This window comes from Dendrobates tinctorius, unplaced genomic scaffold (genome assembly GCF_039654945.1).
Source record: "Dendrobates tinctorius isolate UK_male_01 unplaced genomic scaffold, ASM3965494v1 ptg000025l, whole genome shotgun sequence".
In the NCBI taxonomy this organism is placed as follows: domain Eukaryota; kingdom Metazoa; phylum Chordata; class Amphibia; order Anura; family Dendrobatidae; genus Dendrobates; species Dendrobates tinctorius.
In genome coordinates this window covers 4,995,826-5,140,004 of record NW_027361693.1, presented here as the reverse complement: position 1 = coordinate 5,140,004, position 144,179 = coordinate 4,995,826, and positions in this window count along the sequence as shown.

Sequence of the window (144,179 nt, the reverse complement as noted above, 5' to 3'; positions counted from 1 at the left end):
TGCTCGTTCACATGCTGTTGAACCAAAGATCCCCACACCTGATGTATTTTTTGGGGATCGATCTAAATTTTTGAGTTTCAAAAATAATTGTAAATTATTTTTTGCTTTGAAGCCTAACTCGTCAGGGAGCCCCGCGCAGCAGGTTAAAATTGTCATCTCTTTGCTGCGCGGCGATCCTCAGGATTGGGCGTTTTCTATTCTGACTAATGTGAACGCATTTTTCAAGCCTTGGGGTTGCTGTACGACGAACCTAATGCTATTGATCAGGCTAAAAAGACCCTGTTAGCATTGAACCAGGGTCGAGAATCTGCAGAGTTGTACTGTCAAAAGTTCCAAAAGTGGGCGGTCCTTACTACCTGGAATGATAGTGCCTTGGCTGCTCTCTTTCGGAAGGGTTTGTCAGAAGCCGTAAAAGATACTATGGTAGGATTTCCTGTTCCCTCTGGTCTGGACGATTCTATGTCTTTAGCAATTCAGGTTGATCGGCGTTTATGTGAACGCAGGATTACACGAGAGGTGTTGCCACCGGTTGAACAGACGTCTGAACCTATGCAATGTGATAGAGTTTCGTCTCAGGCGCAACTTCAGGAATTCAGAAGGCGCAATAAGCTGTGTTTTTTCTGTGAAGATGCCTCACATATTATTTCTGTTTGTCCTAAACGTGAGAAACGCTTTGCACACACGTTTTCTGTTGGTGGGGTTCAGCCTAAGTTTCTTTTGGCGATTACTCTGATCTGTTCCCTGTCCACATTTTCCGCCAAGGCTTTTGTGGATTCGGGAGCAGCGCTAAACCTAATGGACTTGGATTTTGCTAAACGTTGTGGATTTCCGATGACACCTCTGCAGACGCCTATCCCTTTGAGGGGGATTGATGCTACCCCTCTGGCTAAAAATAAACCTCAGTTTTGGACCCAGTTGGTCATGCGGGTCGCCCCAGACCACCAAGAAAATTGCAGATTTTTGGTGTTGCATGGTCTGCATGATGCCGTTGTTCTGGGGTTTCCCTGGTTGCAGATTCATAATCCAGTTTTGGATTGGAAGTCTGTGTCTGTGGTGAGTTGGGGTTGCCGGTGTACCTTTAGTGAGGCTCTGGTTTTTTCCACCTCTCCTCAGTCGAATGAGGTTCCTGACTATTTGGCGGACTTCTATGATGTATTTAGTGAGAATGAGTCTGCGTCCTTGCCTCCTCATAGAAGTTATGACTGTGCAATTGAACTAAGCCCGGGGTGTAAATTTCCTAAGGGTCGGCTCTTCAATTTATCTGTACCCGAGCACGAGGCTATGCGATCCTATATTAAGGAGGCGTTGGAGAAGGGTCATCTTAGACCATCCTCTTCACCCTTAGGTGCCGTTTTTTTTGTGGCCAAGAAGGATGGTTCTTTAAGGCCTTGTATTGATTATCGTGCCCTCAATAAATTTACTATTAAATATCAGTATCCGTTACCCCTGATTTCGGATCTATTCTCTAGAGTCAGAGGTGATTGCTGGTTTACCAAGCTTGACCTCAGGGGGGCGTATAATCTTATCCGCATTAAGCAGGGGATGAATGGAAGACGGCGTTTAATACTCCGGAGGGACATTTTGAGTACCTGGTGATGCCTTTTGGGCTCACTAATGCCCCTTCTGTCTTCCAGTGCTTCATGAACGATATTTTCCGAGACTTTGGCGATAAATTTTTGATTATCTATCTGGACGATATTTTGATCTTCTCCAAGGATTGGGATGCTCATGTGGAACATATTCGGACTGTGTTCCGGATCTTGAAAGAGAATTCTCTGTATGTCAAAGGATCAAAATGCCTTTTTGGAGTCCAGAGGATTTCTTTTTTGGGATTTATTTTGTCTCCGTCAACTATTGAAATGGACCCGGCCAAGGTACAGGCCATTTATGATTGGGTTCAGCCCACTTCTTTGAAGGCCCTCCAGAAGTTTTTGGGTTTTGCTAATTTTTATCGGAAATTTATAGCAAAATTTTCTAGTATTGCCAAACCATTGACTGACCTGACCAGGAAGGGTGCGGATGTGTTGAATTGGTCTCCGGAGGCGGTTGCTTCCTTTCAGGAGCTGAAGCGTAGATTTACCTCCGCCCCGGTTCTGCGGCAACCTGATGTCTCACTCCCGTTTCAGGTAGAGGTGGATGCTTCTGAGATTGGTGCAGGAGCAGTGTTGTCCCAAAAGGATCCGGTAACATCTAAAATGAATCCCTGTGCTTTCTTTTCCCGAAAGTTCTCTTCATCTGAACGTAACTATGATGTGGGGAATCGGGAACTGTTGGCCATGAAATGGGCATTTGAGGAGTGGAGACATTGGTTGGAGGGAGCCAAACATCAAGTTGTGGTCCTCACTGACCACAAAAATTTGATTTACCTAGAGTCGGCTAAACGCTTGAACCCTAGACAGGCTAGATGGGCCTTGTTTTTTACACGTTTTGATTTTGTGGTCTCTTTCCTTCCTGGAACTAAGAATGTCAAGGCAGACGCCCTCTCTAGGAGTTTCTTTGCTGATTCTCCTGTGGTGACCAAGCCTGCTACCATCTTAGGCGAAGGGGTAGTTCTTTCTGCCATCTCGCCCGATTTGAGACTTGCTCTGCAAGAGTTCCAGGAGGACAAACCTGAGCGTTGCCCCAGTGGAAAGTTGTATGTTCCTGACCAGTGGAAGAAGAGAGTGATGTCTGAAGTTCATTGCTCTGCATTGGCTGGTCATCCGGGTATTTTTGGTACTAGAGATCTGGTGAGTCGCTCTTTTTGGTGGCCCACCTTGTCTCATGATGTCAGGTATTTTGTGCAGTCTTGTGGGACTTGCTCCCGGTCTAAATCTTGTTCTCGCTCTAGTGGGTTGTTGATGCCTTTGCCGGTCCCCAGGAGGCCATGGACCCATATTTCAATGGATTTCATCTCTGATATGCCGGTCTCTCAAAGAATGACTGTTATTTGTGTGATTTGTGATAGGTTCTCTAAGATGGTTCATCTCGTACCACTCCCTAAGTTGCCATCTTCCTCTGAGTTGGTGCCCCTGTTTTTGCAACAGGTGGTTCGCTTGCACGGGATTCCTGAGAACATTGTATCTGACAGAGGAGTTCAATTTGTGTCTAAATTTTGGAGGACGTTCTGTTCCAAGTTGGGAATTCAGTTGTCCTTCTCCTCTGCTTTTCACCCTCAGACCAATGGGCAGACAGAGAGAACAAACCAGACCTTGGAGTCGTATTTGAGATGTTTTATTTCCGCTGATCAGGATGATTGGGTTTCATTTTTGCCCTTGGCCGAATTTGCTTTAAATAATAGAGCTAGTTCTGCCACTTTGATGTCACCTTTTTTTTGTAACTTTGGGTTTCATCCTCGATTTTCTTCAGGGCAGGTGGAGCCCTCTGCCTGCCCAGGTGTTGACACTGTAGTGGAGAGAATGCACCAGATCTGGGACCAAGTGGTGGATAAGTTATCTCTCTCCCAGGAAAAGGCCCAGCGGTTTTCCAATCGACATAGGACCATTGGTCCCCAGTTTAAGTCCTTGTTGAAGAGGTTTGTTGAGCCAGTTGTGCCTGAAGTGGCACCTCCGGACCCTGTATTGGTTGAAGGTAACTTGGAATATGAGGTAGAGAAAATTCTGGATTCCCGTCTGGCTAGACGGAGACTCCAGTATTTGGTTAAGTGGAAGGGTTATGGTCAGGAGGATAATTCCTGGGTTTCTGCCTCTGATATTCATGCCAAAAGATTGGTGCGTGCCTTTCATCTGGCTCACCCTGATCGCCCTGGTAGCGTTGTTGAGGGTTTGGTGACCCCTCCTCAAGGGGGGGGGTACTGTTGTGAGTTCATTTTCCCCTCCGTCACTGAGGCCTGGTGAACTCCCTATTCTAGTGAAGGAAGGTAGTGAGCCTGATTATCAGGCACCTGGGACTAATGAAGACGATTGGCTGAGTGGAGTCACTGACTGGATTTAAGGCAGCCTACGCCCTTTCTGCCCTGCGGGTGATTTCTCTGTGGACTCTTGGACACCAGTCTGATTCCTGCTCTCCTAAAGCTAAGTTTTCTGTTTTGCCTTTTTGAATTTAAGATTTGATTTTGTTTTTCTTGCTTTTTGGATTCTGCCACTCCCTGCTGGAGTGTGCAGTGTTCCGTTAGCTCTGTCTTCTGAAAGTTCCTGAGTGCTGATTTAGTTTTTGAAGCTTAGTTGCTTCAGGGCAATTTTTATATCAGCTTGTTGGCTTTTGTCTCTGATAGGGTTTTGGCAGATTGCAGACAGCAGCCTTCCTATCCGTTCCTATCTAGGTAGTTTTTGGGCCCCGTCTTTGCTCGGCCTGTCTTTCTGTCTGTGTAAGTGTTTTCATCTTGCTTCACCATCATTATATGTGGGGGGCTGCCTATTGCTTTGGGGTCTGCTCTGGGGCAGTTAGATTTCCCCTTTCCTTCTTTAGGCCTATGTATCTCTCCGGCTGTGATCGAGGGGTCTAGGTCATCGTAGGAACCCCCCATGGTTACTGCTAGTTGTGTTGATAGGTTCAGGGGTCTGAAATCTGATAGTTGCCAACTTCTCTGGTTTTCTGGACTTAGCTAGCATTTCTATTTTTGCCTCCTACGGTGACTCAATCATAACAGCAGTGGGTTTAATCGGTACCGGGCCGGCGTCTCACAGGGATGTGTCACGGTGGTGGTGACCCGTTCCGTGGCCCTGGGCGTCTATGCAAAGGGGTGAATTACGTTTATAGGTGAATGATTAAATGATACGTGATGCCACCTGTTGTTTCTGATTAGATTGACCAGCGCTGCAGTGTCGCTTCTCTGGGATAGATGTTGTGGTGCCTGGGTTATCAAGTCAAATCGTGAATTCCCAAGTCCAAGATGAATCTGACATGGAGTGTGGGTGGCCAGCCAGGGCAGTGGGGTTAATTGGTACCAGGCCGGTGTCTCACAGGGATGTGTCACGGTGGTGGTGACCCGTTGTGTGGCCCTGGGCGTCCATGCAAAGAGGTGAATTACATTTATAGGTGAATGATACGTGACACCACCTGTGGTTTCTGATTAGATTGACCAGCGCTGCAGTGTCGCTTCTCTGGGACAGATGTTGTGGTGCAGCTAAGATGTAGAAGCCCTGCACAGGTAGGGCCATAGTCGCAGGGCAAATGAAAGAGTTGGTAGATGGTGTGCAGTGCAGGATGTAGCAGAGCCGTGCGCCAGGCGCAGGAGAAAGATGACAGACACAGTCGTGCAGTTCCTTTACCTGTACTTGGTAAGTGCCGTCCAGGACCCAGAGTACAGATGGAGAAGGAGTTGGTCAGCCTGGAAGCCAATTTCGAATTCTCTCTCTGCAGATAGGTAGTGTGGCCTCAGTTCTAGCTTATCTGAGGTACTCGCAGTGCTGAGTTCAATGAAGTTCCCACTGTTGACTCTCTTTTGGAACTTTCTTGTATGGCAGGCAGCCGTAGCCTTTTCATTCTGGCTCCCACACGTCGATGCTGGGGCCTCCGAGCCTTAGTTGGGTACAGAGCATTTACAGCTGCTACTTCCTCTGGTTTCTGCTGCAGGAACGTCAGTGTCCCTACAAACTCGGAGACCGGAATCTGGACCATGCGCTCCAGCTAGGAGTGAGCCATAACTCTGCTCATCTTCCAGCTCCCCTTCTCACATGCACACACTTCCCCTTCCCTGCACAGAGTGCCCTAACTTACCTCCTCCCGACCACAGAGAGCAGCTCCTCAGCAGTCAGGTTCAGAGGTCTCCCTGCTGGCCTGGAGTGGGAAATGTGTTGTGTGTTGGTTGAACTGCTAGAGAGATCCTTCGTTGCTCCCAATCATGACATCACACTCCCTAGGAGGAAGGTAATGCCACTGTGGCGACCGTACTCCTGGGGACGCCACAAGTGCACTGATGCCCAGCCACTGCTAGATGATTCTGCTGGTACATTGACCTAGACCACTACATTCCCCTCACACTCTACACAGCCAGAATCTGACCCTGAGGAAACGCAGGTTCCCCTTCCCGCATACTATACCACCTTACAAGGTGACAGAGGAAGGTGCAGATGAAAGTGCAGGTTCCTTGAGCAGGTGGGGGGCATACTCATGGGTGACGGCACTGGCACAGGGCCCCTCATAGTATGCAAAAGTGTCTCTGCCGGTGGGAGGGGCCACCCGCCATCCCACCCGCCGTCAGACACACCGCCACACACCGCCTGTAATACTAGAGGGAAAACTAAGTTAGAGAGTGGACCCTCTGGATCGCGGATCCGGAGCCCCTGGGCCGAGCACACCAGGTGAAGACCGACCCCTATACAGGGATCGTTTGGGGCAGGACCACAGAGGACGGAGGCGCGACAGCCGGAACCAAGAGGGACGGCTCCACGGACAGAAGGACAGGGGAGGCAACGGTGCGAAAAACGAGCAGGGACCAGTGGCGCAGGACAGAAACAATACGGAAGACAGGCAGTGGAAGACCAAGGCGGACTGGAGACAGAGGACGGCACCGGGGATGGAAGGCAGCGCCCAGGCAGACTGGAAGGGAAGGGAGACACGAGAAAGGGGGCGACAGGGCGAGTCAGGCGGAAAGCGGTTGAGCTACAGGAGAACTGTAGAGGCCAGAGGGTGCAGAAAAACTACACAATCATCAGGCGTCCTCCTAACAGCGAGGACGCCTGAAGTACAGCAACCCCCGGAAGTGCGTCACCCAAGCCCGCCCCTCAGCGCCGCCCACCGCAGGAGAGAGAGCGCGGAAGGCGGCGAGCGCGAACCAGGGGGCGGGAGCCAGGATCCGTCGTAAGGACGAGTGGACGGCGGGCGCGTGACCGGGCGGGAGCGCGCACGTGAGGAAACGCTGCAGCGCGCGCCGCAGCAGAAGGGGCATCGGCGGGCATAACCGCCGATGTCACAGTACCCCTCCCCTTACGCCCTCCCTTACTGAGATTGGCCAAAAACTTTTTCAGAATGCGAGGGGCGTTGATATTTTCCCGAGGCTCCCAGGACCTCTCCTCGGGACCAAAACCCACCCAATCGATAAGAAAAAGGGTCTTACCCCGGGCTTTTTTCATAGCCAAGATGTCCTTGACCTCGAAGACGTTATCCGAGATAGCAGGTGAGGGAGGGACGATGGAAACTGGTTGGAACCGATTCAGGACTACGGGTTTCAGGAGCGAGACATGGAAAGCGTTGGGCACCCAGAGCGAAGCAGGCAACCTCAGTTTGTAAGCCACGGCATTAATACGTCCAATCACTTCAAACGGTCCAATGTACCGAGGACTCAGCTTATAAGAGGGAACTCTCAGACGGATATGTCGAGTAGAAAGCCAGACCTTGTCACCTGGATGGTACGGGGGCACATCCTTCCGTCTCTTGTCTGCATGTTTCTTGATTCGGTCGTTGGCACCTTTGAGCGCATCCCTGGTCTCTCTCCAAATCTGCGAGAATTCTTTAGCAAGAGAATCGGCTGCGGGTACCCCTGTAGAGGTGGAAAAAGGCAACGGAATACCTGGGTTTTGACCGGTTACCACAAAAAAAGGTGACCTGGTGGTAGATTCACTGGGATGATTATTGTGCGAGAATTCAGCCCAAGGTAAGAGCGCAACCCAGTCGTCCTGATGAGCGTTGGTGAAGTGACGTAGGAAGGTGGTTAACCCCTGATTAATTCGCTCCACTTGCCCGTTGGTCTGAGGATGATATGCGGAGGAAAAGTCGAGAGATGTACCCATAAGCCGGCAGAGTGCCCTCCAGAAGCGGGAGGTGAACTGGACCCCCCGATCCGACAGAATCCGCTGAGGAAGACCATGCAGCCTGAAGACCTGGTGGATGAAGATCTCAGCTAACTTCGGGGCGGACGGTAGTCCCGGTAAGGGAATGAAATGGGCCATCTTGGAAAAGCGATCTGCCACGACTAAGATGGTGGTACATCCGGCTGAACGGGGTAAGTCAGTCACAAAGTCCATGGCGATCTGCTGCCAGGGGGCCTCAGGAACTGGCAACGGGTGAAGAAGACCGGCGGGCAAAGTCCTAGCCACCTTATTCTGGGCACAGATTGTGCAAGAGGCCACGTAGTCCATCACATCCTGGCGAAGCGTGGGCCACCAATAATACCGGGAAAGCAGTAAGAGAGTCTTCTTGGTCCCAACGTGTCCAGCAATTTTGGAGGAATGTCCCCAGCCCAACACCTCTATACGTTTGCCTGGAGGGACGAAGGTCTTACCGGGCGGAGGGATAGCAAAATTCACAGGAGCCACGGTGATCATCCTAGTAGGCTCGATGATATAGGATGGGACTTCCTCCCTCTCTGAAGACTGCAACGACCTGGAAAGGGCATCGGCCTTGATGTTCCTATTACCCGGTCGGAAGTGAAGTTGGAAATCAAAGCGGGAGAAAAACAGGGCCCACCTGGCTTGCCGGGCATTGAGCCTTTGGGCAGACTGCAGATAGGCCAGGTTCTTGTGGTCCGTGAGGATGGTAAAGGGATGTACAGCTCCTTCGAGTAAATACCGCCATTCAGCCAAGGCCATCTTAATGGCCAGTAATTCACGGTCTCCAATGGAGTAGTTGCACTCCACCGGTGAAAAGACTTTAGAAAAGAAGTCGCAAGGAACCAGCCGTCCGGACGAAGCCTGCTGGGACAGGACCGCCCCCGCTCCAGTGGAGGAGGCATCCACTTCCAGGACAAAGGGTCTGCTGGTCACAGGCCGATGCAAAATGGGTGCTGACGCAAAAGAACGTTTCAGAGTTTGGAAAGCGTTTTCCGCTTCAGGGGACCAGCTGTTGGGCTTCGTTCCCTTACGGGTCAGGTCCGTGATGGGTTTGGTAACCGTAGAAAAGTGAGGCACAAACTGACGGTAGTAGTTTGCGAACCCAAGAAACCGCTGGATGGCCTTAATCCCCACTGGACGGGGCCACTTGAGTACCGCACCGAGTTTTTCGGGATCCATCCTTAGACCTGAGTCGGTGACGACATATCCCAAGAAGGGTAGTGACGACTGCTCAAAAAGGCATTTCTCGATCTTGGCGTAGAGTTGGTTCTCTCGAAGGCGGTGCAAGACCAAGCGTACACTTTTGCGATGAGAGGGCAGATCGGGGGAGAAAACGAGAATGTCGTCCAGGTAGATGACAACACAAGAATAGAGTAGATCCCGGAATACCTCATTGATAAATTCTTGGAACACAGCGGGGGCATTGCAAAGGCCGAATGGCATGACTAGGTATTCATAATGCCCGTCACGGGTATTGAAGGCCGTCTTCCACTCGTCCCCAGCACGGATTCGGACCAAATTGTAGGCTCCCCGCAGATCTAACTTCGTGAAGATCCGGGCTCCTCTCAGCCGGTCAAAAAGCTCCGGAATCAACGGAAGGGGGTAACGATTTTTGATGGTGATTTTGTTCAGACCCCGGTAATCAATGCAAGGCCGCAGTGATCCATCTTTCTTCCGGACGAAGAAAAAACCCGCGCCTGCGGGAGAGGAGGACTTTCGGATAAACCCCTTGGACAGATTTTCGTGGATATATTCCGTCATGGCAGCGGTCTCGGCTGGAGAGAGAGGGTATGTTCTACCTCTGGGAGGAACCGCTCCAGGAATCAGGTCGATGGGGCAGTCATAAGGCCGGTGCGGAGGCAGGGAATCCGCCTCTTTCTTGCAGAAAACATCAGCATAGGCGTGGTATGGCACAGGAAGACCAGGGAGGTCTGTAGGCTTGAGCTGAGGATGGGAACGGACCAGGGTACGTAAACAGCTTACATGGCAGGCGTGCCCCCAGCGCAGGATCTCTCCGGAGCGCCAGTCGATAACTGGCTCATGCCGCCTAAGCCAAGGTAGCCCCAAGAGAATGGCGTGGGATAACTGAGGCAGGACATAAAAGGCAATCTTTTCAGAATGAAGTGCGCCAACTTGCAGGTTTACTTCAGTGGTTACCGTGGTGATGAGCCCAGGAAGAGGTTTGCCATCAACGGAGGTGATTGCTCGAGGGTTACTTAGGACGACCACGGGAATCTGGAGTCTGTCAACCTCCTCCTGGTGGATGAAGTTGCCTGCCGCGCCCGAGTCCACATACGCCTCCACAGAGCTACGCCCCCGACCTGAAATAAGTAGAGCTGAAACAGTAAGTGGAAGAGAGGGGGTCGGATCACCTAGGGGGCCCTCTCCTACTTGGCCTAGGCGGATGCGTTTCCCGGTCTCTCAGGACAAGTGCGTATGAAGTGATTGGCCCCTCCACAATAGAGACAGAGTCCCTTGGTCATCCTCTCCTTACGCCGTTGTTCAGACAGCTTGATGCGATCTACTTGCATGGGCTCAGGGGCGGTGTTACTAGGGAGAGCAACGGTGCGCGGAATGGGAGCTTGGTATAACCTAAAGGGCCTCCTCTCCCTGGCTGACTCTCTGGCGCGTTCCTGAAAACGCAGGTCAATACGAGTAGCCAGGGAGATGAGATCTTCCAGGGTGGTGGGAAGGTCACGCCCGGCCAACTCGTCTTTGATTTTACCAGAAAGTCCTCTCCAAAACGCACCAACCAGGGCTTCGTTATTCCACCCCAGCTCCGAGGACAAGGTCCGAAAACGGATGGCGTATTGCCCTACCGTAAGGGACCCCTGGCTGAGGTTAAAAAGGGCCTCTGTGGAGGAAGCAAGGCGTCCAGGTTCATCAAAAACCTTACGGAATGTCTCCAAAAAACACTGGATGTTGGTCACCACCGGGTCATCCCTCTCCCATAATGGATTCACCCAAGCCAACGCCTCCCCCTCTAGATGGGAGATTATAAAGGCCACTTTAGCACGGTCCGTAGGATACTGTTGGGGCGACAGATCAAAGTGCAATCTGCACTGATTTAAAAATCCCCTACACAATTTTGGGTCCCCACAGTACCTGGGCGGTTTACCGAGACGGGGGGGAGGAAAAGAGACGGTGTCCCGGGCTTGGGTGGGAGCGGCCGCAGAGGACTGCAAAGAAAGCAGCCGATCATCCACGGACGCCATATACCCCAAAATGTGAGACTGAGCATCGCGCTGTTGTGCGAGCTCCTGCTGGAGACTGACTAAGAGAGGTGCGTGTGCTGGGTCTGCGGTTTGAAGAGCGGAGAGCCGGGTGTCCATGGACTTCATGAATGACATGATACGGGTCTGATTTTCTCTAAGGAAGAGCAGTTCCTTTTGAGTGGCAGCCGCGGCACCGGCGGGGTCCATGGCCTGATGATACTGTAATACTAGAGGGAAAACTAAGTTAGAGAGTGGACCCTCTGGATCGCGGATCCGGAGCCCCTGGGCTGAGCACACCAGGTGAAGACCGACCCCTATACAGGGATCGTTTGGGGCAGGACCACAGAGGACGGAGGCGCGACAGCCGGAACCAAGAGGGACGGCTCCACGGACAGAAGGACAGGGGAGGCAACGGTGCGAAAAACGAGCAGGGACCAGTGGCGCAGGACAGAAACAATACGGAAGACAGGCAGTGGAAGACCAAGGCGGACTGGAGACAGAGGACGGCACCGGGGATGGAAGGCAGCGCCCAGGCAGACTGGAAGGGAAGGGAGACACGAGAAAGGGGGCGACAGGGCGAGTCAGGCGGAAAGCGGTTGAGCTACAGGAGAACTGTAGAGGCCAGAGGGTGCAGAAAAACTACACAATCATCAGGCGTCCTCCTAACAGCGAGGACGCCTGAAGTACAGCAACCCCCGGAAGTGCGTCACCCAAGCCCGCCCCTCAGCGCTGCCCACCGCAGGAGAGAGAGCGCGGAAGGCGGCGAGCGCGAACCAGGGGGCGGGAGCCAGGAGCCGTCGTAAGGACGAGTGGACGGCGGGCGCGTGACCGGGCGGGAGCGCGCAGGTGAGGAAACGCTGCAGCGCGCGCCGCAGCAGAAGGGGCATCGGCGGGCATAACCGCCGATGTCACACCGCCGTACTATGAGGGCCCCTGTGCCAGTGCTGTCGCCAACGAGTGGGCCCCCCCGCTTGCTAGGATCACAGCACTTGCAAAGTTGAAATACTTACCTCTCCCTGCTCCACCGCCATGATGTCTTCCACGTGTTCTGACAGTAATATTCTTCTGATCAGAGAGCGCTATGACGTCACGTCTGTACGCCCTCTGCCTAAACAGCCAAGTGCAGTGAGATGAAAGATGGGGACGACGAGGAGTCCAGACTAGTACAGGGATTCCCTAGTGAGGAGACTTATTTAATTGTTTTCAATGTTGGGACAGCAATTTTTGGGGAGCACTACACTCTGGAGAATGATATATGGGACCCACCATACACTGGAGCATTCCAAAGGTGGACATCAGACACTGGAGCAGCATTTACAGGGCCCATTATACACTGGAGCATTAGAAATGGGGCCCATTATATATGGAGCATTATTTGGGCCCATAAGACAGTGGAGCTTCATCCATGGGGACCAACATATACCGTAGCATTATGTAGAGCTCATCATATACTGTTTCAAACATTATATGGGACCAATGATTCTGTATGGAGAAATATATGGGCCTCATTACTCTGTATAGCGCACTATGTGGTGCCCATAATACTGTATGGAGTAATATACTGTCCGTTTTTGGAGCTATTGGAGAATTTAAAATCGATATCAGTCATGAGATGTAAAAAGTCAAGTATTTTTCATTGTACTATACCGCTATTTCTCTATCGTATCGGAGCATCAAGAGTTGTGGTATGTGTTGAAGGGGTGCTCTTTGGCCCAGGACACATGACAACCTGGAGCCAGCCCTACCCCTCCACAACTTTAGCCAAATAACCCCCAGTTTTCAGTGCGTAACTATTATTATGAAGTAAATTAAGGTTGACAAGCTTCAGTAATAAAAATTGATGCTTTTGCCATTCAAATGGGCACTGTAGGTGTGTTTAATGTCCTCCACTCCCTGCCGACTTTGCTTCCCCATTGACTTGTATTGGGTTTCGTGTTTCAGTCGGCCTTTGACTTTTCACGATAATCGGCCGATTTCGTTCGACCCGACTTTTGAGAACGTCGGGTTTCATGAAACCCGACTCGACCGAAAAAAGGCAAAGTCGCTCATCTCTACTCCTAACATAAATGAAAATATGAGAATTGGTCAGTATCACAAAAAAAAATTCACATCCAGGTGAAGGATGTTGTTTCTGGAGTCATTCTCTTTCTTTTCTTCTTCATTTTGTCCAGATGCCATGATGACTATTCTCATCCACAGTTCGTCTCTGCAGACTTCCATTTTCTCTGATCTTCTGCAGCACATCTCCACACATTCCCACATGATGTAATAAAGATAGCACTGTAATTATAATGCTCCTGAATAAAAATAGTTGCCATATGCTGAGCCCCTGAATAAATAATTGTCACTTACTATATTCCCTGCACAAACATGACCACCACACTGTCCCTCTTATGGTACATACTTCCACACTGCAATCTCCTTTCCATACTGGGTTCCTTCTTCACACTGTCCTCTCACACTGTGTCCAGCATCTATACTATGCCCCCTCACCAAACTCACCCTCCTTGGCTTACTATCCCTTCCTGGCTGTGACCTTATTCTGTTCCTCCATGCTACCCACACACTACTCAATCTTTATTCTGTGCCCACTCACATTTTTCTCCCCCATACTGTCTCCTACTCGTACTGTCTCACACTTTTCCCCTTAATAGTCTCCTCACACATTTACCCTATCACTTTCCATACTGCTTCCTCACAATGCCCCCGGCTCTCCTTACTATGACCCATCAACCTCGCTCCTCATACTGTATCCTGATACATTTTCCCCTCGCTCCTCATACTCTGACTGCTCCCATACCCTCATATTGTGTCCGCATACATGACCCCCATCTCCCTCCTTTCTCCTGATAATGTGTCTTTGAATTTTTCCTGCTCCCCATTTTGTGTCTGCACCTGTATGCTCCTTGCTCCACAAACTTGTGTGCTCCAATCATCCCCTATACTTAATCTCCCCAACACACACAGTAAATCTCCCCCAGCCCCCCAACACTAAATTTTCCCCATACAGTAAATACCCTCACACATATTAAATACCCCCAAACACAGTAAATTCCCCCATATACAGTAATTATCCCTACACACAGTAGATACCCCTATACACACTAAATCTCCCTCCACACACAGTAAATACACCCATTCACAGTAAATCTCCCCCTACACTGTTACACTAGATCTTCCACACACAGTAAATCTCCTTCACACAGTAAATTCCCACACACACAGTAAACACCCCCATATACACAGTAAATACCCCCACACACACAGTTAATACCCTCATACACAGTATATCTCCCTCAACACACAGTAAACACCCCCATACACAGTAAATCTACCTTCACACACAGTAAATACTCCCACACACAGTAAATCTCCCCTTGCCCCGTTACGCTAAATCACCCCCACACACACAGTAAATACCCCCATACACAGTAGATCTCCATCCACACACAGTATACACGCCCACACATAGTAAACACCCCCATATACAGTAAATCTCCCCCCACACTCACACAGTAAATATTCTAACACTAAATCACAATCTCCTCCCATTACATTCAATCGTCGGTGTCTTCAGCTCCTCTGGAGCACTTACGACCAATGTGCGCCTCTGCAGTGCTGGCAAGTGATGTCAGCAGCATGATCACATTACCTGATCAGGCTCCTGATGTCACTATGATCCAGCAGCCAGAGCTTCAATTGAATTGTACTTGCATCTGAAAGTTGGGGGAACAAATGGTCACTGGGAGCTTGCGAGCTGCAGCTTCTCTGAGCCTGACAGCCGGCACAGAAAATGGCTGACTCCCAGTCCGGGGGGTGGGGCAAAATGCAGCCAATGGGAGAGACACTTTGGATCACTGCGCCAGGGTGTCAGACTCAAGACAGTTGACCACGGCCACCACCCCAGGTCCCGTTTCACACCTATAACACAAAGATGTGCACAGCTTATTGACTAACGCTCACATTGCTAAATTATTCACACCTGGCACTTCTAAAATGGAATTCCTTTTTTCTTCAGAGATGCATCTGCACATGTCCAGATTTCAGAGTTGAGAGATGAATCATACTCCTACCCAGCAGGATACATTTTTTCTCCCGTGTAACAGGTAGCAACAGCAACTGAACTCTCTCCTGTGATGTCATAATGCCGTGTCATTCATGTAGTTGCTTTTCCTGCTATTACATCAGTGCAACTGTTCAAGTACTGATGCTCAGCTGTTCTACATTACATCCAAGTCTCCAATAATTCAGTTCTACTGCTCAGTTTTGCTACATTCAAGTATTTACTACTCCTCTTTATAAGTCTTCTTCTGCAATATTAATTTTTCTGCTCTGTTACACCAATGACATCATAATCATCATCTGGACCAAAGGCTTCATGGATCCATCTTACCAGATAAGCTATCAAAGCACGATGATCCTATCTTCTCTTCTAATCCAGCATCTCAACACAGTTGTACCCTGATGCAGACAAGGAGGCTATCCACTCCTCTAACAGCAGTGGCTTCCACAAACCTCAGGTGAGTCTTTTCCTCAGTAGCATTCAAACAAAAAAGAAAGCACACTGTAGCACCATAACATGCAAACATGAAATATGAAAAATGAATTGCATTACTGCATTAGAAGTATGAAAAATTGAGAAAGTTTAGCGCATAAAATGGCCAATTTATGTGTACCTGGAAGCCACGGTAAGGCATTTCTCTTTTTCCAGGATGCTAACATAATGCCAATCCTCACTTAGACTAAAGTCTTCATCTGAATGGGAACCTATGTAAATCCTCTCCTTAGACTGAAATCTATATCTCTGTGGAGGGGTGGTGGCCTTGCTTTGATTAAAAATGCCTGCGGCTAACAGGTGGAGTGCTCAGTCAGAAGGTTAATGAATACAAATTTCAAAAAACTGACATTCAAGCATAAACATAGTGTGAACGGGTGCTTAACCTTGAGTCACCAACTCATATACATTGAAACAAAAAAGGAATCACACTGTAGCACCATAACATGCAAACATGAAATATGAAAAATGAATTGCATTACTGCAGTAGAGAACGTTTACGTAGACTAAAGTCTTCATCTGAAAGGGAACCTAAGTAAGGAATGGCATAGGTTAGGGTCCTGGAAAACGATAAATGCCTTACCTTCGCTTCCAGGTACACATAAATTGGCCATTTTATGTGCTAAACTTTCTCAATTAAGTCTCCTTCAGTCTTCTTTCTTGCAAGCTTAACATTCCCAAATCCTGTAACCGTTCCTCATAGGACATGGTTTGCAGACCAGTCACCATTCTGGTCACTCTTATCTGAACTTGCTCCAGTTTGTTGATGTCTTTTTTGAAATATGGTGTCCAAAACTGGACACAGTATTCTAGATGAGGTCTGACCAAAGAGGAGTACAGGGCAATAATGACTTTGATCTAGACTGTATGCTTCCATTAATACATCCCAGAATTGTATTTGCTTTTTTTGCTGCTGCATCACACTGTTGACTCATGTTCAGTCTGTGATCAACTAATAATATACCCAAGTCTTTTTCACATGTGCTGTTGCTTAGCCCTATTCCTCCCATTCTGTGTTATGAATAGGTCACCGAGGAGGATGGCAGGAATAGGCTAGACCACCAGGAAACCACAAAGGTTGGTAACTTAGCGGATTGCAGACCCCTAATCCCAACAACATAACCAGCAGTAGCCATGGAGTGTACCTACGATGCCTTAGATGCCTCGGCACAGCCGGAGAACTAACTAAGCCTAAAGCAAGAAAGGTGAAATCTAAACTGCCCCGGAGTAGAACCCCAAAGAAATAGATAGCCCCCAAACATATATTGTCGGTGAGACAAGATGAGTCACAAACACAGACAGAAAATAGTCTGAGCAAATAATTGGGCCCACACTATCTAGATAGGATAGGAAAGGAAAGACAGTGTCTGCTATCACGCATAAACCCTAAAAAATCCAACACGTCTGATGTACAAAAAACATTGAGATCTCACGACCTCTCCCCCACTATATCAGCATTCTGGTATGAACTGGCGGCAAAGCAAAAAAGACTAATATAACAGGGGACTGAACAAACTGACACAAGCTGCAACATATGAAGCGGGGTCAGGCACAGTCCCAGAAGGGAGCACGCTGAACCCTCAAAGCAAAGCAGAAAGAGGCAAAACCAGATCAGATGCAAAGGATTAGCAAATGAACAACTTTACTGAAAAATGCAGGCTCAGGCAGGAGACAGCAGACCTCAGAATGCACAGGAAGAAACTAATCACCAGCAACAATTGAGGGAAGCCTGCTCACTTATATCCTCCCAATCAGTAACCCCTGATTTCCAATCATCATCGTCAGGTGGCAGACTTCTATCAACCTGGCCAGCTCCACTACCCGCAATAACCACCAGAGGGAGCCCCGACTCAGAAGTCCGATCAAGAGAATTCACAACAATTCTGTATATGTTTTTTTCATTTTTATTGCCCAGATGTAGCACTTTGAATTTTTCCCTGTTAAAAACCATTCTGTTAGTTGCTGCACTCTGCTACAGTTTATTTTTGAATCCTTTCTTTCTCTCCTCTAGTATTAGCTATCCCTCCTAGCTTTGTGTCATCAGCAAATTTAATCAGTTTACCCTCAATTCCTTCATCTAAATCATTGATAAAGATGTTGAAATATACAGGGCCCAGGACAGAGCCCTGTGGTACCCCACCTGAGACATTCTTCCAACTGGATGTGCAACCATTTACGACCAGTTTTTAGGTCCAATCATTAAGTCAGTTATGAATCCACCTAACAATTGCCTTGTCCATTCCATACTGTGAGATACTTTGTCAAATGCTTTGCTGAAGTCAAAATAAACTATATCTACAGCATTTCCCTGATCCACCCAGTCAGTGATTCAGTCATAGAAGAAAATTAAGTTTGTCTGACATGACTTATTAGTTACAAACCCATGCTTACTCTGGTTAATTACTTCATTCTTATCCAGATACTTACACACATGTTGTTTAATAATTCGTTCAAAGATCTTTCCTGGTATACAAGTCAGAATCACTGGCCTATAGTTCCCTGGGTCCAGCTTTTTGAAGATAGGGACGACATTTGCTCTTCTCCAGTCTTCTTGGACTTCTCCTGTTCTCCAAGAATTTCCAAAGATTATAGAGAGTGGTTCAAAAATTTCTTCTGCTATCTCCTTCAGCACTCTGAGGTGTAATTCATCTGGACCTGGAGACTTGAATTCATTTATGTTAGCTAAGTATTCCTTCACTATCTTTCTGTTTATAGATAGCCTGGATTCTTCTATTCCTTTAATAGGACAGTGAAGATCAATTGATGTTACATTTCCTTTCTGAGAGAAAACAGATGCAAAAGAGGAATTTAAAAGTTCGGTCTTCTCAACATCCTTTCTTACCATTTCATAATTTTCATCCTGTAAAAATCCATCTTTGACTTTTCCTTTACTTTTGACATATCCCCTAAATCTTTTTTAATTGCTTTGACATCTCTTACAAGCTTTAATTCATTGTCAGCTTTAGATATCTGATTTGTGCCCTGCACGTTCTACAGACTGTATTATAATCTTCTTTAGATAGGCCTCCCTCTTTCATTTCATAAACATTTCTTTCTTACTTTTTAGCATGTGTTTAAGTTCTGTGTTCATCCACCTGGGTTTTCTTAAATGCTTCCTATTCTTCGGTCTTTTCAGAATTGTTAATGATTGTCCTTTGAGAATCTCATTTTTCAAAATCTCCCATCCTTCCTGGACATTTTTGTTGTTAAGAATATCCAGCCATTGGATCCCTCTGATTCTCTCTATTATAATCCAAGATACAATCTGGTTTTGAGACTTGTGCAATGGTACCTCGGAAAGTGACCATGGAGTTGCTCTCATAGTGTATGATAGTCAAGATAAGGACATCCATCTTGTCCTTATACTTGACCACCAGCATTTTGTCACTGCATTGGGCTCTGCTGTCGCCCTTTCTCATCAGTTGCCCAATTATCGGCTTAGGGAGTCTTCTCTAATTTTTTTCACATGGTCTTGCATGCAACTGTGCCTCTGACAGAGAGGGTCTTGAAGAGTGAGATGCTGGAGTAAAAGTTATCTATGTAGAAGTGATAACCTTTATCCAGCAGTGGGTGGAGCAATTCCCACACAATTTTCCCACTCACCCCCAGGACAGGGGGGGTTAATCTGGGTGTCCCTCCCTTCCTTGACCCTAAATCTGTGGGTGTACCGTGACGTACTCTCACACAGCTTGTACAGTATTACTTCTGTACCTGGCCCTCTTAGGCTACTTTCACACATCAGGTTTTCGGCGTCAGGCGCGATCCGGCGTCGTGCCGGAATGCCGGATCCGGCAAATGTTTTGTAAAACCTGATGTGCCGGATCCGGTTTTCTGCCGGATCCGTCTTGTTCTTGACAGACAAAACCGGATCCGTCTCATCCGGTTCATCCGTTTTTCTATCCGTTTTTCGACGGATTACGCCAGATCCAGTTTTTAAAATTGACCCTTGTGGCCTTCCGAACGGGATTGGCTACTGGAAAACTATATATAGCATGTTCCTACAGCCCTTCTTTGACAGGTTGTAGAGAAGAAAGTGCAGGTTGGAGAGAAGAGCAAGTTACTGGCGAAGATGGATGTTGTCATTGGAAATATTACCACTAGAAGTTCTGTGACGGTTTCAGGGACAATTTTCCACTATACTTTATGTCACCTCAAGGCAGAGTACACTGGGATGACAGAGTGTGAAAGATTTGTGCCCTAACCAAACTTGTGTACCTTCTGGACCAACAGTATATACCTTTGCCAACCAAAGTTGGCTATCTTGTCATGGTCTTACTATTTTTACCTTTAGGCCACAGGTGTGTACCTGGTTGTGTTTTATGCAAAGTATTTCACCTTTTAACAAAAGTTGTGTACATTGGTAGGAAATCACCAACAATAAACACAACTTTTTAGGTGAAATACTTTGCTTCAAACACAACCAGGAACACAACTGTGGCAAAAAGCTAAAATTTACCCACAGTTATATACCTGGTTTTGAATACCTTTTTACCTTTGAAATACCCTGTATTTAACCTTTTTTTTAAACATAGTTCGCCGCAGAAAGAAATGACAGACAACCATTGTGAAACGATAATTTAACTTTTATTTAAATTTTTTTTTTTTTTGTAAAATGTTTTTAAAGTGCAAAAAACTTTTTTAATAAAGGTTTTAAACCCAATGGGCATTTTTATTACAAAAAACACACATTACAAATCTGTGTACTGTGGGGTGGAAATACTGCTGGAGGGGCTGCGGGACACTTCGACACTGGGTGTGTGGAGAGAGGACTGGGATCGTGGTGGGGAAGGAACAGTTAGAGGTGAAGGTGTGGAAAAAGCTACAAAATGGGTGGACATGTGGGAGGCAGAAGAGGTGATGGGCGGTGGAGTGGAGGGTTGGGCAGGGACTGTAGGAGCAGATGATGTTGATGGAAAGTTGTATGGGGAAGGAGTTTGGTACGGGGAAGGAGTTTGGTACGGGGAAGGAGTTTGGTACGGGGCAGGTTGCTGGAAGTGGGGAGATGTCTGGTACTGGGGAGGTTGCTGGTACTGGTGAGGTTGCTGGTATGTAATAGGAGGGGGAGGATGGAAAGTGGCTGGAGGGGGTGCAGATGTAATAGGAGGGGGCGGATGGAAAGTGGCTGGAGGGGGTGCAGATGTAATAGGAGGGGGAGGATGGAAAGTGGCTGGAGGGGGTGCAGGTGGAGGAACTACAGTGGTGGGAGGTGGAGGTTGGGAGGTAACCTGCTGTAGAGCACCGTGGCACGAATGCATTACATGCATCTGCTGGGTAGGAGATAGTGTTGCCATGCGCTCCACAACAGACCTGAAAAAGGTGTGGTTTGGCGAAGATCTTGCTTCTGAATGCATGGTTTGCAGAAGTGTCTTCACCTCCAGAATGCTGGAGTTGATCTGCTGAAAGCCTGCGGAGATTTGCTCTGACAAGACTTTTAGACAGTTCTGGAAAGATGCATTCAGATGCAAGAACTCTTGCGCATAACTCTTTTCCTGACCCCTCTGCCGCTGCCGCCCAGTACCCGCAGGTGTACTAGAGGTGGCAGAGGCAGAAGGGTGGGGTAAAGGGAAAGCGATCTCCTCACCAGCAGCTTCATGTAATGTAGGCGGCCACGATGCTCCTGTGCTGGTGGATGGGACAGATGGGTCGAATGTGTGGGAAGGCTGAGAAGGTGCAGATGTACCGGGGCGGTCGAAGTGTCCCTCGGTGCCGGTCTCCTCAGGGATCGCCTCAGAAGGGTCCAATCGTGCAGGCTCCCGAGTGCTGCTCACCGTGCTGTGGAATAAAGAGAAAAAAAAACAATTAAAATACTGACATGGTATGGCCCTGGCTGAAAAAAAAAAGTTACATCTAACATTTTTTTCACATGTGGTGTGTAATATTTACCTTCTGGTGAGCATTGTTTCCCGGAGGAACGACAGGGCTTCTGCGTACTTGTACTTGCTCCTGCGTCCTCCAGATCCACTCGGGGCCCGCATCTCTTTATTGAACTCCTTCTTGAAACGATCCCTCACAGACCGCCACCGATTCACAATTCTGTTCCCTGAAACGAGAAAGGACAAAGTGGTTAGTATACAACATCAGTGTTTCCCAAACTCCAGTCCTCATGGTCCCCAGGGGTCATGTTTTCAGGATTTCCATAGTAAATAGAAATCCTGAACACATGATCCGTGGGGACCACGAGGACTGGAGTTCGGGAAACACTGGTTTACATCAAGCAACCGGTACTGTATATACTTACGCTCTTTAATCTGGGCCCGAACATCGAGGTCCTCCCAGCGGCCCACAAGGAGCGAACAGATTTCCTCCCAGAGTCGTCGGGTAACGATCAGGTCAGCGTGGCGGCGGTCAGCCATATTCCAGAGCGGCTCCCTTTCTCTGACGAGATCGATGAGGCGGTCCACATCAATCCCTCCATCCTCACCGTCAGAGTCGGGAGCACGCTGTGAAGGCTGTTAAAGAAAAAGACAAAAATAACATAATTAGCCTCCACAAAAGAAATGAAATAAAAAGTGCAAAAAAACAAAGCAAAAATATTTATACTTACACGCTGGTGACCGCCGCGTTGCTGTCGCCGACGACCCTGGGAGGCACTGCGAGGACCTCTTGGCCGAGCACCAGATTGGGAAGACTAGAGAAGAAAACAAAAAATGTTATGTCTTTGGATGTAGGCATTTGTTTGCTGTGTGTGGTCTGCAGAACATTGTTTTCTATGTGTTGTGTGTAGTGTGATGTTGTGTTTCTGCGTTTGATGCAAAAAACTTACCAATTGTGATCCCACTCCAGGTGTCTGTCCACCCCTTCCTTCTTCTTCTGGGAGCTCCTCTTCATCTTGTGATTCCTGTTTTGAAATAAAAGGCAATGAATAGACATATATTACAGAGATGATGGATTTTGGAAATAAAAACTTACCGTCAAACGCTGACGATGCGAGGGAGGGCTCCCAGAAGAAGATGTGCTGTCCTGTTGATGGCCAGACTCCATGGCTGTGGGTATTGCTGCTGCTGTTGCTGCTGCCAGTGATGCCATTTCTGCTGCTGCTGCTGCTGCATCTCTTTGGCGGCTGTTGAATAAAGAGAAACAAAGGGCCAATGAATATCTTGATATTCCATGGCCCTAGTTTGGAGGAATGGGGGATTTGATAATTACCGTCTCTCATCTGCTGCTGGACTCCCCTCCTCAGCATGTTCCATTTGCTGCTCCATTTGGGGTGGTGCTGATGGTGCTGCTGCTGCAGATGTCTGCTGCCTTCTCCTGCTCCTGGTTCTTGGCTTGGGTGGCATGTTGGGTGTGGCTGAGGGTCCCATTGTCTTGCTTTTATATATCTCCTGTGGGCAGAGCTACTGAGCATGCTCAGACCAAAAAACCGGATCCGGCCGCCGGATCCGGCTTTCGCCAGATCCGGCGCATTGCGGCGCTCATAGGCTTTCATTGTGTGAAAAAGCCGGACGCGCCGGATCCGGCGTGTCCGGCTTTTTCGCCGGAGACAAAAAACGTTACAGTAGCCGTTTTTTCCAGACGCCGGATCGCGACACATTGCCGGATCCGGCGAAAACCGGATGAAACGCATGGCCATCCGGCGCGATCCGGCGCAAATACAAGTCAATGGGGGGGAAACCGGATCCGGCATTGCATTTCGCCGGATCCGGTTTCTGTCAAAAGCGCCGGATCGCGCCTGACGGCGAAAAACTGATGTGTGAAAGAGGCCTTACTGAGCAGGTATTGTCAGAATTTTAGCATATTTTCTGCTGACATGGTCAATGACTCGACGAATTTTATATAAGCAAAGTTAGAATAGTCTCTGGGAGGACATTGCGCATTATCACTAAAATGCAAACATTTTTGAATCTCTTCAAATAATGTTTTTGTCATAGCCATACGGAGTACTGGTGTGTTGTAGAATATATCAGTATTTCAGTATTGCCAAAGCACAATTCCCATGTGCAGCACAATGCCCCAAAATATCATTTCTGCTGCATATACCAGGGTCCATCTAGTGTATGATGATGCAGTATTTTGGGTGAATAATTGATGAACATACAAATTTGTCTGGGCCACCATGTCACGGCCCTCACCGCGCGCCATGCCACGGCCCCCACTGCGCACCCTGCCGCGCGCTCTCATACTCACCTGCCAGCACCGCAGCCCCTCTCACTCCAGCGTCAGCGGCGGCGTCCTTCTCTGACCGGCCTGCGGCCTGTGACGTCATTGCAACTCCTGCGCATGCGCCCTAGGCCACGGCCGGCCTCCCTGCTGGATCTTATACTCCGGTGGTGCCCTAACCTGGTAGCACCGTGGACCAATGGGGGCAGATCCTCGCCTATATCAGGCCGCCCTCCCTTAGTGGAGGCGCCTGATCGTTGATGTTATATCAGCACTCTGGGTCCCCGTGGTTTGCCCTGTATATGGTTTCCATCCTCACTCTGCCTTGTGCTTCCTTGCAGTCCTGCTCCAGCCCTGCCTAACCATGTCTGTTCCTGCAGTCCTGCTCCAGCCCTGCCTAACCGTGTCTGTTCCTGCTCCGGTCCTGCCTACCCGTGTTTGTTCCTGCAGTCCTACTCCAGTCCTGCCTAACCGTGTCTGTTCCTGCCTACCCGTGTCTGTTCCTGCTCCGGTCCTGCCTACCCGTGTCTGTTCCTGCAGTCCTACTCCAGTCCTGCCTAACCGTGTCTGTTCCTGCTCCGGTCCTGCCTACCTGTGTCTGTTCCTGCTCCGGTCCTGCCTACCCGTGTCTGTTCCTGCAGTCCTACTCCAGTCCTGCCTAACCGTGTCTGTTCCTGCTCCGGTCTTGCCTACCCGTGTTTGTTCCTGCAGTCCTACTCCAGTCCTGCCTAACCGTGTCTGTTCCTGCCTACCCGTGTCTGTTCCTGCTCCGGTCCTGCCTACCCGTGTCTGTTCCTGCAGTCCTACTCCAGTCCTGCCTAACCGTGTCTGTTCCTGCTCCGGTCCTGCCTACCTGTGTCTGTTCCTGCTCCGGTCCTGCCTACCCGTGTCTGTTCCTGCAGTTCCACTCCAGTCCTGTCTAACCGTGCCTGGTCCCGCTTCGTTCCCTCTCCTCGCCTTGCCAAATCACCCCGATACAGTGGCGATCCCAAGCAGTGTAGAGGGTTCTTAAACCAATGTAGCCTGCACTTCGAGCTTCTGCCTCACCAGTATCTTTCCGATAGGGCCAAGGTGGCCTTTATCATGTCCCATCTGGAGGGAGAGGCCCTGTCTTGGGTCAATCCTCTCTGGGAGAGGGATGATCCCATGGTTTTAAATATCCAGGCCTTTTTGGATACCTTTCGTAAGGTATTTGATGAGCCAGGATGGGTAGCCTCTCTTACCGAGTCACTTTTTAACCTCCACCAGGGCGCCCTGACGGTCGTTCAGTATGCCATCCGGTTCCGCACATTGTCTTCTGAATTGGGTTGGAATAATGCGGCATTGGTGGGAGCCTTTTGGCGTGGGCTGTCGGGCAGGATAAAGGATGAATTTACGGGTCGGGATACTCCTTCCACTCTCGAAGACCTCATCTCTCTGGCTACTCGCATAGACCTCTGGTTCCAGGAGCGCGCGCGGGAGTATGCTAGGGATAGGAGACCCACCAGGCCAGCCCCATCCACTGATCGGTCCTTTAGTCCCAGACCAGCAGGTTCTGCCCACACTCCTCCTCCTGAGCCCATGCAGGTAGACCGGGTCCGGATGGCTGACACGTCAGAGAGAGAGACGGGCACAGGGTTTATGTCTTTATTGTGGAGGAGCATCGAATTTCATCCGTTCTTGCCCTGAGAGACCGGGAAACTCTTCCACCTAGGCCAGATAAGAGAGGCCTCCCTAGGTGATAATGATTCCTCTCAAGCCCTCACGTTATCTGTTCTTTTGCTTTCAGGGGAGAGGCGTGGGTCCGAGGTGGCCTACGTGGATTCGGGCTCTGCAGGCAACTTCATCCGGCTTGAAGTGGTGGATAAATATCGGATTCCCATGGTTGCTCTAAAGAATGCTCGGTGGATTGCTTCCGTTGACGGCAGACCACTACAGGAACCCATTTCCATGGTCACAGAGGAGGTTGTTTTGCAAGTCGGTGCTCTCCACCGGGAAAAGGTGGCCTTCTACGTGTTGCCCGATTTGTCTCACGCTATTCTGCTCGGCCTTCCGTGGCTACGGACTCATCAGCCGGTCCTCAACTGGTCGTCCGGGGAGGTTTTGCGCTGGGGTGACCCGTGTCAAGGCCGGTGTCTGAGCTCTATTCATCCTGTTGTCTCCGCACGCCCACCTCTAGAACTCTCGGGGCTTCCTTTGGTCTATTGGTCCTATGCGGACGTCTTTGACAAAAAGGAGGCGGAGATCCTTCCACCGCATCGGTCTTTCGATTGTCCAATCGAGTTAATCCCTGGTTCCACCCCTCATAGGGGTAGGATTTACCCACTGTCTCCCGCAGAGACCGCAGCTATGTCCGAGTACGTCCAGGAGAATCTCGCCAAAGGTTTTATTCAGAAGTCTTCCTCTCCGGCAGGAGCCGGTTTCTTCTTCGTTAAGAAGAAGGACGGTTCGCTGCGCCCATGCATCGACTACAGGGGCTTAAACAACATCACTATCAAAAATCGGTACCCTCTTCCTCTCATCCCGGAGCTGTTTGACCGCCTCAGAGGGGCACAGATCTTCTCCAAGTTGGATCTCAGGGGAGCTTACAATCTTATCCGCATCTGGGCCAGGGATGAATGGAAGACCGCCTTTAACACCCGTGACGGTCACTATGAGTACCTGGTTATGCCCTTTGGTCTGTGCAATGCTCCGGCTCGTTAAGACACTCGTTAATGAGGTCTTCCGGGACCTTCTGTACTCCAGTGTCATGGTGTACTTGGATGACATCCTTGTCTTCTCCTCAGATCTTCCGTCTCATAGGAGGACTGTCCGCCTGGTTCTTCAGCGTCTCCGGGAGAATCGTTTGTATGCCAAGATGGAGAAATGCCTGTTCGAGCAGACCTCACTACTATTTCTGGGCTACATGGTCTCCGACGCTGGGCTGCAGATGGATCCCGAGAAACTGTCCGCCATTCTTAAATGGCCCCGCCCCGTTGGCAAAAAGGCTATCCAGCGATTCCTCGGATTCGCCAACTATTACAGGCAGTTTATTCCGCACTTCTCGTCACTCTCCAAACCGATCTCTGCCCTTACCTGTAAGGGGGTCAGTTTTAACTCCTGGCCACCAGAGGCTGAGGAGGCCTTCCAGCCGCTAAAACGGGCTTTTTCCACGGATCCAGTGTTGTCTCATCCTGAGAGCAGCAAACCCTTCGTGTTGGAAGTGGACGCATCTTCGACAGGTGCCGGGGCTGTTTTGTCTCAAAAAAACCCTTCTGGTCGCTTACGCCCTTGTGGATTCTTTTCCAAAGCCTTCTCCGCATCTGAGTGCAATTACTCGATTGGCGACCGTGAGCTCTTGGCCATCAAGTTGGCATTGGAGGAGTGGCGTCATCTTCTGGAGGGAGCTGTCCACCCATTTGTTATTTACTCGGACCACAAGAACCTGGCTTACCTACAGACCGCTCAGAGACTTAATCCCCGACAGGCCAGGTGGTCCTTATTCTTCGCTCGCTTTGACCTTGAGCTCCATTTTCGCCCTGGAGACAGAAACACCAAAGCCGATGCCCTGTCCCGAGCCTTTCAACTGCCCGAGGCTAGGGAGGAACCGTCTCACATCGAGCCCACGAAGATGATCACCGTGGCTCCGTTGAGTTTGCTTTCTCCACCGCCGGGCAAGACTCTCGTGCCAGAGAGTGCTTAAAGAAGAGTTCTGCTGTGGGGGCATTCCTCCAAATTGGCTGGCCATGCCGGAATTCAGAAGACCCTTGCTCTCATATCTCGGCACTATTGGTGGCCAACTCTCCGCCAAGATGTAGCAGACTTCGTTGCCTCCTGTTCCTCCTGCGCTAGGAATAAAATACCACGTCGGCCTCCGCTTGGTCTGCTGCTTCCTTTGCCGACACCAACATCTCCTTGGGAAAGTATTGCCATGGACTTTATCACCGATTTGCCCTGCTCTTCCGGCTGTACGGTGATTCTAGTGGTAGTGGACTGCTTTTCCAAAATGGCACATTTTAGACCTTCCCTCTGCGCCCGAATTAGCCAAGATCTTTGTCCATCAAATTTTTAGGCTTCACGGCCTACCCCGTCGCATTGTGTCTGACCGCGGAGTCCAGTTTACGTCCAAGTTTTGGAGAGCGCTGTGCAGGCTCCTGGATATATCCCTGGACTTCTCTTCGGCCTACCATCCGCAGACCAATGGACAAGTAGAGCGAACTAACCAGATGTTGATTGCATTTCTTCGTCATTTCTCCAACGCCCACCAGAATGACTGGGTGGATCTGCTTCCCTGGGCGGAGTTCGCCTACAACAATCATGCCGGTGAATCCTCAACCAAGTCGCTGTTTTTTGTGGTGTTTGGCAAACATCCTAGCATGCCTCTTCCAGTAGTCCCGGTTTCCAAGGTACCTGCAGCCAACTTCTTGTCCCAAGAATTTTCTGAAATCTGGTCCGAGACCAACACGGCCCTCAAAAGGGCCAGTGAGCAGATGAAGAGACACGCAGACAAGAGGAGGTTAGATCCCCCACCATTTCACATCGGGGACAAGGTCTGGCTCTTATCCAGGTATATCCGGTTAAAATTACCCTCTTACAAGCTAGGTCCCCGGTACATCGGTCCTTTTGAGATTCTGGAACGTATCAATGAAGTCGCCTACAAGCTGAGGTTGCCTACTTCGCTCCATATCCCGAACACCTTCCACGTCTCTCTCCTAAAACCTGTGGTGCTAAATCAGTTCCATCCCTCACCATGTTCTGCTCCTCGGCCGGTGGGTTCTGACAACACCTTCGAGGTAAGAGATATTCTCGCCATGCGAAAAGTTAGAGGAAGGACCTTTTTCCTTATTGACTGGAGGGGTTTTGGTCCTGAGGAGAGATCCTGGGAGCCCCGGGAGAACATTAACGCTCCCCACATTCTCAGGAGATTTTTTTGCCAATCGCAGTAGGGGGCGGCTTAAGGGAGAGGGTACTGTCACGGCCCCCACTGCGCGCCATTCCACGGCCCCCACCGCGCACCCTGCCGCGCTTTCTCATACTTACCTGCCAGCACCGCAGCTCTTCTCACTCCAGCGTCGGCGGCATCCTTCTCTGACCGGCCCGCGGCCTGTGACGTCACTGCGACTCCTGCGCATGCGCCCTAGGCCGCGGCCGGCTCTCCCTGCTGGATCTTATACTCCGGCGGTGCCCTAACCCGGTTGCACCACCGGACCAATGGGGGCAGATCCTTGCCTATATCAGGCCGCCCTCCCTTAGTGGAGGCACCTGATCGTTGATGTTATATCAGCACTCTGGGTCCCCGTGGTTTGCCCTGTATACGGCTTCCATCCTCACTCTGCCTTGTGCTTCCTTGCAGTCCTGCTCCAGCCCTGCCTAACCATGTCTGTTCCTGCAGTCCTGCTCCAGCCCTGCCTAACCGTGTCTGTTCCTGCTCCCGTCCTGCCTACCCATGTCTGTTCCTGCAGTCCCACTCCAGTCCTGCCTAACCGTGCCTGGTCCTGCTCCAGTCCTGCCTAACCGTCTCGGTTACTGTAGTTCACTCCGATCCGCCTCTCTTGGTTCCGGCTACCGTGGCATTCGAACCCCTGGACCTGCTCCTAACGGTCCCTGTATAGGTGTCGGTTCCACCAGGTTGCTTGTCCGGGGCCCCTCGGTGCCACGGTCCGGAGGGTCCACTCCGGGATTCCCACCTTGCCTAGCGTGTCGCTAACACACCATAAGATTTATTATTTTCTCGCTGAAAAAGAATTTGAAAAAGTCAATTTCAGCGAGACCTTTAACATCAAATTGGATTCCTGAGCTGCCCATGAAATCCGGAATAACAGGCTGATAATTTTTTGGGGCGAGTCCATATTGGATCGACTGCTGTAGGGGTTGCCTGGGTCATAAGGTGCCTTGCTGGGGGTCCCTCCTCACTAGATGAATGTGGGATCTTCCTCACTGGCTGAATGCGTGTCAGACGCAAGGAAAGCATATTCCTCCTCTGGTGAATAGTGTCTTCTTGACAAATGGGGATGTGTGTGTAAGTGGTGCTGCTACACTTGCATTGTGTAGGGATTGCGTAAATGGTACTATTTATTATAAAAGTAAAGAAGAAAGAAGAAGAGAAAAAAGTAAAAAATGAAAAAAGGATTACACTTAGAAAAAAAAATGAAAAGAAAAATCAGTAGATGTAAAAAAAAAAAAGTTTTTATAAAAAGTTTACAGAGACGTTCATTACACTAAGACCCTCCCTGTAAAATTAATTGGCACTAACAAGTCTTTTCTTTTTTTTTCAAAAGAAAAAAGGACGTCATTCATAATGTGACACACAGTGAAGGAAATAATTATTTGATCCCTTGCTGATTTTGTAAGTTTGCCCACTGACAAAGACATGAAAAGTCTATAATTTTAAGGGTAGGTTAATTTTAACATTGAGAGATAGAATATCAAAAATAAAATCCAGAAAATCACATTGTATAAATTGTATAAATTTACTTGCATTTTGCAGGGAGAAATAAGTATTTGATCTCTCTGGCAAACAAGACTTAATACTTGGTGTCAAACCCTTGTCAGCAGTCAGATGTTTTTTGTAGCTGATGATGAGGTTTGCGTACGTCAGGAGGAATTTTTGATATTCTACCTCTCAATGTTAACATTAACCTACCCTTAAAATTATAGACTGTTCATGTTTTTGTCAGTGGGCAAACTTACAAAACCAGCAAGCGATCAAATAATTATTTCCTTCACTATATGCTCCCCTAATGCACTAGCTAAAAATTTACTTAGTGTAAACAGGAAAGATGTACTGTATATCTTTGTACCGTGTTAGCCAGTAGATAGAAAAATATTCAGAATTGAGAGTCCTCAGTGGGTGATACCTTTCTCTTATTGTGTGATGATGAGCATTCATCCTTGTTCTAAGCTTTTGCCCTGTCTCCCCCACATACAGACCCCCAGTTGGACATTTAGTACAAATAATTAAGTACACCACATTAGATGTAATGCAGCTGAAAGTACCTGGGATCTTGTAGTCCTGATGTGAATTGGTGATCTTTATCTTGTCTGTAGTCATTATAGATGGACAGGTTTTACATTTTTTCTGGTTGCAAGGAAAGGTTCCTGCTGCGGTTGGAGAAAACAGGGCGTTTCTGACAATGATGCTTCTTAGATTTGGGGGCTGCCTAAAGCACAGTAGTGGGGGATCTGGAAAAATGGATCGTAATCGGGCATCTTTTTGTAGTAAAGGTTGTAATTTCCGTGCAGCTCCCCTTAGCACTTCCAGATTTGGGTTGTAGGTGACTACTAGAGGCACCCAGTTATTTTCTTCTTTAGCTTTGTAATGTAGCAGGTGATTCCTTGACATTCTGGTGGCTCTTGTAATTTGGTTTTCAATTGTTCTTGGATGGTAGCCCTGATTCAAAAAGGTCTTTTTGAGGCGACCAAGGTGTTTGTCTCTATCCATGGGGTTGGAACATATACGACTGTATCTGATGGCTTGGCTATAGATAATAGAGTTCTTTATGTGTTTTGGATGGAAACTGTCCCATTTAAGGTATGTTGGATGGTCGATTGGCTTCTGATACAGGGATGTCTCTATTTCATTGTTTTTTAGCTTAATGATGGTGTCCAAAAAGTTAATCTCAGTGCTGGAGTAGTTGAGTGTTAAATTGATGGTGGGATGAAATTGATTAAACTGTTCGTGGAACGTCTTTAGCTGTTGCTCAGACTCCGTCCAGATGATTAAAATATCATCAGTGAAGCGGTAGTAGGCCAGGAGCCTGATGGGGCATAAGGACAAAATGTCGCTTTCAAGCTTGGCCATGAAAAGATTTGCATACTGTGGAGCCATTTTACTTCCCATAGTTGTGCCAGTCTCCTGTAGATAGATCTTGTTGCCAAATTCAAAGTAATTGTGAGGATGAATTTTATAAGTTTCACCACAGCATCAGCATCAGTCCCTGTGTTTTCCATGAAGCATTTGCAGGCATTTAATCCATCTTGGTGTGGGATATTAGAGTACACAGATTCCACATCCATGGTGGCCAGGATGGTTCCTTCAGGTAGAGGACCTATTGCTGCTAGTTTATTCAATAGGTCAGTTGTGTCCTGAATGTAGCTAGGTGTATCCTTCACCAGTGGTTTAAGAATACCCTCTACCCATCCAGATACCTGCTCAGTGAGGGTGCCCACACATGAAATAATTGGTTTTCCTGGATTTTCAGATTTGTGGATTTTGGGAAGCATGTAGAATGTCCCTATTCTTGGACTCTCTGGTATCAGGTCATCACCGGCTCTTATGGACTGGTCAGGCAGACAAGATACCAACTTGTTTAGTTCCTTGTAATAGTACTGTGTAGGATCCGACTCCAATTTTCTATAGTAGCATGTGTCCATAAGTTGCCTGTTTGCTTCCTTCATGTAGTCTGACATATTCATCATGACTATTGCACCTCCCTTTTCAGCAGGTTTAATGATGATTTCTTTGTTGGTTTTTAAAAACCGTATGGCCTTTCTCTCCTGGGCACTGATGTTGGATGCTTGTCTCCTGTTAGTGTCTATGATTTTGGATTTTATCAAATGTCTGAAGGAGTCTATATATTTATCCAAATGAGGGATGTGTCCAGGTGGAGGTGTCCAGTCTGACCTTTTCCTAGTTGTTAGGAGCCCTTTTCCTTCGGTCTGAATGTTTTCTAAATCTTCTGTATCATTGAAATATTCCCTCAGGTGCAGTCTCCTGAAATAATGTTCCATATCACTGCAGAGTTCAGTTTTATCTAGGGCCTTAGTGGGACAAACTGAGAGTCCTCTAGAAAGCACGGCCAGTTCCACTTTGTTGGGTTTATAATCTGAGAGATTGGTGACACAGTTAGATGCTTTTGTGTCTGGAATGGAGTGGTTGTCCAAGTTGTCAGGTTATGTATTTGCTTTGTATCTGTTTGTATAGAGTCCTGAATTGAGGCGCAATCTGTGTAGTTTCTTTTCCTTGTTATGAACCAGAAAGGTCGGTAGTTTGCTGTAGTATTGTTGAAATTTTTGCTCTGTACTTTCTATAAGTGTTTTCCTCAGAGTTTCAAATTGCCCCTGGACTTTACTCCTTATGCTGTAGCAGACATGTAAAAGGTGGTTCCTTAGGCTACTTTCACACATCAGATTTTCGGCGTCAGGCGCGATCCGGCGGAACGCCGGATCCGGCAAATGTTTCGTAAAACCGGATGTGACGGATCCGGTTTTCTGCCGGATCCGTCTTTTTCTTGACAGACAAAACCGGATCCGTCTCATCCGGTTCATCCGGTTTTCTATCCGTTTTTCGACGGATTACGCCGGATCCGGTTTTTAAAATTGACCCTTGTGGCCTTCCGAACGGGATTGGCTACTGGAAAACTATATATAGCATGTTCCTACAGCCCTTCTTTGACAGGTTGTAGAGGAGAAAGTGCAGGTTGGAGAGAAGAGCAAGTTACTGGCGAAGATGGATGTTGTGATTGGAAATATTTTGAAGAATTTGGCGGATTTTACAGCGGAGGCGAATCGTTTGAGGGTGATTGTTCTGGAGAAGGAGAGAGCGAGACAGCAGCGCATCAGGCATCGTAGACGACGTTTGTGGATCCACCCCATCACAGCCAAGAGAATGACGCGTGGGGTCTATTCTACACTCTGCATGGACCTTCGACGAAACCCGGATAAATTTTTTGGATATGTTAGGATGAAAATGGAGAATTTTGATTACTTGGTGGAGCGCATTGCACACCTCATAAGAAAAGCGGACACCTATTGCCGCTTCTCTGTTTCACCCGCAGAGCGTCTGATGGTGACTTTAAGGTAAGCCACATTTATTGGATATGCTCGCATCAGAGCACACTTTCACTGCAATCTTGTTGGTGGTAGTTTGTATCTCCAAGTGTTATAGGTCAGTTTTGATATGTAATGCTGTGATTTAAAACTAATTTATTGTTTTTTAATTCCCCACAGATTTCTTGCAACTGGAGAATCCCTTTCGTCACTGCATTTCCAGTACAGACTCGGGATTTCCACCATATCTGGAATTGTGAAGTACACATGCCGTGCACTGTGGGACTCCTTAGCTGAAGAGTTTTTACCAGAGCCCACAACAGAGAGGTGGATTGAAATTGCTGACAAGTTTCAACAGATATGTCAGTTTCCAAACTGCTTGGGCGCTGTGGACGGGAAACATATCCGCATTGTAAAGCCAGCTGGATCGGGATCGGAATATTTCAATTACAATAAATATTTTTCAATTGTCCTCATGGCCATCGCTGACGCGGAATACAAATTTATTGCGGTTGATATTGGGGCCTATGGCCACTCCAACGACTCTCAAGTTTTCAAACTGTCTGCCATGGGGCATAAACTGTATGGAAACACCTTCCAGTTCCCACCACCTAGACCGCTGCCGCAAACATCTGGTCCACCTATGTCATTTGTCTGTGTAGGGGATGAAGCCTTCCAGCTGTCAGAACACCTTTTGAAACCGTACTCTAGCAGAGGATTGACAAGACCAAAACGCATTTTTAATTACCGCCTCACAAGAGCAAGAAGAATGGTTGAATGTACCTTTGGTATTCTGACAGCCAAATGGCGGGTCCTATTGACTGCGATCAACCTCAAGACAGAAACTGTGGACGAGGTGATCAAAGCGTGCGTGGTACTCCACAATTTTGTTATCTGCAAGGAACCCATTTCCATTGAGGACACCTCTGAAGAAACCACCTTGCAAGATTACCATGACATTACCACTAGAAGTTCTGTGACGGTTTCAGTAATGAGGGACAATTTTGCACTATACTTTATGTCACCTCAAGGCAGAGTACACTGGCAGGATGACAGAGTGTGAAAGATTTGTGCCCAACCAAACTTGTGTACCTTCTGTACCAACAGTATATACCTTTGCCAACCAAAGTTGGCTATCTTGTCATGGTCTTACTATTTTTACCTTTAGGCCACAGGTGTGTACCTGGTTGTGTTTTATGCAAAGTATTTCACCTTTTAACAAAAGTTGTGTACATTGTTAGGAAATCACCAAATATAAACACAACTTTTTAGGTGAAATACTTTGCTTCAAACACAACCAGGAACACAACTGTGGCAAAAAGCTAAAATTTACCCACAGTTATATACCTAGTTTTGAATACCATTTCACCTTTTAAATACCCTTTTCAATAATTTAACTTTTATTGAAAAATGTTTTTTTTAGTAAACTTTTTTAAAATTTTAATAAACTTGTTTAATAAAGCTTTGAAACTATAAAACTGAAACCATAAAACTGGTCATTTTTATTTAAATACACACATTATAAATCTGTGTAGTGTGTGGTGGAAATACTGCTGTAGGGGCTGCGGGACACTTCGACACTGGGAGTGTGGAGAGAGGACTGGGATCGTGGTGGGGAAGGAACAGTTAGAGGTGAAGGTGTGGAAAAAACTACAGAATGGGTGGACATGTGGGAAGCAGAAGAGGTGGTGGGTGGTGGAGTGGAGGGTTGGGCAGGGACTGTAGGAGCAGATGATGTTGATGGCAAGTTGTATGGGGAAGGAGTTTGGTACGGGGCAGGTTGCTGGAAGTGGGGAGATGTCTGGTACGGGGCAGGTTGCTGGAAGTGGGGAGATGTCTGGTACGGGGCAGGTTGCTGGAAGTGGGGAGATGTCTGGTACGGGGCAGGTTGCTGGAAGTGGGGAGATGTCTGGTACTGGGGAGGTTGCTGGTACTGGGGAGTTTGCAGGTACTGGGGAGGTTGCTGGTACTGGGGAGGTTGCTGGTACTGGGGAGGTTGCTGGTACTGGGGAGGTTGCTGGTGCTGGGGAGGTTGCTGGTGCTGGGGAGGTTGCTGGTGCTGGGGAGGTGGATGGTGCTGGGGAGGTGGATGGTGCTGGGGAGGTGGATGGTATGTAATAGGAGGGGGAGGATGGAAAGTGGCTGGAGGGGGTGTAGATGTAATAGGAGGGGGAGGATGAAAAGTGGCTGGAGGGGGTGTAGATGTAATAGGAGGGGGAGGATGGAAAGTGGCTGGAGGGGGTGCAGGTGGAGGAACTACTGTGGTGGGAGGAGGAGGTTGGGAGGTAACTTGCTGGAGAGCAGCGTGGCATGAATGCATTACATGCATCTGCTGGGCAGGAGAGAGCGTTTCCATGCGCTCCACAACAGACCTGAAAAAGGTGTGGTTTGGCGAAGATCTTGCTTCTGAATGCATGGTTTGCAGAAGTGTCTTCACCTCCAGAATGCTGGAGTTGATCTGCTGATAGCCTGCGGAGATTTGCTCTGACAAGACTTTTAGACAGTTCTGGAAAGATGCATTCAGATGCAAGAACTCTGGCGCATAAGTCTTTTCCTGACCCCTCTGCCGCTGCCGCCCAGTACCCGCAGGTGTACTAGAGGTGGCAGGGGCAGAAGGGTGGGGTAAAGGGAAAGCGATCTCCTCACCAGCAGCTTCATGTAATGTAGGCGGCCACGATGCTCCTGTGCTGGTGGATGGGACAGATGGGTCGAATGTGTGGGAAGGCTGGGAAGGTGCAGATGTACCGGGGCGGTCGAAGTGTCCCTCGGTGCCGGTCTCCTCAGGGATCGCCTCAGAAGGGTCCAATCGTGCAGGCTCCCGAGTGCTGCTCACCGTGCTGTGGAATAAAGAGAAAAAAAAACAATTAAAATACTGACATGGTATGGCCCTGGCTGAAAAAAAAAATTTACATCTAACATTTTTTTTCACATGTGGTATGTAATATTTACCTTCTAGTGACCATTGTTTCCCGGAGGAACGACAGGGCTTCTGCGTACTTGTACTTGCTCCTGCGTCCTCCAGATCCACTCGGGGCCCGCATCTCTTTATTGAACTCCTTCTTGAAACGATCCCTCACAGACCGCCACCGATTCACAATTCTGTTCCCTGAAACGAGAAAGGACAAAGTGGTTAGTATACAACATCAGTGTTTCCCAAACTCCAGTCCTCATGGTCCCCAGGGGTCATGTTTTCAGGATTTCCATAGTAAATAGAAATCCTGAACACATGATCCGTGGGGACCACGAGGACTGGAGTTCGGGAAACACTGGTTTACATCAAGCAACCGGTACTGTATATACTTACGCTCTTTAATCTGGGCCCGAACATCGAGGTCCTCCCAGCGGCCCACAAGGAGCGAACAGATTTCCTCCCAGAGTCGTCGGGTAACGATAAGGTCAGCGTGGCGGCGGTCAGCCATATTCCAGAGCGGTTCCCTTTCTCTGACGAGATCGATGAGGTGGTCCACATCGAGTCCTCCATCCTCACCGTCAGAGTCGGGAGCACGCTGTGAAGGCTGTTAAAGAAAAAGACAAAAATAACATAATTAGCCTCCACAAAAGAAATGAAATAAAAAGTGCAAAAAAACAAAGCAAAAATATTTATACTTACACGCTGGTGACCGCCGCGTTGCTGTCGCCGACGACCCTGGGAGGCACTGCGAGGACCTCTTGGCCGAGCACCAGATTGGGAAGACTAGAGAAGAAAACAAAAAATGTTATGTCATTGGATGTAGGCATTTGTTTGCTGTGTGTGGTCTGCAGAACATTGTTTTCTATGTGTTGTGTGTAGTGTGATGTTGTGTTTCTGCGTTTGATGCAAAAAACTTACCAATTGTGAGCCCACTCCAGGTGTCTGTCCACCCCTTCCTTCTTCTTCTGGGAGCTCCTCTTCATCTTGTGAATCCTGTTTTGAAATAAAAGGCAATAAATAGACATATATTACAGAGATGATGGATTTTGGAAATAAAAACTTACCGTCAAACGCTGACGATGCGAGGGAGGGCTCCCAGAAGATGATGTGCTGTCTTCCTGGTGGCCACACTCCATGCCTGTGGGTGGTGTTCCAGCTGCTGCCATTGCTGCTGCTGCTGCTGCATCTATTGGGCGGCTGTTGAATAAAGAGAAACAAAGGGCCAATGAATATCTTGATATTCAATAGCCCTAGTTTGGAGGAATGGGGGATTTGATAATTACCGTCTCTCATCTGCTGCTGGCCTCCCCTCCTCAGCATGTTCCATTTGCTGCTCCATTTGGGGTGGTGGTGGTGCTGATGGTGCTGCAGTGGTCTCCTGCCTTCTCCTGCTTTGCTTGGTTGCTTTCTTGGGTGGCATGTTGGGTGTGGCTGTGGGTCCCACTGTCTTGCTTTTATATATGTCTTGTGGGCAGAGCTACTGAGCATGCTCAGACCAAAAAAAACGGATCCGGCCACCGGATCCGGCTTTCGCCGGATCAGGCGCATTGCGGCGCTCATATGCTTTCATTGTGTGAAAAAGCCGGACGTGCCGGATCCGGCGTGTCCGGCTTTTTCGCCGGAGACAAAAAACGTTACAGTAGCCGTTTTTTCCAGACGCCGGATCGCGACACATTGCCGGATCCGGCGAAAACCGGATGAAACGCATGGCCATACGGCGCGATCCGGCGCAAATGCAAGTCAATGGGGGGGGAACCGGATCCGGCATTGCATTTCGCCGGATCCGGTTTCTGTCAAAAGCGCCGGATCGCGCCTGACGGCGAAAACCTGATGTGTGAAAGAGGCCTTAGTCTCTCAGAAGTCCTGTGACAAAGGTTTTGTGCATAATGGGTATTGTAGGTATGAATAATTGGGTTTGTAATCCAGAGTCCTTTGGGAATTAGATTCTCCTTTTTGCATTTAGATAAGAAAAAAATGTCGCTGTCCATTTGTGCACATTTCTTCAGAAGTGGTTTTAGTTCCATAAAGATGTGGTACATTCTGGTATCTTCCATTTTGATACAGGAAAGATGTATATCTTTGTACCGTGTTAGCCAGTAGATAGAAAAATATTCAGAATTGAGAGTCCTCAGTGGACTAAGAAGCATCATTGTCAGAAGCTCCCTGTCCTCTCCAACAGCTGCAGGAACCTTTCCTTGCAACCAGAAAAAATGTAAAACCTGTCCATCTATAATGACCACGGACAAGATAAAGCTCCCCAATTCACATCAGGACTACAAGATCCCAGGTACTTTCAGCTGCATTACATCTAATGTGGTGTACTTAATTATTTGTACTAAATGTCCAACTGGGGGTCTGTATGTGGGGGAAACAGGGCAAAAGCTTAGAACAAGGATAAATGCTCATCGTCACACAATAAGAGAAAAAAGAATGGATCTACCTGTGGCAAAACATTTTTGTATGCTGGACCACAACACCAGGGACATGAAATTACTGGTATTGAAAGGTAACTTCACATCTCAGAGAGAGAGAAGAGTCTGTGAGTATAAATTTATGACCGCCTTTGACACGCTCAATGCTGGAATGAATGTGTCGCATGGATTTATGTCTTTTTACATCAATTAAGGAATTTGCTCCTAAGACCTTGTGGGGGCATTACAACACATTAGGAGACCCCAATCAGAGGACAATAAAACATCCAGACTCCTTATCTATGAACTGGTCCAATATTTATGCTTCTCCCTCTCCCATAATCATAATTCTGCTTCACGTCATTTGTCTTATCTATTGCATTTTTTTCTGTGCTGTATTGTGCATAAATATGTGACTCTTCAGATTTTGTATTAGTCTATGCCTGATGAAGAGACCTGAGTAGTCTCGAAAGCTTGCAATGTGTTACCATCTTTTCGGTTAGTCATTAAAAGGTATCAACCACTGAGGACTCTCAATTCTGAATATTTTTCTTAGCGTAAACAATAATTTATTTTTTCAAAAAGAAAAATGGACATCACTAACAATGCCATGTATTCTCTCCTAATACACTACCTAAAATTTAATTGGTGCAAACATTTCATTTTTTTGCAAAGAAAACACAGACGTCCATAACAATGCGACGTTCACTCCGCTAATGCACCAACGATAAATTTACTCGGCACTAACAATTTTTTTCTTTTCCAAAAGGGAAACATTAACTTCCTACCTATAAAGCTACTCTGTACTAATGAATATTTTTTTACTAAAAGAAAATCAGATGTCACTAACTGTGTGACCTCCGGTACTCTAATACGCTACCTCGGTATCTATGAAACTAGTCTGTACTAGCTTCTATATTTTTTTTTTAAATCAGGTGTCACTTACACTGTGACGCCAGCTACTTTAAGTAAAAAAAGAAAAAGTCCCTTGGTGCTGTCTCTGATCAGCAGCGATACTGATCAGAGCCCTGTGGCCACAGGAAGAGCATGAATGCTCAGCACAGGACGCCACACACAAAAAAGTGCCCAAAAAATACAACTGGGAGTGTGGGGATTGTGATAAGGGAGGTGAGGGATAGTGGGGGGGGGGCAGGGATTGGGGAACTGTTGCTTCTTTTGCTGTGATCACAAATAAGTCAAATAGCAGCTAGCACTCAGCACAGCAGGAGACTACAGCAGAGGAGATCGCAGGAGCAGGAGGCACACATCACAGAAGGATCGCACTAGCCACTAATGATTCTCTCAGGGTAACACAGGGATCTCTTAACCACCTGCATGCCATCTCTGAGGTAAAGATGGTGATCAGAGTGGGCATCGCTATTTTGGATTAACCTCTTTGGTCAAGAACTATTGTTCAGCCAACCAGCGCCAAAAAGTTTAATCAGGCCAGGTGACATCGCGATCACTTCACTCATTGTGACTGGTGCTGTCTAGTGATGGGCAAACCCAAACAGAAAAGTCAGAGTACCAGTACTACTTCATTCAGCCAATGCCTGCTTCTGCTAATAGCAGCAAGTGCAGGTGCTGCTGATGGGAATATTCATCAGCCAGCGCCTGTGCTATAAATAAATAGTAAAAAAATGATGTGGGGTCTTTCTATTTTGACAACCAACATGGCAAAACTGACAGCTGTGGGCTACAAACTTCAGATGTCAGGTTTGTCATGGCTGTTTATCAGCAATAGAGGGGTCCCACGACATTTTTTAAATTATTTAAATAAATAATCCCCCACAATTTTAACAACCAAGCAAGCTAAAGCAGTCAGCTGGAGGCTGGTATTCTCAGGCTGTTAAGGGGCCATGAATAGCCATCCCAGAAAAAGACGCCTCTCCATTACTAACTCCACACTCATATTGTCAATAACAAAAGAAGCCCAGAATAAAGTTATTTGAAAGAAAAATACATACCATTTTACAAATCTATTTAAAAATAACAAACACAGTTATACTCACCTTACACCTATTCAATTTAAGCCCTGGTCTTGTTTAAAAAAAAATAAATAAACAACAAAAGTACTCACCTAATGCCCAGTCCATTGAAGCCTTGGTCTTCTGTAAATGAACAAAAATAGAAATTAACCATATCCTTCACCTGTCCAACATACTGTCCCATGCTATAATCCATGCTTGCGATAATTGGACGGTGTGATCATCCAGCCTGAAAACCACGGGAGAATGAGATGCTCTGAGTGTAGAGTCAGTAAGTAGCAATGACGTCATCAATGTTACCACAGGTCATTGAGGCTGCATTCTCACCTCAATTTAGTGTGAGCTGGGCTGATGAACTGTGGTGACCTCCATGAGATCACTGCTAGCACTGTGATAAAAAGTCTCAAACTGCATCGCTAAGCTCAGCGAATTCACCTCACTTCACTGTAAGAAATTTCTCAAGGTGAAGCACTGATCACAATTTGTCACATTTTTTTTTCTTTTTAACTTTATTGACATATCTCTGTCAGAATTGAACAGCCAATAATAGCGATCACAGACACAGGGGGATGGTACAGACTCACGGGGCGACATGCAGGGATGGCCTACTGTCAGCAGCCATCTTAACTCAGTCACAGCACGATGCAGAGCAGTGACCAGAAATAGCGGTGGCTTATATACTGTATACAGTGCTTTGTGGGAATGCAGCTCCCGCTGCGCCGTATACAGTATATATGGCTCATGTCAAGATGAGGTGAAAGAGATGCATCCCATGTGTTATGTAAAACAGAGTCCATCGAGAAATAATACAAAAAATATTCCTAGTGATTTATAATACATTTTCAGATATAATGGATACAGCAGAAAATGAAAAAAAAAATAAAACAAATAAATGAGGCAGCAAATTATAACTATCTGGAGTAGTTAACTACTCTGATATCATTTGGGAGAGGAATCCAGTAGATCCAACAAAGGAAAAAAGATTTTTGACAAAACACAAGAACAATGGCTTTTACAACTGTGCAGGATCCAATAAGTACCCAATAAAAAAGGACAGGAACTTTTAGAGATAATTTTAACCACTAGCCTTGATAAGAGGATAGTGACCACAACATAAGCCTGTGTTCTCACTTCAGTTGGAGACTCTATTGCCTATTATTAGAGATGAGCGAATATTTCAATGTTCGGTTTGGATTACGTTGCTGAATTTGCAATATTCGCAAATTAATTTGTCGAATATTCGCCGAACATAACGGAACGCCATTCATGTCAATAGGAAGCAAAAATAAAACGCATGCACAACACCTTATAACTGCCCAAAATGCTGCCAAAACACATCAAATTAGGGGCAGACACCATAAAAGTGGCCTCAATTTACCCAGAGTACTAATTGTAGCATGGCACTGCAGCTATCAGCCAAGCAAGAGGTTTCGGGGTCTTTGACAGCATTTACTGCTCTCAATTGAATGTCACAGTAAGACGAGGTGGGTGAGGGATCGGTGTAGGCCCCCTTTACTGGGAGCCCAGATACCACATGCAACACCTCTACCTGCTTTCATGCTGAGCCACACTCAGGTGGCACAAATATCAGTTTCGTAGATTACCATTGTCAAAAAAATGTAAGTATAGTAACACGGGAAGTTGAGTCAAAGGAAATGGAGGTCTGATGGTCTTGGAGGCCTACCACTACAGGCAGCACGAATGAAGGAGACCCAACCAGGAGTGCTCACTTTTCCAATAAATATTGGCAGACACCACCAAAGTGGCATCAATTTCATCACAGTAGAAATAGTATAATAGGGACCGACAGGTCTTCCACTACACTCAATCCAGCAGATGTACACCCAAACAGGAGTGCTCACATTTAAACAAATGAGGGCCTTACACCACAGAAGTGGCATCAATTTCACCACAGTAGAAATACTATAACAGGGACTGTCAGGTCTTCCACTACACCCAATCCAGCAGATGGACACCCAAACAGGAGTCTTCACATTTCCAAAAATTACTGGCAGACACCACAAAAGTGTCATCAATTTCACAACAGTATCTATTTATATAATTGCCTTGTAATGTGTTTATTTCCTGTTCTGTCCAGATGTCACCATATCCCAGAATTCCAAGTGGAGAAAGTTCACCGACCGCCATATTGGGACACCCAATTGATGGGTGTCTCAATATGGAAACTGCTGCTAGTACCAATCTATTGCGCAGCACTACCAGCAGAACACCGTCGCAACCCCACAGACGCACACACTCTATATGCCGTATGCACCACTCACACACACACTCACATACTCACACAGCCTCTTGCACGGTACCATCAGCGGAACACCGTTGTACTTCGCCTGCGTGAATTATGCGCAGGTGCATTGAATCATTCGGCTGATCCCGGCAGCAGATGCACGACGTATCTACAGACAGAGGAAGCCGGTCACATTAAAGGGGCTTTTCCATGAATAAAAGTTCATTTTAAAAATTCTCTGTGTCTGACCGTGTATGGAGCATACCACATCTCCTGGTCAGGGGAGGAAGCAAAAGACAATACTGACAATACATCAGGGAATCACAGAGGATTCATTTTGTGAGGTAAAATATTTCACTAACTGTTTTTAAACAATATTTTACCTCACAAAATGTACAGTATCCTCTGTGATCTCCTGCTGTAATGTCAGTATTGTCTTTTGCTTCCTCCCCTGCCCAGGAGCTGTGGTATGTTCTATACACAGTCAGACACAGGGGTGAGAGAGACAGAGCACAGGGGGGGAGACAGCTCAAATGGAACAGCACATGAGGGGAGAACACAGCACAGAAGGAGAGAGACAGACAAGGGGGATAGCACATGGGGTAGACAGGTCAAAGAAGAGAGCACAAATGGGAGAAGTCAGCACATGGGGAAAGAGAGAGTGGATAGGTGGGTGAGCACATGGGGGGAGAGATTCTCAATGCTGCAAAGCCTGCCTTCATCGCGACATTATTGCCCTCCCAATGCAATAGCATCGGACCTCCATCTAGTAGATAGTATAATAGGGACCCACAGGTCTTCCGCTACGCCCAATCCAGCAGATGGACACCCAACCAGGAGTGTTCACATTTAAACAAATGAGGGCCTTACACCACAGAAGTGGCATCAATTTAACCACAGTAGAAATAGCATAATAGGGACTGACAGGCCTTCCACTATGCCCAATCCAACAGATGGACACCCAACCAGGAGTGTTCACATTTCCACTACTTTGTGGTAATAGCAGCAACAGCAGGCACAGAAGCCACACTAAAGATATCACAGAGCACAGTTATGTGACATTAATGCATCACACTAAAAAATGCAATATCACCTAGTCTGTACAGTCTGCGTTTGGGATGCAAATGTCATTGTAGATTCATGACTTGTTCATCTTGTCTACACTTTCAGGGGACAGCCAGCTACGCTTACCCATCAGGACCCCATCAGCAGTGCTTAAGACACGTTCTGAGAGAGCGCTGGCTGCTGGGCACGATAAAACCTCCAAGGCGATTGGCACTCATCCAATTTGGAAGAGCAAAATGTGAAAGGGTACAAACCCTTCCTGATGGTATTGATATTCAGTTCTAGATACTCCTGCACCATCCTCTCCATTCATTCACCACACGGTGCATGAGTTGGTCTAAAAAAAAGTGTCAAAGGACTCACAGAAGTTGCTTCTTCCACTTACACCATGGCTGCTGCTAATGTTTTGGCGTTGACGAATTGATGTGCCGATGGTTGTCAAGAGCTGTGATGCGAGCTGTGTGCTTCACTGCTGTCTTAAGGTTGTGTAAAATCGTGTTTCAATACTCAAGCAATCGCGGGTCCCTTTCCAGGGCAGGAAGCATCTTGCAAAATTTTGTTTTATAACATTCATCTAACAGAGTGGCAGCCCAGCCCAGTAGTCAGCAGTATTCCTAATCATAACTATATGGGGATCATGTTGCAGATAGTGCAGCAAGAATGCACTCTACCATGAGGTCCAAGCACATGTTGTGTTGGTGGCTAGGTAATAATGAGGCTCATTTCTTCTGTCCTCTCCTGCCAATCACCAACAACAGATAGGGGAGGATTATCCTCTTCATTTGACAGCTGCTCACCCTCCTCCATTTGTTCCTCGGATCTTGCACCTTCCATAACAGTTTGGGGAAATGCACCCTAGCAGACAGAGATTTAGTCAAGGAACAAGTGATGTTGTATATGACATGCTGGTGTAGCGTAGGCACAGCTTTCTTAGAAAAGTAATGGCGACAAGGCAATTGGTACTGGGAGACTGCAACTGCCATCTGTATCTACCAGGCGGAAAAGAAGCATTTCCGTGGCCAACAGATTAGAGATGGTGGAGTTCAACCTCTTAATTTTGTCATGCGTAGGAGGAAACAGTCTTTTACGTGACCACAACTGCGATACCGTGGGCTGGCTGCAGTGCTGAGAGAGGGCGGAGTACAGTGTACTGGACAAACTTCTAGACTGTGAGAGAGGTGCAGGCATAGATGTTACGGTGGATTTCGAAAGTTGTGGTTTGCTAAAACAGCAGTCATGTCCGCATCCGTTACAGCTGATAACAACAGGCTTTCATTCAGAGTGACTAGAGCGGGTAAAGAATCCATGGTTCTGCGGTCGAAGACCTGCGTCTCAATAGTTGGCACGGTAACAGAGGAGGAGGAAGAAGTAGTAGATGCAATTGATGGGGCGGCTGATGGATGTTGAGTTCTGCTGGTCCGCATTAATGCGCAGTGGGATACCCACAGTAACGTATGATAATTGCGCATGTGAAGGTTCATACATGTAGTAGTCAAATTATTGCACTTTTTACCTCGACTCAGTTTTTTTTGCAAAGTTATGCAGAGAGAAGATAGGAGACACAAAAGCGCAATAGGGTCTTATCTCAAGTTACATAGGGTACACCCACCAAGAGAACTACTTACCTGGTGAGGATGATAAAAAGACATGCAATAATGGCGACTGCTGCAGATCCACAGGTCAGTGCAAGACCTGGTATAAGTATACACTTAGTAGAAGGAGAGGATCATCACCGCGCTGCCGCAAAAAGAATTACAGGAAAAGTTCAACGTGGTTTATTCAACGCATTTCAGGGTTTAGCTGACCCCTTCATCAGGACATACCGCTTACAATATACCATATATTTATGTTCTGTAATGCTGTAGATAAGCCCCGATGTAACCTGAAAGATAAGAAAAACGAGTTAGATTATACTTCCCCGGGGTCCGGTCCAATGGGTGTCGAGGTCCGGTCTGCCGCCTCCCATCTTCTAGCGATGATGTCCTCCTCCCTACTTCTGCTGTGGCTCCTGCACAGGCGTACTTTATCTGACCTGTTGAGGGCAGAGTAAAGTACTGCAGTACGCAGGCGTTGGACCTCTCTGACCTTTCCAGGCGCGTGTGCACTGCAGTACTTTACTCTGCCCTCAACAGGGCAGATAAAGTATGCCTGCGCAGGAACCATGGCAGAAGTAAGGAGGAGGACGTCATCGCTAGAAGATGGGAGGCGCCGGACCGGACCGCAACACCCACCACACCCGACCGCGCCCCCTGGTGAGTATAATCTAACTTGCTTTTCTTATCTTTCAGGTTACATCGGAGGCTTATCTGCAGCATTACAGAATGCTGTAGATAAGCCCCTGATGGCAGTGGCCGCAGCTCATAGCCCAAAAATGAGGTGACAGATTCCCTTTAATGAGACCCTGAGCTTTGTCCCGTTTCTGTGATCACTGTCCTGCTGTGTTTCTCATCTCACTTAGGCATTCAAGTTCATTATTTTATATTTTTTATTTTATTTGCATTTTTTTATTTTAATTTTGTGTGTCTGTTATCCCACTTTAGGTGTTTATCACTAGAGTTGAGCGATTTTTGGTTTTTTAGGGTCGCGTTTCGTTTCGTGAAACCCGACTTTTCCAAAAGTCGGGTGGAGCAAGATCGTCCGATTATAGGGAAAAGTCGGGGTCGTCCCGAAACACGAAACCCAATGTAAGTCAATGGGGAATAAAAGTCGGCAGTGAGAGGAGGACAGGAAACACACCTACAGTGCCCATTTGAATGCCAAAAGCATCAATTCTTCTTACTTAAGCTTGTCAACCTTAATTAACTTCATAATACAAGTTACGCACTGAAAAATGGAGGTTATTTGGCTAAAGTTGTGGGGGGGGGGGGGGGGCTGGCTGCAGGTTTTCATGTGCCCTGGGCGAAAGAGCGCCCCTTTAACACATACCACAACTCAACATGCTCCGATACGGCAGATAAATAGCGGTATAGTACAACGAAAAATACCTCACTTTTTACATCTCATGACGAGGCCCATCTATTTCTCCATACAGAATCATTGGTCCCATATAATGTTTGAAACAGTATATGATGAGCTCCACATAATGCTACAGTATATGTTGGTCCCCATGGATGAAGCTCCACTGTCTTATGGGCCCAAATAATGCTCCAAACATAATGGGCCCCATTTCTAATGCTCTAGTGTATAATGGGCCCTGTAAATGCTGCTCCAGTGTCTGATGTCCACCTTTGGAATGTTCCAGTGTATGGTGGGCTCCATCTATCATTATCCAGAGTATAGTGCTCCCCAAAAATTGCTGTCCCAACATTGAAAACAATCAAATAAGTCTCCTCGCTAGGGAATCCCTGTACTTGTCTGGACAGGTGCTGTAGCTTGCTTAACAGCTCGCCAGCCGTTCTCACGCCCAGTATGGATTGCACGTGATTGCACAAAGGTTAGAAAGGGTACCGTATCCCTGGATAACATGTATGGATAGCGTACACATTCAAAATATATGTCTCAGGAGGCAGGCTCAGACGGTGTCAGGCCCAGTATGGATTGCACGTGATTGCACAAAGGTTAGAAAGGGTACCGTATCCCTGGATAACATGTATGGATAGCGTACACATTCAAAATATATGTCTCAGGAGGCAGGCTCAGACGGTGTCAGGCACAGTATGGATTGCACGTGATTGCACAAAGGTTAGAAAGGGTACCGTATCCCCGGATAACATGTATGGATAGCGTACACATTCAAAATATATGTCTCAGGAGGCAGGCTCAGACGGTGTTAGGCCCAGTATGGATTGCACGTGATTGCACAAAGGTTAGAAAGGGTACCGTATCCCCGGATAACATGTATGGATAGCGTACACATTCAAAATATATGTCTCAGGAGGCAGGCTCAGATGGTGTTAGGCCCAGTATGGATTGCACGTGATTGCACAAAGGTTAGAAAGGGTACCGTATCCCCGGATAACATGTATGGATAGCGTACACATTCAAAATATATGTCTATACAGCATGAGGCAGGCTCAGACGGTGTTAGGCCCAGTATGGATTGCACGTGATTGCACAAAGGTTAGAAAGGGTACCGTATCCCCGGATAACATGTATGGATAGCGTACACATTCAAAATATATGTCTCAGGAGGCAGGCTCAGACGGTGTTAGGCCCAGTATGGATCGCACGTGATTGCACAAAGGTTAGAAAGGGTACCGTATCCCCGGATAACATGTATGGATAGCGTACACATTCAAAATATATGTCTATACAGCATGAGGCAGGCTCAGACGGTGTTAGGCCCAGTATGGATTGTACGTGATTGCACAAAGGTTAGAAAGGGTACCGTATCCCCGGATAACATGTATGGATAGCGTACACATTCAAAATATATGTCTCAGGAGGCAGGCTCAGACGGTGTTAGGCCCAGTATGGATTGCACGTGATTGCACAAAGGTTAGAAAGGGTACCGTATCCCCGGATAACATGTATGGATAGCGTACACATTCAAAATATATGTCTATACAGCATGAGGCAGGCTCAGACGGTGTTAGGCCCAGTATGGATTGCACGTGATTGCACAAAGGTTAGAAAGGGTACCGTATCCCCGGATAACATGTATGGATAGCGTACACATTCAAAATATATGTCTATACAGCATGAGGCAGGCTCAGACAGTGTTAGGCCCAGTATGGATTGCACGTGATTGCACAAAGGTTAGAAAGGGTACCGTATCCCTGGATAACATGTATGGATAGCGTACACATTCAAAATATATGTCTATACAGCATGAGGCAGGCTCAGATGGTGTTAGGCCCAGTATGGATTGCACGTGATTGCACAAAGGTTAGAAAGGGTATCGTATCCCCGGATAACATGTATGGATAGCGTACACATTCAAAATATATGTCTATACAGCATGAGGCAGGCTCAGACGGTGTTAGGCCCAGTATGGATTGCACGTGATTGCACAAAGGTTAGAAAGGGTACCGTATCCCTGGATAACATGTATGGATAGCGTACACATTCAAAATATATGTCTATACAGCATGAGGCAGGCTCAGACGGTGTTAGGCCCAGTATGGATTGCACGTGATTGCACAAAGGTTAGAAAGGGTACCGTATCCCTGGATAACATGTATGGATAGCGTACACATTCAAAATATATGTCTATACAGCATGAGGCAGGCTCAGATGGTGTTAGGCCCAGTATGGATTGCACGTGATTGCACAAAGGTTTGAAAGGGTACCGTATCCCTGGATAACATGTATGGATAGCGTACACATTCAAAATATATGTCTATACAGCATGAGGCAGGCTCAGACGGTGTTAGGCCCAGTATGGATTGCACGTGATTGCACAAAGGTTAGAAAGCATACCGTATCCCTGGATAACATGTATGGATAGCGTACACATTCAAAATATATGTCTCAGGAGGCAGGCTCAGACGGTGTCAGGCACAGTATGGAATTGACGGCCCAGATTACACAGCGGAGGAGCAGGGAGAGGTAAAGATTGCAAATGCTGGGGCCCTGCCCAAGCAAGGGGGGCCCACTCGTGGGCGTCGGTACTGGCACTGGGCCCCTCATAGTACAGCGGTGTGTCTGACGGCGGGTGTGCACCACCACCGTCAGAGACACTTGATTGCACTATGAGGGACCCTGTGCCAGTGCCCGCGCCCAAGAGTCGGCCTACCCACCTGTCCAGGGCAACGGCACTTGCACGGTGTCGTGCGGTAGGTGGTGACCCCGGCCATGGGGGGGAGGCAGCACAGTTAGGGAGTTTTAGAAAGTGGCATATGTTGATGTTGGACATTCAGCTGATGCAAAAGGCGAAATAGGTGAAGTACCAGGAAGAGGTGGACCAAAGCAAGCCATTTTTCTGTCACCCTATGTGTCATCAGGGGAAGGTGGGACAAAATCCTTGGAAACCCATGCGTGGTTCATTTTAATGAAGGTTAGAACATCCACATTTTGGGTTGACAGACGGGTCCTTTTTTCTGTCAGGATTGATCCAGCTGCACTGAAGACTCTTTCCGATAGCACACTTGCAGCTGGGCAAGCGAGCTCCTGTAAGGCATATTGGGCCAATTCAGGCCAGGTGTCCAGTTTAGCGGCCCAATAGTCAAAGGGGAATGACCTGTGTGGGAGAACATCGATATGGGAGGAAAAGTAGTTTGTAACCATAGTTGACAACTGCTGTCTCCTGTCACTTTCCATCGATGCAGTATTACCAGTTGTGTGAGCGGTATTTGAAAAATCAGTCCACAACATTGTCATGAAACCCCTGTCTCCAACGCCACTTCTGCTGTGTGCACCACGAACACCTCTGCCAAGCTGCCCCCGGCCCGTACGGCTCGTGTGAGAACCATCACCGCTGCTGTGTGCTGGGAATGCCTCAAGCAACCGATTTACCAGAGTTGCTTGTTTATTAGCCAATATTAGGTCAAGGTTCTCCTGTGGCATGATGTTTTGTAATTTGCCTTTATAGCGTGGATCCAGGATGCTGGCCAACCAGTAGTCATCATCGTTCATCATTTTGGCAATGCGGGGGTCCCTTTTTAGGATCCGCAAGGCATAATCTGACATGTGGGCCAATGTTCCCCGTGTCAATGATGCACTGCGAGTGCTGGGTGGAGGAGCACTTTCTGGCAAATCCACATCCCTCCAGTCACGCACAAACCCTGTACCAGACCTTGCCACGCCAACATTTTCACTTGCCCCACGAGATGCATCCTCCTCCCCTAAGTAATCATCCCCATCATCCTCCTCCTCCTCCTCTTCTTCCTCCACCTCGTCCAGGAGAGGTCCCTGAGCAGACAATGGCTGAATGTCATCAAGGATTCCCTCCTCCTCTTCCTCCTCATCAACATTGGCTGCAGACGCCTGCTCCTTAAGGTGCGTCAAAGTTTGCATGAGCAGACGCATAAGTGGGATGCTCATGCTTAGGATGGCGTCGTCTGCGCTTACCAGCCGTGTGCATTCCTCAAAACACTGAAGGACTTTACAAAGGTCTTTCAGCTTCGACCACTGCACGCCTGTCAACTCCATGTCTGCTCTCAAAGTGCCTGGCCGTGTATCCTCCCACAAATGCATTATGGCCTGCCTCTGCTCGCACAGCCGCTCCACCATGTGCAGGGTGGAGTTCCACCTTGTTGCAATGTCGATAATGAGGCGGTGGTTGGGAAGGTGGAGCAATCGCTGCAGCTTCTGCATACGAACGGAGTGTACAGGCGACCGGAGGATGTGCGCGCACAGTCTTCGCACCTTCTGGAGCAGGGCTGTTAACTCCGGATAATTTTTGAGGAAGCACTGCACCACCAGGTTCAAGGTGTGAGCCAAGCAAGGTATGTGGCTGAGTTTTGAAAGGGCTATGGCTGCCACAAAATTACGGCCGTTATCACTAACTACCTTGCCTGCCTCAAGATGTACACTGCCCAGCCATGACTCAGTTTGTCGCTTCAAGTACTCGGCCAGCACCTCGGCGGTGTGTCTGTCGCCCAAACACATCATCTGCAACACAGCCTGCTGACGCTTTCCACTAGCTGCTCGATAGGGGGACACATCGTGTGCAACAGTGGCAGCTGCAGATGGAGTGCTCGTACGACTGCGCTCTGTGGACGAGCTTTCGCTTCTGGAGGAGGAGGAGGGTCGAACGCCTACAGCCAACTGTTTCCTATACCGTGGGCTAGGCAGCACTGTCCCACCACCGCTGTCCCCTGTGGACCCTGCATCCACCACATTAACCCAGTGCGCAGTGATGGACACGTAACGGCCCTGGCCATGCCGACTGGACTATGCATCAGTTGTGAGGTGCACCTTTCCGCTCACTGACTGCTTGAGTGCATGGACAATGCGGTCTTTCACATGATGGTGGAGGGCTGGGATGGCTTTGCGAGAGAAGAAGTGGCGACTGGGTAGGTCATAGCGTGGTACTGCATAGGCCATGAGTTCGCGGAAAGCTGTGCTTTCCACCAACCGAAAGGGCATCATCTCAAACGAGATTAGTTTGGCAATGTGGGCGTTCAAACCCAGTGTACGCGGATGAGAGACTGAGTACTTTCTTGACCTACTCATAGTGTCTGGGAGGGTGAGCTGGACTTGAGAGCTGCATATGGTGGAAGTAGCGGTGGACAGGGCGGACTGAGAGAGGGTTGATGATGGTGATGGAGTTGGTGTTCTTTCTGATGGCCTAGAATCAGTCTTTCGTTGATATAACAGTGGGATTCCCTGACTGCTGTGGTCTTGCAACGACACCTCAACATTTGCTGCTGTGCTAACTGGTGGGCTTACAGTGGGGGAAACAATGTAGCGTTGCTGACTACCTTCGTTGTGATCAGTTGCACATGTGGCACTTGAGGTTTGGTGTTGTGTCCACGCTTTTTCCCTCGGCTAAAGGTCTTTGCGCACTTCTTACAGATAACCTTGGCCTGATCATGAGGATTTTGTTCAAAAAAGTGCCACACTGCACTCTTCATACTTTGGCAGACATTTTGCGGCCTAGCACGCTGTGATCTTTTGACCCTCTGGACAAGCTGTCCAGCAACTCTTTTGATGTTTGGAACCTGTCTTTGGAGTGCTCCGGGCCTGCCAGATAACAGCTGTTGCGATGTCGATGTCTGCTGTGGATGCTCCTCATCTGAGCTATTGGAAGCAGCACCCTCTTCCCCCAATGGATGCCAATCTGGGTCAACAACTGGGTCATCCATCACCTCCTCTTCTATGTCATGTGCACCTTACTCTGTGTCACCGTGTATGGTGGTATAGTGTGCGGGAAGGGGCACCTGAGTCTCATCAGGGTCAAAATCTGGCTCTGTACACTGCGAGGACAATGTAGTGCTCTGAGTGAATGTACCAGCAGAATCATCCATCAGCGGCTGTGCATCAGTGCACTCCATGTCAGATTCATCTTGGCCTGGGTAATTCACCATTTCACTTGATAATCCAGGCATGGTATGTGAAAACAGCTTCATGGAGTCATCAGTAGTATGGCCTGCGTCATCCTTCAATCTTGGTTGGGGTGAAGGACACAAGGAAAGGTGTGGTTCATGAACATGAGCCTCCAATGACGACTCAGTGCTTTTACTTTTTACAACTGAAGAAGAGGAGGCGATAGAGCTGGAGGCTGAGTCAGCAATGTAAGACAAAACTTTTTCCTGATGCTCTGCCTTTAAAAGCGGTTTTCCAACTCCTAGAAAACAGCGTTCGAGGCCTTATGTAGCCAGATGATGACGCAGGGTCAGCACCTCCTGCATTCGGTCCTATTTTGCTCTTACCACTACCATCATATCCACCACCAACACCATCATTACCAGCTGCCAACCCCCGCCCAATTCCACGGCCTCTTCCACCAGCCTTCCTCATTTTTGGTAGAAATGTAGACAAAATCCAACAAACTATATAGTAATGTAAAACAAGGTGCAAGGTGTCTATAGGACAGGGGAGATTTAGAATTTCTGCACACACTTGTGGACAGTGGACACTTTTGGATTGTGTGAGGCCCACTGATATCTGAGCGCTATGTGACAGGCTCGATGGCACAGCTGCCTGTGACCAAAGTAATGAGAGGATAATGGAGATTTTGAATCTCTGCGCACACTTTTGGACACTGGACACTTGTGGATTGTGTGAGGCCCACTGATATCTGAGCGCTATGTGACAGGCTCGATGGCACAGCTGCCTGTGAACAAAGTGACGAGAGGATAATGGAGATTTTGAATCTCTGCGCACACTTTTGGACACTGGACACTTGTGGATTGTGTGAGGCCCACTGATATCTGAGCGCTATGTGACACGCTCGATGGCACAGCTGCCTGTTACCAAAGTGACGAGAGGATAATGGAGATTTTGAATCTCTGCGCACACTTTTGGACACTGGACACTTGTGGATTGTGTGAGGCCCACTGATATCTGAGCGCTATGTGACACGCTCGATGGCACAGCTGCCTGTGACCAAAGTGACGAGAGGATAATGGAGAGTTTGAATCTCTGCGCATACTTTTGGACACTGGACACTTGTGGATTGTGTGAGGCCCACTGATATCTGAGCGCTATGTGACACGCTCGATGGCACAGCTGCCTGTGACCAAAGTGACGAGAGGATAATGGAGATTTTGAATCTCTGCGCACACTTTTGGACACTGGACACTTGTGGATTGTGTGAGGCCCACTGATATCTGAGTGCTATGTGACACGCTTGATGGCACAGCTGCCTGTGACCAAAGTGACGAGAGGATAATGGAGATTTTGAATCTCTGCGCACACTTTTGGACACTGGACACTTGTGGATTGTGTGAGGCCCACTGATATCTGAGCGCTATGTGACAGGCTCGATGGCACAGCTGCCTGTGACCAAAGTGATGAGAGGATAATGGAGATTTTGAATCTCTGCGCACACTTTTGGACACTGGACACTTGTGGATTGTGTGAGGCCCACTGATATCTGAGCGCTATGTGACTGTAAAATAATGCTTATCCTGTAAAATACTCAGGACTAGTTACCAGATAAAAATATAGTGGTTTATTTGGATTCTTCCATCAAAGAAAGGTTATTACAGAAAAACAGGTGAATAAAAATAAGTGAAAGAGAGATTGTCCATTGTTCATAGCAAAGCAGCATGTATTCTTCTTCTCTCCGAGATCCTGAATAGCAAATGGCTGCTGTCTCTCAGTTCGGCTTCTCACATCGCCGTCAAGTAATATACCAGCTGTTATGTCATGTCATGGCCCAACACAGGCGACATCTTCGTGTCTGTCTTTCATGATGGTGAGGGAAGAAGACAGCGACCTCTACAGTTAGCCATGAATTATATACGTCTCTTGAAACACGTGATCTCGGTATATATGGAGTTTGACATTTACCTCAAGGCTAAACTTAAATATGTAGTGAGCTGACATTTCTACCATGAGCCAAGCTTAAAAATAGCCTATGTCATATAAGCTAAAGCAATCTACAGAACTGGGTGTAATAAGAAATATTTAACGAATTATTAATATTTAACAATTCCCCCTTTTGAGGGAGACAGACATTAATTGGAACCCTCAAATATAACAAGATCTTTTTCTTCTTTTCTTCTTCTTTGACAAAATAATTTAATATCAATAACAATAATAATATCAGATTACCGTTATAAGTACTCAATGACATAATTGATGTGAATTCATGTTATGGTAAGCCGTGAACAATATTCATATAAAATATGTATAATTATACTTCCCTAAGTCTAAATTGAAGCATCTCAGGTCCAGTCATTATCATCTGGTGTCATCTGGTCTTCATTTTGATGTCTTCTGTCTTCTTCTTGGTTCTTTTAAAAACACAGTTTTTCTATAGCATATAGATGTTGTAGAAATCGTGTTGTGTATAAAATCAAAGTTTATAAACTCAAATTTTGATAAGAAGCAAAGTCTATAGATGAAATGCAGCTTTAATATCTGTGCAGTGTCATCTTTAAAAACCTGGGCTTACATTGGCTCGCCTTGGATATTCTGGAATCCTCCATCGGTACTGGTCTTTGAACAGGTGTGACGTCTTTGGTCAGCAAAGCAAGGGTTAAAATGACTCTTCCTTGCTAAACATAGCACCATAACCAGTCCTTGTCCTAATGCACAGGACATATGTCAGGGTTAATTACCTTCATTGTTCACCAGCTTTACATTGAAGCTTTACAGGTGATTGAAAACCTCTGGAACTTGATAAGAACGTGATAACACAGTTCATCTCAGCATCATAGGATCATCATCCTCTGGTTGTCAGGTTAGACACTTTAATTGTGACTGTCGGTGGTGGATACTGCACTTGTGACTGTCAGTGGTGGATACTGCACTTGTGACTGTCAGTGGTGGATACTGCACTTGTGATTAACGCAGTTCATTTCTCAGAAGTTATAGCTTTGTTACCTTCTGGGACTTCTGGATAGCGACATTCTTCTTCTTGCAACTGATAAGAATCAATAAAGTTTAGAAATATAAAAAGTCTTTATTAACGTAATTTCAGTATCTTGCTTGAAGTCTTCATTCCCTATTCTATACCAAATCTGGTAATTTTCCTATCCTATAATATCACAGCGTACCATAGCAATCAGTAATATCCATATAATTATTATCAGAATTTGTACTGTATATGGATTTCAATGTTTGAAATAATAAACCAATAATAAGTGATAATACATTATTATCCATATTTTTTCATGTGATAGAACATTTTTATGTCATAGGTGTAATTACCTTTTTCAACCCATAGGTGTCACTGTGTTTTTTGTAACCAGTGTTATCATCTTTATTAATAAGGAATATATTTATTATACTAATAATATGTAGGAATGTATAGCCATGAACCAAAATAAGAATATATGAGTGAGCGAATGAATGAATAAAAGAATTGTTGCATATAACTCAGAAGTGAAACATTTTCCTTAGTAATAGAACCATATAATTGCTATATTTAATGAAGCAATATTCTCAGTAGACATTACCCCACTAAATATTGGTGAAAGAATTAAAAATAATGAAAAATAAGAATAAAAATAAAAATAAGAATAAGGCCTTTATGTTGATGCAGAGTAGTTATGTCTTCAGTAACATATACCCTTAATATTTCCATGATCTGGATTATTTCATAATTGTCATAAACTTGTGTTACCAAAATATTCAAATTATGCAACTTTGCATGTAATTCCTCTTAGTGTAAAGAAATGACTCTTTATAATACTTATTATTATACCCAATACTTATACCATTGTACCTTATTAATATTTTTTTCCTATTAAAATGTGTGAAGAAGAGGTATTAATCAAATGTGATGATGTAGTCAGGATCAAAAACATATTTTCCCCCTTAATACCAAAAAAAAATATTGTTCTATGAAATAATTCATTTATCAAAACCAAAATTAAAAAGAATTAATTTATAAATTGTGTAAATATTATACTTGCTTATACCATTATTTGTCTGAAGATGTGTAACCATTAAAATTAATTTGAATATCAAAAAATTATCCTTTGGAAAAATTAATTTGCATAAACCATTTTGATGTACGATTGCACTTTGCACTTATCCACAATTAACTAAATCAAGAAATAATTACTCTAGAAATACAGAAATATATGTTGTATAGATAATATTTCATTATATATCCTAATATTCTAATAATTTAACTGATCTGCATATTTCTCCTAAAGATAAAGGCTTTTGGGGTTTTTTTTTTCCTTTTTTTTTTCTCTCTCATTCAGAATCCTGAGGCCTCTTACAAACGTATCACATCACTCGCTCAGCAGCTGCTCATACACTCAGTCACTGTCATTCAGACTGTGTCACATATTTAAGTTTAAACCAAATACCTCACATACGAAGGTGTGATGAATACACGTATTTTAACCCAAATTATCCTAATTATCAATGCATTGTAAACTATTTCAATTTAGTCTTAATATTTCTTTGAATATTCCCCACATGACATAAATATATGTATATGTATAGCTATACTTGACATTTAGGCCTGAAAAAAATTCCATTGCTTTGCAAAAGTTGAGACCCCCTTAAAAATTCTTTTCCTAAAGAACAGGGACCTAGTATACTGGTATACTTGTATTATTAGAACAAGGTTCAAATTTCACCTGCTGTGGTTGTCATTCAAGCCATGCAGCAGAAAAGCACACACACAGAACATATTTTAAAATGCAGTTAGTTATTTTCTTTTAAGTGTTAAATATATGAAATCATGCAATTATTGCAACTTCCTGTGTAAATAAAGGCATAAATCCTTGGAAGAGAATTTTTCCCGATTAAGTCCTGCTTTGAAATGAAAATTCTAAGGAAACATAAAAGATAAGGTTAATATCATATTCAGAATTCTAAATATTATTACTGATGTAGATTTTAATTTTCATTAAAAAATACAGTTCTACTATTTCTACTTCTACAAACACTCTATATATACTGTATGAATATGTATATATCCACAAACCATAAAACTACAGGATTATACTCTATAAAATAATTACATATAACTCACTAATTGTATAACACTGTTACACAAAATATATATATATAATTACTTTTTCTAGCCAATTCCTAAACCCATACTTATTTCTCTGCAAAAAATATCCTGAAAGGTTCTTGCCATTTTAAAGTTGATAGATTCTTGGAGCAGAGTATTCAGTTTACAGGCCATGATGTCACTCACCACCTGTTTCTGTCTGTCAAATTCGGCCATCTTGGTTACAGAAAGAAGATCAAAACTCATCATTTTTCTTAATTCAATTTGTGTCTTTTCAGTGATACTTTGCATCATTCCGTAGGGCTTAAAGCAAACATGTGATTTCCTTTGTTCTTCATAAATTTGATTTTGGGGAAAACTCATTTTAGAAGGTTTTGCTAATACAGGCTTCTGATAAGATTTTACTCCGCCTGTCTTCACAAAATTAGCACGGTTTACTGTCCTTTCACGATTCTCGTGTTTCCTGGCAAAATCAAGGGATTGCGCACATTCAAACAATGAATCTTTTTGTGACGCAATAACACGAGATGCAGGATTTAGAAACCAAAATTTGCTTACAAAACTCCTTATGAGGGACGGTGTTTTGACATTCTCACTCAGCATTCTATACAAACGTTCATATATGGACATGAACGTAAAAATACATTCCTTCCGACCAATCCTTAATTTTTGAAGAATATCAATATCTGGATGATTTTCATTTGATGAACAAAAAATGAGAATTTTTAATCTGTCTTTATCAGTTAAATTCTCATGTGTTTCACCAGATAACTTTAAAGATAACCTCCTGGAAAAGGTTACAGGGATCCACATTTTGAACAACTGATTCTTCTCCTCGTTAGATAAATCAAATTTGTCAACACAACTTTCAAAAACCTCAGAGTTTCTACAAACATGCATTTTGTTGTCATATGCAGGTATTATTTTACATATCGTTAGCAAACTTTTCCTTACTTTCCTTCGGATTTGGGCCTGTGAGTCGTCTATTTTTAGTGGTACGTCTTTCCCTTGTACGTCCTCTACGTCAGTTCTGAAGTCTCCTCCTACTTCTCCATCTTGTTCCACGTCTGCAAGGTCACCTTCAATAGCTGCTGCTACTTGTAACTGTTTCTCCACATTACAGTGAATCTCGGGAATATCACTATCCTCTACACAATCATTTTTAGATTTCTCTGACACAGATCTATGAAATATATCTACCATCTGTAGAATATTTTTTAATCTCTCTCTTTCTCTATTGAAAAACTTAGAATCTAACCTTTGATTCTCGAGTTCACACTCGGCATATAAACTTAACCATAAAACTTCTGAATTAGAATTGTCTACAGACTTAAATTTCAATTTACTCTGCTTAGCAAGACAATTAATGACATCCATTTCTCTTACCTTGAAATGTCTCAGCTTGTTCCTTTGATGGACAATGCTGGGCTCTTGTCTTCACACGTCTTGGCTTCAGCACGTCTGGCACTTTGGCACTTGTAGTACTTCTCAATCTATCTGGCACTTCTTAGTCCTCACGTCTAGGTTCCATCTGATTCTTGTGAATAGTGGAATTCCTGACAACTTGCACATATGAGCAAAGTTCAATCCCCCTTGTGGGCAAGTTGAGGGAAATCCGCAAAAAAGTACAAAAATTTAGATCTGGCTGGCTCTCCAATGTAAAATAATGCTTATCCTGTAAAATACTCAGGACTAGTTACCAGATAAAAATATAGTGGTTTATTTGTTTTCTTCCATCAAAGAAAGGTTATTACAGAAAAACAGGTGAATAAAAATAAGTGAAAGAGAGATTGTCCATTGTTCATAGCAAAGCAGCATGTATTCTTCTTCTCTCCGAGATCCTGAATAGCAAATGGCTGCTGTCTCTCAGTTCGGCTTCTCACATCGCCGTCAAGTAATATACCAGCTGTTATGTCATGTCATGGCCCAACACAGGCGACATCTTCGTGTCTGTCTTTCATGATGGTGAGGGAAGAAGACAGCGACCTCTACAGTTAGCCATGAATTATATACGTCTCTTGAAACACGTGATCTCGGTATATATGGAGTTTGACATTTACCTCAAGGCTAAACTTAAATATGTAGTGAGCTGACATTTCTACCATGAGCCAAGCTTAAAAATAGCCTATGTCATATAAGCTAAAGCAATCTACAGAACTGGGTGTAATAAGAAATATTTAACGAATTATTAATATTTAACAGTGACACGCTCGATGGCACAGCTGCCTGTGACCAAAGTGACGAGAGGATAATGGAGATTTTGAATCTCTGCGCACACTTTTGGACACTGGACACTTGTGGATTGTGTGAGGCCCACTGATATTTGAGCGCTATGTGACACGCTCGATGGCACAGCTGCCTGTGACCAAAGTGACGAGAGGATAATGGAGATTTTGAATCTCTGCGCACACTTTTGGACACTGGACACTTGTGGATTGTGTGAGGCCCACTGATATCTGAGCGCAATGTGACAGGCTCGATGGCACAGCTGTGACAAAAGTGACTAGAGGATAAGGGAGATTGGATTGCTTTTAAAAAAGCAGTTTGCGGAGCAGTGGGTAAACAGCAATGCCAGCGTGTCAGGAAGCCTTAAAAGGCAGCCCAACAACCAACACCACTGATACACCACAATATAGCCTCCCCTTGCACTGCACACACAGTGACTTGTGTGTTGTGCAGGCCAAATCGCTAGCAGCAGAAGCAGTTTTTTTGTCTTCTTCCCTGCCTAACGCTCTCCCTACAGAATCAGCAGCAACCTCTCCCTATACTAAGATCGGCAGAAGTAAGATGGCGGTCGGCGTGCACGCCCTTTTATACCCCCTGTGACGCCCACCAAAGCAAGCCAATCACTTGCATGCCCTTCTGAAAGATGGTGGTGACCCGTGCCTAGGTCGTCACGTTGCCCACAGTGTCCGTGGATCCTGATTGGCTGAAAAAGAGCGCAAAACAAACTTTTGAAACGCGACTTTGGCGCGTAAGTCGCCGACCTCGTGGCCGACCTCATCCTAGGGTCGGGTTTCGTTTCATGAAACCCGACTTTGCCAAAAGTCGGCGACTTTTGAATTTTTTCGACCCGTTTCGCTCAACTCTATTTATCACCTCTACCGCCGTTGCATACATTGTGCCTTTGTGGTGCTTTCTGAATTGCTGCATATATGGATACTTCACATGGTCGCTATTAAGAATACACATCAATAATTGTATTATGCAATGTTTTTTGATTGATGTTTTATCATTTTTTCATAATTTCTTGTCTGTTATAATACTAATGCTGCCATGCATGATGTTTTCGTTATACAGATTATTGATATATAAATAGCAAAAATATTTGTGATCATTATATATCAACTCACGCTATGTTGGCGATTGCCATGTGTATGGTTATTATTGTTATCCATGCGTACTTTGGGCTGCTCCACGTTTTAATGATTGTTACTATCCATATACCTAATTTGGACATGTCCGTGTGTCTGTGCACAATGAGTCATTCACAGCTCAAACATCTGTCTGTGCGCAATGAGTCATCCACAGCTCAACAGTAACTTAGGTATCCATAGTTACTACCACTAGCAGCTAACCGACTATATGCGTGGACATAATCATGGATACCTAAGTACTGTAAGGCCTTGTATAGGAGTTAAGTGACATATCTAATAAGGAGAGGAGCTCTCCCTGGTGATGAGTTAAGGCATAAGCCTTTTTTGCAATATCGGGTATCGGCCAATATTCGCGGTATCATAGTTCCGATACTGACTTCCGATACATTTAAAATATCGAATACCGGAATCAGAAGCTCCCATAATGCAATGAGCCAGTTTGATTCTATTCAGCCAATGAGGAATCCTAAGAAGTGTGGGCACATCCTGTTATGCATGTTAGGCATGTTAACTAATGGCATGGCTGTGATTGGCTGCTGAAATGATGTCATGATGCACTATAAAAGCCACCGCCGCCATTTTGGGTTCACTCTGCTGTGAATTTACTTAGGGACTAGGACACTGCTGTTCTGACTGAGGGACAGTTTGAGCTAGCGATTTGCTTTATTGTGCTTTACCCAGGCTACTTTAGCAACCGCTGTGTGAGAAGCTTTCTTTTGCCTTGCAGCGCTGTTCACGGCTGTCTGCGAGGTCTCTGTGTGTGAGTGCAGCTCACGCTGTAGTGTGTTCTGCAGCCACCTCCGGTTGTAGTCCACTCAACGTGCATCACTGCCTCATACATTGTCCTTTTTTGCATTAGTGCTGCTCATTTTTCCAGATTTCTCCTATTAGTGTGGTTCCATCTGTATCCAGCTAGAATATTTGCAAACACTATATAGGAGTAGATAGAGGAGCCTTTCTGCTGGCTTGTGCCCTGCAGCCCCAGCCAGATTAGTATTAGCCTATTTTTTGGAGCCTCATCTATTGCATTGTAGGTTACCTTCCTGCATAGTAAAAGCTACAAAAAGTTTGTGATACTATCGGTTTTACATGTTTGGGCACATCCAGTGTCTTTTGTGAAAAAAAAAAAGTTAATAAAGTTCACCAAACACTCCACTTTACAGTTGTGTAGGCCACATTAGCTCATATTAAAGTCTAGTCCACACTTTATAAAATTAGTGTTTCTTATACCTGTTAGCAGCTGTTCAGGAATAAGCACACTAAGCCCTTAGTACTTTTCTGCCTATCTTTATCAGTCTACCAAGATGAAGAAGGCAGTGAGTAAGGCATGTGGTCGTGGGCGTGGAGTTTCTGCAGGGAGAGGACGTGGGGATTCTGTGCCTGTTGCAGGCACCAGTGACTCAGCATCCCCCAGTTTTACCAGGGAACAGTCCTTTATGCGCAGCTTTGTAGGAGCTCGCCGTACCCCACTGCTGCGGGATGAACAAATTGAAGCCGTTGTCAGATGGATGGCAGCTAACACATTGACTTCAATTAGTTCCAGATCCTCTCAGGTCCAGAGCACTGAAGAGCATCCATCTGTCTCTTCACCACCTGCCAAATTGCCCAGGCAGTCAGAGAGCCCTAGACAGGAGCCATCTCTACTTCTGTTCTCTGAATCTGTTGGCTTGGAAAGAGGGGGCCAGGCAAGCAGCATTCGAGAATTTGAAGAAGAGGTAGTATGCAGTGTTGCGCAACAGCTTTGTCTCTCTGAATCTGAGGAGGCGGGTGGGCCAGTGCCTATGGTCAGCACACCTCTGTACGCATCTGATGATGAGACTCAGGTGCCACTTTCTGGTGCGTACTGTGCTGTCGAGACTACCCAGAAGAAGCAGTCGTTTGAAGAGGGTAGTGTAGATGATGAGGTCCTTGACCCATCATGGCTTGAGGTTCAGGAAGGTGGTGGGAGCAGCTCTGAGGAAGAGATTCCCCGAACGGCCAAAAAAGGAGGGAGAGGGAGGGGGCAGACTCGGTTGTCTGTAGCCTCCACTTCGGCACCCGTTAGGAGCATGCCTCTTCCAAAACCCAAAACGGGCGCTCCCAAGACTTGCAGTGCCTGGTCTTTTTTTGACACAGTTGCAGATGACATTTGCTTTGTCAAATGCAAGCTGTGTAATCAGAAAGTGAAAAGAGGGAAAAGTGTCAGCAACCTCAATACCACAAATATGTGGAAACATGTGTGGACCAAGCACGTGGTGGAGTTACAAAGACACACTGAAGACCTAGGCCAACCTACAGCACCACCTACCACCTCTTCAGCTCGTGTTGTAGCCTCTTCCTCCAGCTCACACACAGCTGGTTCGGCTTCCTCACAGGATCACCATGGAAGAACCTCTGGCACTGTTGTACAGAGACACAGTGTCATTCCACCCACAGCACCACGTTCCCTGTCATCCTCACACTCCCAGGCCAGTCTACAGCCATCGGTAGCACAGGCATGGGAGAAAAGGCGGCCATACTCGGCAAACCACCCCTGAGCACAGGTTCTGAATGCTGGCACTGCAAAACTACAGTCCCTTGAAAAGCTCTCATTCAGGCTGGTGGAGACTGACACCTTCCGTAACTTCATGGCATTGGTAGTCCCACAATACAACGTGCCCAGCCACTTTTATTTCAGCAGGCAAGCCGTCCCTGCCCTGCAGAAGCATGTGGAGGGAAAAATTAAACATGCGCTACTAAATGCAGTCAGTAGCAAGGTCCACCTGACCACAGACGCGTGGACCAGTAACCATGGACAGGGATGATATCTTTCCCTCACTGCCCATTGGGTAAACGTTGTGGAGCCGGGTACAGATCTTGAGAGTGGCACTGTACATGTTCTGCCAACTCCAAGGATTGCAGGAATCCAGTCTATACACATTAACTCCTCCTCATACTCCAGTTCCTCTGAATCAGCGCTGCATGAGCCGTCACAGTCTACCTCCACATGGACCCTTGAACGCTTACCTGTTACGACCGATATGAGCACAGCCATGGCCAAACGTCAACAGGCCATATTGAGATTAATTTCTTTGGGGAATCGAAGCCACACAGCGCAGGAGCTCTGGAATGCCATCAAGCAGGAGAGCGACGTGTGGTTTGTGCGAGCGAATCTCCAGTCAGGTATGGTAGTGTGTGACAATGGCCGAAATCTGGTTGCAGCTCGGGGCCTAGGCAACCTCACTCACATCCAATGTCTGGCACATGTGCTCAACTTGGTCGTGCAGAGTTTTTTGAGGGACTATCCGGATCTTGATGCACTGCTGCACAAGGTCCGCATAGAGTGCGCTCACTTGCGGCGTTCCAGCATGGCAAGATCGTGCATTGCAGCTCTGCAGCGCCGATTACGCCTTCCGGAACATCGCATCATATGTGACCTACCCACCAGGTGGAATTCAACATTACATATGTTGGAGAGGTTGTGTGAGCAGCAGGCAGCAGTAATGGAGTACCAGCTGCATCAGGCGCAAACAAGTCGCACTGCGCGCCGTTCACACTTCACCACCACTGAGTGGGCCTCTATGAAGGACATCTGCCACGTTTTGCATGCCTTCGATGATTCCACGCGGATGGCGAGTGCAGATGATGCACTAGTCAGCATGACTATCCCCCTTATCTGCCTGCTTGAAAAAACACTGCAAGCACTAAGGGAGGAGGTTGTGGAAGAGGTGGAGGATGAGGAGTCACAAATGCCATCTGCTTCTGGACAGTCTGCGCAAGGAACACTTTGTGAGGAGGATGAGGAGGAGTCAATGGAGGAGGAAGACATCTGTCCAGAGGAGGGAGGTACACAATGCTCTAGTAGTCAGTATGTAGAGCGAGGGTGGGGTGATGCAGAGCAGGCAGAGATGACGCCTCAAGCAGGGGACAGTGTTTCTTGGCGAGTTGGCAATCTGCAGCACATGGTTGATTTCAAACAAAGCAAACAAGTACTCACGCTAAAGAAGGCAGACAGCATGAATATTACTGATCAAATATGCACATAATAAATACCTTGATATTTTTCAGAGATATATAATTCTGGGTGAAAATAGGATAGACGTCTTCAGACACAATAAATGTACTAAAATAAAGTAAAATAAAAATATGATATAATAATCCTAAAAATAATAATATAAAAAATAATATTATCTTTCTAGCAATATTATTTACGTACAATGTACCGTGCTGCAGATGAATTGCTATATCACCCAGTTAGGCATTAGATGCGAAAAAAGCTACATAAAAATCGGCTTGAATAAAAAACTCTCATTAGCTTGCAATAGACTAATCTGTGTAATGAAAAGCAACAATCAGAAAAGTGGGAAAAAATTGCTAGTTAATAATATTAAAAAGTATCAAAATATAAACTTCACCAGATAAACAGGAGCCGTTTAGTAGAAATGGGTCAAAAACTGATAAAAAATGCAGAAAAAAGGTGTTCATATTAAGATACCTTCATTTTTCTGAAGCTTGAACACCTTTTTTCGAGCCGATTTTTATGTAGCTTTTTTCGCATCTAATGCCTAACTGAGTGATATAGCAATTCTTCTGCAGCACGGTACATTGTACGTAAATAATATTGCTAGAAAGATAATATTTTTTATATTATTATCTTTAGGATTATTATATTATATTTTTATTTTACTTTATTTTAGTACGTTTATTGTGTCTGAAGACGTTTATCCCATTTTCACCCAGAATTATATATCTCTTTGAAAAATATCAAGGTATTTATTATGTGCATATTTGATCAGTAATATTCATGCTGTCTGCCTTCTTTAGCGCGAGTACTTGTTGCTTTGTTTGTTATTCAATATTTTTACTCCATTGTGGTAGGAGTTTTTGTAGTACTTGCAGCAGAGGCAGCCTTCTATACTAGCGCCGCTGATAAACAATTTATTTATTATTACATGGTTGATTTCATGCCGCTGTGCCTGAGAAACGACCGCCGCATCGCCCACATTCTCAACACGGCTGATTATTGGGTGTACACCCTCCTAGATCCTCGCTACCGGGACAACTTACAAAGCCTCATAACACCGTTGAACCAGGAGCGTAAAATGCGGGAATACCAAGAGACACTGGTGCATTTCATCATGTTCTCCATTCCACCCGAAAGCAGTGCTGCTAGTGCTTTACAAAGCAGCTCAGTGCGTCAAGGCAGTGGAGAAAGCTCTGCACAAAGAGGGAGCAGAAGCAGCGCCTCAGCACAAGGCAAGACCAGTATGGCCCAAATGTGGCAAAGTTTTGTGTCCCCGCCACAAATGTCTACACCATCACAGACAGCTCCAGTCAGCAGAAGGCAACATTTCCGTCAGATGGTGACAGATTACATGTATTGCCCTCTCAGTGTTCTCCCACACTGCTCTTCCCCCTTCAAATTTTGGGTCTCTAAGCTGGATACATGGCCAGTGCTTAGCCAGTATGCATTGGAGGTGCTGGCTTGCCCTGCTGCTAGTGTATTATAGGAACGCGTCTTTAGTGCCGCAGGTGGTGTACTAACAGACCGTCCCATGCGACTATCCTCCGATAACGTTGACCAGCTTACTTTTCTGAAAATGAACAAGGCCTGGATCTCGCAGGAATTTGCCAGTCCTCTTCCAGATTAAATTATTGGTTGGCAACAGTATCCAGGTCTCCTGTTGTGTTCATGATTCTACCACCTGAACTGTAATCCCTGGGCTCCAACACCGCCAGTTGCTGCTCAGAAGTGCCGTCTGCACAGTCAACACTTGCTCCTGTGTTATTGGGGTTCAGTAGCGTCAGCTGATCCCCTGCTGTGTGTCCAGCAATTTCTCCTGCTCCAACCACACTCACACTACTACAGATATTAAACTTGCTCCAATTAGGCCTCTGGCTACACTCTGTTTCTACAGTAATCCCTGGGCTCCAACACCGCCAGTTGCTGCTCAGAAGTGTCTTTGGCACGGGTACTCCCTCCTGCCCAGCCTGGTTCCAGCATGCCAGCTGTTTCCGGGTAGTGTCAATGTCACTTTGCCTCCAATACGTTGTCCTGTCGTGTTGAGGTCGGGTTAGCCGACTCTATGGTGCCTGCAGTTTAGGTGCTTCCTGTGTGGGCTGCGGGATCTGGCAATGAAGGTTGGTTCCGTAGTGCCAATAGGACAAGCTCCCCATGTAGGACTGTGGGTTTCGGTAACTCCGGCCGGCTCACAGCCTTGCAACTTTTTTTTTCATGTGTACCTTCTGCTGCCTATCTGAGTTTCAGTACCATTAGCTGTTTCTTTGGAAGTCAATCTTGAATATGTCCCCCTGGGTTCCAGTAACGTCAGCTGGTTCCAGGCAGAGCCTTTGGCTTAGGTGCCTCCTTCTCGGTATCCGAGTTCCACCAACGTCTGCTGGTCCTTGGTAGTGCTTTGTGGCACAGGTACCTCCTGCTTAGAAACTGGGTTCCAGTACCATCAGCTGGTCCTCGGTAGTTCCATTGGCTCTTGTACCTTCGGCTACCCATCCAGGTTCCAGTACCGTCAGCTGGTTCTCAGCAGTTCCTCAGCCTTCTTGTACCTTCTGCTACATTTCCAAGTTCAAGCTTTTTGAAATGGTTTTTGGTAATCACTCTGGATCTCCCTGACGACGACCCTGAAGACCACCCCGAAGAAGATGACGAAACGTCTTAAAAAAAAAATAATTCCTGCTATTCCATTTGATTGGGCTAAACCTCTATGCCTTTAATGTCTCCTCCACCTCCCCCAATACATTCTACATTATTCTTAGTTGCGTTCCTTCATGTAGAATTAACCTACAAGGAAAGTAAGGGTTTATTTTCATTCCGATATTTGTGTCCCAATGACTTGCTGTCAGAGACACCGCACTACACTTGCTCACAGAGCCAGTGTGCGTGTCCTGAGTACAGAAGCAGTGCTAAGAGTTACCTGGGGAGCAGGGCAGCAGAGGTGACAATGCGTGCTACAAGCTAATAGCGTCAGGGTCCAGTCAGCGCTGGAAAGTAAGGAGGCACGGGACCTGCGGACACTGACAATGAACAAGCTTGCACGGGACCTATGGTCATGTGACTGCAAGGGGGGTGGCTTAGCGTCCTGCTTTCAGATATGACAGTACAACTCAGAGTCAGGCAAAACGGAGGTCACAACAGTACGGGCAAACGGAGTACAGGAGGGACAAACAGACGGGAGGTCAGACAAAGCCAAAGGTCATACACAGGATCACAGTACAGTACCAGGCATGAGACAGAGCGGATAGTCAGGGCCAAGCAGAGATCAAAACCAAACAGACATAGAAGGTACCAGGCAGAATCCAAAGCGATATCCAGGGAACAGACTGAGTCATACACATAGAATCAAGTAACCAGAACACAGCACAAACACACTCAGGGGTCACCACACAATGCCAAGGGCAAGAGTATAACTGACAGGGATGAGAGCGTCCTGAAGCTATAAGAAGCCTCCCCAAAACCAGGGAGAGGCCACAATCATAGCCCCAGGTGTGCAGGTAAGCCTGCATCAGGATCACAACCTTTAACCCCAGAAATGCCAGTCATCAGCACTGGTTCCAAACATTAACCCCACGTGTGCGAGTCAAACCCGCACTGAGATCATGACAGTACCCCCCTCTCAACGGGGGGCCTCTGGACCCCCAGGCTTGCCCGGGTACTTAGCATGGAAAGCCCGTACCAGGCGATCAGCATGCATCAACCGGGCCGGTACCCAGGACCTGTCCTCCGGTCCATACCCCTTCCAATGAACCAGGTACTGTACCGACCGCCGTACCAACCTGGAATCTACGATATGACCAACCTCGTACTCCACCTGCCCCTCGACCAAAACAGGAGAAGCAGCAGACTCTGAGTCTCCCCGGACTGCTTCAAAAGGTTTCAGTAGAGATTTGTGGAAGACGTTAGGGATCTTGAAAGAGGGTGGAAGGCACAGCCTATACGCCACTGGATTGATTTTTTCCACAATCTTGTACGGGCCAATGAATTTGGGTCCTAACTTGGCTGACGGAATCTTTAACTTAATGTTTCGCATGGAGAGCCAAACTTTCTCTCCAACCTGAAACGTGGGACCAGGTGTTCGTTTCCTGTCCGCGAAAAACTTATACCTGCCTTGAGACCTGGATATACGCCTCTGGACTTCTGCCCATGTATCTTTTAACCTCTGAACAGAGTCCTCAGCCCCGGGGCACCCCGAATCCAGACGACAAAACTCACCAAAATGAGCACTGAACCCATAGTTAATCAAGAAAGGGGACCTACCAGTGGATTGACTCACCCGACTATTGAAGGCAAATTCAGCCAACGGCAGTGCATCGCACCAGTCACTCTGTCTAGCAGAGGTTAGGCACCTGAGGATCTGTTCCAGGGACTGGTTAGTGCGCTCCGTCTGCCCATTGCTCTCAGGATGGTATGCAGACGAAAAGGACAGAGACATACCTAATTTTTTGCAGAAAGCACGCCAAAACTTAGCCACAAACTGCACACCACGATCAGACACCACATTCAGGGGTACCCCATGCAACCGGATCACATGCTGCACAAACAACCTGGACAAAGTCTCAGCTGACGGTAGTGCGGACAGGGGTACGAAATGAGCCTGCTTAGAAAACCTGTCCACCACTACCCATACCACTGTATTACCCTTAGATGGAGGGAGATTGGTAACAAAATCCATGGACAAGTGAGTCCATGGCCTCTCGGGCACTGCCAAGGGTATCAGCTCCCCTGCCGGCCGGCTATGAGAGCTTTTAGAACGAGCGCAGACCCCACAACCAGCAATTAATTTTTTTATGTCCGAACCAAGGGTAGGCCACTAAAGATCCTAGCCACCGCCAGACGTGTGGCTGAAATACCAGGGTGAGCACTCAGCTTGGATTCATGGAACTCCTGCAAGAGTTTCAGGCGAAGTTGCTCTGGGACAAACAACTTCCCCTCTGGCTTGGCCGCCGAGGCCTGCGACTGGGCCCCCTGAATCTCCCGTTCCAATTCAGATGAGACCTCTGCTATCACAACCCCAGGGTGAAGAATGGAGGACGGTGGCTCAGGGGGCGACACCGGCTGAAAACTGCGTGATAAGGCGTCAGCCTTGACATTCTTAGACCCTGGACGAAATGTAATCGTAAACTGAAAACGGGAAAAAAAAAGTGACCAACGGGCTTGTCTGGGCGTTAGTCTTTTAGCAGATTCAATGTACGACAAATTTTTGTGATCCGTGATCACCGTAACCGGGTGACTGGCCCCCTCCAAAAAGTGCCTCCATTCTTCAAACGCCAATTTGACCGCAAGAAGCTCTCTATTGCCTACGTCGTAATTTCTTTCCGCAGCAGAGAACTTCTTGGAAAATGTCAGAGACACCGCACTGCACTTGCTCATAGAGCCAGTGCGCGTGTCCTGAGAACAGAAGCAGTGCTAAAAGATACCTGGGGAGCAGGGCAGCAGAGGTGACCATGCGTGCTTCAGGCTATTAGTGTCAGGGTCCAATCAGTGCTGGAAGGTAAAGAGGCATAGGACCTGCGGACACTGAAACTGAATAATGTGCACGGGACCTATGGTCATGTGACTGCAAGGGGGCGGGGCTTAGCGTCCTGTATTCAGATAGGACAGGACACCATACAACAACTCAGAGTCAGGCAAAACAGAGGTCACAGCAGTACGGGCAAATGAGGTACAGGAGGGACGAACAGACGGGTAGTCAGACAGAGCCAAAGGTCATACACAAGAGGGCAATGTGGTACCAAGGGAACGAGCAGAGAGAAGTCGGGTCACAAGCAAAGAGTCATACACGAGAGGTAGCGCAGTACAAGAGGGTCAGGCAGAACTCGTAACAGGGGCAGAACCAGATCACAACCAAACAAGCAAGATATCAGGCACAAGGCACACGTATACAAGAGGTCACTTAACTCAGCCGAGGGCAAGAGTATAACTGACACCGGACCCAGGTCCAGTGAGCACTAAATAGCCTCCTGCTGCCAGAGAGAGGCAGCACAATTAACCCATAGTCTAACCAGGATGGGTCAAAGCAAAATCCCGTCCTGGATCATGACAGAAAAGAAAGCACATGGCCTGAGGTTGGTTAGAGTGGCAGGCCCTTGGGACAACACCGCCCCCACCCCCACCTCAGAGGCGTCCACTTCCACGACGAATGGTTTGGACGGATCTGGCTGCACTAACACAGGAGCAGACATAAAACATTTTTTCAGCGTCGCAAAGGCCTCTTTTGCGAGCGAGGACCAATTTCTCACATCCGCACCTTTGCGTGTTAGATCCGTGAGAGGTTTGACCACTTGCGAAAACCCCCGAATAAATTTGCGGTAAAAATTGGCGAACCCCAAGAAGCGCTGAAGACCCTTAAGATCTCGGGGTTGCACCCAATCCGCAATGGCCTGCACCTTCTTGGGGTCCATGCGAAAACCCTCACCGGATACAATTAACCCCAAAAAGGACAACTCTTGTACACAAAATACACATTTTTCCAATTTGGCATACAAATGATTTTCTCTCAGCCTTTGGAGCACAGTTCGTACATGTTCCAAATGAGAATACTTGTCGGGGAATATATCAAAATATCATCTAAGTAGATAACGACAAAACGACCAATGAGATCCAAGAATACCACGTTGATGAAATTCTGAAATATGGCAGGGGCGTTGGTAAGACCCAACGGCATGACTAAATTTTCAAATAGTCCCTCGGTCGTGAGGAACGCGGTTTTCCATTCATCCCCCTCACGGTCCAGTTTAGAAAACCACTTTGCCCCTGATAGTTGGTTACATAAATCGGGAATCAACGGAAGGGGGTACGTATTCCGTACAGTAATTTGATTAAGCTCCCGGAAGTCGAGACAGGGACGTAACCCGCCATCTTTTTTCTTTACAAAAAAGAAACCTGCCGCCACAGGTGAGACTGAAGGACGTATGTTTCCTTTGCGCAGACTTTCAGTAATGTACTCCTTCATAGCCAAGCGCTCAGGACCGGACAAATTAAACAGACGGGCTTTGGGTAATTTAGCCCCCGGGACCAGCTCAATAGCGCAGTCAAAGGGTCTATGTGGCGGTAACGTCTCGGCCTCGCTTTTGGAGAATACATCTTCGAAGTCCTTCAGGCATTCCGGAATACCTTCCAGCTCGACAGATGATACAGACACAGATTTAACAGGTTCAACCAGCAGTGCGGATTTATCATACAACTCAAAATCATTAAACCCCCATTGTACAATCTCCCCCGTTTTCCAGTTAATAACTGGGTTATGGTGTTGTAACCAGGACATGCCCAACACCAACCCTGCAGGTAGATTGTCCAGCACAAAACAACTTATGTTTTCCACATGAGTAGCGCCCACTCTGAGCGAAAACACATCAGACATAAAGCGAATTCCCTCCTTAGTGAGGGGAGATGAGTCAATGGCCATCACCTTGATCGGAACCTTGAGCCTAACTGTCCCTATCTTGCAGTGTGTGACCAATTGGGAGTCAATAAGATTAATAGATGATCCGCAGTCCACGAAGGCTGTAGAGGAAAAAGAACTACCATCCACAAACAGTTCCACAGGCAGTACTACTTTAGAAAACGAGGAAAATGGCACCTGAGGGTCTGAGCAGCCTCCCCGTTGACTACCCAGACCTAGTCGTTTCCCGCCGACCGGGTTTGAAGACGGGCAATTCGGGCACTCCCTTTTCCAATGTCCCGTTTTACCGCAGTAAAAGCATAACTGCATGTCCTTCTGGCGTTTCCTCTCCGTATCCTTCAGGGAGAGGGCGCCTACATCCATGGGCTCAGGGGCAGTCTCTTTTCCACTGGGGAATAATGGAGTATCCACCTGCATAACCCCTCTGGCCCGCAGCCTGCGGTCCATCCGGACGGCCTGGGTCATGGCGTCCTCGAGAGAGTTAGGTGGGGGATGTAACGCCAAGGCATCCTGCAGCCGCTCGGACAAGCCTCTGCGAAAGAGTCCTTGGAGTACGTTGCCGCTCCAAGAGACCTCTGCCGCCCAGCGGCGGAACTCGGAACAAAACCACTCAGCTGAGTGTTTCCCCTGACAGACACTCATCAACATGTCCTCTGCCAATCGCACTCGGTCAGGTTCATCATAAATGTGCCCGAGGGCCTCAAAGAATGCGTTCACTGACATACGTTCAGGAGCAGAGGAAGACAGAGAGAAAGCCCATGCTTGCGGAGCCCCCTGAAGTAGGGAAATAATGACCCCCACCCTCTGGAACTCATCCCCGGAGGAGCGGGGCCTTAGAGAAAAAAAAAGCTTGCATCCTTCTTTGAAAGACCTGAACTCCTTTTTATCCCCTGGGAAAAGGTCTGGTAATTTGACCGGAGATTCGGGGGACGCTAATGACACATCCCTACCCCCAGAACCAGAAGCCCCTGCATCGACAGCCCCCTGCACAGTAACCACCAACTGTTGCTGGGTCTGGGCCATCATGCGTTGTTCCACATTGAGCTTATGGAACATTTGGGTCAGGTGCTTGACCTGATCAGACAAGGCTTGTATGGGATCCATGAGGATAACACACTTTTTTTTTTTTTTTTTTTTCTTCAGAAAAAAACCAAAAACTGAAATGGTCAGTTATAATGTCAGAGACACCGCACTACACTTGCTCATAGAGCCAGTGCGCGTGTCCTGAGTACAGAAGCAGTGCTAAGAGTTACCTGGGGAGCAGGGCAGCAGAGGTGACAATGCGTGCTACAAGCTAATAGTGTCAGGGTCCAGTCAGCGCTGGAAAGTAAGGAGGCACGGGACCTGCGGACACTGACAATGAACAAGCTTGCACGGGACCTATGGTCATGTGACTGCAAGGGGGCGTGGCTTAGCGTCCTGCTTTCAGATATGACAGTACAACTCAGAGTCAGGCAAAATGGAGGTCACAACAGTACGAGCAAATGGAGTACAGGAGGGACAAACAGACGGGAGGTCAGACAAAGCCAAAGGTCATACACAGGATCACAGTACAGTACCAGGGATGAGACAGAGCGGATAATCAGGGCCAAGCAGAGATCAAAACCAAACAGACATAGGAAGTAGCAGGCAGAATCCAAAGCGATATCCAGGGAACAGACCGAGTCATACACAGAGAATCAAGCAACCAGAACACAGCACAAACACACTCAGGGGTCACCACACAATGCCAAGGGCAAGAGTATAACTGACAGGGATGGGAGCGTCCTGAAGCTATAAGAAGCCTCCCCAGAACCAGGGAGAGGCCACAATCATAGCCCCAGGTGTGCAGGTAAGCCTGCATCAGGATCACAACCTTTAACCCCAGAAATGCCAGTCATCAGCACTGGTTCCAAACATTAACCCCATGTGTGCGAGTCAAACCCGCACTGAGATCATGACACTTGCATTGGTGTCCGTTATCGGAATCAGCGATATCCGATATTTGTGGGGTATCGGTCCGATCCAATCCGATCTGATATTTCCCGATATCGAAAGGTATCGCTCAACACTCTTCAGTACGCTTTTGTCATAAAATGTGACCACTTCTCTATCCATCGCCTCCTGTGCCCCTTTTTGGCTATTTTTTGCCTTTTGTGTACCCATCCCCTCCCTTACCTGTAACTATTTGTAATTTTATCATCTTTTAGATACTAAATAAAATTTGTATACTTTTCTTAGACTATGTGATCGTCTTTTTGTTTTCTTTTTGCCTTAAACTATTTTAAAGTTAGGATCCCTACTGTATGACGCTAGGAGCAGAAAATTTTTTGTTGCCTCTGGATCAGGCCTCTATAACACACTAGATGCTACAGACTATTTTAAAGTCAAGACCCATACTGTATGACGTTAGGAACACAAGACTTTTTGGGTGACCTTTGGATCAGGCCTCTACAGCTTAATTTCAACCCATCAACGTGGCAAAGTGTGATACTTCGTGCTGTTTAAATTTTTGCAACTGAAAAATTGTAATTTTTTTTAATGTGCTTAGGTCTGCAGTTTCATATCACCACAGCACTAAATGACAAGGTGGGATACCGCAGGCTGTTTCACCTTTAGCAAGTGATAAAATATTATTTAAAATGCTATACTCATGCATGGAGCACAATAGAAGCAGTGCACAACACACTTGTGGGACACGTGCCCTGCTGGCTTTGTCTGTGAATCTCAGTAATGGCAAAAAAAAATGATGGAAGGTAAATTTAACAGCCACACTGAACACTAGCTAACTACACTATCTGACTGATATACAACCGCCTAGCTAACTAGCTAAAATCTTGTTACTTACAGTGCCATCATCAGGAGCAGCCTCTCTGCACTGTTACAGTGTCAAAATGGTGCTAAAACAAACAAGATGTCCGCTCTTTATATGGAGAGGGACATGTGATTTCAGCAGCCAATGACACAAGCTGTTTGTGTTGGAACATTTTGGTTGTTTCCCTGATTGGCTAGCCGCAATTTGCACACAAAAAGTTAGGAAAGAAAATGTACTGTTTACAAGAACCCCGTGCCTCTGAGCTCTGCAAACCCCCTCCCCTCATCAAACACATTCCAAACACTTATGATACACCACCATTAGTGTTGCTAAAGTGCTGAGAATACTTTTGTGGCAATGCAAATATTTTCCCGCAATTTTTACCGAATGTTACCAATTTTTTCTGATTTTATAACATTTTGCTCGTGTTCCCGATCACAAATCTGAATGTGCCATATTCATGCCACATTTATGTCTGGCGATTGTTTTTCAAACAAATTCACTCATCACTACCAATTACATCATATTAACCTGATCAAATAGCATAGCGTGCTGCACTATTGTTTTTTAGGAAAAATGACAGAAACCGGACAAATCATCTTTTTAATTATTTTGGTCAGTCTGACACATATGGGGTCGTATAACAGAATTCAAAAACCTGGTGTGAACATTGTCTAAAATGTCTTACATTATCCTTTAAAAAGAGGAGCTACAAAAGGTACAAAGGTGCAAAGCAAGTATTGGCCAAGACAAAATTAAAATGTCATAAACGGTGACAAAGTCCTAAAACGTAAAAGATCACAAACTACATGATGTGACATTTCTAAATGCATCTTTTGCATCCTCTTTAATCCATTCCCGACATTGGCCACACTGGTACATTTTATGATGGCTCACCTTGTATGAAGGTGACAACCAGCATCTGTCTCTAATAGTCTGTTGCTATTAGCCCATTAAATGCTGTTGCGAATCTCTGACAGCAGCATTTAAAATACACAGTCCATGGGGTGAGCCATTACACTCAACAATCGCCCTTCCGATCTCTTCACAATCGTGTGGTGCCAATGAGTTGCCTTGTGGCATCATAGCAGACCATGATTTTTAATGTATACTGAAATGCGTTGATATATACTGCAATACTATGCTATGGCAATGAATAGTGGGGCAGATATAGTTTTCCACAATACTTAGTCTTAGGCTGCGGCCACACTATCAGTATATAGTCAATATTTCACATCAGCATTTGTAAGTCAAAACCGCAGTGGGTCAAACATGCAGAATTGGTGCACTTGTTTCCATTATACATTGTTGTTATGAGTTCATTTTCCCCTTCAGCATTGAGGTCTGATGAACTCCCTCTTCTGGTGAAGGAAGGTAGTGAGGCTGATTACCAAGCACCTGAGCTGGGAGAGGATGACTGGGCGACGGGGATCTCTGACTGGATATAAGGCAGCCGACGCCCTTCTGGCTTGCTGGTGACTTCTCTGTGGAATTCTAGGAGACCAGTCTGATTCCTGCTCCTCAAAAGCTAAGTTTTCTGCTTTGCCTTTTTGCATTTGTGTTTTGGTTTTAGTTTGCCTTGCTTTTCTGGATTCTGCCATTCCCTGCTGGGGTGAGATGAATTCCTTTTTGCCTTTTTGCTCTGTCTTCAGAAAATGCCTGAGTACTGACATAGTCTTTTTGAAGTCTAGCGTCTTCAGGGCCTTTTTCCCTGTCAGTCTGTTGGCTCTTATTTTGATAGGGTTTTTCGCGGATTGCAGACAGCAGCTTTCCTATCCTGTCCTATCTAGTTAACTTGGGCCCCATCATTTGCTCTGTCTATCTTTCTATCTGTGTTAGTGTTTTTTCTTCTTGCTTCACCGTCATTATATGTTGGGGGCTGCCTATTGCTTTGGGGTCTGCTCTGGGGCAGTTTAGATTTCCCTTTTTGTCTTTAGGCTATTTAGCTCTCCGGCTGTGATAGAGGGGTCTAGGGCACCGTAGGAACCCCCCATGGCTACTGCTAGTTGTTGTTGATAGGTTCAGGGGTCTGCAATCCGATAGCTGCCAACTTCTCTGGTTTTCTGGACTTAGCTAGCATTTCTGTTTTTGCCTCCTACGGTGACTCATTCATAACAGAATCACCAGCCATACCGCAGATCCTAGGGTACTCAATAGCAGGAAAGAATTTAAAAAAAAAAAGTGTGTATATTTTTTCCTCTATATCTCTGAGGCCGTAGGGGGAATTTTTTTTTTTTCTCTCAATGGAGATAAAGCAATTTTCTGATCGTGTGGAGCAGCTCGCTGCGGAAGTGCGGGGAATTTCCGCCTACCTTGCTCATTCACATGCTGCTGAACCAAAGATCCCTACTCCTGATGTGTTTTTTGGGGATCGGTCTAAATTTTTGAATTTCAAAAATAATTGCAAATTATTTTTTGCCTTGAAGCCTAACTCGTCAGGGAGCTCCGCACAGCAGGTTAAAATTGTCATCTCTTTGCTGCGTGGCGATCCCCAGGATTGGGTGTTTTCTTTGAAACCAGATGATCCTAGTCTGACTAATGTGAACGCATTTTTTCAAGCCTTGGGGTAGTTGTATGGCGAACCTAATGCTATTGATCAGGCTGAAAAGACCCTGTTGGCATTGAGCCAGGGTCGAGATTCTGCAGAATTGTACTGTCAAAAATTCCGAAAGTGGGCGGTCCTTACTGCCTGGAATGATAATGCCTTGGCAGCTCTCTTTCGGAAGGGTTTGTCAGAAGCCGTAAAAGATACTATGGTGGGATTTCCTGTTCCCTCTGGTCTGGACGATTCTATGTCATTAGCCATTCAGGTTGATCGGCGTTTACGTGAACGCAGGACTGCACGAGAGGTGTTGCCACCTGTTGAACAAATGTCTGAACCTATGCAATGTGAGTTTTGTCCAGGGAGCAACGTCAGGAGTTCAGAAAGTGTAATAAGCTGTGTTTTATTTGTGGAGATTCCTCGCATATTATTTCTGTCTGTCCTAAACGAGAGAAACGTTTTGCACACAAGTTTTCTGTGGGTGGTGTTCAACCTAAGTTTCTTCTGGCAATTACTCTGATCTGCTCCCTGTCCACATTTTCCGCCAAGGCTTTTGTGGATTCGGGAGCAGCCCTGAACCTAATGGACTTGGATTTTGCTAAACGTTGTGGATTTCCTATGACACCTCTGCGGACGCCTATCCCTTTGAGGGGGATTGATGCTACTCCTTTGGCGAAAAATAAACCTCAGTTTTGGACCCAGGTGGTAATGCGGGTTGCCCCAAACCATCAAGAAAATTGCAGATTTTTGGTGTTGCATAATTTGCATGATACCATTGTTCTGGGGTTTCCCTGGTTGCAAATTCATAATCCAGTTTTGGATTGGAAATCTGTGTCTGTGGTGAGTTGGGGTTGTCGGTGTGCCCTTAGTGAGGCTCCGTTTTTTTCCACCTCTCCTCAGTCGCATGATGTTCCTGACTATTTGGCGGACTTTTATGATGTATTTAGTGAGAATGAGTCTGCGTCTTTGCCTCCTCATAGGAGTTATGACTGTGCAATTGAACTGAGCCCGGGGTGTAAATTTCCCAAGGGTCAGCTCTTCAATTTATCTGTACCCGAGCAAGAGGCTATGCGATCCTATATTAAGGAGGCGTTGGAGAAGGGTCATATTAGACCATCCTCTTCACCATTAGGTGCTGGGGTTTTTTTCGTGGCCAAAAAAGGATGGTTCATTAAGGCCTTGTATTGATTATCGTGCCCTCAACAAAATTACTATTAAATATCAGTATCCGTTACCCCTGATTTCGGATCTATTCTCCAGAGTTAAAGGTGCTTGCTGGTTTACCAAGCTTGACCTCAGGGGGGCGTATTATCTTATCCGCATTAAGCATGGGGATGAATGGATGACGGCGTTTAATACTCCAGAGGGACATTTTGAGTACCTGGTGATGCCTTTTGGGCTCACTAATGCCCCTTCTGTCTTCCAGTGCTTCATGAACGACATTTTCCGAGACTTTGTGGATAAATTTTTGATTATCTATCTGGATGATATTTTGATCTTCTCCAAGGATTGGGATAATCATGTGGAACATGTTCGGACGGTGTTCCGGATCTTGAGGGAGAATTCCCTGTATGTCAAAGGATCGAAATGCCTTTTTGGGTACAGAGGATTTCATTTTTGGGATTTATTTTGTCTCCGTCAACTATTGAAATGGATCCGGCCAAGGTACAGGCCATTTATGATTGGGTTCAGCCCACTTTTTTGAAGGCCCTTCAGAAGTTTTTGGGCTTTGCTAATTTTTATCGGAAATTTATAGCAAAATTTTCTAGTATTTCCAAGCCATTGACTGATCTGACTAAGAAGGGTGCTGATGTGTTGAATTGGTCTCCGGAGGCTGTTTCTTCCTTTCAGGAGCTGAAGCGAAGATTCACTTCTGCCCCGGTTTTGCGGCAACCTGATGTCTCACTCCCGAACCAGGTAGAGGTGGACGCTTCTGAGATTGGTGCAGGAGCTGTTTTGTCCCAAAAGGATCCTGTAACATCTAAAATGAATCCCTGTGCTTTCTTTTCCCGAAAGTTCTCCCCATCTGAACGTAACTATGATGTGGGGAATCGGGAACTGTTGGCCATGAAATGGGCATTTGAGGAGTGGAGACATTGGTTAGAGGGAGCTAAACATCAAGTCGTGGTCCTCACTGACCACAAGAATTTGATTTACCTGGAGTTGGCCAAACGCTTGAACCCTAGACAGGCTAGATGGGCCTTGTTTTTTACACGTTTTGATTTTGTGGTCTCTTTTCTTCCTGGCACTAAGAATGTCAAGGCTGACGCTGTTTCTAGGAGCTTCTTTGCTGATTCTCCTGTGGTGACCAAGCCTGCTACCATCTGAGTTGGTGCCCCTGTTTTTGCAACAGGTGGTTCGCTTGCACGGGATTCCTGAGAACATTGTATCTGACAGAGGAGTTCAGTTTGTGTCTAGATTTTGGAGGACGTTCTGTTCCAAGCTGGGAATTCAGTTGTCCTTCTCCTCTGCGTTTCACCCTCAGACCAATGGGCAGACAGAGAGAACAAACCAGACCTTGGAGTCGTATTTGAGATGTTTTATTTCCGCTGATCAGGATGATTGGGTTTCATTTTTGCCCTTGGCCGAATTTGCTTTAAATAATAGAGCTAGTTCTGCCACTTTGATGTCACCTTTTTTTTGTAACTTTGGGTTTCATCCTCGATTTTCTTCAGGGCAGGTGGAGCCTTCTGCCTGCCCAGGTGTTGACAATGTGGTGGAGAGAATGCACCAGATCTGGCACCAAGTGGTGGATAAGTTATCTCTCTCCCAGGAAAAGGCCCAGCGGTTTTCCAACCAACATAGGACCGTTGGTCCCCAGTTTAAGGTGGGTGATATGGTTTGGTTATCATCAAAAAATATCGCTATGAAGGTAGCTTCTCCTAAGTTTAAGCCTAGATTTATTGGGCCTTACAAGATTTTGGAGATCGTTAATCCGGTCTCTTTTCGGTTGGCTCTTCCTGTCACATTTAAAATCCATAATGTGTTTCATAAGTCCTTGTTGAAGAGGTTTGTTGAACCAGTAGTTCCTGGGGTGGCACCTCCGGAACCTGTATTGGTTGAAGGTAACATGGAATATGAGGTAGAGAAGATACTGGATTCCCGTCTGGCTAAACGGAGAATCTAGTATTTGGTTAAGTGGAAGGGTTATGGTCAGGAGGATAATTCCTGGGTCTCTGCCTCTGATATTCATGCCAAAAGATTGGTGTGTGCCTTTCATCGGGCTCACCCTGATCGCCCTGGTGGCGTGGATGAGGGTTCGGTGACCCCTCCTCAAGGGGGAGGTACTGTTATGAGTTCATTTTCCCCTTCACCATTGAGGTCTGATGAACTCCCTCTTCTGGTGAAGGAAGGTAGTGAGGCTGATTACCAAGCACCTGAGCTGGGAGAGGATGACTGGGCGACGGGGATCTCTGACTGGATATAAGGCAGCCGACGCCCTTCTGGCTTGGTGGTGACTTCTCTGTGGAATTCTAGGAGACCAGTCTGATTCCTGCTCCTCAAAAGCTAAGTTTTCTGCTTTGCCTTTTTGCATTTGTGTTTTGGTTTTAGTTTGTTTTGCTTTTCTGGATTCTGCCATTCCCTGCTGGGGTGAGCTGAATTCCTTTTTGCCTTTTTGCTCTGTCTTCAGAAAATACCTGAGTACTGACATAGTCTTTTTGAAGCCTAGCGTCTTCAGGGCCTTTTTCCCTGTCAGTCTGTTGGCTCTTATTTTGATAGGGCTTTTCGCGGATTGCAGACAGCAGCTTTCCTATCCTGTCCTATCTAGTTAGCTTGGGCCCCATCATTTGCTCAGTCTATCTTTCTATCTGTGTTAGTGTTTTTTCTTCTTGCTTCACCGTCATTATATGTTGGGGGCTGCCTATTGCTTTGGGGTCTGCTCTGGGGCAGTTTATATTTCCCTTTTTGTCTTTAGGCTATTTAGCTCTCCGGCTGTGATCGACGGGTCTAGGGCACCGTAGGAACCCCCCACAGCTACTGCTAGTTGTTGTTGATAGGTTCAGGGGTCTGCAATCTGATAGCTGCCAACTTCTCTGGTTTTCTGGACTTAGCTAGCATTTCTGTTTTTGCCTCCTACGGTGACTCATTCATAACACATTGTCCTCTATTTGTTCCTCACCTGGTTTTGGCTTACAAATGCTGATAAAAAATACTGAACAAATACTGATAGTGTGGCCATAGCCTTAGGCCAGCGTCACACTTAACGTATGGAAAATCGGTCCGAGTCTCCCTGCCGAGAGTCGCACGAGTGTAATGCGAGTGTCATGCAAGTACAATCCGATTTTTCACATCTAGCATCCAATTTACCTCCTAATGCAGTGCGATTGCTATCCGATTGCAATCCGATTTTAACCCCTTTAGGCTAGCTTCACACTAGCGTTTTGGGCCGCAGCGCACGACTGCCGCTAAGCCCTGCCCCCCTGCACACCCCCTCCGGTCATCTCAGCCTAGTATCGCACACGGCTGCATGCGATCTGCACACCCTATCTTTAGCATAGGGTGCACAGACCGTGCGCTGGCCGTGCGCTAGTAGAATTTTGCGTGCGCTGCGCCATTTTGACGGTGAGCCGGTGTGCGCCGAATTGCACCATGTTGCATTGTGGTGCTCTCGGAGCACCGTCAAAAGGGCGCAGTGCATGCAAAATTCTACTAGCGCACAGTCGGCGCACGGTCTGCGCACCCTATGCTATAGATAGGGTGTGCAGATCGCATGCAGCCGTGTGCGATACTAGGTGGAGATGACCGGAGGGGGTGGGCAGGGGGCGGGTCTTAGCGGCGGCTGTGCACTGCGGCCCAAAACGCTAGTGTGAAACTAGCCTTACCAACAAGGGTGGTATGCATGTTAATGACCAGGCCAATTTTTACAATTCTGACCACTGGCCCTTTATGAGGTAATAACTCTGGAATGCTTCCATGGATCCTGGTGATTCTGACAATGTTGTCTTGTGACATATTGTACTTCATGTTAGTGTTAAAATTTATTTGATATGACTTGCGTTTATTTGTGAAAAAAAACGGAAATTTGGCAAACATTTTGAAAATTTCGCAATTTTTCAACTTTGGATTTTTATGCCCTTAAACCACAGAGATATGGCACACAAAATACGTAATATATAACATTTCCACATGTCTACTTTACATAAGCACAATTTTGGAACCAAATTTTTTTTTTGTGAGGAAGTCATAAGGGTTAAAAGTTGACCAGCGATTTCTCATCTTTACAGCACCATTTTTTTTTAGGGACCACATCACATTTGAAGTAACTTTGAGGGGTCTTTGTGATAGAAAATACCCAAAAGTGACACCATTCTAAAAACTGCACCACTCAAGGTGCTCAAAACCACATTCAAGGAGTTTATTAACGCTTTAGGTGCTTCACAGGAATTTTTGGAATGTTTAACAAAAAGAACATTTAACTTTTTTTCACAAAAAAATTACTTCAGGTCCATTTTTTTTTATTTTTCCAAGGGTAGCAGGAGAAATTGGACCGTAAATGTTATTGTGCAATTTGTCCTGAGTACGCTGATGGGTACATGGCAGACCACAGAAGGGAAGGAGCGCTGTTTGACTTTTTCAATGCAAAATTGGCTGGAATTGAGATCGGAAGCCATGTCACCTTTGGAGAGCCCCTGATGTGCTTAAACAGTGGAAACCCCCCAATTCTCACTCCAACCCTAACCCCAACACACCCCTATCCCTAATCCCAACCCTAACCCTAACCCTAGCCCTAACACTAATGGGAAAATGGAAACAAATACATACATTTTTTTATTTTATTATTTTTCCCTAAGGGGTGATAAAGGGCATTTGATTTCCTATTTATAGCGGGTTTTTATTTTTGGCAGCTGTCAAACGCTAAAAGATGCTTTTTATTGCAAAAAATTGTTTTTGCATCACCACATTTTCAGAGCTGTAATTTTTCCATATTTTGGCCCACAGAGTCCTGTAAGGTCTTATTTTTTGCAAGACGAGTTGACAATTTTATTGGTACCATTTTCGGGCACATGACTTTTTGGTCGCCTTTTATGACACTATATATAGTGTCAGATCGCTGATCTGACACTTTGCAGAGCACTGTGTCAGATCATCGATCTGACAGGCAGTGTAAGCTTCTCAGTGCCTGCTCTCAGCAGGCACTGACAAGCCACCTCTCTGCAGGATCCGGAAGGACCCTGCATCCATCTTGGATCCAGGGGCCTGCAGGGAGGAGGCCCTCAGAGCAATGCGATCGAATGGAAGCGGAGGCACAGGTGATGAAGTTCACATTCGTTTTTTATTTTTTGCGTGGAACCTCGGGACCACGGTCCAGGTGACTCTGAAGGGGACGTGACTAGTGAACCCCAGGTATCCGTAGTAAGATCCCTCAAACAGGACCAGAGTGGATTACCTGAGGGACACAGGTGCTACCTCCAGTTAGACCCCAGACACATGGCAACTGTCCTAGCAGGGCAAACAGGTAAACAGATATTACAGATTAGGTCGAGCTGACCAGCGGACACCGGGTATACGAGATGAAGCTGGTACGGGCAAAAATTGTCAGGTTCTGGGTAGTTAGGAGGAAGCTGGCTCCAGAAACTTTAGCTTTGTGCAGGGGTTCGGATGGCGGAGTGGCGGAATGGGGCGGAACTTGAGACAAACAGTACAGATGTCATCTAGGATAGTCAGACAACAGGTCACTGATATTATGCAGAAACAAACAGTGTAAGCAGAGTGCTAAACGGAATACTATACAGCGCAGGCAGAACAGAGACAGAACCAGGCTTAGGAAGAGTAGATACTTGTTGCTCTGGCACACTTCCTATGGCGGAGGGGCTAGAAATAGTAATCAGTGTGCTGCCTTTGGTTAACTGACATTTTCAAAAAATGCGTGCTGTCTCTTTAAGAGACCGGAGGCCTACTGGAAGTGCGCCAGATAGCAGAGGAGAGAGAGGCAGCAGCAGGATGCCGAGGGACAGACAGAGAACGAGGATCCTGTAGGGATCTCGTAGAGGTACAGGGGCAACCTCGGGAGCAGGAGCGGGTGAGGGACCAGAACTGGGACCAGCGCCTGAACCGGGTGACGGACCAGAACCGGGTGTAACACAGAGCACTTTTCCTTATTCTATGGTAGTTTGACGCTGGCCTTTAACCACAATAGCTTTGGAGTTTAGAAAGTCACTAGTATAAGCGATCACTTTCTCAATTGACTTCTATGGGGAGCATGTCTAACGTGGTAATATCTCTTATGATGGCAATACACCTTTCAGTTTTGGAAGCCTCTTCATTGGATGGATCAGGCTTTGGCTACCAGCTTAAGATAAGTAGGGAGAACAATCTTCTTCTTTGTAATACCAGATTATTTGAGCCGGTGCATGACATCATTCTTTCTGATGACAATTATCTAAATTTATTGTAGGAAATAAACGTCATTATTTGTCTTTTATCTTTGTCTTTGCCAAACTGATGGAGTATTTCACATCCACGACATGGGCTCAAAATGAAATTATCTGGAAACACATGTCTGCTGGAGAATGCTGGCAGAAGGACTGAACCCTGCTGATCCCTACACATAGAACATATGTAGTACTATTCAGTGTTGCTTTTTTACTTTTAATGTCTTGTACAAAATACGCTGCATAATTCTGCAAAAGAGCAATTGACTAAATTGCTTCCTTATGAGTATAATAGAAACACTTTAGAACTGCTGACAAAGCAAAAACGCCTAGCAACAGTTGAGATCAACATATCATTCAGGACAGGGGAAAGCAACACTCGGTTTGGTATGGGATTATTTTGAAATTATAACTGTTTAAATTATAAAAGTTTCCATCCTTTGAATTAATAAAAAATGGAATAATTACATACAGAATGTGCTGGATATAATTATCACAAAACAATTACTGACCTCAGGGAGATCAGTCAAAGAAAACACTGTGGCAGCCGGCAAAAGCGCTCAATGAGACTCTTAAATGAGGCTCCACGGACTTTATTTGCATATTCGTATTCTGGATATAATTATAACACAGCAATGGTCACTTATGCATAACCTCTTCTTTTTATTACTATTAGGCCTGGGCTCGGTGTAATTTTTTGTAGTGTAACCAATTACACCACAACAAGTTTCCTAGGCCTAATGGTGGTCTATAATATGAATCTCCCCCCACAGGGGGTTCTACCATTTGGAGAGATAGGTCACACTTAATGATTAATCCATCTATCTTCCTAGGAAAATTTGTTTCCAGTTTCAAGGTGTAAGATCCTTCCTGATGTTAATATGTAAAATTTCAAACCTTCTGACATAAACTAATTATGTAGCCTTATAAGGGGATATGTTGTGAATTCCCTTGCTCGGACTTCTGAGCCTGAGCTCCCTCTGGTGGTCACTGGGAGTAGTGGAGCTGGCCAGGTTGATGGAAGTTTGCCACCTGACGACGATAATTGGAAATCTGGGATTACTGGCTGGGAGCATATGATTGAGCAAGCTTCCCTAGGTGGTTGCTGGTGATTTCCTCCTTGTGCATTTGGAGTTCTTTTGTCTCCTGCCTGATCTGCATGGTTCAGTTAAGTGATTCTTTTGCTAATCTTTTGCATCTAATCTGGTTGTGCCTTTTTTTGCTTTCTGCTTTGTTGCTAGGATTCAGCATACTCCCTGCTGGGGGCAGCACTGGACCCCGCTCATATGTTACAGCTTATGTCAGTTTGTTCAGTCCCCTGTTATGTTAGTATCTTTTGCTTTGCTTCCAGTTCATACCAGAGTGCTGATCTAGCGTGGGTGAGGTCGTGTGGCCTCAGGTTTTTTGTATATCAGATGTGTTGGATTTTTTTAGGGTTTTGTGCGTGATTGTAGACAGTATCTTTTCTGTCCTGTCCTGTCTAGTAGACAGCTTGGGCCTCACCGCTTGCTCAGTCTGTTCTCTTCTTGTGTTTGCGTCTCATCTTGTCTCACCGACAATATATGTTTGGGGGCTGTCTATTCCTTTTGGGATCTGCTCCGGGGCAGTTTAGATTTCACCTTTCTATAGTTAGGACCTATGGATTTATTGTTTGCACGTTCATTCACAGTCATAGCAGCTAGAACCTTCTCATCTTTATGTAGCGTCACTATTTAATACCTTGTTTTTTGTGTCTACACATTGCAGAAATAGTGTTTTTTGTTTTCTGAAGGTGTCAGCACTAAACTATGCAATAACAATCTTCTCAGGTTATTGCATATTTGTTGCTTTTTTTAGGCCTTTGCCCCCTTATTCGATGCGTTTTTGGTGTAGATGTGAAGCCACATTTTTAAGGTGTTTTTTACAGTACATAAAACCTTTGATTCTGAACTTAAGGCTATGTTCTCACAATGAGATTTGGTGCATTTTTGACACTGTGTTTTTGCTGCATAGAAGAACTAAAGTAAACACGCAATAATTAGAGAAAATTGAATTGTATGGTAAAGATTAGAGTTGAGCGATACCAGCCGATACTTGAAAATATCGGATCGGAATGGATCGGCCGATCTTAAAAAAAAGTATCGGTATCGCCGATTCCGATACCGGGAACCAATGCAAGTCAATGGGGCCAAAATATCGGAATTAAAAAAAACCCTTTCTTTCCTTGTAGGTTAATTCTACATGAAGAAAAACAACTAAGAATAATGTAGAATGTATTGTGGGAGGTGGAGGAGACATTAAAGCCATAGAGGTTTAGCCCAATCAAATGGAATAGCAGGAATTAAACTTTTTTTTTAAAGACGTTAGAAGTTACAAAGATATTGACTATGTTAGCCTCATTTATATTTTGCCAGACATGTATGTCTTCTTCTTCTTTCTTCTTTCTTCTTCTTTCTTATTCTTCTTCCTTTTTTTACCTTCTTCTTCTTCTTCTTCTTCTTCCTTTTTTTACATTCTTCTTCTTCTTCCTTTTTTTACATTCTTCTACTTCCTTTTTTTACATTCTTCTTCTTATTCCTTTTTTTACATTCTTCTTCTTCTTCCTTTTTTTAAATTCTTCTTCTTCTTCCTTATCTTACATTCTTCATATTCTTCTTATTCAACAATTATTATTCTACATATTCAACTTCTTCATCTTCTTCCTATTCTTCTTCATCATATTCTTGTTTGTGTCAGGCATTCCTGTAGTTGTTATCTAGAAAAGTTAGAAGTTTACACCTTCCGTTCTGCCTGTCACAAAAGATTTACAACAGGATTTGTCTGCGTTCAGTTTGGCCTGCAGCAGCAGGCCTTTTCCAGGGGCACCACGAGGAGGAACGGACTCACCCCCATACACTGCTTAGTCTTCTTCTGCTTATAAATAAGATAATATCATTTGCTCAGAGTATTAGTCTTATGCTTAATGTTCTTCTGCTTTGTTTTTTTATGCTTCTTTGTCTTCTCTCTCTTGTTGTTCTGCATCTTGGTGGTTGTCTTCCTGTTCTTTGTCCTCTTGAACCAGCTGACGGTACTGGCACCCGGAGGGGCAGCAGAAGGAACAAGAGCCAATGGCACTACCGAGGACCAGCTGACGGTGCTGGAACCCGGTTACTAAGCAGGAGATACCTGTGCTACAAAGCACTACCAAGGACCAGCAGACGTTGCCGGAACTCGGATACCGAGATGGAGGCACCTAAGCCAAAGGCTCTGACGAGAACCAGCTGACGGTGCTGGAACCCGGAGGGGTAGCAGAAGCTGCAAGAGCAAATGGAAATAGCGAGGACCAGCTGACAGTGCTGGCACTCGGAGGGGCAGCAGAAGGAATAAGAGCCAATGGCACAACCGAGGACCAGCTGACGGTGCTGGAACCCGGTTACTAAGCAGGAGGTACCTGTGCTACAAAGCACTACCAAGGACCAGCAGACGTTGCCGGAACTCGGATACCGAGATGGAGGCACCTAGGCCAAAGGCTCTGACGAGAACCAGCTGACGGTGCTGGAACCCAGAGGGGTAGCAGAAGCTGCAAGAGCAAATGGAAAGCAGCAGAAGGAATAAGAGCCAATGGCACAACCGAGGACCAGCTGACGGTGCTGGAACCAGGTTACTAAGCAGGAGGTACCTGTGCTACAAAGCACTACCAAGGACCAGCAGATGTTGCCGGAACTCGGATACCGAGATGGAGGCACCTAGGCCAAAGGCTCTGACGAGAACCAGCTGACAGTGCTGGAACCCGGAGGGGTAGCAGAAGTTACCCCTGAAAAGCAAAGTTGGCATGCCGCAAGCTGGCCGCAGTTACCGAATCACACAGTCCTACAGGGGGTGCTTGTCCTACTGGCACTACGGAACAAGCCTTTCTTACCAGAACCCGCAGTCCACATAGGAAGCACCTAAACTGCTGGCACCCTAGCCTCGGCTAACCCAACCGCAACACGACATGGCAACTTGGGGTGGCAAACTGACATTGACACTTCCCGGAAACAGCAGGCAGGGCTGGAACCAAGCTGGGCAGGAGGGAGTACCCGTGCCAAAGTCAGTTATGAGCAGCAACTGGCGATGTTGGATCCCAGGGACAAGCACTTAGCAGGCTGAGGCCTGATGTGCTGTCAATTGGGAGGCAGCAGGACAGATTGCCATCAAAACAGCAGGGGAACAGCTGACGTTACTGAACCCCACAAACACTGGAGCTAGTGTTTTACTCTGTGAAGACGGCACTTCCGAGCAACAACTGGCTGTGTTGAAGCCCAGGGACAAGCATGGAGCAGGCTGAGGCTGCATTGAAGAAATTTTAAGATCGGTTGTAGACTTCAACTAATTTTAACCAAGCTCCACTTAGGCCTGTGGCTTCACTGATTTTCGTATTTCCCCTGTCCTCCAACCCCGCCAGTTACAGCTCCGAAGTGGCGTCTGCACAATCCACACTTGTTCCTGTGTTACAGGTGTTCAGTCCGGTCAGTTAATCCCCTGATGTGTGTCCGGCAATGTCGCCTGCTCTGTCCACATTCCCATAACTAGTTAACAAGTGTGGATTGTGCAGACGCCACTTCGGAGCTGTAACTGGCAGGGTTGGAGGACAGGGGAAATACGAGAGACAGTGGAGCCACAGGCCTAATTGGAGCACGGTTAAAAATCAGTAGTGGTACGACTGTGTAGGCAGCAGGAGACTTTGCCATCCAAACAGCAGGGGATCAGCTGACGTTACTGAACCCCACTGAGACACGGGAGCAAGTGTCTCTTTCAGTGTGGACGGCACTTCCGAGCTACAACTGGCTGTGTTGAAGCCCAGGAAATAGGAGGGTGTAGGCAGAGGCCTACTGTCTTTGGAATGAGGAGACAGCAGGAGAGACTGCCATCCACACAGCAGGGGATCAGCTGACGTTACTGAACCCCACTGAGACACGGGAGCAAGTATCTCTTTCCGTGTGGACGGCACTTCCGAGCTACAACTGGCTGTGTTGAAGCCCAGGAAATAGGAGGGTGTAGGCAGAGGCCTACTGTCTTTGGAATGCAGAGACAGCAGGAGAGACTGCCATCCACACAGCAGGGGATCAGCTAGCGTTACTGAGCCCCACTGAGACACGGGAGCAAGTGTCTCTTTCCGTGTGGACGGCACTTCCGAGCTACAACTGGCTGTGTTGAAGCCCAGAAAATAGGAGGGTGTAGGCAGAGGCCTACTGTCTTTGGAATGAGGAGACAGCAGGAGAGACTGCCATCCACACAGCAGGGTATCAGCTGACGTTACTGAACCCCACTGAGACACGGGAGCAAGTATCTCTTTCCGTGTGGATGGCACTTCCGAGCTGCAACTGGCTGTGTTGAAGCCCAGGAAATAGGAGGGTGTAGGCTGAGGCCTACTGTCTTTGGAATGCGGAGACAGCAGGAGAGACTGCCATCCACACAGCAGGGGAACAGCTGGCGTTACTGAACCCCACTGAGACACGGCAGCAAGTGTCTCTTTCCGTGTGGACTGCACTTCCGAGCTACAACTGGCTGTGTTGAAGCCCAGGAAATAGGAGGGTGTAGGCAGAGGCCTACTGTCTTTGGAATGCGGAGACAGCAGGAGAGACTGCCATCTCCACAGCAGGGGAACAGCTGGCAGTGCTGAACCCCACTATCACTGTAACGAATGTGTTTGGCTCTGTGGAGACGACACTTCTGAACACCAACTGACGCTGTTGGAGCCCAGGATCAGGCGTGGAGCAGGCTGGGGCCTACTGGATTTTGGCAGGTGAAGGCAGCAGGAGACTTGCCATCTCCACAGCAGGGGAACAGCTGGCAGTGCTGAACCCCACTAACAATTGAACGAATGTGTTTGGCTCTGTGGAGACGACACTTCTGAACACCAACTGATGCTGTTGGAGCCCAGGATCAGGCGTGGAGCAGGCTGGGGACTACTGGATTTTGGCAGGTGAAGGCAGCAGGAGACTTGCCATCTCCACAGCAGGGGAACAGCTGGCAGTGCTGAACCCCACTAACACTTGAACGAATGTGTTTGGCTCTGTGGAGACGACACTTCTGAACACCAACTGACGCTGTTGGAGCCCAGGATCAGGCATGGAGCAGGCTGGGGCCTACTGGATTTTGGCAGGTGAAGGCAGCAGGAGACTTGCCATCTCCACAGCAGGGGAACAGCTGGCAGTGCTGAACCCCACTAACACTTGAACGAATGTGTTTGGCTCTGTGGAGATGACACTTCTGAACACCAACTGACGCTGTTGGAGCCCAGGATTAGGCGAGGAGCAGGCTGGGGCCTGTTGCTTTTGGCAGGTGAAGGCAGCAGTAGACTTGCAATCTCCACAGCAGGGGAACAGCTGGCAGTGCTGAACCCCACTAACACTTGAACGAATGTGTTTGGCTCTGTGGAGACGACACTTCTGAATACCAACTGACGCTGTTGGAGCCCAGGATCAGGCGTGGAGCAGGCTGGGGCCTACTGGATTTTGGCTGGTGTAGGCAGCAGGAGACTTGCCATCTCCACAGCAGGGGAACAGCTGGCAGTGCTGAAACCCACTAACACTTGAACGAATGTGTTTGGCTCTGTGGAGACGACACTTCTGAACACCAACTGACGCTGTTGGAGCCCAGGATTAGGCGAGGAGCAGGCTGGGGCCTGTTGCTTTTGGCAGGTGAAGGCAGCAGTAGACTTGCCATCTCCACAGCAGGGGAACAGCTGGCAGTGCTGAACCCCACTAAAACTTGAACGAATGTGTTTGGCTCTGTGGAGACGACACTTCTGAACACCAACTGACGCTGTTGGAGCCCAGGATCAGGCGTGGAGCAGGCTGGGGCCTGTTGCTTTTGGCAGGTGAAGGCAGCAGTAGACTTGCCATCTCCACAGCAGGGGAACAGCTGGCAGTGCTGAACCCCACTAACACTTGAACGAATGTGTTTGGCTCTGTGGAGACGACACTTCTGAACACCAACTGACGCTGTTGGAGCCCAGGATTAGGCGAGGAGCAGGCTGGGGCCTGTTGCTTTTGGCAGGTGAAGGCAGCAGTAGACTTGCCATCTCCACAGCAGGGGAACAGCTGGCAGTGCTGAACCCCACTAACACTTGAGCGAATGTGTTTGGCTCTGTGGAGACGACACTTCTTGGAGCCCAGGATTAGGCGTGGAGCAGGCTGGGGCCTACTGGATTTTGGCTGGTGTAGGCAGCAGGAGACTTGCCATCTCCACAGCAGGGGAACAGCTGGCAGTGCTGAAACCCACTAACACTTGAACGAATGTGTTTGGCTCTGTGGAGACGACACTTCTGAACACCAACTGACGCTGTTGGAGCCCAGGATTACGCATGCCGCATGCAGAGGCCAATGGGCAGCGGTTTTTATGGAGGTTGTTGACTACTACTGATTCTAACCATGCTCCACTTAGGCCTCTGGCTCCACTGTCTCTACTATTTACCCTGGCCTCCAACCCCACCAGCTACATCTCTGAAGTGGGGTCAGCACAATCTACACTTGTTCCTGTGTTACTGGTGCTCAGTCCCGTCAGTTGATCCCCTGATGTTTGTCCGGCAAGTTCGCCAGCTCTGTCCTCATTCCCACTACTGGTTATGGGAATGTGGACAGAGCAGGAGACCTTGCCGGACACACATCAGGGGATAAACTGATGGGACTGAGCCACAGGAACACAGGAACAAGTGTAGATTGTGCTGACGCCACTTCAGAGATGTAGATGGCGGGGTTGGAGGCCAGGGGAAATAGTAGAGACAGTGGAACCAGAGACCTAAGTTGGGCACAGTTAAAAATCAGTAGTGGTTTGAATGTTGATGGAGCTGGTGACTTTGCCGTCCACACAGCAGGGGATCAGCTGGCGTTACTGAACCCCACTAACACAGGAGCTAGTGTGTTTCTCTGTGCAGACGACACATCTGAGCGACAACTGGCTGTGTTGAAGCACAGGGATTATAGTTCAGGTGGTAGAAAAATGAACACACCAGCAGACCTGGATAGAGTTGCCAACCACTAATTTAGTCTGTAAGAGGAATGGCAAAGTCTTTGGAGATCCAGGCCTTGTTCATTTTCAGAAAAGTCAGCCGGTCAACATTATCGGAAGATAGTCGCGTGCGACGGTCTGTTAGTACACCACCTGCGGCACTAAAGACGCGTTCCGATAATACACTGGCAGCAGGGCAAGCCAGCACCTCCAATGCATACTGGCTAAGCTCTGGCCATGTATCCAGCTTAGAGACCCAAAACTTGAAGGGGGAAGAGCCATCTGGGAGTACAGTGACAGGGCAAGACATGTAGTCTGACACATCTGACGGAAGCGTTGCCTCCTGCTGACTCGAGGCGTCGCTGATGGTGTAGACAATTGTGGTGGACACACCAAACTTTGCCACATTTGGACCATAGTGGTCTTGCCTTGTGCTGCGGCGCTGCCTCTGCTCCCTCTTTGTGCAGAGTTTCCTCCACTGCCTCGACGCACAGAGCTGCTTTGTAAAGCACTAGCAACAATGCTGTCGGGTGGAATGGAAAACATTATGGACTGCACCAGTGACTCTTCGTACTCCCGCAGTTTACGCTCCCGGTTCAACGTTGGTATGAGCCTTTGTACGCTGTCCCGGTAGCGAGGATCTAGGAGGGTGTACACCCAATAATGAGCCGAGACGAGAATGTGGATGATGCGGCGGTCGTTTCTCAGGCACTGCAGCATGAAATCAACCATGTGCTGCAGACTCCCAACTGCCAAAGAACCGCTGTCCCCTGTTTGAGGCGTGACCTCGGCCTGCTCTGCATCACCCCACCCTCGCTGTACATACTGAGTAGAGGTTTGTGTACCTCCCTCCTCTGGAGAGATGTCTTCCTCCTCCATCGACTCCTCCTCATCCTCCTCACAAAGTGTCCCCTGCCTAGGCCTTTGTGAGGAAACACGTAGCGCAGACTGTCCAGAAGCAGATGGCATTTGGGACTCCTCATCCTCCACCTCTTCCGAAACCTCATCCCTTAGTGCTTGCAGTGTTTGTTGAAGCAGGCAGATAAGGGGGACAGTCATGCTGACTAGTGCATCATCTGCACTCGCCATCCGCGTGGATTCATCGAAGGCACGCAAAACGAGGCAGATGTCCTTCATAGAGGCCCACTCAATGGTGCTGAAGTGTGAACGGCGCACAGTGCGACTTGTTTGCGCCTGATGCAGCTGGTACTCCATGACTGCTGCCTGCTGCTCACACAACCGCTCCAACATATGTAACGTTGAATTCCACCGGGTGGGTAGGTCACATATGATGCGATGTTCCGGAAGGCCAAATCGTCGCTGCAGAGCAGCGAGGCACGATCTTGCCGTGCTGGAACGCCGCAAGTGAGCGCACTCTATGCGGACCTTGTGCAACAGTGTATCAAGATCCGGATAGTCCCTCAGAAAGCTCTGCACGACCAAGTTGAGCACATGTGCCAGACATGGGATGTGTGTGAGGTTGCCTAGGCCAAGAGCTGCCACCAGATTTCGGCCATTGTCACACACTACCAAGCCCGGCTGGAGATTCGCTGGCCCAAACCACACATCGCTCTCCAGCTTGATAGCATTCCAGAGCTCCTGCGCTGTGTGGCTTCAATTCCCCAAAGAAATTAATTTGAGTACAGCCTGTTGACGTTTGGCCACGGCTGTGCTCATATCGGTCGTAACAGGCTCCTGCTCTGCTGTTTCTGAGGAACTTGAGTAGGAGGAGGAGTCTATGTGTACAGACTGGAGTCCTGCAATCCATGGCGTTGGAAGAACACGTACAGCGCCACTCTCCAGATCTGTACCCGGCTCCACAACATTGACCCAGTGGGCAGTGAGGGAAAGGTATCGTCCCTGTCCATGGTTACTGGTCCTCGCATCAGTGGTCAGGTGGACCTTGCTACGAACGGCGTTTAGTAGCGCATGTTTTATTTTGCCCTCAACATGTTTCTGCAGGGCAGGGACGGCTCGCCTGCTGAAATAAAAGCGGCTGGGCACGTTGTATTGGGGGACTGCCAATGCCATTAAGTCCCGGAAGGTGTCAGTGTCCACCAGCCTGAATGACAGCATTTCAACTGCCAGAAGTTTGGCAATGCCAGCATTCAGAGACTGTGCTCGGGGATGGTTTGCCGAGTAAGGGTGCCTTTTATCCCATGCCTGTGCTACCGATGGCTGTGATGGATGGGAACGTGCTGCTATGGGTGGAATCTGACAGGGTCTCCGGACAACAGTGGCAGAGGTTCTTCCTTGGCGATCCTGTGAGGAAGCCGAACCAGCAGTGCGTGAGCTGGAGGAAGAGGCCCCAACACGAACTGAACAGGTGGTAGGTGGTGCTGTACGTTGGCCTACGTCTTCAGGGTGTCTCTGCAACTCCAACTCGTGCTTGGTGCGCACATGTTTCCACATATTTGTCGTATTGAGGTTGCTGACATTTCTCCCTCTTTTGACTATCTGATGACACAGCTTGCATTTGACAAAGCAAATGTCATCTGCAACTGTGTCAAAAAAGGACCACGCACTGCAACTCTTGGGAGAGCCCGTTTTGCCTTTGGAATGAGGAATGCTCCTAACGGGTGCCGAAGTGGAGGGTACAGGCAACCAAGTCTTCCCCCTCCCTCTGCCTCCTGTTTTGGCCGGTATGGGAATCTCTTCCTCCGAGCTGCTCCCACCACCTTCCTGTTCCTCACGCCATGATGGGTCAAGGACCTCATCATCTTCCCTCCCCTCTTCAAACAGCTGCTTCTCCGGGGTTGTCTCGCCAGCACCGTACGCACCAGAAAGTGGCAACTGAGTCTCGTCATCATCTGATGCGTACTGAGGTGTGCTAACCATAGGCACTGGCCCACTCGCCTCTTCAGATTCAGAGGGACAAAGAAGTTGCGCATCACTGCATACTCCCTCTTCTTCACATTCAGGAATGCTGCTTGGCTGGCCCCCTCTTTCCAAGCCAACAGATTCCAAGAACAGAAGTAGAGACTGTGATGGCTCCTGTCCATGTCTCTCTGACGGCCTGGGCACTTTGGCAGGTGGTGAAGAGACAGATGGTTGCTCTTCGGTGCTCTGGCCCTGAGAGGATGTGGAAGTAATTGAAGTCGATGCGTTAGCTGCCATCCATCTGACAACGACTTCAATTTGTTCCTCCCGCAGCAGTGGGGTACGTTGAGGTCCTACAAAGCTGCGCATAAAGGACTGTTGCCTGCTAAAACTGGGGGATGCTGATCCACTGGTGCCCGCAGCAGGCCCAGAATCCACACGTCCTCTACCTGGAGAATCCCCACGTCCTCTCCCTGCAGAATCCCCACGTCCTCTCCCTGCTGAAACTCCACGCCCACGCCCACGCGCCTTACTCCCTGCCTTCTTCATCTTGCCAGACTGCTTAAGATAGGCAGAAAAGTACAAAGGGGGGCCTTAGTGTGCTTATTCCTGAACAGCTGGTTACAGGTACAAGAAACACTAATTTTATGAAGTGTGTGTGTGTGGACTACACTTTAATAGGAGCTGATGTGGCCTACACAAGATCCAAATGTAGTGTTTGGTGAACTTTTTTTTGTGGTTTCTTTGTTGGAAACAAACTCAAAGTATGTGAACAAAGAATTGAAACTGATAGTATCACCAACTTTTTGGAGCTATTACAATGCAGGCAGGTAACCTACAATGCAAAAGATGAGGCTCCAAAAAAATTGGGTAATACTAATCTGGCTGCGCCGGCAGGGCACAAGCCAGAAAAAAAGGCTCCTCTATCTACTCCTATATAGTGTTTGCAACCAACCAATGTTGATGGATACGGATGGATGCACACTAATAGGAGAAGAAAAAATGAGCTGCACTCAAAGACAAATATGTGTGAGGCAGTGACGCACGTTGAGCGTCCTACAACCAGACGTAGCTGCAGGACACTCTACTCTGCGTGAGCTGCACTCACACACAGTCAGAGACCTCTCAGACACCCGTGAACAGTGCAGCTAAGTGGGCACTGGCACTGACAGGCTGCAGAAAGGCTCCGCTGTGTACTCCTATATAGTGTTTGCAACCACCGTAGATGGAGACGGATGGATGCACACTAATAGAAGAAAAAATGAGCTGCAATAAAAGAAAAATGTGTGAGGCAGTGACACGCTGAGCGTCCTACAACCAGACGTAGCTGCAGGACACACTACTCAGCGTGAGCTGCACTCACACACAGTCAGAGACCTCTCAGACAGCCGTGAACAGTGCAGCAAAGTGGACACTAGCACTGAAAGGCTGCAGAAAGGCTCCGCTGTCTACTACTAGTGTTTGCAACCAATGTATATGGATACGGATGGAAGCACACTAGATTGAAATTATGTAAAAAATGCAGCTCAAAAATTAAAAGATGTATGAGGCAGCAGTGATCACACTGGGTGGCCTACAGCCTGACGTGGCTGCAGGACCCACTCCACAGCGTGAGCTGCACTCACACAGCCCTTGCAGACAGCTGTGAACACTGCTGCTAGGGCAAAGAAGGCTACAGTGGTGGTTTATGTAGCCTGGGTAAAGCACTAGAAGTTTGGTGGAATCGCTATTTCTAACTGTCCCTCACAGTCTTCTACAGCAGCCTGTCCCTAACTGAATTCACAGCAGAGTGAACCAGAAATGGCGGCTGCGGTGGCTTTTATAGTGCATCATGACATCATTTCGGCAGCCAATCACAGCCATGCCAATAGTTAACATGCCTACATGCCTAACAGGATGTGCCCACACTTCGGAGGATTCCCATTGGCTTAATCAAAGCAAGCAGGCTCATAGCATGATGGGAACTTCTGATTCCGATTCCGGAATCCGATATGACAAAAGTATCGGAAGTCAGTATCGGAATTCCGATACCGCTAATATCGGCCGATACCCGATACTTGCGGTATCGGAATGCTCAACACTAGTAAAGACACCTGCAGAAAACGTCCCTAAAAAAAAAGTAGAAAAAACGTAGCATTTACGTTTCTTAATAATAATCTTTATATAGCGCTGACGTATTCTGCAGCTCTTTACAGATTGCACACATCATCGCTGTCCCCGATGGAGCTCACAATCTAAATTCCTTATCAGTATGTCTTTGGAATGTGGGAGGAAACTGGAGTACCTGGAGCAAACCCACACAAACACGGGGAGAACATACAAACTCCTTGCAGATGTTGTCCTTGGTGGGATTTGAACCCTGGACTCCAATGAACCACTGTGCTGACCTTTCTTGTGAACATGGCCTTAGCGTTACATTTTTCTTACTTTTTTTATCAGTTTAATAGAGAAAAAATATCAATTACGTCATTTTTTTACACCATTTACCAATCCCCATCTGAACACTGTGTTGACTTACGATTACAGGGTCATCATATTTGTCCATGTTATTTGCTGATTTGAGATATTTATTATTTCCTTAAAAAGCGCATTAAAAATTACATTATTGTTATTGTTTTTAGTTATTTTTCAATAATTGTATAGGAAGAAAAAAATCTGTTTTATTCTCCCTATAGAATCCAGGGACATAGAAATACTCTGCTATGTACAATGTATTAGTATAATAATATAATCTGTAGAGTTAGCACGACAATACAGATCAAGTTTAAAAAATTCTCCCAATGACATCACAAGAGCCTGTTGCTCAGTTGCTTTTGCTCCTACCTGTAATGCTGAAGGTTGTGGGTTCAAGTTCCGGGGAAACCCACAGGGTCATAAGAAAGAAAAATTTACATGTTTGGAATTGCTTTTTATTATTTTTAGTAGATTTATAGGAACAAAAAAAAAGTGACTTTTTCTTCAGCTTCAGTATACAAGGAACATAGAAATGCACTGTTATATAAAATGTATCTCTATGGACATGAATCATCTAATTCTGCATTCACTGCCTGCAATACAGGTCAAAACTCCCAAATTCTTCTATCTACATCATTTTTGGCTGTGGAGCATAGCTAGAGCTACTATTTATTGACATTAAAATGTGAATTTAAGACTCAGGGAGACCTGAAAAGAAGTGAATAGTTTAATTTATGTACAATCAGAGATGTGGCCCTAAACCCCAAGAGGAAGGGCTGCGATAAAGACTTTGGAGAGCAGAGAGATAAGTATTAGAAGGCAGGAATGAGATAAAATAAAATAAAACCAATAAAAACATCAACTCTTCCAGCAAAAAACAATCCCTCACATGACAGTCAGCAGAAATAAGGAAAAACTATAGCTCTCAAAATACGACAAAAAAACAGCATGTTTTAGAGTGCGACATCAGTCAAGCAAAAAAAAACAAACAAAACATTAATTTGATATTGCTGTAATCACACCAACCCAAAGAATAAGGTCACCTAATCACTTATGCATGAGAAACTGCATCAAAAACTGATAAAACCAATTCTTGACCTGTTGTTGGCTTGTACATTCTACCTCCCAAAGATCGCAGTAAGGCTCAGCGCACATTTAACGTCTACATGTTTGGTAGTGGAAACAAGTGGAGAAGGGGAAAAAGGAGAGTCAGCTCAGCGTTGATGCAGCCACAATCCTGCTGGGAAGCGCACGGAAAAGCCTGGCATCCGGCTCAGGCAAACGAAGAAGAAAAATCCAGCATTTAAGCAAGCAAATAAAATGTCCAATTTTACTGAAGAAATAAATCACATCCATAAAAACATGGTAAGTGCAGTTCTGGTCAAAGTTCTGGACCAGAACTGCGCTTACTATGCTTTTATGGATGTGATTTATTTCTTCAATAAAACTGAACATTTTATTTACTTGCTTCCACGCTGGATTTTTCCTCTTCTCATGTTTGGCAGGGGTTCATGGTTCACGAGTAAGGCTTGTTGAAGTAGAAACGCGTAGGTTGTTGGGCCACTGGAGGAGCCGCCATTGATTTTTTTAAGTACTTCAATAAAATGTAGATTTTATTTATATTTACCTACTGCTTCTCTGGATGTTCTTCCTTTGGTTTGTAAAATGCAGTAATTTATGGGTGGTTTTGCTGTTCTAGCATCTCAGGAGCACTCCAAGTGCGTCATGGCACCGGCGAACCATAAAAGTAAAATCTGCACTATATTGGCGCAATCAGGTGAAATCGAGCTACAAACTGAGAGGTCCATTTTTTCCTATTGGCCCTTATCAAAAACATTTGTGGCTAAAACAATATTTTAGGTATAAAAATATATACTAGTGGCCAAAATTATGGATACACTTCAAATATTTGTCATTTTTTAAAGTTTTTGGCATGCAGTCATACAGAGTTTTTATAACAATAATGCCACAAGTAGTCTAAGGTGTATTAGAACATCTCTACATAGAAAAAGGTTGCCATTACAGTTGAGCGAAACAGGTCGGTCAGATTCAAAAGTTGCCGACTTTCGACCAAGGTCGGGTTTCCTGAAACGAAACCCGACCACAGTGTGAAGTCGGCCATGCGGTTGGCAACCCAAGCGCCAAAGTCAGGTTTCGCCGAATGCTTGCACGTGACTTTTTTCAGCCAATGAGAGAAGCGTAGCGTAGCTGGAGTGGGAGAGAGAGCGAGAGAGAGGGAGAGAGAAGAGAGAGAGAGATTTCGCCGCCTCTAGGGTTAAAATTCATGCCAGGTGTGTTTACAGTCCTCCACTCTCTGCCGACTTTTCTCTCCATTGACTTGCATTGGGTTTCATGTTTCCCGACTTTTCCCGACTTTTCCCTATAGTCGGCCGATTTCGTTCGACTCGACTTTTGAGAAAGTCGGGTTTCATGAAACCCAGCTCGACCCTAAAAAAGGCATAGTCACTCAACTCTAGTTGCCATAATACAAAATACTTCAATATGAACAGCGGAATGGCGAAATCAAAATATCACGTCCTAATACGTTAATTTCATGCTATCACTATGTGTTCTTAGTGTTAGTAGCATGTAAGGTATCCTTTAACATTTATAACAGCCTTGCATCTCCTTGGCATTAATTGAACAAGACTTCTCAGGTTTTCTGTGGTTATAATTCAGCTATAATCAATGCCTGTTTGTTGCTCGGTCGCTTACTAGAAACCAACTGCTTTAATCTTGACCACAGATTTTTGATAGGGTTTAGCTCAGGACTGTTTCCATGAAAGCACAGAAATTTGTTTGCTTTCAAACCATTTTAGACATTGCCTTGCAGTGTGACATGGTGCTCCACCCTGTTAGAAAATAATTTTGGTCTGTTCCTTGCCAAGGTCACGAATTGATGGGATGAACTTTGGTTTAAGGACATCATGAATATATTTAGAAGCATTTACAGTTAACTCAAGGACCTGTATTCTCCCAAATCCATACCAGGACATACAGCCCTTTATCATAACACTCTAAGGATGTTTTCTTGTAGCTGTCATATGCTGCATCCCGCAGGGCCATGGAGTACTCCGTACCGGGCCGGTTCTGTTACTTCAGGGGATGTCACGGCAGCGGTCCGTGGCCCTGGGCGAGCAATCAAATGATGAAGGGAATAGTTATTATGGGGGATTAAATTGTGATGCCACCTGTGGTACTCGGCAATGAGAAGATGATAGACGCTGCAGTTCAGGTCCACTGGGGCAATTGGTGACACAGCATAGATGTTACAGCTCTCCATGGGTAGAGCTAGGCCCCAGGACAGTTGTATATTTTATTTAAAAATGGTGGTGACTGTTGTAATGCAGAGTAGATGATGCAGTAATAAAGCTGAGGACACAGCAGGGTTGCAATTTCCTTTTACCTTTACTTGATAGTCCGGGGTACAGACCAGGGGAATCACAGATAGTGAGGGAGATCCAGTTAGCCTGGAAGCAGTTCAGGATCCACTGAGCCAGATGGATATGGAGGCCTCCCTACTGCGCTATCCTGTGAGGTCCTTGCTGCCAAAAGCTGTGCTTGTGCCTCAATTCCTGCTTTTCTTTAGGCACTTGCCCATATGGCAGGCAGCTTGAGCCTTGTTTTTACAGGTGTCGCTCCTTCATGGCAGCTCCGAGCTCTCTTATGCTGCTGTGCCGCCGAGTGTTTTATGGGGCCAGGAGGCCTGCAGTACCCTGCCCTCCAGATTTAGATGTCAGGTTTTCTTTACCCGTGCAGCCACGGACTCCAGTATCCGCTTTCAAGCACTCAGCTCTGAGGTGAACTTACTCTCAACTCCACTCCCCAGATTCCTTAAATTTTTCCTTTCCTCCCCAGCTCTCCTCAGACTCTGTCAGCCCTTACTCCTTCTCTCACTCCCCTCTGACTGACTGACTCCTTCCAGAACAACCTCCTTACCTCAGCACTAACTCCTCCCACCAATTGTCACTTCCTTAAGCTCCACCCCTTTTGGTCTGGAGTTAGAACAAGTGTTGGATGCTGGTTCTACCTGGTCAGGGTACTTCTCCTTGTTTGCAGGCATGACCTTACCCCCTTTGAGGGAGGCAATGCCATTGTGTCAACTGGACTCCTGGGGTGCCACACAAACACTGGAAGAGTCTTCCTTTGGCCTTCTCCAAACATAACGCATTCTGTCGCTACCAAAAATTGATATTCTCATTTCATCATTCCAGATAACTTTCTTCCAATCGTCATTTGTCCGGCTAAAATGTTCTTTGTGTCAGAGACACCGCACTAAACTTGCTCACTGAGCCAGTGTGTGTGTTCTGAGTAAAGCGAACAGTGCTCAAAGCTACCTGTGGAGCGGGCAGCAACCGAATAGATGCGTACTTCAGAGCCGCAGGACCTGAAGCACATGACTGCTAGAGGCGTGGCCTAAACTCCACAGAGCTAGGAGCTGCAAGACAATTCCTAGCAGAGTAACTGCGAGACAAAGTTACCAAGGGGCATAGACAGTGAGAATAGTCAGGACGTAGCCAATGAGTCACACACAGATATAGCTGCAAGGTACAAGAGGGGCGAGCAGAGAGTAATCAGGTCACAAGCAATGGGTCATACACAGATAATAACGCAGTACAAAATCAACAGGCAAACTCACAACGGGAAACAGAATCGAGTCAGAACCATATAAACAAGCTATAGCAACAAACAGGCACACGGGGGTCAGCACACTAGGCCAATGGCAAAAGTATAACTGGCAGGGATTGAAGCTACCCAGGGGTTTATGAAGCTCTCCCAGAACCAGAAAGATGCCACAATCATTAACCCCAAGTGTGCAGGTCAAAACCTGCACAGAGCTCCAGACATTAACCCCCGGTGTGCAGCTCAAAAACCCGCACTGGGATCATGACACTTTGGCCCAGGAAATTCTCTTACTTCTCTGTTTAATATTTAGGAATGGCTTTTTCCTTGGTGTTCATGCTTTTAGATCGGCATCAAGTAATTGCTGACGTACTGTTCTATCCGACATGAAACTCCTCCATCGTGCAAAAACTGGTTGAGTTCCTTCGCTTATGCTCTTCTGATTTGCAATTTATATAGACTTGGCACACACCAAAAAGATTCTGATGCAGAAAGGTGGTTTTATTGAATTGCAGTACATACATACAGACGTTTCGGTCTAGGACCTTCATCAATGTACTGTGAAATATAAATAAAGATAACAAAAATAAAAATTGACAAAGAAAGTATATACAACAAATTACATGGGTTTTCAAAATGAAAAATGGATAACATGCTGAGACATCGTTCACATTATAGCATAGAATAAATGATGGCACAGGGAATAACAAACAATCGTGAAGAACAAGATCAAGAGAAGGAGGCACATACCAATCATTTGTACTGTGAGCTCTTAGTGACTGGGCTTTAAGGGAGACACCTATGGGAAGATGAAGCTGATATAATGGCTGCTATGGTGGCCAGAAGTGAAGAGTAAAGGGATACACAAGCTGCACCACATCCATTACATACCAATACTGCAAGGAGGCACCTGCGGCCGTCCCACTGTGGGAGGAGAGGAAATGCTAAATAACTTCATGACAGGAGGCATAAAGACTGTCAGGTTGTCCATAGAGAGATCATGGGATCTTACCGTGGCTCTATATAACAAGTGGACGCAGTATCCACCGCGAATCCAAGGGTGCTGTGATAAGGGAGAGTGACAGGGTTTTATAGTCCTGGGTGAGATGTAGCAGGGGCGGGAGCGTGCACCCGGAAGTGGAAGGACAAGTCCTGTACACACGTCATGTGCTCCAGATGCTAAGAGAGGACAAAAGGGGGGCGTGTCAGCAAAAAAAGCCCCAGGAGAATGCTGCAGCCTGACAGGCTGGATCGCAGATCAGGGCAGTGAGGAGGGATTTGTTACCATGGAAGATACTGCAGCTCTGATATCAGAAGTGCCAAGAGTGAAAGTAGTGGCTATTCAGTGCTCTGGTGGTGAAGATTCAAAAAATTCACAATTGTTGATTCTGTAATTGAGATAAAATGCAGTTAGTATCGAGGACATGGAGAATTACACTAGGATACAGTAAAGTGAAAGAAAACATCATGATGCAGCATTGAAACAAAAATTACACAACATGTCCAAGCAGAATAACGGTGTCAGATTATGTCAAAAGTTATGACTGGAGGAAAGCCTGGATATCATAATCTTTGTTTAACCCCTTAGGTGCCAAAGTGTTGAGCTCATGGATCCAGTAAGCCTCTCTTCTTTTTAAAAAATTGATACTGTTGCCTCCCCTGCGTGATGGATGGATCTGCTCTATTACTTGAAATTTTAGTTGAGCAATGGTATGACCAGCAGTGATAAAATGGTAGGGGATGGGAAGAAGCATATTCTTGCACCTGATGGTAGACTTGTGCTTAGATATCCGGTCCCTTATATGTTGTGTGGTCTTTCCTACATATAGTAGACCACATGGGCACTTAATGATGTATACTACAAATGAACTGTCGCAAGTGTAGTATTCTCGAATATTGAATTTTTTTTCCAGTATAGGGATGGTAAAAGACATTACCTTTCTGTATGTTATTACACTGCATACATTGCAGGCAGGGGAAGGTGCCAAATTTAGGATTTGATAGAAAACGTTGTTGTTTTAGAGGACCTGGAGAGCCAATATCTGCTTTGATTAAGATGTTACGAACATTGCGCGGTCTCCTAAAACAAGGTAGGAAAGGTTCCCTAAATGCCTCTACATTAGGGTGGGCTGTTTTTAAAAGGTGCCAATGACGCCTGATGCTGGAATGTATACGATAGTCAAGGGGGTGGTAGTCATGGACGAAGGCAATACGATTAGTGATACTAGGTTTGGAGGGAGAGGAAAGGTCTAGATCATTTAATATATTAGTTGGATAACCCCTCTCAAGAAATTTACTACGCCTTTCTCCCATGCGTATTTTTTGAGTCTCTGTGTTCGACACTATCCTTTGAACCCTTTTAAATTGCGACTTGGGTATAGCGTTTTTCATTTTGGTGGGATGGAAGCTTTCATAGTGAAGCAAACTGTTACGGTCAGTAGGTTTCCTATAGAGGTCAGTGGAGAGGTGACCCATCTCATCCTTGATGACAAGTGTATCTAGAAAATTGATCTGTTTGAGATGATGTGTCATGGTGAAAGTTAGTAACTGCCAAGATGTTAGTAGCATGGAGAAGAAGGAATGTAATGTATCCAATGATCCTCCCCAGATACAGAAGATATCGTCGATATACCTCTTCCACACTATGGCATGAGTGCGGAAGAGGTCATCACGATAAACGACACAATCCTCTAAATGGGCTACGTAGCAATTTGCATAAGGGGGTGCAGTGTTCGAGCCCATAGCGGTCCCCTTGGTCTGCAGATAGTATGTATCCTCGAAAAGAAAGAAATTTTTTGTTAGTACGATAGATAATAGTTCGCAGCATAGGTTGATTTGTTCAGGGTGAAAATTGGATAGTGTAAGTAGCTTTCGTACTGACTGGATACCCTCCGTATGGGGAATGGATGTGTACAAGTCTTTCACATCAAATGTGACTAGAATGGCATCTATAGGGATACGGTCCAAGGTACGGATCACATCCAGAAAGGCCCCTGTATCCAGTAAAAAGGAAGGTGTTAGTTTAATTAGGGGTGTTAGGATTTTTTCCAGGTATTTGGAGATGGGAGAGAAAATGGACTCTGTGGAAGCCACGATAGGTCTACCTGGTGGGTTGTCTAGGTTTTTATGGACTTTAGGGAGTATGTAGAAGACCGGCGTGATAGGGAATAGTTTAGTTAAATAATCACATGTTTTGTTATCTAGGACACCACTCAATTTGAATTTGGATAGAGTAGTCTGGATGATTTGTTTAACTTCATTGGTGGGATCTCTATTGAGTGTTTGATAGACTGATGTATCACTCAGTTGGCGATAAATTTCACCCAGGTACATTTTTTTATCTTAACAATAGCTCCCCCCTTATCAGCTGGTTTGACAATTATGTCCTTATCATCCTGTAGGGTTTTTAAAGCTTGTTGGTCAAGTGCAGTGAGATTGGGTGGGAAATGGACTCGCCCTTTGTAAATGTCATCTCGCAGGTTCTGGAATGTATTGTCTATAAAATAAATAAATGTCTCCAAGGCGTGTGAACCCGTGGGTGGTCTGAAATTACTTTTATTTCTAAGGTCTAAGCTATCTGAAGATATCAGTAGAGGGTGTGGTGATAAAGTCCTACAATCGGTATCGATAACATTAGAGAAATGCAGTGTTAATCTCAATGATCTATAGAACCTCTGAAAGGTCCATATCAATTTTTTAAAAAGAAGAGAGGCCTACTGGATCCATGAGCTCAACACTTTGGCACCTAAGGGGTTAAACAAAGATTATGATATCCAGGCTTTCCTCCAGTCATAACTTTTGACATAATCTGACACCGTTATTCTGCTTGGACATGTTGTGTAATTTTTGTTTCAATGCTGCATCATGATGTTTTCTTTCACTTTATTGTATCTAATTGTAATACTCCATGTCCTCGATACTAACTGCATTTTATCTCAATTACAGAATCAACAATTGTGAATTTTTTGAATCTTCACCACCAGAGCACTGAATAGCCACTACTTTCACTCTTGGCACTTCTGATATCAGAGCTGCAGTATCTTCCATGGTAACAAATCCCTCCTCACTGCCCTGATCTGCGATCCAGCCTGTCAGGCTGCAGCATTCTCCTGGGGCTTTTTTTGCTGACACGCCCCCCCTTTCGTCCTCTCTTAGCGTCTGGAACACATGACGTGTGTACAGGACTTGTCCTTCCACTTCCGGGTGCACGCTCCCGCCCCTGCTACATCTCACCCAGGACTATAAAACCCTGTCACTCTCCCTTACCACAGCACCCTTGGATTCGCGGTGGATACTGCGTCCACTTGTTATATAGAACCACAGTAAGATCCCATGATCTCTCTATGCACAACCTGACAGTCTTTATGCCTCCTGTCATGAAGTTATTTAGCATTTCCTCTCCTCCCACAGTGGGACGGCCGCAGGTGCCTCCTTGCAGTATTGGTATGTAATGGATGTGGTGCAGCTTGTGTATCCCTTTACTCTTCACTTCTGGCCACCATAGCAGCCATTATATCAGCTTCATCTTCCCATAGGTGTCTCCCTTAAAGCCCAGTCACTAAGAGCTCACAGTACAAATTATTGGTATGTGCCTCCTTCTCTTGATCTTGTTCTTCACGATTGTTTGTTATTCCCTGTGCCATCATTTATTCTATGCTATAATGTGAACGATGTCTCAGCATGTTATCCATTTTTCATTTTGAAAACCCATGTAATTTGTTGTATATACTTTCTTTGTCAATTTTTATTTTTGTTATCTTTATTTATATTTCACAGTACATTGATGAAGGTCCTAGACCGAAACGTCTGTATGTATGTACTACAATTCATTGAAACCACCTTTCTGCATCAGAATCTTTTTGGTGTGTGCCAAGTCTATATACTGTAAATTGAAGTTCACGGATTGGGATCCTACTTGTGCACCACCTCCGGTTACCAGGGTTGTGCCAATGGTTTTGTTCTAATACTGTTAACCCTTACGCTGTGCATACCCTCCTGGGCAATGACATCTCTTACTTTCTCGTACAATGCAGAGGAGACATCTAACATTATAGCACAATCCACTCTCCCCAGCGATTTTCTTAGACTTCCTCCCAAGGAGACCAGAGGTCGTGACTTGGAGAGGACACTCAGGCGGTGCACTAATTTGGAGCTACACTGTGTTACGCTCACTGAATACCTTAAAGTCCAGAAGATACCTAGGGGACTACGTGTTCCCCTACGTCCCACGCTCTTCAGCAATTCAAGTGATTTTTGCTCTCGTTTTGAACAGATTATTAACAAATGTTCTTTTGACCTTATCACCCTCACGTTAGAGCATCTGCATCTAGGAATCGCCAAGTGTAAAGAGGAAATCTCTAATATAGAAACACAGCTATCATCCTCCATTAGCACCGAGGATTTTAACAATCTGAAGACCAAGATCAACGGAGTTATTGAACAACACCGACGAGACATTGAGACAAGGAAAAGGAACAAGTTCGCCCGTGACACAGAAGATTACGAGCATAACAGAGTCTATAAATGGTGAGAATCTTACATCTCTGGGAACTTCAACTCCTATCCCAACTACAGATCCACCACAGACATCTCGTCTTCGGGTTCGGATCACGACAGACAGGCTTCATTGGGTTGTTTTTTAGGACAGAGACGCAGATCCACAAAGAGAAGAGGACCCGCAGGGGGAAGAGATCTACACAGAAATATGGACTCTGGTCGCATCACTCGCTCGCAGGTAATGACCCATTGGTAATTAATATTTCCTCAAAAAATCTAGGCATAGCAGAATACCGTGTATTACAAAAGGGTCTCTCCTTCTGCCCAAGCTATAGATACAATACATTTAATCTGGACATGGACCTTCAGAGGTTCTATAGATCATTGAGATTAAAACTGCATTTCTCTTATGTTATCGATACCGATTGTAGGACTTTATCACCACACCCTCTACTGATATCTTCAGATAGCTTAGGCCTTAGAAATAAAAGTAATTTCAGACCACCCACGGGTTCACACGCCTTGGAGACATTTATTTACTTTATAGACAATACATTCCAGAACCTGCGAGATGACATTTACAAAGGGCGAGTCCATTTCCCACCCAATCTCACTGCACTTGACCAACAAGCTTTAAAAACCCTACAGGATGATAAGGACATAATTGTCAAACCAGCTGATAAGGGGGGAGCTATTGTTATCCTAGATAAAACAATGTACCTGGGTGAAATTTATCGCCAACTGAGTGATACATCAGTCTATCAAACACTCAATAGAGATCCCACCAATGAAGTTAAACAAATCATCCAGACTACTCTATCCAAATACAAATTGAGTGGTGTCCTAGATAACAAAACATGTGATTATTTAACTAAACTATTCCCTATCACGCCGGTCTTCTACATACTCCCTAAAGTCCATAAAAACCTAGACAACCCACCAGGTAGACCTAACGTGGCTTCCACAGAGTCCATTTTCTCTCCCATCTCCAAATACCTGGAAAAAATCCTAACACCCCTAATTAAACTAACACCTTCCTTTTTACTGGATACAGGGGCCTTTCTGGATGTGATCCGTACCTTGGACCGTATCCCTATAGATGCCATTCTAGTCACATTTGATGTGAAAGACTTGTACACATCCATTCCCCATACGGAGGGTATCCAGTCAGTACGAAGGCTACTTACACTATCCAATTTTCACCCTGAACAAATCAACCTAAGCTGCGAATTATTATCTATCGTACTAACAAAAAAATTCTTTCTTTTCGAGGATACATACTATCTGCAGACCAAGGGGACCGCTATGGGCTCGAACACTGCACCCCCTTATGCAAATTGCTACGAAGCCCATTTAGAGGATTGTGTCGTTTATCGTGATGACCTCTTCCGCACTCATGCCATAGTGTGGAAGAGGTATATCGACGATATCTTCTGTATCTGGGGAGGATCATTGGATACATTACATTCCTTCTTCTCCATGCTACAAACATCTTGGCAGTTACTAACTTTCACCATGACACATCATCTCAAACAGATCAATTTTCTAGATACACTTGTCATCAAGGATGAGATGGGTCACCTCTCCACTGACCTCTATAGGAAACCTACTGACCGTAACAGTTTGCTTCACTATGAAAGCTTCCATCCCACCAAAATAAAAAACGCTATACCCAAGTCGCAATTTAAAAGGGTTCAAAGGATAGTGTCGAGCACAGAGACTCAAAAAATACGCATGGGAGAAATGCGTAGTAAATTTCTTGAGAGGGGTTATCCAACTAATATATTAAATGATCTAGACCTTTCCTCTCCCTCCAAACCTAGTATCACTAATCGTATTGCCTTCGTCCATAACTAGCACCCCCTTGCCTATCGTATATATTCCAGCATCAGGCGTCATTGGCACCTTTTAAAAACAGCCCACCCTAATGTAGAGGCATTTAGGGAACCTTTCCTACCTTGTTTTAGGAGACCGCGCAATGTTCGTGACATCTTAATCAAAGCAGATATTGGCTCTCCAGGTCCTCTAAAACAACAACGTTTTCTATCAAATCCTAAATTTGGCACCTTCCCCTGCCTGCAATGTATGCAGTGTAATAACATACAGAAAGGTAATGTCTTTTACCATCACTATACTGGAAAAAAATTCAATATTCGAGAATACTACACTTGCGACAGCTCATTTGTAGTATACATCATTAAGTGCCCATGTGGTCTACTATATGTAGGAGAGACCACACAACATATAAGGGACCGGATATCTAAGCACAAGTCTACCATCAGGTGCAAGAATATGCTTCTTCCCATCCCGTACCATTTTATCACTGCTGGTCATACCATTGCTCAACTAAAATTTCAAGTAATAGAGCAGATCCATCCATCACGCAGGGGAGGCAACCGTATCAATTTTTTAAAAAGAAGAGAGGCCTACTGGATCCATGAGCTCAACACTTTGGCACCTAAGGGGTTAAACAAAGATTATGATATCCAGGCTTTCCTCCAGTCATAACTTTTGACATAATCTGACACCGTTATTCTGCTTGGACATGTTGTGTAATTTTTGTTTCAATGCTGCATCATGATGTTTTTTTTCACTTTATTGTATCCTATTGTAATACTCCATGTCCTCGATACTAACTGCATTTTATCTCAATTACAGAATCAACAATTGTGAATTTTTTGAATCTTCACCACCAGAGCACTGAATAGCCACTACTTTCACTCTTGGCACTTCTGATATCAGAGCTGCAGTATCTTCCATGGTAACAAATCCCTCCTCACTGCCCTGATCTGCGATCCAGCCTGTCAGGCTGCAGCATTCTCCTGGGGCTTTTTTTGCTGACACCCCCCCCTTTCATCCTCTCTTAGCGTCTGGAACACATGACGTGTGTACAGGACTTGTCCTTCCACTTCCGGGTGCACGCTCCCGCCCCTGCTACATCTCACCCAGGACTATAAAACCCTGTCACTCTCCCTTATCACAGCACCCTTGGATTCGCGGTGGATACTGCGTCCACTTGTTATATAGAACCACGGTAAGATCCCATGATCTCTCTATGGACAACCTGACAGTCTTTATGCCTCCTGTCATGAAGTTGATGGGTTTATGATTTGATGCTTATCTCTCAATGGGAGATCGATATGCTGGAAGGTTGCCAGATTTTGATCTGAGGCCTACTCGAGTAGCGGAGAACAAACACACACAGAGACAGGGTATGTATCTGCAGGATGTTCCCAATTTCCTGATTTAATTAGGTAGCTTATATGCTCATTTGAGTAGGCGGTAACATTACATCATCACATTTCATGGGCAGCACGGTGGCTCAGTGGTTCGAATCCCACCAAGGACAACATCTGCAAGGAGTTTGTATGTTCTCCCCGTGTTTGCGTGGGTTTCCTCCGGGTACTCCGGTTTCCTCCCACACTTTAAAGACATACTGATAGGGAATTTAGATTGTGAGCCTCATCGGGGACAGTGATGATAATGTGTGCAAACTGTGAAGCGCTGCGGAATATGTTAGCGCTATATAAAAAAAAAAAAATAAAGATTATTATTATTTCATTGGACAATTGATCATTCAACAGTAAGCATAAATGGTTTCAACCAATCATATTCATATTCGTTAACCAATCAGATTGTACTCGGCTGTTAATCATTAGTATTTGTGCAGACGTGCTGAAAGCTTTAGTAGGTCTTGTGTAAATTACACAAGACCCCAATATTATTCTCATTAATCCATCCTCATGACGGTTATAGCTCCATTAGCCTCATTAACCTGTCTTACTAAGTGTTCATAGCCCCAGTATCTACCTAACATGTGGACGTGTAGTTTCAATGTCCAACTGGGTGCAGTAAGCCGTTTATCCATCATGTACAATTTCTTATGAAGAATAAGGTTATAGGTAATCATCATAGTGAGACAGCATTTTCATATACAGAGTATACATGTAAGACCCCAGAAATACATTGATACTAAAAGGACATATAGAATTCCCTGTCAGTCCCCCCTTTTGAGAACAGATATGACTCTACCATTCACATACAGGTACATTCAAAGGCCTAATGCCAGTGTCGGACTTCCTAACCCTTCTTCTGCCGAATTCCCCATAGGGAAAGGGAGATCATATCTAATTCTCAACCTCATACCATTTGCTCATAATCATCATTATAAGCTTTCATTGTAATATACATAGTTTTAGTAATAGACGCATCAATTAATCTTTGAAGTAGTCCTCTGATACATGGTATGCAGCAGCATCCACAGGTTATAAGTACTGCTGCTACTACTGCCAGAGAGATGAGGAGGCTGGATACAAGATGACTCCATCTACCGAACCAGGATTCTAACCAGTCCATGAAGGGATTGTTGATACCCAAATTTTCTGCCAATTCTTCGGACAGGGATGTAAGACCCTCCAACGCCTTGGTGATACTATTGTTCAGCTATCCCTTTTACTGCATCCCTTGTGTAATTTATAAACCTTTGCTGATTATAGTAAATATAATTTATCCAATCCACATTTTTATTAATTGTCACCCACCAAAAGAAAATTGATTCAAAACCTGCTGCTATCTGGTTCCTGGCCTTGTACTCATCAGGTACCCCTCTGGGTACCCCTATATTGTCTATATAAACTCTAGGATCAAAGGACCCAGCAGGTACTGACCTCCTATTTCTGTGCAGGGTTTCAACATTCATTCCACCTCCTTTAATCTCTTCTGATGACATTATTTTAAATGGCATGAGCACTTGAACTAGAGCACAGCTGCCAACCCAACCTGGTGGCAACCTAGGCCTTAATTTCATATCTCCACATAACCACCATATGTCACTCCTTGCTATAGTTTGGTTTTGAAACCAACTGGCTTTAAAACCTCCTTTATCTGTATTTATGGGGATGGTGATGTGACAAAACTCTGAAGTTAGATATCCTACCCATCTCCCTGGTCCTGTTCTCAGGAAGCAAGTGTAGTCACCTGGATATGCATAAACTCTAGGTGGCACCTGATCAATTTTTGCTATTGGATACCGGACTGATAGAGATTGACACAAAACATTATCACTAGGGTCATATGTGGCATTATACAAAGCTAGAATACACTGTAAGTCTACTTGATCCTGTTCTGAATATCTGAGGGGAATAGTCCCTAAATGGGGCCTAGCGGTTGCACATGCAATACAATCAGTTTTGTTATTTTGCTCTGTAGTATACTTCATCCATAGCAACCATTCATTCCTCTCTGTGTAGCCTGTTTCTACGGCTAACTTCTCCTCATAGCCTAATTCCCCAATTCCATCGACATCCAACATTTCTCCTGACCTTTGGGGTTTGTCCTCCTCTTGTTCCTTGTCCTGTGCAGGAACAGCTTTTAACCAAAATGTTCCCTGCTGAACCTGTCTACCTGGGGTATACAGTCCCAATACATAGAGACCTTCATCTCCAAGAGAGGGTTCATCCAGTGTTATAAGGAGAGGATTACAAGAGAATCTCCAGTCCAAAACCTCTGGATCACAACCCCATTCTGGAATGGGTACAGCAATATTCATCCTCTTGAGGAGAGGCTTTCCTGATGAACTAACACGAGTCATGGCTTCCTCTGGCTTATACCCCCATGAAGTTCCCGTGTTCCAAGCTGCATCTGACCAAGAATTACAGTTCTCATTTCCAGGTCTAGTTACACAGATATATACCACCGCCCCTTCAATTCCTGTTAGATATTTATAATTGGGGTTGCTACTCTTTTTCCCAAATTTAAGATTCCATTGACACTTCACTATCTGACACAAGTCCACCCTAAATGTAGCTGTTGCTGCCTTGGTGTCAAACCACAAGGTTACTGATGTGCTATTCTGAAGTGTCTCGTCCATTTGTCCTTCTTGCAGTAAAGCTGCCAACATCATCAGAGACAGGACCCTCATTCTTCCGCTCCAGGACCTCATAGTAGCTTGTATGGACCGGTCTTCCGTTTAACTCTACGGATGTGGCTTAGCGGGGACCATCAACAAGTGGCTCCAGTGGTCTTCGTGTCTTTTGGTCAGCAACCAATGTCTGGATTAACTAAAATAGAATCAAAAACTTATTTATACACAAATGGGAGTCCCTTTTGGACTCCGGACCTGCTGCAGGGGTTGTCAAATAGTTACAACATCTCTGTGGACAAAAGAGTACCTCAGTTGTGGTAGTTTCCGACATCAGGAAGGCTTCCAGTCCCCTGAAAAGAGATCAACACACACGAGCACATACTTCATACATCTTACCTTGGGCAGCCTGTATGAAGTCAATCTGCAGTCATTGAAACGGATAGGAGGGCCCAGGCGCACGTGTATGTCTATGGCATCTTTCTAGTCTATCTGTGTTGTGCGCATCTAATCTATGTTAATGTAAAGCTAAACAGGTGGACCCAGCATCTTTCTTCAGAGCACATAGTTTTTGTATTCACTCACGTGCGTCGAGTCATGAGCCATCACATGGTGCAAGGATTTTAGCAAACATACCCACTGTCCCACCATCCACGGTTCTGAGCTCCAGCTTCCGACCAGACTTCAGTCTCTTCCCCGGTTGGTGACCGAGTCAGAGCCTGTAAGATACTTAAGTCTAACTGGTTATCTTTAATGCTCACCATGACCAGTGGAGGCGCCTCAGGGGTCTCCCAGTACCTTGGTCTTCTGGCTGATTCCCAGCCACTTTGTTTTCTTTGTGCTCCACGGGTTCCTTCTCATATGTACCCTCACTTCCACTATGGCAACCTCTTCCAGGGCCTGTTGGTGTAAAAAAAAAACCTTTCCTCCCCATATGGGGCTGCAGTTGTGGGTTCACCTGAAAACAATGACTTGTATATGTGGTGTCTTGCTTACCTTAAAGCCCCCTAAATGCCTCAATGAGTGCCGTCAACTCCACCTCACCTGTAGAGTTATGAGGGAGGAGTGGTTCTGCTTTCTACTATCTCATGCTGTGTGATCGCCATACAACCAGGTTCTTGGACCTTCCGGAAAGAAAAACTCAAAATCCAGATTAGTGAGAGATACCTTTATGACTAGCATATATTTAAAAATAGCGGACTCTCCTCTCTTCTCCCCCCCTTTGGAAATCACCATACTAGTACCGAATAGGGGGCAGAGTGGTGGATTTCCATTACACATATAACGGGATTTTCTCTTTTTTTTTTTCCTTTCTTTCAAACACATAATAAAAGCATTCCTTATCTTTACTACCTGACAATTGCCTTCCATGGATATCTGACACCGCTTCAAGTCAAAGGCAACGTTGTACCTTGAACCATCTGCCTCTCCTTTTTTCTTATCAACATGCATTCTAAAAACTTAACATTAAGAAAAACTAGCTGTACACCTTCTACAAATACGTATTATGCTATAATGTGAATCCAGTGAGCAAAGCTGCAAGCTGCGCTTCTACCAGGTACATCTCTGGCTCCCCATTATTTAACGGACATCTGACAAGATTATAATTTTCTATGTCACTTAATGAAATTCCGTCGACCCATGGAGTTGCAGGAATACCATGCACATTAAGTCTGAATACTTTATACTCTGGAAATCTGTCTGACAGAAATCCAAAACCAGTGAGCTGTTGGATATACCCTCCTGGTATAATTTTGACAATTCTCCAACCTTCAGGAGATATAATCAACATTAATCCAAATGTGCAATTAGGGCACGACATTTTCTCATGGAATATTTGGCACACACACACACAAGGCAAGCTCAGACTATAAGACAGAACTTTCCTATACAATACAACCCACAATATACACCACTCAACAGGTGCCTTGATTCCTGACACGGAACCGTCTATTATGGAAAACTTGTCCGTCTGGGCTTTGCAATATAAACTGTTCACCAAGCCTCAGGTCTCGTAACGTGTGACCTTTCAACGCATTACTTAAAGGGATATGCGTGTTTAATGCTAACAGCACCCACCAATCATCTCCTCGCTGTATGTAATGGAATTTCTTCACATTCGTACCTGGGACTGTCCCAGCAAATATCCATCTGCCATACAAAACATGATTTGCATCAGATTTTCTTTTGAAAATCGCAGTCTGCAGACAGAACCTGCAGTGTCCTCTCATTCATACAGAATTTCACACATACACTTCCACTTATCAGCAGAGAGTCTCAAAGGTCATTCATATTCCTTCACACAGATTCAGTAAACTGTTAACTCCTTAAGCTTATTATCTCCGAGTGCTTCTGCTTCTAATCACTGCAGTCCCTACTTTCTATCTCCTGGTGCTTGCTAAAAATCCTATCTATGTTTTCTGGTTGATACTTGACTGTATTGGGGCTAAAAATTCTCCTGGCTTGTCCTAAAATGTAAAATGCCTATGGCTTGCGGACCCGTACTGACTGCACTTCGCTAACTCAATGTACAGGCCGCACCTAGACCGTATCTCTCTATCTGCCTCTTTCTCTGGTTGCTATTCACTTATTCTCTTAATATACGCTGTTACTGTGTGCCCACGTCTCAACAATTTTACTTCATTATCACTTCGCTAGCAATATCTATGCCGACTGCACTGCGCTAATTCGATACATAGACTGCGTGCCGTTGTTATAAGAGGTCCCCGCTCAATGTTTGAACTTGCGTGTCCTAAATTGATGTGACGTCATCAATTGATAGGCATCAAACCCATGGGAACCTTGATAAGAAGGTTAGCTATTTAGTGGTCTGGCCAAACCTCGTGACCCACCTGGTCACCTAACACTAAATCTCTACGTACTCAGTATGAGATGGCACTTCTCTGCAGTTATAATAAACCTATATATATACCAGAGAGCAAATCCAATTAACTATAGGCAGACTAATATGACCCAAATTTTCTTATTAGCCTAGTAAAAATCTTTTCCCTCAGCTAAACCTGCTGAGCCTTGTATACTCAGAGATCTTATTTATCAACCAGAAGACTAGAGCTATCATTAATATGCAGGCTAATGTAATCCCTACTACCTCAAAGTTCTTTAGCACCATTAGAGGGCAGTTTGTGCATATCAGACAGGATAGAAGGTGGATAGACCTATCCTGTCTGTAACCGGCGTTTTAACACCGTAATAGCACCTCTAGCACTCTCCAAGAGGACGTACGCAGCCTTCTTTATGCATATGCCGCCAGAGACGTGTCCTCACATGAATCCTGGCAAGCCAGTTACCATGGAGAGACGCTCCCAAGGGGCAAAAACACAGTAAAGAATTCCTAGTACCCTCAAGGTTGGTTCAATCATTCATGCGCAATCATACGTAGCAGCTTTTAGGTTTCTCCCTCCAGCATACGTATTATGTATCACAAGGATATTCTACGGTTCTTAGCGCTGGTATGTAAGAAGACAGATTATACTGTACCCCAAGAGCCGGTTCAGAACATGTAGCAGAGGGGAGACACAGAAGTATGTAAGAATCAATGGCTCTTACCTTCACCGGTGATTTTGGTCTGTGTGTCCTCTAGGCCTCAGTCTGCGGGTTCTTTTGACCTTATCACCCTCACGTTAGAGCATCTGCATCTAGGAATCGCCAAGTGTAAAGAGGAAATCTCTAATATAGAAACACAGCTATCATCCTCCATTAGCACCGAGGATTTTAACAATCTGAAGACCAAGATCAACGGAGTTATTGAACAACACCGACGAGACATTGAGACAAGGAAAAGGAACAAGTTCGCCAGTGACACAGAAGATTACGAGCATAACAGAGTCTATAAATGGTGAGAATCTTACATCTCTGGGAACTTCAACTCCTATCCCAACTACAGATCCACCACAGACATCTCGTCTTCGGGTTCGGATCACGACAGACAGGCTTCATCGGGTTGTTTTTTAGGACAGAGACGCAGATCCACAAAGAGAAGAGGACCCGCAGGGGGAAGAGATCTACACAGAAATATGGACTCTGGTCGCATCACTCGCTCGCAGGTAATGACCCATTGGTAATTAATATTTCCTCAAAAAATCTAGGCATAGCAGAATACCGTGTATTACAAAAGGATCTCTCCTTCTGCCCAAGCTATAGATACAATACATTTAATCTGGACATGGACCTTCAGAGGTTCTATAGATCATTGAGATTAAAACTGCATTTCTCTTATGTTATCGATACCGATTGTAGAACTTTATCACCACACCCTCTACTGATATCTTCAGATAGCTTAGGCCTTAGAAATAAAAGTAATTTCAGACCACCCACGGGTTCACACGCCTTGGAGACATTTATTTACTTTATAGACAATACATTCCAGAACCTGCGAGATGACATTTACAAAGGGCGAGTCCATTTCCCACCCAATCTCACTGCACTTGACCAACAAGCTTTAAAAACCCTACAGGATGATAAGGACATAATTGTCAAACCAGCTGATAAGGGGGGAGCTATTGTTATCCTAGATAAAACAATGTACCTGGGTGAAATTTATCGCCAACTGAGTGATACATCAGTCTATCAAACACTCAATAGAGATCCCACCAATGAAGTTAAACAAATCATCCAGACTACTCTATCCAAATACAAATTGAGTGGTGTCCTAGATAACAAAACATGTGATTATTTAACTAAACTATTCCCTATCACGCCGGTCTTCTACATACTCCCTAAAGTCCATAAAAACCTAGACAACCCACCAGGTAGACCTATCGTGGCTTCCACAGAGTCCATTTTCTCTCCCATCTCCAAATACCTGGAAAAAATCCTAACACCCCTAATTAAACTAACACCTTCCTTTTTACTGGATACAGGGGCCTTTCTGGATGTGATCCGTACCTTGGACCGTATCCCTATAGATGCCATTCTAGTCACATTTGATGTGAAAGACTTGTACATATCCATTCCCCATACGGAGGGTATCCAGTCAGTACGAAGGCTACTTACACTATCCAATTTTCACCCTGAACAAATCAACCTATGCTGCGAACTATTATCTATCGTACTAACAAAAAAATTCTTTCTTTTCGAGGATACATACTATCTGCAGACCAAGGGGACCGCTATGGGCTTGAACACTGCACCCCCTTATGCAAATTGCTACGTAGCCCATTTAGAGGATTGTGTCGTTTATCGTGATGACCTCTTCCGCACTCATGCCATAGTGTGGAAGAGGTATATCGACGATATCTTCTGTATCTGGGGAGGATCATTGGATACATTACATTCCTTCTTCTCCATGCTACAAACATCTTGGCAGGGACTAACTTTCACCATGACACATCATCTCAAACAGATCAATTTTCTAGATACACTTGTCATCAAGGATGAGATGGGTCACCTCTCCACTGACCTCTATAGGAAACCTACTGACCGTAACAGTTTGCTTCACTATGAAAGCTTCCATCCCACCAAAATAAAAAACGCTATACCCAAGTCGCAATTTAAAAGGGTTCAAAGGATAGTGTCGAACACAGAGACTCAAAAAATACGCATGGGAGAAATGCGTAGTAAATTTCTTGAGAGGGGTTATCCAACTAATATATTAAATGATCTAGACCTTTCCTCTCCCTCCAAACCTAGTATCACTAATCGTATTGCCTTCGTCCATGACTACCACCCCCTTGCCTATCGTATATATTCCAGCATCAGGCGTCATTGGCACCTTTTAAAAACAGCCCACCCTAATGTAGAGGCATTTAGGGAACCTTTCCTACCTTGTTTTAGGAGACCGCGCAATGTTCGTGACATCTTAATCAAAGCAGATATTGGCTCTCCAGGTCCTCTAAAACAACAACGTTTTCTATCAAATCCTAAATGTGGCACCTTCCCCTGCCTGCAATGTATGCAGTGTAATAACATACAGAAAGGTAATGTCTTTTACCATCACTATACTGGAAAAAAATTCAATATTCGAGAATACTACACTTGCGACAGCTCATTTGTAGTATACATCATTAAGTGCCCATGTGGTCTACTATATGTAGGAGAGACCACACAACATATAAGGGACCGGATATCTAAGCACAAGTCTACCATCAGGTGCAAGAATATGCTTCTTCCCATCCCGTACCATTTTATCACTGCTGGTCATACCATTGCTCAACTAAAATTTCAAGTAATAGAGCAGATCCATCCATCACGCAGGGGAGGCAACCATATCAATTTTTTAAAAAGAAGAGAGGCCTACTGGATCCATGAGCTCAACACTTTGGCACCTAAGGGGTTAAACAAAGATTATGCTATCCAGGCTTTCCTCCAGTCATAAATTTTGACATAATCTGACACCGTTATTCTGCTTGGACATGTGTAATTTTTGTTTCAATGTTGCATCATGATGTTTTCTTTCACTTTATTGTATCCTATTGTAATACTCCATGTCCTCGATACTAACTGCATTTTATCTCAATTACAGAATCAACAATTGTGAATTTTTTGAATCTTCACCACCAGAGCACTGAATAGCCACTACTTTCACTCTTGGCACTTCTGATATCAGAGCTGCAGTAGCTTCCATGGTAACAAATCCCTCCTCACTGCCCTGATCTGCGATCCAGCCTGTCAGGCTGCAGCATTCTCCTGGGGCTTTTTTTGCTGACACGCCCCCCCCCTTTCGTCCTCTCTTAGCGTCTGGAACACATGACGTGTGTACAGGACTTGTCCTTCCACTTCCGGGTGCACGCTCCCGCCCCTGCTACATCTCACCCAGGACTAAAAAACCCTGTCACTCTCCCTTACCACAGCACCCTTGGATTCGCGGTGGATACTGCGTCCACTTGTTATATAGAACCATGGTAAGATCCCATGATCTCTCTATGCACAACCTGACAGTCTTTATGCCTCCTGTCATGAAGTTATTTAGCATTTCCTCTCCTCCCACAGTGGGACGGCCGCAGGTGCCTCCTTGCAGTAATGGATGTGGTGCAGCTTGTGTATCCCTTTACTGTTCACTTCTGGCCACCATAGCAGCCATTATATCAGTTTCATCTTCCCATAGGTGTCTCCCTTAAAGCCCAGTCACTAAGAGCTCACAGTACAACTTATTGGTATGTGCCTCCTTCTCTTGATCTTGTTCTTCACGATTGCTTGCTATTTCCTGTGCCATCATTTATTCTATGCTATAATGTGAACGACGTCTCAGCATGTTATCCATTTTTCATTTTGAAAACCCATGTAATTTGTTGTATATACTTTCTTTGTCAATTTTTATTTTTGTTATCTTTATTTATATTTCACAGTACATTGATGAAGGTCCTAGACCGAAATGTCTGTATGTATGTACTGCAATTCAATAAAACCACCTTTCTGCATCAGAATCTTTTTGGTGTGTGCCAAGTCTATATAAATTGAAGTTCACGGATTGGGATCCTACTTGTGCACCACCTCCGGTTACCAGGGTTGTGCCAACGGTTTTGTTCTACTTCTGATTTGCAAGGCTAACCTAAGAATTCCTCTGTCTGTTTTTGGAGTTGTTGCCTTTTTCCTTCCTTTTTCACTCTTAGTTTTGATGCTGCAACTAGCAGCAAAACATGTACACAGATTTTGCACTCCAGTAGCAGTGACTCCACCATCCATCTTCCTACCAATTTCTCTGAAACTGTATCCCTCCTTCCTCAAAACAATAGTCGTAGCGCTATTCAGACCTCTTTGCGGCTGGCATGAATAAAATCTAAAAGAAAACAATCATTCAGGAGCTTGTGAGCCTGAAGTAGACATTTATAATTATTCAGTAAAAAAATTAAAATAAAATATTAGTAAAGTACAACATTTAAAAATTCTCAATAGTTTGTTAAGAAATTAAAGCCTGAAGGACCTATACTGAAAGGATCAAGTGACAACTGTAGCTTTAAACAACTATTTTTAATACAATGAATAGAAATTTCACAACACATTGTACAATGCATTTTCTCCTGTTAGGCTGGTTTCACATTTGCGTTTTTTTTCGCGGTAATTTAGCGCTAAATAGCGCATGCGTTTTTTTTTCCTATACTTTGCATGGGATGCGCTTATGTGCGCATACACATGTGTTTGTACGCGTTTTACCGCGCATGCGTTTTTTTGCGGTATGCGCTCGGGCGCACAAAATGCAACTTGTTGCATTTTTTGTGCGTCCGATTTGCCTCAAAAAAACGCATGCGCGCGCAATGCGTTTTTTTACAGCAAGACACCCATTATAAGTCTATGGTGAGCATATGTGCGCATTGGCATGCTTATGTATGCGTTTTTTTGCACATGCGTTTTTTTTTAACCATTAGTTTAGACAATGGAATTTAGGGGTTTGGGTAAAGTTAGGGTTAGTTAAGGGGGTTTAGGGTTAGGGTTAGGGTCAGGGTTAGGGTTAGGGTTAGGGTTAGGGTCAGGGTTAGGGTTAAGTATGGTTTGGTTAAGGGTTAGGGTCAGGGTTAGGGTTAGGGTTAGGGTTAGGGTCAGGGTTAGGGTTAAGTATGGTTTGGTTAAGGGTTAGGGTCAGGGTTAGGGTTAGGGTTAGGGTCAGGGTTAGGGTCAGGGTTAGGGTTAAGTATGGTTTGGTTAAGGGTTAGGGTCAGGGTTAGGGTTAGGGTCAGGGTTAGGGTTAAGTATGGTTTGGTTAAGGGTTAGGGTCAGGGTTAGGGTCAGGGTTAGGGTTAAGTATGGTTTGGTTAACGGTTAGGGTCAGGGTTAGGGTTAGGGTTAGGGTTAGGGTTAAGGTTAGTTAGGGTTTGGGTTAGGGTTAAGTATGGTTTGGTTAAGGGTTAGGGTCAGGGTTAGGGTTAAGTATGGTTTGGTTAAGGGTTAGGGTTAGGGTTAGGGTCAGGGTTAGGGTTAGGGTTAGGGTTAGGGTCAGGGTTAGGGTTAGTAAAGTCATGGTTTGGGTTAGTGTGAGGGGCCACCTAATGTTGGAAAAAAACATTAGTGCGGTAAAAACGCACTAAAAACGCATACAAACGCATAAAAACGCTGCGTTTTTTTCATGCATGCTCATAAAAATGCTTGAAAAAAACGCAGCAGTTGTATGCTTTTGTATGCGTTTTTCAATGCGTTTTTTTGCGGGAAAAACGCGCTGCAAAAAAAAGCAAGTGTGAAACAGGCCTTACCCTTGTGAAAATAGTATAAAAGAAGGAAGGAAAGAAAGCGCAATGTGTGCACATCAACCAAGACCAGAAATGATAAAGGTTAGTCAAAGGCTCATCTTTAGTGGTTGCGCATCCAGGCACAATCCTGTGGTAAATGTGTGAACCAATAGGGCTGCTACTCCACACACTGGATCCCCCACGGGATCCAGAATAAGTTGAAAAGGGAGGCTTCTAGTTGAGGTGATCTTACAGCGCTGACCACGAATGTTCAGTGTAGACCGATAAAAGTAGGTTTTAAAAACTTTATTTGCTACACATTTCAGAACAGTTCATGCTTCTTCAGGCAAACATATCCCTTTCAGCAATTGATATGCTGGAACATTTGCTAGGTTGGTATCTCTGAAGCTAACGCCAGTGACTTTGTCACAATATACAGCTCTGGCAAAAATAAAGCCACTGCAAAATTTTCAGTTTGTCTGATTTTTTTCTTTATAGGTATATTTGTGAGTAAAATGTAAATTGCTCTTTTATTCTATAAACTACTGATAACATGTCTTTGAATTTCCAAGCACTAAATTTTGTATTTATTGAACACCACAGCAGGTTTTTTTTTTATACTTTCCTTCGTTAAATAAGATTTGGTTCAGGTGATCGCCTAATCAGAAGCACATTAAGTAGAATGAGGTGTACTCTGGTTGGAATTCAAGTGACACTGGAATGGAATGGCTGTCAGCCATGTAGAGAAGCTGATTTTTATAAAACTGTGCAGTGGTCTCTTAATTTTTGCCAGCGCTGTAGATAGACAGATAGGTAGATAAATAGATAGGTAGATAGATGGATAGGTAGATAGAAATATGTGAGTGAGATGTGTAATCACTGCTTTGCATGTGTAGCTTACTATACATGTATTTTAGTAATAATTAAATTTCTGAAAAAAAATCATGGGATCTCCTGAAATTTTATAAACCAGCAAAGGGAAAGTGGACAGCTGTGTGCAGATATTTATAGCCTGGGAAGGGGGTAATAAGCATGGAGCTTCCCAGGCTATTAATATCAGCTCACAGCTGTATACTTATTATTCTGACTCCTCCTGATGACTGCGAGTCCCAAGTGTTCTAACTATCAGCTTCTTAGATAATTGTATAACTCGTACTCACAAAACCAGGCATCCTCAGAGAGTTTTAACTCCACTGGCAATGCAACTGTAGAAAGACCAGGAGAAATGATGCTGATTTCTTCCAAAATCTTGTATTAGTTTACAATGGACAGTAGGTAAAAAGGGGTAATTTGTACAGGGGAGTACACATGCGTCTTGAGTATTGGCTGCTGTAGGCTAAACTGAAGAAGAAGGGAGGAGGAACCTAATACAGAGCTCAACTACAGGAGGGACATAGGGACAATTTTCACACAGTCTAATTCTGCTTAGCAACACCAGGGAATTTTGCTGATTGGAGGAAGAACAAAACAAAGAGAAATATGCATTACAGGCTGTTCCCATTTGTGGGACACAACACTCCCCGTCTGAAATCATCAGATATCATAAGTCCTTGTGCAAGATAAGGACAATCTGTCCCTCAACATTGTGAAACCTGCAATGAGAGGAGAAAAGAAAAAACAATGCTACACAATGCAGAAATCAAGTCCATACTTGTAGTAAAAACGTAGAGCTTGAATAAAATATGAAAAATGAGTCCGATAGAAACCCATCTTCAGATGGGGAAGCCGCAACATGCCAGCTCATCCACCAACCCAACAGTAGAAGTTCCAGTCCATAAGGGGAAGTTAAAGTTCAGTTGGGTTCTGATCCTGTGTCCTAGCACAGCAGTAGCATGCGAAGGTATGCTCCCCGCCGTGGCAAAGTCCAGTGACTAAGATACATTCATGTGACTCCTGTTCGAAGGAGCCAGCAAACTGAAGCACTTGGAGAGGTTCCTGCAGCTGTAGTCTTCATAGATGCATCGTAAGAAACATAGACTTGTCTCTTGATGATGATTGAAAGAATCTTTAAAGAACTACGGTGCTGGACTTGGGGTTGCTGTAAGGCCTTTAGGGACTTATTCCCTGTCTCCCACCTTTGCTGTCTCTTAGATGGTAACATAGTGTTCCTGTTGATGCCCTGAGTAGCGAGCTGTCTCAGTGATGCCCTGCCTTGAGCTGCAATGGGTGTTTTGAACCCCAGAGGACCGTGGATGCTGTTTTGAACAGGCAAGGCTCCTCGTTCGATAGGAAGTTCAACACAGGGTGATGCTTGGGAAGTGAACGTGCCTTGTTCGACATCCGGCAGTATGCTGAAGCTGCATTGCGTGGGGCAAACGTTAGCACCATCGGTAAGAGGAAGGCTGTTGAGAGAGGGGCTCTCACTCTGAGCACTGAAGTCTAGCATGGATTCGGCTTGACCAGGTTTGTGATGGAGATAGGCGTCAAAGGTTGAGAACTCAGCAGATACTTGCTGTGTATCCTTTGGCAACTCAGTCTTTGTGGGAAGGGAAGGTGAGGGAGCTACCCAGCTGTTATAGTTGACATTGGTGGGTTTGATGCTCATGACCCTGATGATCACCTTGTCTTCCTCTGTTGGTGGTGAGTTGTCCTTTGTTGTAGGACCGAGTGTTGTTCTCTCAAGGTTGTAGTCTCGAAGATAACGCAGGCTTGAATTGTCAGATGGTTGTTGCTGACATTTAGTGTCATTTGATTTCTCCTTCGTCCAGTAATGGCCTGGGTCTGGCGGGGGGACAAGCCATGGTGATCTGACGTGATAAGCGTTTTGTAAGAGGAGATGTTGCTAGGATCCTGTGTCTGGTCGCTACAGACATTGCCGATGATAACCCAGCCTAGCTCGAGGCGCTGAGCATACGGTTCATTGAGTAGTCCGTGGATTTGTTGATGCATCTTGTGCAGTCGTATAATGTCTCTGCCGGGGAGAATTGGGATGTCTGCCTTGTTGTCCAGGGGTGGCATCTCTTTGGCTATCATTCTGAGGTGAGGATGCTGAAGAGCGACTTCTGGCGTTGGGATTTCCTCCCTGTTGAATGGAATTTGGTTACACTCAACAAGCGTGGGTAGTGGTATCTCCATGGCGTCCTTCTCAAGAGAAGTTATTATGAGGCCACTGGCCCTTCTTCCAGAGGTTTTTATAACGCCGCTGCAGGTGCCCAAAGTGTAAGGATAGATGTCTCCTTTTAAGTCGAACAAGTCGAAGAGTTCTGACCTGGCCAGTGATTAGTTGTTCTGGTCGTCCAGACTAATGTACACCTTGACTGCCTTCTCTGGATGACCCTTGGGATACACCCTTGCTAGGCAAATCTTCCCGCAGGACTTGTCTCGAAGACCTTCTCCGCAGACTTAGGTGCATGAGGAAGATACTGCAACTTGGCTTGTCGCTTGGTCTGAACTCACCCCGCCATGGCTTGTGGTGGGAGAAGGTGTAGACACAGAGACGTACTGTGATGGATGGAGCGCTTGTACATGGTCTCCGCTGTCGCACTCTAGACACTTGATGGCGATGACACAGTCCTTCTCAAGATGTTCAGTAGAGGCGCAGCACCTGAAGCATACTCCAAACTTCTTCAAGAGCTCCTTTCGTTCTTGAAGGGGTTTCTTCCTGAAGCCGATGCACTTCTTTAGGGGATGTGGCAGTTTGTGAATTGGACACTGGTGGTTCGGATTTTCAACCTTCTCACCTTCACTGCCTTTGTCTGGCGCTGATGTCGGTGTAGGCAGAACTTCTGTCTTTTCTTCAGACACCGGACCACTGCGGTTGCTGTCATGAGAGCACAAACTCTTGTACTTAGGGAATGGTGCAAAGTCGCTAGGTTCTTCATAGCAGAAGCTGGGGTCAGTTTTGCACTCTGCAATTTCCTTGATGAAGTCACAGAAGAAGGAAAATGGAGGAAAAGAGACTTGATTGGCTTTTTTGTACTTTGACCCAATAGTGGCCCACTTCTCTTGTATATTGTATGGCAGCTTAGAAACTATCGCGTTAACGCCCCGAGCGGTATCCAGATAGCTGAGACCAGGTAGGTGCATGTCTGCCTTGGCTAACTGGAGCTCTAGGAGTAGGTCACAGAGCTCTAGGAATTTTGAACTCTCCTTGCCAGATATTTTGGGGAAATCCTGCAGACGCTTAAACAGTGCATTCTCTATGGCTTCAGGACTGCCGAAGCTACGTTCCAGTCTTTCCCATGCAGCCATGAGTCCAGCTGCTGAATTACTGATGTGGATGGATCTGAGCCTCTTGACCCGCTCCGTGGATTGAGGTCCAAGCCACCTGATTAGCAGATCCAGCTCTTCAGCAGCAGTGATGCCAAGGTCACTAATGCGGCTTTAAAGGTATATTTCCAACTTCTGTAATTCTCAGGCTGGTCGTCGAATCTTGTGAGACCGGTGTTGGTGAGTTCTCGGCGTATCATGAGCCTCGCAAAATCGGCCATGTCTGTTCTTTCTGACTTTGGAGAAACATTTGCTGGCTGAGTGATGCTGTTAGCGTGGGTATTAGTTTCTTGGTTCAAGAACATGGGAAGATATGGAGTGGAGTAGGCATTTAGACCAGCAACCTGTTTGTGACATATGGTCTCTGTTGTATGCAGGACTGGAGCCACGTAGTTATCAGGGGCATAGTGCCTTGACGGCATGTTAGGTTGCATGTAGACGTTGGCGTATGGCATTTGGTGAGGTGTAGGGTCAGGCAGCGTATTGACACATGAAGGAGGTTCAGGTTTGAATGTTTGTGGTCCATTGGACTGACCTTGAAAGCTGGAAGCTGCAGGCGGATCAATGTCCTGATGCTCTAGAGAGAGGTCGGTGCTGACAGGAAGGTTGTTGATGTTCAGGGTTTCATTGGTTTGGCTCAGCACGTAATTTCTTGTGCACTTAAGTGGGTTTTCTGTGTTGAGTTTGTATGAATTGAGGCTGCCTCCTTGGCTCCCACCTAGAGCCTGCTCAAAGACCTTTAGCTTTGCCACAGCTGCTGCATGATCGTATTCCTTCTGCAGGACTTCTATTTCCGCCTTCTCGCGTGCAGATTCGGCTTCCATCTCTGCTTTCTTGCGTGCGGATTCAGCTTCCATCTCTGCTTTCTTGCATGCGGATTCAGCTTCCATCTCTGCTTTCTTGCGTGCAGATACTGTTTCCTTCTCTGCTTTCTTTTGGGCAAAAATGGCTTGCATTTTCGTAGATTCTGCTTCGGCACGCGCTCTTATGAGTTGTTCACTGAGAGTTGAATACCTTGATGAGCTTGACTTGATTGAGTGTTTTGAGCTCCTAGCAGACCTGGATCTGTGTGATGTCACTTCTGACATTTGTGGGATTTTTGCTTCTGTTTTGTTCACAATGTCGCGCACGGTGCTATCTCGTTTGGCATTGAGCTGTTGGAAGACCTCGCATTCTTTTAGCGATTCTGGTGTATTTAATTTCCGTAGCGTTGAGATGTATTTTTTACAAGTGTCTTTATAAGCCTGGTATGCAGAGTACAATTGTTCAATGGCTCCCTCTGGTGGTAACTCATGAGAGGCATACTGGGAGATGCTGTTAATGTGACTCTGCAGTCTTTGCCATAAGATGGATATATTACAAGAAAGTTCATGTTTAATGATTTCAAGGTTCTCTATAGCTTTCAGTGATGGCTTAGCAGAGCGCCTGGGTCTGTTAGTGGCTGAGTCCTCATATAAAGATATTGCAGACTTTCCTTCAGCCATTGTAACTCACAGGCAGATGAGATCTGGGTAATATGAGCTGCAAAAAGTTACAGTCTCTGCAGTGAAAGGTGGGGGCTCTCTCTTCTGCTCCTGGTTGTCAAGGAGACCAATACAAAGTTGCAACAAGCCTGAGCTGGAGAGCACAGAATGATACAAGTCTATGCAAACTGCAGCATCTCAATAGCTTATAGATGGATCCTCTCTGATTACAGGCTGTGAACTGTTCTTGGTAACAGGATAAATCCTTCACTGTGCAGTTTTCTGAAGTGAAGAGCACAGAATGTCTGCAGTCCCATGTAAGCTGCTGCTGTTGTGGCTTTACATTAGCCTTATGTTAAAAAGTCCTCTTCTTGGATTACAGCTGTATACTATTCCTGGTCACAGCAACCCCCTTTTTACTGTTCTGTCTCCTCCTGATGACTGCGAGTCCCAAGTGTTCTAACTATCAGCTTCTTAGATAATTGTATAACTCATACTCACAAAACCAGGCATCCTCAGAGAGTTTTAACTCCACTGGCAATGCAACTGTAGAAAGACCAGGAGAAACGATGCTGATTTCTTCCAAAATCTTGTATTAGTTTACAATGGACAGTAGGTAAAAAGGGGTAATTTGTACAGGAGAGTACACATGCGTCTTGAGTAATGGCTGCTGTAGGCTAAACTGAAGAAGAAGGGAGGAGGAACCTAATACAGAGCTCAACTACAGGAGGGACATAGGGACAATTTTCACACAGTCTAATTCTACCTAGCAACAACAGGGAATTTTGCTGATTGGAGGAAGAAAAAAACAAAGAGAAATATGCATTACAGGTTGTTCCCATTCGTGGGACACAGCACTTATCCTTTACTGGTTATTAAAATGGGGAACCCACCTAAAAATGATGTACGGTCCTCTTATAACTAGTAACAAGCAAAGGCTAGTCAGACAGCTGAGAGCTGATATTAGTAGGCTAGGAAGGGGCCAGGGATATTAGCCCCCTTCCCAGACTAAAAACATCAGCTCTCAGCCACCCCAGGAAAGGCGCATCCATAAGATGTGCCAATTATGGCACTAAGCCTCACATTGGCACCTGACATCAAGCCCAGGGGTTATTAATAGAGGGGCATCTATAAGATTGCCTCCATAACTAACCCCATAGTCATATTGTAAATAAAAACACCCTGAATAAAGTCTTTTAATTGAAATAAAGATACTGGCACCTTTTTCTTTAATAAAACTAAAAAAGCAAAGTTATGCTCACCTTGACACCTAATACACTGAACCCCATGTCCCCCTGTAAAAGAATTAAAATAATAAACAACCATATCCCTCACCAGTCCAACATTAAGATAATCCCCTGATGCTCATGTCCCCTTTAAAAAAGAGTGCAAAAAATAAACAACCATATTCCTTCAATCTCTGATGAGAAAATAATCCATTTGTCCATTGATGATTCTAGTTCTGCTATATCTAGTTGCCAGGCTGAACGCTGGCATGATGCGAGCATTCAGCCTGCCAGCCAGCAGAAGCACTGAACTGTGCACCATAGCGCCGTATCAGTGTCTCCCGGTGTTCTGAATAAAGTGAATGGAGTTTTTTGCCCATGAACTCTGTTCACCTCACTGATGTCATTGCTAGGTCGTGAGAAAGCTCTGCAGCCAATATAACATTGTGTGTCCAGTTCAACATGCAAAAGTTGGATAAAGGTTCTCTTTAACATATAATTAAAAAATTTGTATTTTAACCAGTTTTTTAACATGAGATATGCATAGTTTTGTTCAGGCACAAACAGGAATCCCCTTACTCCGAAATCCATACTAATGAAATTGCATATAGAGATATACTGTATCAGTAAATTCAGCATTTAAAGAATAATACTAGTTAGATATATAGGGTTCTAAAACTACCTTCTAAATAGTATTGAATCATTTATTAGTGCCTAATAATTATTTTTCTATTTTCTTTGGATTCAAAACTACTGTACTGTAGTAAGTATTTCCTCAGATACATAAATTGCTAAGTTACTGAAATTGATGACATTTTGATCTACAACCCCAATTCCAAAAAAGTTTGGACATTATGTAAATTATAAAAAAGCAAGCGTGCAATTATAGGAAAATTTCTTATAGGCATATTTTATTCACATCAGACCATAGAAAACATATCAGAAGATGAAAGTTCAACATTTTTCGATTTAATTTGGAAAAAATAACTAATTTAGACATTGATGGCATCAACATATCTCAGGAAATGTGGGACACTTAAAAAAAAGGCTCAAAAAGTAAGTAGTACTAATGAAAACAGCTGGAGGGTCAATATTCAACAAAGTCACATGACTGTCGAGACTCAACTCCAGGGCTCAATCTGGTGACCTCTGGCTGTGTAGTCAGTTTTCCTGTTGGACCACAGACTGCATTGTCTCTGTCCAACTGCTGATAATGCTCATCTTTCTTTTGCTTTGCTGTTTTACTTCTGTGCAGGTGTTTTCACTTCCTTGTTTGGTTTGTCCTATCACATCTTGAGAGGGGTCATTTATATTCTCCTGGCACATGTAGTCTTTGCTGGCTATATTCCAAGTTAGATGGTTTGTTGGCTTGCTCCCCTTTCCCAGCACTCTTCCCATTTTGTGAAATTTAGGGTATACCAAAGGGTATACCAAAGGTCTTTTTGTGTTCCTTTATTTTTCTTCCATTTTTCATGTGTGACTTTGTGAACACATCATTGGCCCTGTGCCTCATTCTCTGTCTGTGTGCACCATGTTTTGTTGTTGTTTTGGGACACTCTGTGTATAGTTAAGAGTGCAGTTAAGGACACTCAGAGTAAGCTGACATTGAGTGTGGGTGCCATTGTGTACTTTTAGGGTACCATCCTCTGTGGTCAGGTAGGGACAAATTAAGGTCAAGTTAGGGTTTCGCTTAGTCTGTACAGGAACCTGTGGTATGCAGGTTGAAAAATTCTGGTTTGTTCAGCCCCATGTGAGTGTTAGGGCTCAGTCATAACAATGACTGTGAATAAAAAGAGCATGACAGAGACAATGTCTCTCAGAAATAAAGATGGTAAAGGGTTCACCAACCTGTGAATTTGTGGAACAATTTTAGAAAAATGTTCCTCAATGTATAATTACAAAGCCTTTGCCTACACCACGATCTGCATTATACAGTAAGATTCCGAGATTCCGGAGAAATCCATGTGCACAAGGCACAAGGCAGACAATCAATATATTTTGCTTAAGATCTATGGACCCTCAGACGACAATGCATGAAAAACAGGTATGATTTATTCATTCAAATTACTGGATAAGTTCAGGAATACTTCCAGAAATAAGTGTCTGTGAATACAGTTTACAATACACAAAAGCAAGTTAAAGCTCTATGATGCAAAAAAAGCCATACATCAGAACAATTCAGAAGTGCTCCATCTTTTCTGGGCTAAAACTAATTTAAACTATTCTGAGGCAAAATGGAAAAGTGTTCTGTGGTCTGATTACTCAAAATATGAAAAACTTTATGGAATCCATGGACGCCATGTCTTACAGACTCAAGAGGAGAGGGACCATCCAGATTGCTATCAGCGTACAGTAGAAAAGTCTGCATCTCTGATAATTTGGGACTGCATTAGTGCCTATGGCATAAGCCTATTAGCGATCTTAAAATGCACTATCAATGCTGAGCATTATTGAGGTTGTCAAACAAAACATGTTCCTAACCAGGTAATGTCTATTTTAGGCCTTGCATATATCGGCAAGACAATGATAAACCCCATACTACAGCCATCACAACAGCATGGCTTCATAAAAGAGTTTGGGTGATGAGTTGTCTGCCTGTGGTCACGACTTTTCACCAGTAGAAAATATTATATTATAAAATGAAAAATCCACTAAAGGAGACCCAAACTGCAAAGCAGCTGCAAACATACACAATACAAGTATTAAACAACATTCCTTTCCCAAAACACCAGACAGTAGTCTCCTCACTTCCCAGACATTCTCAGACTGTTGTAAAGGGAAGCGGGGATATTAGACAATGGTAGATGTGGAGACATGGGGTTCAGCTGATGCCCTAGTCTGCTAGTCACAACCGCATGAACCAGGGATCCTCCCACCAAAAGCCCGCTCTCCTTTTACCATGGGTGTAACACTACACAGACAACACAGGGTTAGGGTAAAACAGTGTGGCAATATTTTATTGAACTAGAAAACAGGCAAATAACACATAGAACAGTTCCATCAAATTGTAGAGTCTCACCATTCTGATGACTAGCCGGGATAAGAGCAGCTGTGACTTCAGAGCTTCGAGGGCTGACAACCCCCACCTGTCCCTCACACAGAGAGGAGGTAACGACAAGATTGGGAAGCTGACAGTTAATTGAGGTACAATGCCAAATGACTGGAGGGTCACAACCTGGCTTCTACAAACATCTCCATAAAGTCAGGTGACCAGAGGGCCCATTTCTGGCTTTCTCAAATGTATCCATGGGGCTCAGGTGACCATTTAGTCCAAATCCTGACTACCCCAAATGTATCCATGGGTTTAGTGATAGTCAATGAAGAAGAGAAGATCTGTATTGTTTCAGCCAGGGCTGTGGTCCCCTCAGCTGGCATCCTGTAGAAATTTAAATCTGTGTCCTTTGTGATGCAGCCATGATCTGGCACCTATCCTGTAGAGTGTTTCTGGCTGTGGTTTCTGTTAAACGTCTCTGGTTCTTTGGATATCTGGATTTCTTGACTGACTGGATGTCTTGGTTGTCTGGATGTATATTGTTAGAGGCATATAACACTTATATAGTTCACAACTGTTGTCCTTCAATCCAGCATCCAGTGGTCAATAGGAAGATGTGATGACATTTACTTGCATTGTTTGATTAATCAATTTACATAGCTTTTATTCCTCTGTTTTGCAATCAACAAGCCACAGGATCCACACAATGGCCATCCAACATATTAGGCAAGCATCCATTGTTCCATGACCCTGCATCACTATCTTGCAAAGACAGCAGACAGTAAAATGTAGGAGCTGATATAAGTTGAAAATATTAGCCATTCAAAATTATCAAAAAGCAACGTTTAAGACTCATGACAACAGTGTATGGTTCTTGACCAACTGAAGAACAAATGCATAAATTTGAAAGTCAACCTATAGATAAGTCTATTCCTCCTTGCTTACTGAAAGTAGATGTCTAGTTAATTAAGATAAAATGCTGTGCTGTCACAGTAGACATGGTCATGTCTCATCTTTTTTATAGACACGTTGCTGCTGTCAATTTCTAAATGTGTTATTTTTTTCAAATGAAATAGAAAAATGTGTTACTTTCACCTTTTGATATGTGGTCTACATTCTGTTGTGAAAAAATATGACTCTAAAAGATTTCCAGATCATTGCATCCTTGTTTACATTACATTTTACACAACTTTCTATTTTTTTTAGAATTGGGGTTGTAATACATTCTTCAGATAAAGTCTATATGTAAGTTCATGTTAAATTTAATGGTCTCCTGTAACTTCACCTTGCTCCTCTATGTTCTTTCTCTGTTGCCAGCCTATTTTGTTTTTCATGAAATATTGGGCTTCATGTTAGTGGTAAATTTAGGTCGATAATTTTTGCGTTTATTTGTGAAAAAAATGGAACTTTGGGAAAATGTTTAAAATTTCGCAATTTTCAAATTTTGAATTTTTATTCTGTTAAACCAGAGAGTTATGTGATACAAAATAGTTAATAATTTTGTTAGGAAGTTATAAAGGTTAAAAGTTGACCAGTGATTTCTCATTTTTACAACAAAATTTACAAAACCATTTTTTTAGGGACCACCTCACATTTGAAGTCACTTTGAGGGGTCTATATGGCAGAAAATAACCAAAAGTGACACCATTATAAAAACTGCACCCATCAAGCTACTCAAATCTACATTTAAGAAGATTATTAACCCTTCAGGTGCTTCACAGGAACTAAAGTAACGTGGAAGGAAAAATGGACATTTTATTTTTTCCCCAAAAAATTTCTTTTAGTATCAATTTTTTTCATTTTAACATGGTTAACAGGATAAAATGGACCATAAAATTTGTTGGGCAATTTCTCCTGAGCACACTGATACCTCATATGTGGTTGTAAACCACTGTTTGGGCGCATGGCAGGGCTCAGAAGGGAAGGAGCGCCATTTGACTTTTTGAATGGAAAATATGCTGGACTATTTAACGGTTGCCATGTCGTGTTTGGAGAGTCCCTGTGTACCTAAACATTGGAGCTCCCCCACAAGTGACCCGACTTTGGAAACTAGACCCTCCAAGGAACTTATCTAGATGCATAGTGAGCACTTTTAACCCCCAGCTGCTTCACAAATTGATCCGTAAAAAAAAAGTACTTTTTTTCACAAAAATTTTCTTTTAGCCTCAGTTTTTTCATTTTCACATGGGCAAAAGGATAAAATGGATCCTAAAATTTGTTGGGCAATTTCTCCTGAGTACACCGATACCTCATATGTGGTCATAAACCACTGTTTGGGCGCACAGCAGGGCCCGGAAGGGAAGGAGCGCCATTTGACTTTTTGATTGGAAAATTATCTCCAATCGTTAGCGGACACCATGTCATGTTTGGAGAGCCCCTGTGTGCCTAAACATTGGAGCTCCCCCACAAGTGACCCCATTTTGGAAACTAGACCCCCAAAGGAACTTATCTAGATGTGTGGTGAGCACTTTGAACCCCCTAGTGCTTCATAGAAGTTTACAATGCAGAGCAGTGAAAATAAAAAATCATTTTTTTTCTCAAAAATGATTTTTTAGCCTGCTATTTTCTATTTTCACAAGGCTAACAGGAGAAATTGGACCACAAAACTTGCTGTGCAATTTGTCCTGAGTACACCGATACCCCTTATTTGAGGGGGAACCACTGTTTGGGCATGGGAGAGCTCAGAAGGGAAGGAGTGCCATTTTGGAATGCAGACTTTTATGGAATGTTCTGCGGGTGTCAAGTTGCATTTGCAGATCCCCTGATGTGCCTAAAAAGTAGAAACCCCCAACAAGTGACCCCATTTTGGAAACTAGAACCCCCCAAGGAGCTTATCTAGATGTGTAGTGAGCTCTTTGAGCCCCCAAGTGCTTCACAGAAGTTTATAAATGCAGAGCCATGAAAATAAAATATATTTTTTTTCCCTCAAAAATGATATTTTAGCCCGCTATCTTTTTATGTTCCCAAGCGTAACAGGATAAATTGGACCCCAAAAGTTGTTGTCCAGTTTGTCCTGAGTACGCTGGTACCCCATATGTGGGAGGAACCACTGTTTGGGCGCACGGCAGGGCTCAGAAGGGAAGGAGAGTCATCTGACTTTTTGAATGGAAACTTAGCTCCAATTGTTAGAGGACACCATGTCATGTTTGGAGAGCCCCTGTGTGCCTAAACTTTGGAGTTCCACCACAAATGACCCCATGTTGGAAAATAGACCCCCTAAGGAACTTATCTAGATGCAGAGTGAGCACTTTGAACCCCCAGGTGCTTCACAGAAGTTTATAACGCAGAGCTGTGAAAATAAAAATATATTTTTTTCCTCAAAAAATGATTTTTAGCCCACTATTTTTTATTTTCACAATGGTAACAGGAGAAATTGGACCACTAAAGTTGTTGTCCAGTTTGTCCTGAGTACGCTGGTACCCCATATGTGGGGGGAACCACTGTTTGGGCACATGTCGGGGCTCGGAAGGGAAGTAGTGACGTTTTGCAATGCCAACTTGATAGAATCGTCTACAGGCGTCATGTTACGTTTGCAGAGCCCCTGATGTGCCTAAACAGTAGAAACCCCCAACAAGTGACCCCATTTTGGAAACTAGGCCCCCAAGGAACTTATCTAGATGTGTGGTGAGCACTTTGAAAGCCCAAGTGCTTCACAGAAGTTTATAACGCAGAGACGTGAAAATAAAAAATCATTTTTTTTCCACAAAAATCATTTTTTTAGCCCCCAATTTTTTATTTTCCCAAGGGTAATGTGACGTCCATCTGCAAGTCTGGGCTGCAGTAAGGCAGCACCCCGAGCAACCCCAATACCCTTTACCCCTATACAGGGATCTGGATTTACAGCAGAGCCCAGGAGGTAGCTGTCTGAATAAGAGCAGCGGACCAGAGCTGGACGGTAGCCAGAAAGGGGTTAAAAAACAGGACCAAAAGCATAGTCAGGAATCCAAGTCTAAACCAGGCGGGCAGCATAGGTACAAAAACGGCAGACAGTAGCCGAGTCAAATCCAGGCCAAGGTCAGAGTCATAAACCGGGAGGGAGGCAGAGGTACAAAATCGTTAGGCAGTTGCAGCGTTAAAAACCAGGCCAAGGTCAGAGTCATAAACCAGGAGGGCGGCAGAGGTATAAAATCGTCTGGCAGGAGCAGAGTCAGAAATCCAGGCAAAGGTCAGAGTCAAAGATAGCAAATAACAAACTAGCACCCTGGGGAAACCAAGACTATATCTGGTGGCCTGCAAGACAGTCCCCAAGGTATTTGAAGGATAAGGCTATCCCTCACAGGTTCACAGTCTGATGATGTCATTTGGACCACCCCCAGGACCAGGCCAGATGGTGATGCACCAACCCTTTCATGACTGACAGAGGAGTGGAGCCTGCGCCCACCAGATGCCTACGCAGGAGCCCCTTCTCTGTCACCACCACCCACGGGGAAACCACAGCGCCTCCTAGTGGCCGAGGCAGGAACAGCCATCCCCGAGTCTGATGGTGATGTGACCGCCCAGCGCCTCCCAGTGGTTGAGACCGGAACAGCAGTCCCTGTATCTGATGGCGACATGACAGTCCGGCACCTCCCAGTGACCGAGGCAGGAACAGCAGTCCCTGTATCTGACGGTGACGTGACAGATAACAGGAGAAATTAGACCCCCAAACTTGTGCAATTTTGTCCCGAGTACGCTGATACCCCATATGTGGGGATAAACTACTGTTTGGGCACACGTCCGGGCTCGGAATGGAGGGAGCACTGTTTGACTTTTTGAACGAAAAATTGGCTGCAATAAATGGTGGCGCCATGTCGCTTTTGGAGACCCCATGATGTGCCTAAACAGTGGAAACCCCTCAATGCTAACTCCAACCCTAACCCTAACACATCCATAACCCTAATCCCAACCCTAACCACAAGCCTAACCCTAATCCTAATCCCAACCCTAACCCTAATTCCAACCCTAACCCTATTTCTAACCCTAACCGTATTTCTAACCCTAACCCTATTTCTAACCCTAGTAGTAGTAAAATAAAAATATTTTCTTTATTTTATTATTTGTCCCTGCCTATGGGGGTGATAAACAGGGGGTTTATTTACTTTTTTTTATTTTGATCACTGTGAGAGTTTATCACAGTGATCAAAATAAATTAATGAATCTGCAGCCGGCAGATTCGACGGGTGCACTGCGCATGCGCCCACCATTTTCCAAGATGGCGGTGCCCATGATCCGAGATGGCGTTACACTGGGACAGCCAGAGGGACGTCGGAGGCACCGTGTAAGGTGAGGGGGGAATCGGAAGGTGGGGGGAGCGGATGGAAGGGAAGCAGATTATGATGGCGGCTGCCGATCGGCGCCGTCAGTCGGTGGCGGCAGCCGATCGGTGCCGTCAGTCGTGGGGGGATGTCTGATCGGCGTCTCCAGCCATGGCAGATGCTATTGCAGCAATAGCCAAGACTGGATTGTAATATTTCGCCAAATTTCATTTCATTTCACTTTTAACAGCCAATCAGAGCGATCGTAGGCACATGGGGGGCTAAGCCACACTCCCTGGGGTTAACTATGAAGGGTTATCTGTGTGCGGGTCGGGTGACCTTTCAGTGACCCCGGTCACCTGACCCGCAGGGGGGCAATCAATTCATGACGCCACATAGGCTTCATGGGTCGTATTGGCGCGACTTTTCATGACGCCTATGTGGCGTCAAAGGTCAGGAAGGGGTTAATGGAGTTGTTTCTGCAGCCTGTACATGGATTTCTGAAAGTTCTACTGAGAAGAACGAGACAGTCGTTAATAAATTTGGCACAAATAGCTGTAACACAGTCTCCATCAATACTGGCTTCAAAAATAAATATCTGATATAGTTTAACCCATTCGATACGCAGAGTTTAATATATGTAGATATTTCTCTATAATATCATACTGTATATAAAAAAAATCATCATAAATTAGAATATAACAAAGCAGGCAGAGAGTAAATGACAATTCAGAGTTGCAGTAAACTAGACAATACAACGAACCATTGTGCGTTGCATTACTTTTAGTACTAAGTGCTGGTAAGACAGGGTTAATGCATACAGAATTGCAAGATATTACGCTGTATACCTCATTTTACAGACTGATTTTGCTGGCATTATCAAACTCTACAAGCTGCAGATTAAATATAGCTCATTGTAATTGATAATTAAAGCCATACTTGGCCAGACAAGCTGTATATAATGATTGCAATGTAAAAGATATTGCCAGAGGTGCTTATTTCTCCTCCCAAAGAGATGATCACTCTCCTACAGAATATAGAAGGTATTATTGTGGTTTAGAAATGTAGAAGCAGAGCGGTGCCATGAAAACAAAGTTTACATGATAGATGGTAGTTTGCAGCCTGTTAAGGAAGATTACAAAAGAACTTAGTGGGAGTAAGAATTTATGTTGAACTAAAACCAGAGACTTGAGTGTAACTACATACATTGTGTTTCATCAGACAGTTGCCTTGTGGGTTTTCTGCAGTACATCACCACAAATTATGTACGTTTCATGACATGTAATTATCATTGTTAAGATGCAGCAAATGGGGACATATATGAAATTGAATTAAATAAGAATATTAAAACCTTCTGCTAATCAGAGTCGTTTCTACCAATGTCTAGTAGATGAAATCCATTATCTTCCTTGTGGGTTATAGTGAGTGCATTTTATAAATGTCATTGGATAGCCTATCTCATTTATTTATTACAGGCAATCTGAACCCAAAATCAATCAATGGTAAAAGCCAACAACATCAAAATTATCAGTTTCAAAGTAACATCATAGATTTCAGGAAAAAAATGCATAAGTATTAGCCAAAAGGATAATTAGTCATTTTACTCACTTATATAGCGCTATTAATTCCACAGCACTTTACAGACATTATCATCACTGTCCCCATTGTGGTTCACAATCTAAATTCCCTATCAGTATGTCTTTGGAGTGTGGGAGAAAACCAGAGTACCAGGAGGAAACCCAAACAAACATACAGAGAACATATGGACTACTTGCAGATTTTGTCTTTGGTGGAAATTGAACCCAGGACCCCCGCACTGCAAGATTACAGTGCTAACCACTGAGCCATCATGCTATATTAGAAAATCATGTTCTACACAAAATATACAATAACTCTCATTAACAGATAAAGGCAGCAATGGTTACTAGCACCACGTGTGAAAGTGGTTGTCAAGTCACAAGATATTGATTACCTATTGCTAGTATATCAGATCATTGGAGGACTGACAGCTGGCACCTCATTATAGACAACTTACAGATGGGAGTAGTTTAATAAGTTTAAAAGCAGTCATAATAATTAAGCAAGTCAGTAATTAATATTAGTACTATATGCCCAGATGAAAGCGATTTAAAATAGGCTCTTATTTAAAGTCTTAAACCTTTAACAAACTTGCAGATTTCAGTTTTTACGCCTTCGTTTTTTGCTACCCCTCTTCCCAGAGCCATAGCTTTTTCATTTTTCCATCAATATATCCATATGAGGACTTGTTTTTTGCTGCATGAGTTGCACTTTTGAATTACACTATTCATTCAAATTGCAAAAGTGCAAATCTACAATTTTTGGGTTTTTTTTTTTTTACTTACCATGTTCATTAAATTCTAAAACTGACCTGCCAATAACATTCTCCACATCAGTATGAGGACACCTACACTAAACATGCATAGGTTCTTTTTTATTTAAGTGGTGATAAAAAAATCGAAACTTTGAAAGAAAAGAATGTCGCCATTTTACGAGACCTGAAACATCTCCATTTTTCGAGAACTGGGGCTAGGTGAGGACTATTTTTTGTGCCCTGAGCTGACATTTCTATTAATACCGTTTTTGGGTAGATATGATGTTTTGATCACCTGCTAGTGCAATATTGCAGTGCCAAACAACGCAATTCTAGTGTTTCAATTTTTTTCTCTTTATGCCATTTACTGATCAGATTAATTTAATCTATATTTTGATAAATCAGACATTTCGGAACACAGCGATACCAAACATTTATTTTTTAGTTTTTTTATTGGTATATTTTGAATGGGGCAAAAAGGAGAGTGATTTAAACTTTTGAGTTTTTAAAAATTTTTTAAAACTTTTTACTAGCTTCAATAGTCTCTTTAAGACAGAGACTTTTGACCTTTTATAGATCTAATTACAAAAGACCAAAGTCAACAAGACTGGCATTGTTCAAGCCAATCTTGATGAGGGGGTTGTGACGCTAGTCACTAATCATGGATAAGCCAGGAGGCTGAGTAATTAAGAGGACCGAGGTCAAAAGCCAAGAGACTACGTCATAGACAGAGGGGTGAGACAAAGGCATAGTCAGGAAACAGTCTGAGGTAAATATTTCAAAAAGGTAGCGGATCACATCAAAAGGGCAAGGCAAACAGATGGTCAAGACAAATCCCAGGTCGAGCAGCAAAGATTAGAATAACAGACAAGGAGCACAGAGCAAGCACACACCTCATGAGCAAAGCTACAATTGTCAGCAATCAAATCAGGTAATAACTCTGGACAAGAGACACATGGATGGAGCCCTTGCACACCCTGGTCTTGATTAGACAGCTAAACTGTGACTCCAGGCACTGCCAACTCAGCACACCCCAACATCCTATTGGACTGCTAAGCTGTCCATCACCATACTGACAGCTCAGCACTCCCGATTTCTAGATTGGATGGCAGAACTGTCATTCACTGCATCCAAACACTCAAATAGGAGGAATTGCGACAGGGGTGTCTTGGAAACAGAGGTGCCTGATTGAGTAAAAGGCACACACCTCTTAATAAATCAGGTGCATCTTGTATAGTTTGTGGTGAAATCGAAGAAATGGGCCAGTAGACATGTTGGTATAAGTGCAATGCATAGGTGCATAGTCAGACTGTGGCCATTTATCAGATAGACCCTACGATAAAAAATAATTGACCAAATACCTGCAGTAAGTGAATACATAAAGAGTAATAGCACATGTAAATAATATAGGGTAGTTAGTTGAAACTATTTGATCAAAAGAGTGTAAAAATCATCCCACCACAACAAGGTGTAGCCAATCCAGATGGCAATTAATATTTGCGGTAAGGCACACTCTACTTTTTTTCAGTTGGAATGCCATAACTCATCATGTAAGGTACGCCACAATTCTTCATGAAATAGACAGGCGGGCATCATCATGCTCTAGTACACCTCAGCTTCAAAAGTTTTGGTAGATTTTGTTGGGAATGATGTGAAATGGTGTGAAAATGTCAAAAGTTGCAAAAAAATTTTGCAGAACATCACAAGGTGCAAAAATGTAGCAAATTTGCAAAGTATTGAAATCTGGCATACATACTTTAATGAGTTAGGGCTTGAGACTGGTGTTCAAGAGTGGTTCTTCAAAAGAGATATCATTCTTTTCTAGAAAATGTACCCAAAGCATAGACGTTAGATTATTAAATGATGGACTAACTTCAACTGAAATCAACCAAAAACAGAGGGAAGTTTTAACAGTAGTAAAAAAGAGATTTTATTAAAACAGACATTTTATTTGATGCATCATAAAATTAGTACTCATAAAGATCATAATAGTCCAAAACAGAGATGTATAGATGCAAAAGATGCAAAAAAGGTAACTACCAACAACAGGATCACTTAAAGACAAAACTATGGGATAGAGATGTAATTACATCAAAGAAATATTCATGCAACTGGAGGTAACAAATAACTCCTTATCTTATCTTGGGCAACTGTGCACATGAACAAAGTAAAAAAAATGGTAACTAATTATCCCAGAGAATGTAAGTGTCAATAGAATGCCAGACACAGGGCTATTTGAAAGAACTGCTATACAAGATGTATATATTCTCCTAACAGACATCCAGAAAAATTGCACAAAAACAGCACAAAAAACAGTGTTCACATGGCTCAATAATGATAGTCATATAATAAAGAAATATGTTGAAAGTGCAAAGTGCATAATGATTTTAAATTCTTATACCATGTGGCAACACTCATCTAGAGCCCTAGGTAGAATTTTACAGGGGCTTTTAAATCTCCAGGTGGAGACAAAATAATCCAGGAGTAATGCCTAGTGACAATGATATATTAAGAGCCATAGATATAGTGACTAAAGTTCACAGGTATATAGACAGACAGTGTCAAATGTCCAAATAAGGACCTAATGGTCACAAAGGAGATCAATGAGTCAATGTAAACATTGCAGCTGATGGAAAGATACCTGACCTGCTGGTGGCAAAGGCATCCCACCACGACAAGGTGTAGCCAATCCAGATGGCAATTAATATTTGCGGTAAGGCACACTCTACTTTTTTCAGTTGGAATTCCACAACTCATCATGTAAGGTACGCCACAATTCTTCATGAAATAGACAGGCGGGCATCATCACACTCCAGTACGCCTCAGCTTCAAAAGTTTTGGTAGATTTTTCTGGGAATGGTGTGAAATGGTGTGAAAATGCCAAAAGTTGCAAAAAAATTTTGCAAAACATCACAAGGTGCAAAAATGTAGCAAATTTTCAAAGTATTGAAATCTGGCATAAATACTTTAATGAGTTAGGGCTTGAGACTGGTGTTCAAGAGTGGTTCTTCAAAAGAGATATCATTCTTTTCTAGGAAAT